General features: G+C 31.7%; 2 protein-coding genes across 4 annotated transcripts; both read right to left on the bottom strand.

Annotated features, from left to right (window-relative positions):
• Nucleotides 1-32,753: 32,753 nt before the first annotated feature.
• On the bottom strand, nt 32,754-68,110 carry LOC124362335 (retinitis pigmentosa 1-like 1 protein). Of its 2 annotated transcripts, XM_046816753.1 has the most exons (13): nt 67,964-68,110; nt 56,853-57,071; nt 53,498-53,626; nt 52,366-52,489; nt 50,295-50,395; nt 49,007-49,050; nt 48,625-48,763; nt 46,524-46,556; nt 39,060-39,213; nt 38,181-38,393; nt 37,204-37,365; nt 36,528-36,764; nt 32,754-32,867 (listed from the first exon to the last, which is right to left on the bottom strand). In XM_046816753.1, exons 2-13 carry the CDS (start codon nt 57,045-57,047, stop codon nt 32,857-32,859), a joined length of 1,542 nt encoding a protein of 513 aa, XP_046672709.1. In that variant the 5' UTR covers nt 57,048-57,071; nt 67,964-68,110; the 3' UTR covers nt 32,754-32,856. The 2 variants fall into 2 exon arrangements, with proteins under 2 accessions (XP_046672709.1, XP_046672708.1); XM_046816752.1 differs by lacking the exons at nt 46,524-46,556; nt 48,625-48,763; nt 49,007-49,050; ... (3 more) ...; nt 56,853-57,071; nt 67,964-68,110 and adding an exon at nt 42,656-44,065.
• Nucleotides 68,111-69,394: 1,284 nt separating this feature from the next.
• LOC124362333 (tropomyosin-1, isoforms 33/34-like) lies at nt 69,395-95,737 on the bottom strand. Of its 2 annotated transcripts, XR_006922454.1 has the most exons (16): nt 95,581-95,737; nt 89,679-89,957; nt 89,428-89,448; nt 88,031-88,051; nt 87,090-87,218; nt 86,856-86,979; nt 85,713-85,813; nt 85,333-85,376; nt 83,872-84,007; nt 83,734-83,745; nt 81,500-81,635; nt 81,204-81,347; nt 80,944-81,111; nt 78,809-79,267; nt 78,479-78,608; nt 69,395-69,608 (listed from the first exon to the last, which is right to left on the bottom strand). XR_006922454.1 is itself a non-coding variant. In XM_046816751.1 (15 exons), exons 2-15 carry the CDS (start codon nt 89,931-89,933, stop codon nt 69,604-69,606), a joined length of 1,755 nt encoding a protein of 584 aa, XP_046672707.1. In that variant the 5' UTR covers nt 89,934-89,957; nt 95,581-95,737; the 3' UTR covers nt 69,395-69,603. The 2 variants fall into 2 exon arrangements, 1 of the variants encoding a protein (XP_046672707.1); XM_046816751.1 differs by lacking the exon at nt 78,479-78,608.
• Between the last annotated feature and the right edge of the window lie 17,733 nt (nt 95,738-113,470).

The raw sequence follows: 113,470 nt of genomic DNA, 5'->3' as shown, positions 1-113,470 counted from the left end.
ATTATTACTAAAATATTGTTTATACTAAAGTGATTGGTTGTTTTATTATATTTTGAAAAATGACACGTCTCTTACTACGATTAAAAATGAAGGCATAACAATGATTTGAGGATTTACATTGTTCTTAAGGGGTTGCATACAAATTGACCGTCAATGTTATCAGGTTTTAAAGGGCTGTAGCAGGATGTAAAATTAACTCATCCGAAAGATAATCAAACAAATTTCATAGTTTATAGAAATTGGGATTTGATAAAACCCCTTGCTTTATTGTGCTAGTTTTATTTAAACCCAGATAAGGAACAAGACGTGGGGCGCGTTAATGGAATGTACAGGAGGATTCTGAATTATAAAACATAATGTAACATTTTTGCCAGCGATATGTCTTACGTACTTATAAATAATTTTATCTTACATGCAGCTATAAAACGAACTAATGTTAATTTTGGAGTTATAAAAGCCATTAGAAGATAGATATTAAATTTAATTTAAAATGGTTGCAGTTTGAATACCAGCGGGTCCATAGAAACTTGTTAACGAGCATATATGAGGTAATATAAACGTATATGGCATTTAGTTTATTAGTTAGTAAGATTACAGTTTGGTATTGTTTTCCGGCCACATTTGGTGAAAATAATTAAATTATAGTTTTTATTACATTTTCTATTCACTATTAAAATTCTGAGCTGAACTTATCTATGTTAGAAAAATGTTTAAGAGGTAAATATTTTAAAATGAGAATAGAGAATGTTTTAATATAGTCAATGCTTTTATTAACTATATTTAAAATATAAAATGTTTTTATCAATCAGGTAATGTTACAACCATGGATATTGTATACTGTATTTGTAATAGATGAACAAACTCCTCAGCGGTGAGAACCGAAATATAATCAAATATCGGTTTCAGCAATCAAATGATACATGAGCTTGACAACAAAAGAGTTCATATAAATTAATTTGTATCCGACGATTGGGATTCAAAAATGAAATTGATCTGAATTTCACAAGTATCATTCTGAATCAAAATAGTGGTAGATTTGAAAAATGAAACAGATTTGTAGACTGAAGGGATTGTATTACATAAATTTAATAGAAATCTGCGAATAGCAGTTACCACCAGAAAGTGACTTCTAAAAATTTTAGTTTATTATCATATTCATGGGTTTGTGATTACGATACTAAGGAAAGGTTCGTAACTCATTAGAATTATACCAGTTGAATTCAACTTATTAATACTATACGATAGCATTAACCGTAGCGTAGGGGTAAGCGACGGATCTTTAACCGAGAGGTCACGGGTTCAATTCTCGGGGAGGTCAATAGATATTTGTAAGTGGGTGTGGACCGTTTCCCCGCAAAACCGTTTCATATAATCAATTGAAATGCCATTGGTGTAGAAATAACCCACTTCAAAATAATAAGAACACTTCGACCCACTTCGTCTGACCATATTTTGGTTAAACGAGGATCCACGGTCTAAGGTAACGGACTTCCAAATACTTTCTGTGACAGAAACACTTTTTATCGGTAATATCGACCTTTTATTGTACCGGTTCTAGTATTGTCCCCCTATTTCTGTTCCATAAGATCTTCACACAGGGCAGTAACCCTCAAGGACGCGCAAAATAGAGGTAAAAATGGGATCGGCCACTGGGTTGTTTTTAAAGCAACAATATTAAAGCTTAATACTGTCAACGATGAAAATATCTCATAGGATTAACTTTAGACAATTGACGTTCTGTTGTTGAATAAGGAATTTCAACTCATCACTGCTGGCTCACGTTTTTAGCCTGTCTCTATTAAACTGTTCGAAGCGCAACCCGACGGGCAGGCCTAGTAATACTATTGACGAGGCTTGTCACAATACTAGTGAATACTGTTGGCTGGCTTCAGTTTCTACCTTAAGTTGACGTCTACGGTTGGATTGCCTTATTATACTTCTTTGCTATCGATAGATGGTAGATAATTTGGAATTAATATACTGTTTTGAACAGTCTATACAGAACTTACATTTGCCGGCGTCTGCAATTTCAGTGCACTTAAATTGTTGGATTTGCCATCTAAATAATTTTAACCCACTAGAAGGTTCACTTATCTATTGTGTATAAATGCCACTAGAACCTACACTGGGTCGGAAACAAGCGTTGAATCACTTGCATCTGGACAACCCAATGGATGCTCAAAAGCGACATACCACTAACTGCAAATGTAGCGTGTTAATGTGGTGGAATAGGTTTTGAATTCCATAATCTTCGATTATTTAAAATAAATTTATCGAATAAAAAAGTTAAGCATAGTTTTTATTATCCCATGTGAAAGTACAGGTATTTAAAATAGAGATTTTAGACAGATTTGTAAAATTTGTACAGTATTGAAATGAGTTGAAGCTCCAGGGGATGACACATTTTTTTATTCATTCATGGATTAAGGAATTTAAATTACACTTTTCTTAAATATTTTTTTTAGCGAACTTACATTTTTTTATAAATACAAAATATTTTACTCCCTAAAGCTTTAATTTATGTGTATGCTGTAAAAATGTAATCTTAGTTGTCTTTCTTTGGAATTAATTGTAAATTGCTGTAATCTCACCTGGGATGGCCAAAACAAGTTTTGTGTTCAGGTAATTTTTTGATTGAGCGATTCTTATAAAATGAATTCTTGTTTCTTAAAGTTTCAATGAAGTGTGATTTGCGGCATTAAGTTGTAATAACAAAGAACTTTCAAATGATGTGTAAATTGACCTAGACTAGTATTTAAAACTTCCAAGATACTCTCAATCGGCCGTCCCACAAAGTAGGCACGTGATTGTTATTGCATAAAAGAGATATTTGTTTAAAGTTTGTTATTGACGATTGAAGGTTTGACAGGATTACACGATTTCGGACATTTACCATCTTTATGGTTAAAAAATTATCTCCCATCCTCTTCACATGCCCCATCCACTGTATTCTTCTTCCTTCCATTGTCTCTTGCAGTGAAACTACCTTCAATCTTTCTCTGGTTATTTCGTTCCTTATTCTATCTCTTCTTGTAGTCTTCTCTTGTAGCCTTCTCCAGTGCCTAGAATAGCACTGGAGAAGGAGGAAGGAGGAAGAAGACCAAGAGGAAGACCGAGAGGAAGATGGGAGGACCAAGTGTGGAAAGACATAGAGAGAAGGGGACTACAGAAAATACAGGTGGAGGAAGAGGAGACCTGGAATGATAGACAAAAGTGGAGGAGGCTGTGTACGACGACCCGTGATAACGGAAACGTCTGATGATGATGATGATGATGGTTAAAAAAGGTATAAAACTATAACAAAGTTATTGGTAACCGTATAATATTAAGGGCTTTTTTGTAAATTTTATCTATATCAGTATATCTATTATATACGTATATTATATCATATGAGATCCTTAAGCAATCTCATCATCTAAGTGATATAAGTAAGAAACCTGTAACTGAAAGACCTTATATAGACATTACTTCTAAATTTTGTACGTGAAAATATAATCCTGATGAAAATTAAACTCTAATAAGAAGAATCTACATCAAGTTAATCGAATTCTAATACCTCATATAGAAAAGGTAAATTTACATTTTACTTCAAGTTAATGGTGCCTCAATATATTATGAATAACACGTACTACATAATTACGTATTCCTCTACAAGTTAAATAGCTGGAAAACATTGACAATTATTATTGTTGATGGGGGTTATTGTAGAAGTTGGGAAATTATTTTAACGAAGCGCCTTCTTTTGAAATGAATAATGAATTGCAACTTATATTGTTCATATTATTTCGTGATTAAATTAGTATCATAAATCAATATTGTTTCATTATTATATATAATATTATATTAATATTCCAATATAAATGTTCCAAAGCTATACTATGTTAGACCATTGTCAACTGAAATTATTGCTTTAAAAATTATCATACCTTTGAAATTAATGGAACAGTCATCATCCTTTAATCTGGTTAAAACGGTTATAAGTTTAAATATAATACCTAATTATGTTCAAGAAGATATACAGTATACAGCATATCATCAGGTGCTACTGAAGACAAGCAAAACCGGGAAATGAATCCGATTGTTTTGTTAACACCCTTTTGCATGTACAGCAATAGATACCTTTTGTACGCCGTATTCTTTTGAAAAAACGGCGTCTATGTGAAAGAAATAATAAAAAATAAATTGAAGGTAAAGAAAATTATTGTAAATGTGAAATGTTCAAGAAACGGATTGACGATTTTAATACATCATTATTTCCATCGAAGCTATTGTATTTTACAAGTAAATGGATTTTACAGTACAGTAGAGCCTATTTTCTTTATTCTGGCATGAACATTACATTAATAAAATAAAATGAATTAAATAAAATATTGAATTATATAAAGGTGATTAATACACACTGGTAACTTATTTGATGACAAAGTTGATAGACCATTATGTGTTTACGTGCGCAGCAGTTCGGCATACATTAAGTTTACCAAAACTTAATAAACATTTTATTAAAAAAATTTTCTTTTCAATGGTAAAATATTATTGACCACAATTTTGTTAGTTTTCATTCAGTATAATTTTGTTACTAAGATATCAGAGCCCACTTATTTAACATGAATACAAAATCAAACGTTCTTCAATAGATAAATCAAAATTGTAACACAATATTTCTATATATCACTCTAACAGTAAAAATAAAAGTGAAATAAACGTACTTGTTTGATTACAGTGATCAGTCGATGTGCCTTAAAATTCGTAAATTTGTTTAACATTAAAATTGATGTGTATTAACCAGGCAATAATCATGCCGGGCAGGTAGGCAAGGAAAATAAGTATCAAACGTGGATAATATGCATAGGGGAATAATATTTCAAACAGATATGAGCATAGAACAGGTTATTTTAAATGCAACAATGGAAATATTTACATTATTTATGGGATTTACATGGGATTTTCCATTACAAAAAACAACCTATCGTGGTTTTTACACGTTTAAAACTTTGAAGAGTTTAAGTTCATTTTCTTATTAATACACTATAGATCTGATGTTTTTTTCGATAAGGTTTTAATAACCAACCCTATCTAGTTTTGCTAACAGATTTGAATAGCACATTTTAATACTTAAAAGAAACATTTCAAATTTTGCAACCTTTGTTTTATGAAGTATAGTAAAAATATGAAAATAAAATATTTGATCAACACTCTTAAGAGTTGACTAGCGTACAGTAAGTGGATTTTGAGATAACTTAAAATTGTAGCAACAAACCAAACTGTCAGACGCACTGGTTTAAATTAAATAATTTCAGAAGCAGTGAATGCTCGTTGAAATGTTGTGCATTAGTCCTTTGATGTTGAAATATATAACATAGCTGTCATTCAAGTAAATAAGTAATTGAATTTATATTTGCACCTAGTCATGTTCAATTGACAGAAAATGTTATGTTTTATCAGCTTTGGAGCCTGTCTGTGTTTGGGAATTCTCTATTACGTCAAAGTTGTTGAGTTGCGAACCAATGCATTATGTTTAGTATATTTTACACATTTATTAAAAAACATAAATAGTAAGGGTTCATGAATTTGAATAGTAATGGTTAATTTTTATAATCATAATAATTTTGTTTTACTGAAATTACAAAACTCCATTTAAATGTAGGAACACCTTTTAAATGGGAGTAACAAAGCAAGCCTTAAATAAGTCGTTATCTTTAATATTGTTAACTACAACATCTAACTCTACCAGTCTAGTAGACGAGAGATAATGTGCATTTTTAAGCACAAAACTAGAGGAATTTACATCAAGACAGCGGGCTGAGTTGGTTTTGGTGGAGAAGAAAGCGTCAAGGGTTAAAATAAGAGACTATGTTCTCAAATCAAATTTTTCTTTGCTTCTAAATTTGGTTTCAATAAAATAAGGACACAACTGCAAATGGGTTCGTTGACGCAACGACCATTTTATCTTTTAATTTTATTAATTCAATTGTGCTGTTTATACTATGGATCTTTCATTAACGGCCCAAATACATATTAAAAGTTGAAAAGTAGAAAAATGTTCGTAGAATCAACGACCTGGTTTCAGAATAAGTTGCAATATATACATTAAGGTATTGTTGAGGCAAGGACCCTATAATGCACCGAACCTCAAGTAAGAAATGCTAAAGCATTTAATCACCTGACCGACGTCTCAACGATCCTACGTTCCAAACAAGCGCTTTAAAATGAAACTGGGTCTATTAGTCAACTTCTCCTCGTCTGGTATACATGGAGGCGTTGCAGCTATACTGAGTTTTTGTCCGTAACATCTGGTATAACGGTACAGATTTTGTGTACGTATTATGTGTAAATATTTTGTTTACGATACATGTATATTATTAAATCGGATATAAAGTCCAATATTAATTATATATTTATACTAGCAGTTGCCCGCGGCTTCGCACACAATTTCTCATTCAAAAACAGCACACTATATTCACGTATTCTTTTTCTATCACATTCTAAAGATACCTGAGATAATTGATAGTCGTTCCTTCGTAAGCCTCTTGGGCGTATTATGAAGGTATGTACCATATTTCCTGGCTCTATCTTTCGTGGTTTTTGATAATCTGGTTATAAACTAATCTGGTTATAAAGAATCAAATTCGGTCTGTTGAAATAAATTTTCTGTCTAAGATATTTCCAGTATTATTGTGGGCTCCGATCAAGAAAATGTATCGACGAAAACCAATTTCGATCATGAAGTGTCTTCTTTCGGGTCTTTTAATTTATCTTCGATCTAACCAAATTAGATTATCTAATATTCAAGGCTTTGTACAATGAGGTGGTTCTTATAACAGCGTTTAATAGTTTTGCCATTGCATTAGATAGTTGATTAACCATTGGTGATGTCTAAATTTAAAATTAGCCAATACTAATTGTTTGCAGATTCCATATATTGCTTGTCTATGCAATCTGCATCACACTACTGATCAAGCAGTTTACAATAATACAATATTTTCTTAAATTTTAAATGTAAACAAATGTTTTTACCTCTTTGATAAACTCCAGCTGGAAGTATTAACAGCTAATAAGTATCAGTTAACGTTGTATTAAGTTCCGTAGCGCAGTCTGCTGGATCCAATATAAAACACTCCAAAATCAACAACTACTTACAAATAAAAATATAATAATAAAAAAAAACATTTTCCAGTGAACCAAATTGTGAATCTAAACCATTCTAGAATTCCATTGAAAACACACAAAAATTTCATCAAAATCGGTCCAGTCGTTTAGGAGGAGTTCAGTCACATACATACGAACACAAAAAATATATATACATAAAGATAATATAAGATATATTAATTAAGACATTAAATTATTATTATAATTCTCATCTTTTGTTTATAAAGGAACTAATGCATTTAAATGTTATCTCATCTATGTATTATTAGAAAATACTTACAATATATATATATATATATACCCATATATACCCATATATATATATATATATATACAGGGTGAGTTTTTTAAAGTGATCCAATAGCTAACTTTTTAATTACATGACTTAGCACCACACTTTAAATTTGGAACTTGCTCAATTTTAAGTTTCACTCAGGAATACACTTTCAAATTTTTTGAAGATGGCCGCCATTTTCCAATATAGTGGCCAACTTTAAAATCTTTTATGGAACACCCTGTATTTTATGTTGTTTTTAGATTCATAATATTTTAAAGTTGGGCGCCATATTGGAAAAAATTATGAAAACTTCCAGTCCACGTAGCTCCTGAACCATTAGAGATACGGAAAAACTCTCAAGTACAAAAAGGTTTAATTTTTTAGAGTAGAATCTAAAAACAACATAAAATACAGGGTGTTCCATAAAAGATTTTAAAGTTGGCCACCATATTGGAAAATGGCGGCTATCTTCAAAAAATTTGAAAGTGTATTCCTGAGTGATACTTAAAATTGAGCAAGTTCCAAATTTAAAGTGTGGTGCTAAGTCATGTAATTAAAAAGTTAGCTATTGGATCACTTTAAAAAACTCACCCTGTATATATATTGTATGTTTTTAGATTCTACTCAACAAAATAATACATTTTTTGCTTTTGAGAGTTTTTCAATATCTCTAATGGTTCAGGAGCTACGTGGACTGGAAGTTTTCATAATTTTTGCCAATATGGCGGCCAACTTTAAAATATTTTATGGAACACCCTGTATTTTATGCTGTTTTTATATTCTACACTACAAAATAAGACATTTTTGCATTTTAGAGTTTTTCTATATCTCTAATGGTTCAGGAGCTACGTGGACTGCAAGTTTTTATCATCAGTCCGAAAAAATCCAAAAACTTGCAGTCCACGTAGCTCCTGAACCATTAGAGATATAGAAACACTCTAAAATGCAAAAATGTCTTATTTTGTAGTGTAGAATATAAAAACAACATAAAACACAGAGTGTTCCATAAAATAATTTAAAGTTGGCCGCCATATATCGGCAAAAATTATGAAAACTTCCAGTCCACGTAGCTCCTGAACCATTAGAGATATTGAAAAACTCTCAAAAGCAAAAATGTATTATTTTGTTGATTAGAATCTAAAAACAACATGAAATACAGGGTGTTCCATAAGAGATTTTAAAGTTGACTGCCATATTGGAAAATGGCGGCCATCTTCAAAATATTTGAAAGTGTATCCCTGAGTGAAACTTAAAATTGAGCAAGTACCAAATTTAAAGTGTGGTGCTAAGTCGTGTAATAAAAAAGTTAGCTATTGGATCACTTTAAAAAACTCACCCTGTATATATATATATATATATATATATTTCACTTATTTACGTAAATGGTAAATATCATTATCATTCATATTTCTACCCCGATCGGAAACAGGTTGGGGTTTCTAATTATACATTTTTATAAATTCTGCTAAACAATTTAAACATCAGTTGTAATTGTACATATGTCCAAGAATGCATTATAAGTGATTTTATTGGCAGAGTGTTAACGAAGTCTATCAATTGATATGGTGAAAAAAATGTCATTTCTTTTTGACTGTCATCTATCAGTACACATCATTATAAACTATTGGCATGATCACAGAAATTGTTTATATTTTTAAAATCGCGGTTTTTTAAAATCTTTTACCTTAAATATCTTAAAAATCACTGAATAAAACAGTCAGTTATTACATTCTAGTGACACAATTTAATTTAAAATCCAACGATACAAAGTTTAAGATAATCCGTTAAGAAATAACTGAGATAATGGGTTTTAAAAAACCAAATATCTATCAATATACTTTGTCATAATGTAACAGCACTATTTGCGTGACACAGCAATCAGCTGTTTAAATTATAGATGCACTTATCAGCTGATATAAAGTTACATTGTCGAACTGAGGTCATAGTATCCTTACCTCTTGCAGGATTAGGTTTGTCTCCATTAATACGACGGTAAAATGTTTGTAATGTACAAAAGAACTTTATTAACAAAGATATTCTAATCAATCGACGAAAGTGTTTATATTATAACATATAAGAAAATAAATTTGAATTAAAACAGAAATATCTGTTAGTAGCTGAACAGTTTAGGTGCTGTATTCAAGGAGCGATGTGTAATGTTGCCAAAGCTAGTTTAATTGCACATCTTGAATCGTGCCAGTAGTTAGCCTTCTTTAATAATAGATATTCCTTAAATATATATATATATATATATATATATATATATATATATATATATATATATATATATATAATTTTTCCCCTTTTTCGAAAGGGCGCTAGGGGGTTCGTTAAATTTTCAAACTGCAACCCCTATCTTGTAATATGTCATTTGAAAGGCAAATTCAAAAGAAAAACAATGACATGAACATCACATCTAGACTATTAATATTTTAATGATATATCTCAAAATCCTACTTAGGTCATACAGCGTCTACTGTCGGCGATTGTAATTTACTTCTAAGATATTTCAGGTGTCATAATTAAGTTTTTGATTTATTACCATGATTAAGAAAATATGTGCACAGGCAGACTACTTCTGTTACAAGACATCTAATATGGGTCTTTAAATATCACCCATATTAGATGTAAATTGTAGCAACTTTGTATTTAATATCTGCATTATCTACTGACCAAGCACTGCATCATTAATAAGTTATTTGCGAAAAGATACAGTTGCAAGTATATTTTTACTGAAACTTATCTTATCTAGATAATTTACTTATTATTTGCTCAACAGAGGCTGCAGAAAAGCTTGAAATTAGATATGTTGTTACTATCAAGCTTATTTTCATGAGTATAAAAATAAACTGAAAATAGTGGTTAAATTAATAAAACATATGGTGGTGCTGTCATAAAGCAATGTTTAAACAGTTGATTAAATTTAACTGGCTTTTTCAATGAATAATATTCGTTTGCTGTAATGCAACTTTAGAAACTAAGATAGGATTTTCATAACTTTAGAGACCAGTGGAGCGTAACAATGTCCATGTTAAACTTTATGTTGATCAATCGAATAATTCACGCGTGAAAGCGTAACAAACAAACTCACTTTAGCATTTATAATATTAGTCAGGGTTCTGATTTTACAGCATATAAAATCCATAATAAATACTAATTTTAAATCATGATTGTGATTATATATTGTTTAAATTTCAAAATGGTCAATCATTTATGGGTGTAATTTAATTTTACGCCAAACCGATATATTCAGGCAAACTGTATAATCGATTTAACGGGATATTTAACTATATTTATGTTATTAGCGAGTTACTTAAAAGGAGTCAGGTTTTATCTACCTTGGCAATTTTAACGTATCTACCTTTCTTAGATATTATTAAATCTAACAGAATCATTTCTCATTAAATTTTGTACTTCGTCTTTAATCGCAATTGAAATAAAAAAATATAATATTTAGATAATATTTGGGTTTACTTTACAGTTGAAAATTGCAGTTTGCAGTTTGATCTTATTATTGTTTGAAAGTTGTTAATTTAATTGCATTTAATTGTAAATTGTTCATTAAATTGCAGTTTTAACTTAAAATTGGTAAATAGTGTTTAACAACCCTGTTATTTCATACACATCATTTTGTAGCCTACATAACTCTTTCACAAGAATATAAAATACAGTGATAACATATATTTACCTGTTTTTGACAAAAAAATTAAGTGTCACAAACCTTTCTGTGAACAACCGAAGAAACTGTCACAACTGTTTAATACAACTTTAAAAGAAGTTGAACATATTTAATGTACACACATAAAAAACCTATAAACAAACCATGTTTAATTTTAAAGAGGATATTCTAGTCTGCAATATAGAACCAAGAACAAAAATTCGATTTTTTCAAAATTTTTTGAAAATTACCCTCTTACATATTTTTTTGATTGTTGTTAAACACTAATCAAAATATCCAATGTAGTTTTTTTATCAAAAAGCTTTTTTACTATTTTATATTTAAAACTTTTAAACAACTAAAATTTAGAAATGAAAAACATAATATCTACGTGTTAGTTTACTGCAGACATATTAAATGTGGATTGCATGCCATCGTAGTAATACGACACCTATGCGGGTGAGATGTCTATCATAATGTGTAGTACACGATAAGCTCTTGAAAAAATTGTGGACACTACTGGACCCAAAAAGTTTCTTACAAATTTAACATAAAACTTTCTTTTCCTATTTATTGTATGACTTCTTTAGGAGAAAACAACTTAGAATTAAGGGGTTAAAAATTTAAATTGTTGTTTAAAAAAATATTCTTGTTTATTTAAAAATATACATTTCGTTCTCTCGGTATTTTGGGGGAAATGAGTGAAAGATTGTTGAAGGTCTTGTTAGAGTTAAAAATTGAAAAGTAATAAACAACGTAATAAATTAATATTAACATTGTAAACTGGAAACTATTAAAAATCAAAGGAATTAAAATCTATAAATATCGTTATTTAATCAAAATAAAACATGAAATGTATAGCACAAAGAAAGGTGTTAAGGGAAATTTTAATACGTTTTGAATAGAAATTAATTTTAATTTTCAATGAATTAATTAATTGAAATAAATTTTGAATAGAAGTTTTTGTTCCGAGTCAAAAATTTGAAACTTCAATACAGTACTCTTAGTTTCAGAATAATTTCCAATCATGTCTGCACTTAAGAGCTGCTATGCGAATTGTTAATAATTGATTAATTAAATAAGGCTAGTAAAATTTCAATGGAATCATGGGCTTAAATTATTCTCTAGACTAATTAGAGTACAATTAGTAGAGAAAACGCGTTCACGCGCTTTTATGCGTTAAAAAGAAGAACATTTCATGAATTTTATTACTTAGATAAGCTAAGAGCCGTAAAACTGTCGTTGTAAGATTAGCTGCTTAAAAGTCAATTGCGCAATGGTTCGTTTACAAGTTTCTAGGTTATAGGATTTACTAATATTTTTCAAGCAAGGTAAATGTTGTTGTGAGTTATGATGACATATTTAGAATTTAGCGCTGCATGTAGTTGTCATTTAATGAAATAAATATTAAAACGTTTATCCTGTGAATATAATTATGGATGGTAGTTTTCCGCATTTAAAATATAATAACGTATTTTGAGGAATATAAATTAATCACAATTTTCTTTTATTTTCATTATAATTCCAATTTCTCTAATATAAATTACCAAGTGTAAAAGTAGGAACTAGAAATTAATTAAACATTGGGCTTTTGATATTTTGTTAAAACAGTAAGTGTATCATTATTTAAACTAATTTATTTAAAAAAATTTATTGTTACGTTTTTGTGTTATTAAAATTTTAAAACTGCCAGTGTAAGAGATTGACGAAGAAATGAACGATTTAAATTAAATTATATTGTATGGACGTTTTGATATTGAAATTGTTATAAACGGCATCCCTAATTAAATATTTTAATTTACTACAAACATATTTTAATTTAGTACACTATTAGAGTACAAAGGTAGATTACCATAAATCTATGTAATATTGTTCCGACTATCAATTTCATCAAAATTTCTTAATGAGTTATGCCTATCCTTACGATAGGTTTTATATAGATTTTCCCATTTGTATTCTGTCTTAAAATAAGATATATTTCCCCAACATACAAAAAGAATGAGCGTGTGCCACAACAGATGGTAAATTCAAAATTCGTTATTGAATAGTTTAATTATGAAAATTGAACTGAATTCCAGCATTTAAAGTTATAAAAATTGAATATTGGTCACCCTTTGAACCTAAAACCCTATTTATATAAATCCAGTTAGTACATGGGTGCTCTTTGTTAATTTTCAGCAAGACAGTTATTAATGATTAGGTATAAGATATGGAAAATGTTTAAGAATCAAATTGCTTGGAATGATTTAAAATTCCTAAAACCATTCCAAAAAGGGGTAAAATAGTCAAAACTTTGCACATGCCACCATTTAAATAGTTAATTAGGTTAAATAGGTTATTTGTTTAAAAAACCCCAATTTTTAACCTTCTAATAAGTTGAGGCAAATCAATCAAATTATCATAGTGGTGTAGAAGTCCTGTAGTTCCACCAACCTTTAGTTTTATATAATTAAAAATATACGTAACTTATCGTGTTCACAAGATAGCATTAAATGTTCGGATTATTATAATTTGGATTTTGAGGGTCATGGTAGGAAAAAATGCAAAACAATTCCGGAAATTCAATCTTGAGGGTTATGTAATAGACAGTTAAAAAAATAAAATCCTCTTAAAGACTTGCGTATATTTCATTTTAATTACATTTGTTCAGGCGGTACGTTTTATAGAACAATATTGCAATAAACCAATATCGGGAAATGCAGACATATCTTCAATGATTATAACCTTAATCCCCTCAGAATCATGCCTTTATTTGTAACATCATGGCATTCTACGAATGTGTAGAATTTTGGCTGATGCACAATATTAGACCAATGGTAAAATACTTAGATACGATAAGACCAGTAAGCTATTCGAAATACTTATGCCGTTTACTGTCACTTTTTCATGGTTAAAATATAAATTCCGGTCAATGTTTTGTAAAGGTAAAATTAAGCATCACAGAGAAAGATTTAAATCCCATTTCTTGATTCTAAATTGCGTCTGTACAAAGTTTCGATTCATATATACAGTAATAAATTATAAGCAATGGTGTGAAATTAGACAAATCTATTATTAAGTGAGTTTCATAATGAAAGTTCGGCGTAGAGTTGTATGAAATAAGTTGTTACCCAGCCTCTATTTATGAACATGTATTTATACTAACTATAAAGTAAAGAGTACGAAAAACGTTTAATTTTAACAGCATTTTGAATTTACTTATTATTTTATATTTTTTATCCTCATAGAGAACAAAAACAGTTTTTGGAAAATACGTGTGTCCTTATAAATAATAACGGCAGATATCTCGTAATAGTTTCAAGAATTAAAATGTTTTCTTCTAAATTTTTGAAAATTGTTGCGTATAGTAAAATTTTAGATATTGTAGGGTGTTACATCAATGACTGATTATACTGTCACTCACAACTGATAACATGTATTAAATCTCATATTTCAAGAATAAATTCCCAAAATTCATTGTACCCCTCATTGCAGCATTTCCCACATGGAATGAAAACAAGACAGCCATGCAGTTTTATTGTACGGTAATACATTGTTTGACTTTTATTAAAATATTTATGCAATTTGCTGTGTAAGGAATAACACAATTTTAACAGTTGAAATATATTATTATTTCTTACGTAGACTTATAACTCATAAAACGTTGAAATTTAATTGACATAGAGATAAAATTCAATAAATACCTAAGTACCGTTCAGTAGTGTGGCAGACCTACAACACATAAATTATATAATTAAAGAAGAAGAAAGTTGCGTAGTTTATTTACGTTGTGTAGACGTTACCTTGGGCGTCGCGGCGCTGGAGCAACAATGAGAACCGCTCATCGGTCGTCGGGGTATATGAGAGGCGGCGTCGGCGCAACCCCTTGCGGGGGCGGTGGTGTGGGGGCGGCACAACTTTCAACTATTTGTAACTTGCATAACAAATTTTGTAAAAGGATTTACGGGATCTTTATGTGGATAATACACACCAGAATATAATATGTAATATATGTATTATGTGAGTATAATTCTCTACTAATGAAAGCAGGAAAACCTGAAATAGTCAGATCGGCAGTGGAATTACCGTGAAAAATGTCTATTTAGTAAGGAATACTGAAATTTATATATTCGCAACTTGTTTGAAGTAGGTAAAATACTATGAAATATACTTCTAAAATTATTTTTAGAAAATGAAACGAATGTTGTCAGAAACATACTGGCGTCAAGCACGTGCACGTCTTCGAGTTTTGGTTATACTAAAACTTTTTATGAAATCGATGAGCCAACACAACCCCATTTAGATGTGGGAATAAACTTATCGTTTAAACCTAAAACAGACTAGCTCAAAAGATAACGAGAAATATTTTACGGAAAGATTGTGAACCCACTCTAACTTACTAAGATTTTTGTCTTACAAACCTAATTATATGTAACATATAGCAAAAATACATATAATTGATCAATTCCTATTTTATCGTTCCTTAACAAAGAGCACCTAGAAAAGGTTTTTTAAAACTCATTTTTAACACTCCAATGCTCTTTTTTACCTGATTTTAACCCGTCCTAAAAAATCACTGGCCTTTGAAAGGATCTCATAACACATGTTATATTACAATGTGGTAAACATACATTTGTATTTGACTAAATTACGTGCATAGTCTCTCTATGATTTGCAGTTAACTCTTCAATGCGCCAGTTAATATTGTCATATATTTGTTCAAATGACGTCCACATTCTAAATACACAAACTACCTAATAGTAGAGACGCTGAAAATTTGATTTATTTCGCATTTATAACTTAATACTTCTCAATTGGGTAAAATAAAACAGAGCATTTAGATGAATTAATCATTCATATGTTTTTGTAGTAATCGACCTTTGTACGGTAACATTTCAGGTAGAGGTTATATTTAAAGAGATCTAAGGATAAATCCATCAACGCCCTAGGTTGTCTCACCTCGGAGACTGCTTTTGTTCGCACATATTCTAATAAATATTTGTATCATAGGTTAACGTTGGCGCAAGGAAAATAATTCTTTTGAAAATACTAGTGCAATATATTATTGTTATGTCTGTCAAATACATGTTTAAATTCAACACCGATGAGAAATAATGCTGTATCATATCCCATACCTTAAGTAAAGTTATAGGTCAATATTTGAGAAGTTCGAGCAACATTATTCTAATCAATACGAAGCACTGACGTCTTAAGTGACACATAAAGATGCCCTTGGTCAGTACTTCTTATACTTCTAACTTCCAGATCTTATATAAAAGCTCAAACCTGGTTAGTTTCAATATAATGACTTGAAAATATAGAAAATACTGTATTTTAGGTAAGTGAAATAAACGTGCTAAAATTATATTTACCAACGACCGATGTGACTAGTCCTTCCGAAACGCGCTGTAGACTTGATCGAAGTCTGTGAGTACCGATCTGCCCACAAATATATTGCCGATCACAGGTTATTGCTTATAAAACCTGTGTGTGTCTAGTGTGTTGGTATTATTAATTGTATAATTTCGTTTATTTTAAATTGGGATTTCGCGCTGAGTTCCTATCAATACTGATGACAGAATGATACAATTGCTATTGTAGAATACTAAAACATAAATATATTTCAGATTTGTAAAAAATTATCTGAATTTAAATTTGTAAATATAAAACGATCCAAATAAAGATTGAGCCATTCATAATAGAAAAACTCAAACTAAAACACACACAAAATCAATTTTATACGAGTTGTTCTATCTCAATAACAGTTCGATATGGAAATATTTGTTACATGTCCATTTGGACTGTAGCTATTTAATTACTATACCTATTTTCTGCTCGTGGTATGTGTTAAATTCGAATACATTCCACTCGTGTAGGTCCTCTACGCGGCCTGAAACACGCGTAAACCGTACAGCTTACACGTCCCTTGTGTATAACTCTAATGGCTTTCAACCTTTGATATAAAGTTGGCACTCTATAAAGCGCTTGAGGGGACGAGCCGCGCTGTGATGAGATGTATGGAGTAACTTGAGGTGCTTATGAAATTTTTTACCTGCTTGCTATGATCAGATCTTGAAAATTTTCTAGCAAGAACCTTAGGGAACCTTAGGTCAGAAGATAATTTTGCTTTGCCAGAAGATCAGTGCTGCCTGTTTGACTCTCACTACGACCATTATTGGGGAGCGACAGACTTTAATGCCCAGCTGACTGTGCCATGCTATTTTCCTTTGAGACCAATATAGACCTACCTAGGCTATTCGGTTATTGTGTTCAGAAACCTTTGAGGAATGAGACAACAAATTAAGATAAAGTAAGTTTTAATGCAGACACTATGTTGAATTTTAACAATTTTTAATACGAGGTTTGACTGTGAACCTCGATAATATTGCTGTTATTATTGGCTGAGAGTTAGGTACTTATGAGTCTCTAAAAATTTCGTTTCTCTCTGTTTGTCCGCACGATATCTTGAAAACAAACTTACCTATAGACTTGAAATTTTGAACTAAGCTTCATTTCTACACAGGGGACGCTGAGTTAAAAGATGGTGCGTGCCACTCCTCGGGATTTACCTGAGCGCCAGCAAAATATTTTTACATCGGTCTTATTAGTGCCATCAAGGCAACGAGAAATAGCGGAGCAAATAATAATCACTCAAGCTGAGTACAATCATATGTGATTTTAACAAGTTACACATTAACACATGCAGATTAACGCATACAGTAAAAAGAAACATAATAGAGTGAAAGTCAATGTTAAAAGTGGGTGACAAGTTCTGATCTTAGCGTAATTGTGCGTTGTAGTTCTCCTCCTCCTTCACCGGAACTTATATTATTTAAACAATGCTGTGAAACCTAACTTGAACCCAAATATGAATGTATCAGTGACAAGATGTCTCAGTAAAGATTGTCTGCAGTCTTTACATTTTGCATGAAACTTCATTTCTTCATAGTCAAGATGAGCTCTACGGTGTTGCATGTCCAACCATGAACAACCATGAAATTTGCTAAAGCCTCATTGTGTATGGTAAGAGAAAGTAAAAAAAATATTTTTTGTATGATTTAAGTCTGCCTATTGGACCGCAGGACCTCTTGAGAATGAGGTAAGCTATAAGCTTGAAATTTCGCATGAAATCATAGCGAATTTTGTTATGTGACACTTGTTATGGCATAGTTTCTACCTTTTTTAGTTTACAGTCGAAAGATAAAAAAAACGTATTCACTGCCTAAATTCAAGTCTACTTTACTTAGGTATTTAGGATTGGTATAACTAGAATTAGACTGGGTTTTCTTTTAACATCTGTATGCCGGTCAAGACCCAGCGGAACTTTTAAACTTAAACCATTAAAATTATACTCGTCCACCATAACATAAGAGTTTGTCTACTTTTAGCGGTGTTTCTTTATTTATATAGTAATAATATTTTATGTAAAATTTATGTTTCCAAGTTTAATTTAACTTTAATAGTTTTTAAATTTGTTTTGATTGATTAAAGTTTTAGCTTTTGAAACTTTGCCAATATTATAATTAGAAAAAAAGAAATCAATAAATGAAATTGACCATTAGTTATTTAAAGTGTATATTCTTACAATTTAAATGGTTATTATATAAAACATGTTAATATTAAGATTTTAGGATTATTATTCTTACACAAATTATTGGTGATCTTTAATTTAATTGATGTTTCTGACAAACCAACTAATGTCCTTATATAATTTGGTGCTCTATAAGCGTTATTAATACAAATTCCATTTCTCTCATGTAAGCTACCGGTTTATTGTTAAATGATTTATCGGGTCGTTTTAGTGAGACAAATATATGTATGTGAGTTTCGCCTAAAACCAAACAATTAATGGTTCCAAAATTTCAGGGATGCCATGGATCATTTTAAATATTCGTGATTTCAATTCAACAGTGGAGGATGCTTAGATTTTTAAAGAATTTTAATCAGTTTCCGTAGATCAAATTCCTTACATTTACTAAAATTTACTCTTTTTCAGGATAAAACACCATCGCCTCGTGTGCTGCTCCATGTTTAAAGTTATGCCGACCGCCATAGCTTAATATCATACCGACCCGGAAGGTTTTATAACCTCTATAATGTATTCACAAATACCGCACGATATGAAAAGAGAAAGAATTCATTCTGGTAATAAAATTATTTTATAATAAATTTTGCTTAGCAGATTGTAAAATAATCAAAAGATTCTTATATCTAACTATTAATGACCACGTGTAAACATTTAAATAAAAATATTTGTTGTTATTTAGTTTTCCTATTAACCTATCCATTACTTTAGGAGACTGTATTGTTTTGGCAGTATCAATTATTTATCAGCACTTGCTAACAGTTTCAGTTTAAAGAATTTCAATTTTTTTTTTATTTGTTGATGGGAATAAACTAATAATTTGTATTGCATCATGTAATTTCACAATTACATCTTTTTATACTTTATTCATACCAAACAAGTAATATATGAAGGGTTTTTAATGCTGTATCGAAGGAAAAGTAATTCTGTTTTATTAGTTTACCTTCGACAACGGAAAAGAGCAACATTAACATACAAAATTGTAGCGGATTGTGGAAGGTGATGTTACCCAAATCTGATGTAATTATTAACTACTGTTTATGGATTTTATATATAGGATATACTCGTATATCCTTCTGTTTTTATTGTATTATCTTTAAATGTTGTCCAAGGATCCGGTGATCTATTATTTACCCCCCCCAAAGTTTTATTCTATTGGATAAATTTATCAGCAATAGAAATATATAGTTTGAATAGATGCGAAGGTAGATGCAGAAAAGAGGGCGTAACCATGCTACTAGAATGTTGGCTTTTAAGGATGGATTTAAGATAAAGTTTATTGAAATGGAGGTTTCTACGTCAGAAATAAGAAGTTTTGTTATTTTAAACACAATTTGTATGATTGACAAGTCATACTACATAAACTGTATAAAACATTGTACATCTATTCTAGTATTAAAATATATTCATGTCAAAAATGTGCAGATTTAATTGAAAAATACTTTAACAAGATACTTAATAAGAGTTATTAAATGAATTATTGTGAAATTATTTAACCTATAATTTAAGTGTTTAAAAATAATTATTTTCATTTTACTTAACACAGTATTTAACAGCAAGCTTAATGTTATAGTTTAGTTAAAATTAAAATTAACAATAAAAAATCAATAAAATATAGCATATATTACAATAACAAATAGTATTGTAGAAAACAATAATAAATATAAAGCTAACAAATAGTTTCTTGCATAGTTAACTAAAAAACTTAAAGTACTAATATCACAGACCAAAATTTCTTCCACAGAATAAAAAATTTATTCTTGAGAAATGTTTCTGATATTCTTTTAAACCTAGTTAGAGAAACAGGCCATTCTTATTTTGGTAAATTTATTAAAGAATTTTGTTTTGTGTAAATAGTTCTGGTTTTTTCTAGTCCAATGATAACTTGTTCTTGTAAAATAGTTGTGTTTTGTCTTACCTGATATGAAGTTCATTTAGTAACTCTCAAAATTACAAAATATGTACAGGTTTGGAACAGTCATTATTTTATTCTCTTCAAAAATAGATAGACATGAATGGCTTTTATAGTCGAATAGATACAACTTCCGTATCGGCGTGCTCGGGCCTTCTGACGTTGAGTGAGAGGGAGAACTGCCTAGTTGGCTACCTGACCAATAGGAGCGAGGAGCGTCTAGCATAGCTGCAGGCACTGTTGCCACATCGCACCGCGGCGACCGCTTCTCTGCGCAGTCTTCAAGTGCTACTAGAGTGACTACTTCGAATTTACTGCAGGGGGCGGTGTTTGAAGTATTTTGACAGCCCCCGCAATAAATATATTTGTGCTGTGAGTGTAATATTAGGTTTTCAGAGTACCCAAATTATTTGTCCTTCACGATATCCGAATTATTAAGTAGTTGTAGATTATTATATAGTATAATGGTAACATATTCATATCGCACATATTTGTGTTAAATTAGAGAAATTTCGTTTCTGATTACTAGTGTAAACAATCAAAAGACAACACACTGACGCGTTGTTTGTTGGTAAGTACGCTGGCGCGCACCGTCTGATGTTCTCTTCTCAGTGTTCTGCGAGAAAGTGACCGCTCACGGCAGTGCCCGCACCAACGCGGCAACACCGCGGCATCAGTCTCCCCACTGCTCGCTGCCCCTCCACATCGTTCCAATACGGAAGTTATATCTATTCGACTATAAAGCCTTCCTAGGGCTAAAAAGGTAATTCCATACCTCAAACGGGAGTGAAAGAAAGAATAATAAGCCGATATTATTATTTAAACACACACACACACACACACACACACACACACACACACACACTTTCTTAATTTTCATAGTAGAAAAATAAATCTTGATAATTTTTTTAGGTAAATACTCTACATTACAATTTTAACCTACGATCAAGGTGCATACCGAACAACTTGACTGGTTGACTGGTTTTTAATTGTATGAAGATATTGTCTTTTCAGGCTTTTGGCAATTTATTATTAAAAAATTTGCTTCGAAGCGTTCTAGGGCCATATTTAGAGCTCGTTTCTCTTCTTTGAATAGTCCATTCAAGTTTATATTATATTTAAGGAGTGTGGTATCATATGCATATACAACTGATGAGCAGCAGTACTGACTGACGTCTTCGATGATATGGATATGGATGATATTATAAACGTCTAGGATAACGAGGGTGTAGTGAAAGGATTTAATTTGACTTTCAAAGCTGGATTATTTCAAATTACGTACATAGTCAAGACTGACATCTCGTAAAGTTGTAGAGTAGTCTGATTGCAAGTAACGGACTTACAATACTAAGACACCACCCAGTAAAAAAGTTTGATCTTATTCATTCATTTCGCTCATCTTATGCACCTAAAACTATGCATCTAGGTATATTCACATCTTGAGTTGATCGTTATAAATATTATAATACAATTATGTAACTTAAGAAGACCTCACTGAGTTTGTACAATCAGCGGATGGAAAATTCATACGAATGTTGTTGGATAAACTGTGAGATTGGTAAATATTCACAACTTTGGTTGAGCTTACAAAGAATTCTCTAGATTGGATTAAAAAGTGTTCCAACCAACAAACCAACCAATGTTCTTTTGATGTATCGTGTTCTCTAAAACCACACACAAATTTACCAAAGAACTCAACCAACTCCAGTTATAGAACATGGTAATAAACAACTTGTAGTTAAGAATAGTGCATTAGAGTATCTTTGTGCGAGGTGATAGACGTAAGCGATGGTCCACCATAATAACAACGACAAGTTATGATCTGTAACATATCAGACAACGGAAGAAAAATAGAATAATAAGGTTTAAAAATAGAAGACTTAACCATATGAGTGACAAATATAATAACTATATGCTAAAATAACAATTTTTATTGGCTTTAAACTTTTAAACTGGAGTATATATACTAATCACCTCATTTGTGTTTATGTTGAATTTGTTTAAAACTGTTAAAATATGGTTACAAATCTTAAGTTATAATCTATAATTGTATTTTCAACTTGTTGAAATTTTGTAATTGTGAGCAATACAGTACATGCGCTTATGCAATGATATAAATTCATCTGAGAAGTTTAAATGTGTAGCTTAACCTAAAGTGCTACTACAGAGCTTTAGGATTGTGATATTACATGATACGTATATTTACAACAGTCTGTGTCTATATCTGCCTAGAACTGCTCCTCTGTGATTGTATTTATACATTAATTACTAGGATTGAATACTCTGACGAACAGTAGAGGGTTTTTTCTTTGATTGCGATGACAGTAAAAACTAAAGCTTAGTGACAGAATATAAAACTTTTCCTCAGGTTGAATATATGTAGTAAGTCTAGTTGTAATCGTCAGGAATACAACTACTACTACTAGTTTGATATTAAAATGGTGAATATTTATCGAAGAAATTAAATAAAACGTAAAATTACTAAGTAATATAAGCCTTCTTAGGCCTTTCTAGAGAAGATACCTTAGGTTTGATCTTTAAGTTTAAGAACAAAGCTCCTTTCGAAAGCAACAAGTGACTTCAATGTTTTATAACAAATTACAAAATGTTTATATATAAGATAATCTAGTTTTCATGTCAAATGACAGGAGTAGAACATTTTGAATACAATTTCAAACAGTGATGGCTAAGATTTAGTGGACCATCGCTAACTACCCGTGAACGCCTGAAGTTTCACAGTTTCTAAAGTTGTATATGACCTTTTGTGTAATGTATCAAACTTCGCCTACATGTCTGTCGATGCATCTTGATGATATGCTCTATTTGTTTAAATTATAGTTAGGAATTTATCATATGTTTTCTACTTAGTAAACATATTTTTATTTTTTGGGAATTATAATGTCTAACTATTATTCATATTTCATGACACATGGACAGCACATGTTGCTTTTAATTAATCTGTTTAAGATTAAAGGGGTTGGTTTATTTTCGATTTGAGTCTCATCCATGATGCACTGCGATTTTTGAATTACTTTGGAGGCAAAATATTGATGTACTAAAGTGATCAGCTCAGTTAAAAAAAAAGAAGATATTTCTGAGACAGATTCATCCGATCAACGCAATAGAAGTGTACTATCGGTTTTATGTTCCTGTATATTTCGAAATTATTTTAAGGTAGTAGCTTTAGTGATTTAAATTCATATCAGATAAATAAATTGATAGAGTGTAATAAGAAATAAATAAGAAGTGTATATTTTCTAAATGGTGTATGCTTCTTTGGAATAAGCAAGAGCTAAAAATCTTCTAAAACTAGTTTACAAATATGAACAAATAATTCTAGTAGAATACATTTTTTACACCTAGATTAATATTTTTAGGTTAGATGTGAAGGTTAGATGTGAATAGGTAAAATATATTTGGAATATAAGTAAAGTAATCGATAACACTTGCAAAATAATATGGTTATTGTTATTTTATTGACATTCATTTCGTATAAATAAATTAAATAATGAATTAATGATGCATTCCAGGTCATAATTAAAATTACAATGTTTATCACTAGTACAGATTTATAAATAGGAAATCAATTTTGACATCTTTAATAACACTTACTTTGCGCGTTCGTTAACACCACTTAAACCACTTATTGTAACTTATTTTATTTTTATGATTAATACAATGCATATATAGTCGCCACTTATGGTTTTGTATATTAAAATCTCTTAATGGATGAACTACATGACTTTTTAAGATTTTTAGGTGGAAATCAGGTAGTTAAATGAAAAATTTATAAATTTGTAAATCAGTATATCAGATTTTGGGTAGCTGATAAATACGTTTAAAAATATAAAATTATGTAGTTACAGTAAGTTTTTCCCGTACGATAACTGATAACTTAAACACAATAATAGGTCTAGGGAAAAGGAAAAGCAAGCGGAAAGAAATAGGAACTAAGGATATTAAAAGTATTGGGAGTACATTAAAGCGATTGGGAAAAATTAAATTAAATGCGGAAATGTTAAAATATCGAGCTGGACTGATTTGATTTGCACGCAAAGGGCCGTAAATGGCATTTGCGGAGCGGACAGTTATGTACTGTAGTACTGTATTGATATGTCATTTATATATCACTAATTTAAATTCGAATTAGTGAAATATTATGTATTTATACTTTTTGTATATGACAAGCTATATGGTAATTTTAAATATCTAACGTGATTAATAAAAATTCGTCGAATAATTTAATATTTGGGATGGAATCTTGAACCTAGTTCTGAATGTTCGGAAGTCATCTTTTGCATCATATTTATTTTACTTCCTTTCTATAAGCAGACACGTAGACAACGAAAGCTTAGCTTTTAATAAAATAATGTGATCAACTATTGAGGTTATAATACTGGTTCTTACGTGCGTTTCAGCATAATGGAGTTGAATCCACACAGCAAAACAAGCCTAATGAGATAAACAAGTACGACCATTCCAGTAATTGAAGGGAGATTAAATTGTTTCTATTACAGTTCAAAGACTTTTGCGCTCAATTTAAGAATATTATTAACAATATCAATTTAATTTTGATAGTAACAATTTTGTTAGCTTTCATAATATTCTTTGTACTTTTAGCCTTTAATATATACCGACTTTTAATAATTTTCTCCAGAAATAAAAACTAAGTATGCGATTAAATGAACAAAACTACTTTTATAAACCCTTATAAACGAGTATTTTTAATGTTGCATGAACTTAATAAGGATTTACCCCTTATACCGGTAGGATTTTCCCATAGGCCGTAATAGGCTTCTCAGTATTACGTATTAAAAACCTATATATATATATATATATATATATATATATATATATATATATATATATATATACTTTCTTTATCGGGACAACAAGGCAAACTCAACTATGGCACTGGAAATATTTTAGATCGAAAGTAGATTTCAAGAGCCGGAAGAACATGCATTTTCCGAAGCAGATTCCCTATAAGTTTGTAGCTTGTTGATCGGGACAATAAGGCAAACTAAACTGTGGCACCCTAACTGAATTTAATCGGCCGTAAGTTGGCTTCTCAGTTCTAAGTGTGTATATTTTTTAATGTTTGTAAGACCTGTGTATTTGTTTGATTAGAGGTAATAAGGCAGACTTAGCTGAAATTATGGAAATATAATTAATTTAAACTAGAAATGCCCCTAGACGTGGAAAACTCGTGTTTTCAGAGTTATATAGAATACTGATACTCTTAACCATGAACACTTAAAATCAATCTTATACATAGGCTACTTTAAAAAATTATATTTAAAGTGGGACTTTATTATATTGCAAAACACACACACATATATATATATATACATATATATAAAACACAAATTAAGATTAATATGAATAAACACAGTCGATTCGAGTCTTTTCTATAAGTGACTTTCAATTGATCCACGACATGTGTAAAGAATTCTTTATTTTGGAGAGATATTGTTGGGGTTACGTATATTATGATACTCGTTATCTAGCAATATTTATCCAGATGCATACTGACGTAATGCATGTTGTTGAAGACTTAAGATCATATCTGTCGGTCTTGCGTGCCGTCAGTGGGTGCCAGCAAACAGTATCATGGTGCTACAAATACACCGTATAGACTTTAATTATCACCTAAAAGATAATTAAATCATAGTTCACATTTTAAAATCTGCACGTACTCTTTGAGTAACGTGCGACATTGCTCGGGAGCAATATAATACATACGAAGTGAAAATCTCTAAGTGTTAACACGGCATCCAGGCAATGTTGAGGTATTTGAAATACAGACAATTGACATTTGACTCCAATTTTGAAACTACTTCAGAGCCATTGAATATCGTATTGGAAAGACCAGTTGGTGGAATGGGGGGGGGGGGTGGTTTGTGAGAGAGTACTGAACAGGGTATATTTGGTTTCGTAGATTCTATTGTTTCAGTTGTTAATATGGAAAGTTCACAGGAATGGTGCAGGAGTCTGAGATCGTAGCTCTTTAGAAGTCAATACGTATGAGAACATGAATGTATATGCATAATTCCAATTATGTAAATAAAATTAAAAATTCCTTTACAACAGAGCTGAAGTTCCTTAAAAGTCCTGTCCGCCACTTAACCTTTAATGTGATAGAGATGTTCTAAGGCAATAGGGGTAGGTTTCTAAAGTCTGAGACCTTAGTCATTTCGTACTGTTATTCCTTTAGTTAACATGAATTTCTGTATACTAATATAAAAAATTATAAATAAATGGTCAGATGACTTGAGATCTACAATTATAGAAGTGACCACTACGATATACCATATGTTTGTTTCCAAACATATCAAGTTATTTAGTTTGATAGGTTACAAGTTTTTCTAATTTTTAAAACCGTTATTAATATTACCGGATATATCAAAATTGGAATGTCTTAAAAAATAAATACCCATCTTGTTTCGACATAATGATGCAATAGAACGTGTTGTATCTAAGTTTACGCAATGTTTGCTGGTCCCAGAAGCAAGCTGAGGTTGTTATTACGTTCACCGGCTGATGTTTAACCTGCTCACTGTTGCCGTTCCCCGCTGAGGGATTGAAAAGTGCGGTCTACCATGATACTGTACTTCTGCGCTGCCTGTGTAGTTTGGGAATGAATTGCTTTGTCTCCATTCAACCCGACTGAATGAGCTTTCACAGAGTTCAAAAACGCAGTTAAACTACTTGCATTATTAAATAAAAACCGCACTGGCATTAATCTTATGTATTGCATTTTTCAAAGTTTTATTAATACTTATTAATATAAAATTAAAAATTTTTTTAGAAAAAGAAGGAAATTGAGAGAATTATTACATTTACCTAATTTAATAATAATTTAAAAATTTTAAAAGATTCTTTTCAAAAGTGGTAGTAATGTACTTCTGTAAATTATAATTTGAAATATATCTCCGGATACTCGGATAGTTTTTTCCTCTAAGGGGCTCTAATTTTCTGGAGTTTGTTTATGTAAGCATTGTGGTAATGTTGATGGCTCATTATCAAGCTCTGGAATCATAGATAAAAAAGTAAATAAAATGAAGTAGCTGGATGTTAAATCAAAATTTATTTTATTCTTCTCTGTTTCAATAAGTACCTGTATACCTGTATGTTTTTGAGCCCCATTAACCATTCCCGATAATGAAGTGTCATCATCACATTTTGAGTGGACGTTCTGATGTGTTCACATAGCACCACTAAGCTGACACGAGTTAAGCAATTTACATACTAGCTAAATTAATCCTTCTCTAATCCCTAATCAGTCCAGGTAATGGAGTGAATGTACTACACTATGAGTATATAGACTACTACACGTACTGATGTGTTCACATAGGACCACTAGGCTGTTAAGGGTTTAAGGCAACGTGATAGGAAAATGAAATGGCATACGTTTCTTCGTGAGCATTATAAGAAAGCATGAACAGCATTGTTGCAGCATTTTACGACATTTAAAGTACTCTCTGAGGTTTTACTCTCTGATGCTTTTGGAATATGAAAAATTCCGGTTCCTAAAAAACAACGGCCTAAGTGGCTTCATGACACCGCGAGCTTTTAATACTTTCACTTAGGCCTTTAGATGACAATCTGAGAATATCTAGCCAGTGGGAGTTCCTATATTATAAGGCCTCTTTGAAACGGAGTGTCCAGCCTCTGAGAGCTCCCGATTTACGAATATATAGTCTTTAGTAACTAACCAATTTTTGAAAATTTCCATAACTAGACGCTCTTGGTCTATGGGAGTCTTCATATTGTATGAATTTCAGGTCAGTGGGAGATTATAGTTACTTGGTATGATCAGAGTTTGGAAGTCTCCAGTCACTGGAGATAGAGTTATGTGAGATAAAAATCTTTGATTCAAGGTATTTTCTTGTCAGAAGTCCACTGAAAAATCCTTTCTATTTTGGGTGCATATAAGAAACCACTTCATACATCTTTAAGTCATCCATACCATCTGTGATAAAAATTGCCAGGGTAGATATCTAGAGGCTTTATTTTTTCCACTCTAATCACATGTTAACTTTCCATGATTGACATTTACTCCGCATAATTGTCATGTTACTTTTGGTTACAAATAAGATTTCATGCCTTACGTACAAGCTAGTTGTGAAGCACTAACACTTGGGTCCAAACATTTAATGTTCTTCAAAAATTTTGTACCAAAAATGTTTATGGAATCAATATAGAAAATAAGACCCAGAAATTCATTAGAATCGTTGACTGGTTAAGCGGATGTATCCGCTTTAATTTAATGTAAAGAAATTGTACTACCTAAAATATCAACGATATGGTTACTTCTAGCTTTTAAATCGTGAGATTTTAATATTATTGCCAATCTCTAAATATCATGAGGATCATTATTGGTTCCTTTGTAATATAATTCATATGTTAAACATGGGGGGTGAAGGTGTTCGCGTCCGTAGCTTGCTACACGTGCTCCCTGGGTAACGCTAAACGAACAGCAATTTTTGGTAGCTGGACCGTCACTCTTGTGATCTCCCAGTTATGGCAGCTATCGAAGACCAAACAAACGGTCCTTCTCAGGGCCAAACAAATACTGATTTTAAAAATATTGGCTCTCTTTTAAATATATGTTATTTTAACGCCGAGGGTCTTAGCAGATCTAAATGTGAGTGCCTAAGCAAAATTATGATAAAGAACAACGTCGATGTCCTAGCACTCCAGGAGACTCACATTGAGAATTCTAACACCTGTGAAAGAGGCAATATCCCTGGATATACACTTTTAGAAGCCATTGGCCACAGAAAATACGGAGTGGCAACTTATGTTAGGCAGGGCATCGATGATGTGTCCCCGATTTACAAGAGCTGTGATGACGATATTTTTGTACTGGCGGTGAAAGTGTCAGAAACAGCTATAGTAAATGTCTACAAACCACCTAATGACAATGGTCTGACACAGTACTTCCCATATTTGGAGACCCCGTCCTTTACATTGGGGACTTTAACAGTCATCACAGCTCGTGGGGATACTCATCGGATGACGAAAATGGTACGAGTTTAACTAGTTGGGCTGAAAATAACAACTTAATATTAATACATGATGCCAAAGACGCTCACACGTTTTATTCAGCCCGCTGGCGTCGTGGTTATACTCCAGACCTATGTTTTTGCTCTTGTGACCGCTCTCTTAAGCCTTTAGCAGTTGGGAGGAAAGTTCTTGGTGCCTTTCCTCATTCTCAGCATAGGCCTGTGCTTATTTCAGCCGGAATCAAGATTCCTCTTGTAAGATCCTTCCCTCGGCCTCGTTGGAATTTTAACAAAGCTGATTGGAAAGCCTTTACATCCAGGCTTGATGATGGCATCAGGTTCATCTCTCCCACGATAAGAAACTATGACCGGTTCACAAAGCTAGTCCTGGCTACTGCTAAACTGTGCATTCCACGAGGATTTCGAAAGAGCTATGTGCCAGGTTGGAGTCAAGAGTGCGAGGACCTTTACAGTGAGTTCAATGACACCGGGAATACAGAAACAGCTGATCGGCTGCTACAATCTCTTGACAAAGCAAGAAGAGAAAAGTGGGTACACACAATGGAAAATCTTAACTTCACCCATAGTAGCTGTAAAGCTTGGTCCCTCTTGAGAAAGCTCTCCACCGGCAAGCCTTCGACGAACAGTTCTGTGTCACATCCGAAACCCTGTGCAATAGCAAAGCGTATTGTTGCTTTGTCCAAGTCAAATCGCTACCCATCTGACAAGCTGGTTAATTACATTTGAACTTGATGAAATTGAAGTGGCCATCTCCGCTCTGTCAGTTGGGAAGGCAGCCGGTATCGATAATGTCTTCCCAGAATTCATAAAGTACTCAAGAATCAAAGTTAAATACTGGCTTCTTACGGTGTTCAACGAAATACTGGCTACAGGTAACCTGCCCGCAGCATTTAAAAGATCTAAAATAATCGCCGTTTTGAAGCCCAACAAAGACCCAGAGCGTATTGAGAGCTATAGGCCCATAGCCCTGTTGAGTGTGTGTTATAAGCTGCTGGAGAGGTTGATCTATAATAGAATATTTCCCATTCTCAATGCCAGCGTAACTGCTGCGACCAGGTGCTTGCGCTAACAACTTTTATTGAGAATGGTTTTGAAAAGAGAACAAAAACCTCTACAGCCTTTATAGACCTCACTGCAGCTTACGACACTGTCTGGAGAAAAGGCCTTTTAGTAAAGCTTTATAATCTAATTCCTTGCCCTTTCCTTCTGCGGCTTCTTAATTCAATGATCACCGACAGGCTTATAAAAGTATGCCTTGGCCGTGAGGAAAGTTCTTTCAGGCAACTTAAAAATGGCCTTCCACAGGGCTCAGTACTTGCTCCTTTGTTGTTCAACGTGTACTTTGCCGACATCCCGACAACGTTATCCAGAAAGTTTATTTATGCGGATGATATTGCCTTAGCCTACCAACATAAGGACATAAAGAAAACAGAACAGGCACTCACTGATGATCTTTCAGTCCTCGCAGATTATTTTAGAGCCTGGAAGCTAAATCCAAATCCTACTAAAACTGAAGTATCATGTTTCCACCTAAATAACAGACTGGCGAACTACAAGTTAAATGTAACTCTTGATGGTGTCAAATTGAAACATAATGAACATCCGCAGTATCTGGGAGTTACCTTAGACCGATCTCTCACTTTTAAAAGTCACCCTCAAAAGTCAGCAGCAAAGCTGAAAACAAGGGCTAATATAGTACAGCGTTTTGCTGAATCAACTTGGGGAGCCAACGCAAAAGTACTGCGTACCACTTCTCTGTCCCTTGTGTACTCCGCTGCTGAATATTGTGCTCCTGTGTGGCTTAATAGTGCACATATGCGAGAGGTCGATGTCGTTCTTAACAGGGCCATGAGGACAATTACTGGAACTCTCATGGCAACACCAACACCTTGGCTCCCAGTGCTGAGCAATATAGCACCACCTGAGATTAGACGCAAAGAGGCTCTTCTGAGAGAGTTCAATAAGATCGTGTCCATTCCCGAATTGCCCGTTACGCGTGATCTTCCTCAGCAAGATAGCCGGCTCAAATCACGCAAGCCATCACTACGAACAGCATCCCAGTTGATAGAGGAGAACTTTACGCCTAATGCTAACTGGGCGTCATCCTGGGAATCATTCGATAGACGGAACAAGTTCTTGATATCCGATCCTACGGAAGCAGCGGGTGGCTTGGAAATTCCTCGAAAGGAATGGGTTTTATTGAATCGTTTTCGAACTGGGGTTGGGAGAAGCAATCACTGAAAATTTAAGTGGGGTATTACTGACGACCAGACGTGTGATTGTGGCGCAAACTCTCAGACAATGGAGCACATTGTAAACGACTGCCCTTTGCGATTGTTTTCTGGTGGTCTGGCTGGTCTAAGTGGTTTAGAGGATGGGTCTCTAAACTGGCTCAGTAATTTGGATTTGGCTTTGTGACGGGAGATCTTAATATTATTTTTAATTTATGACTCAAGAACTTTGTTCTCACGTAATTTGTAATAATTGTAATTTTAAATTTATTTATTTATGGATAGCTGCCTTTGTCCCCCATACGATATATATATATATATATATATATATATATATATATATATATTCATTAAATTTGTATAAATGGCAATAGCTGAATTTAATTTATTTCAATAAACATTGAATCGCAAAAAGTACTTGCTCCGCCGGGACTCGAACCCGGATCTCTCACTTGCCGGGTGAATGTGGTACCATTACACCACAGAGCCCTCACTTTTTACGATTCAATTATTTTGTATTTGGCCGTTTCTTTCACATATGTGTTTAATTAACCAAACTAACATATGATCGGAAGACCAAATACCTGTCAAAGGACTTCTATTTACATTCATTAAATTTGTATAAATGGCAATAGCCGAATTTAATTTATTTCAATAAACATTGAATCGCAAAAAGTACTTGCTCCGCCGGGACTCGACACACACACACACACACACACACACACATATATATATATATATATATATATATATATATATATAACAAATAATTTTTATCGAAGGTTTGATTCCGAGGCGTTTTTGTTTGTTGCGCTGTACAGAAGCGATTGTTGAGTATGTATTGTATTGTTGAATATTGTCTACAAATTTGTAGCTGAGCACAAGGTCAGTGGAGCCACTAGCTGCAAATTAAGGGAAAAGGCAAATAAAGACTTTTTAAAACAAAACGAGTGTTTATTCACATAGAGTTACAAGACAGATGAAGTTGTCGTGGCCGGTAGTACGATGGGTGGCACGACGAGCTGGCGCTGGGATCCTAGGCTGTGGCTACAACAAAAACAGATCCAATCTGCTAGAGTGTTTTGGCAATCTTCATACTAATGGGTATAGTGATTAGTACACAACTTTGAGTTAATCAACAATAAATATCTGGTTCTAACTAACCTTTAAGTAGGTTCTGATCTGAAAGGTTGGTTTCTGGAACCACAACACCATCAATGTTTATTTCATGTATTCGAAGAATTTTAATGTTAGAAAAGTTTTTATTGGTTTTTGCTCTTTTGTAAATATTACTATTAACACGTATCAGCGCACCTAATCAGACTATGATGAGCATTTATACATGAAATCTTAAATCGTTAGTAGTAGGTATGACGTAACACGATTTATATTACTTAATTTGATGCGTAAACCAGCAGGTTCACGTTCTGTATAAATTGCGACTGAGATTCACAATACTATTGTATTTAATATTTTAATACTAATAATAAAAATAACCAATAGTTTCTGAATCAATTTTGCTGGGTAATAATTCAGAATAATTTGGAGTAGGTCTTTTCTAAGAACAGTAGCATTTTATATTATATATTTATATTTGCTGTAGCATATATATATTACATACATACTGGATTGATTGTAAAATGTAACAGGTATTTCAACATTTGGATCAGGACATCAAAACAAAAAGATGAGTCATTTGAGTAAAATCACGAACGAAACAGTCATCGTTGTGTCCTCAAAATTGAACAAATATCTTATAAGTACTTCTGTATAATATGCCATATCCTTGGTATAATGTTTTTAACAATATTTTTCTTCAAATTTCACTAAAATAAAAGCATCAAAAATATTCTGCTTTGCAGAATTAAAGATTATACCAACCCAGTCATGTGTATTATGAACGTTTTTTTCATTAGGTTTTGACGAATAAAAAGTGTTTCCAAAATAAACAATCTGACAGACAGACTGTAAACCGAAAGAAAAATAAAATTTGTAAAAACGATTTTCTTTATTATACGAAGTTCTTTAAAATCAAAATATTACTATTTAATTCGATAACTAATCAGATCAAAAAGTATTGCAGAAAAGTACATAAAAATATTTTATTTTAGGAATACGCGATTGGTACTATGATTATCATCCAATCATAATACCGGAAGTTTTCTGGTTTACAACTTATCAGCAAATTATTAAAAAGAATCTTGAACATTTTTGGCATCGGTATAGATAGCCTTCTTAAGTCAACAGTCAATAAAATAATAGAGAAAAAAAACTACTTCAGTTTAACGGGTGGTTGACAGTGAGGTCGACATGTTTCAATATCTTACATCGTGTGTGCTGTTAATGTTAATTTCGGAAGTTGCAGTTTAGTGTGGGACTGGTATCGGCAAACATTGCAACGTAGTGGTGAGCGTCCGTCTGTCTTATCGTGGTTTCGCAGGTACACGTCCAAAGGAATCTCTTCCAACATTACAAATTTTGAATTTTTATATTAAAGCAAATTTTGATGTTTATTGACATGAAATTATTAAGCTTGCTTTATTTATAAAATACGTAAAAATAACTGAAATAAGATACTTTAAAACTTTTTTCAAGCTTACTTTAAATTAGGTACTTGTAACTGATACAATTTTTTCATGATCATTATTTGTCAAACCAAAAATACTTTTTGCTATACATAATCATGAAAAAATAGTTTTAATATTTGTTTTAATATTTAATTCAATTTTGAAAATAGTTATAGTTTTCTTTATCAGCCTTGTTTTATGTCATACTCAGACCGAATACTTGTGGCAGGCGGAATAAATATTGAGCCCGTTGTGTTCACAAACTGTGCGCGTACCCCAAGTGAAAAATACGGGTACAAGTTCATAGCTGTGTGTGTAATGTTTCAATGTGGTGTGAACAAAAAAAATATAAATAACAGTAAATGTACAGGGTATTTCTGACAAACCATCTGTATGTCAAATGATCAAACGAATAACGGCAGATATTTAATTTCTACGGGTTTCGCACTAAATCAACCCTAAAGAATTCGTTTAAAATAATGTTAACTTTGCAAAAATGCAGGGTACCCCAATAACTGATTGTCCCATGTTCGAATTTCCAAACTTTCAAACGCAAACACACACAGTTTTAGAATCCGTTGAAACTAATGGATTTAGCCGTTTGACATTAAATATTTGAAACGTGTGGCCTGAATACCCTGTACTTAAAATACGAACTGCGCTTTAGTAAAGGAAACAGGACACTTCCCTAATATTTGTCATTGTTCCGTGACACAAGAAATCGGTAAGCTGTCAGTTGTTGTTAGTTCAGTCTATTGTAACGTGAACTTTTAATTCGGTTTCAATACTTAGTGGTTTGTTTTTATTAAGTGCATGTTTTAGAGATAGTACAACTGGAGTTAACATAGAACGATTTTGTTGTGATTTTTTATTAATGCGTGTCACAAGCTCTGGTATGATTGGTTTATTTTAATTTAATCGTAGTTTTGTGTTTGGTTAGTTATCTACTTAAGGGAGGGATCGCATTGTAGATCTCGAAATATAATTTTAATGATTTCTTTTATTACAAAATAATAGAACACGTCTGAAAAATACAGCTTTCTTCACAATCCTTCTGATATCAAGAACTAATATTTAAACAAAGGACTTGTAATAGAAATTGATAATACGGTACTAAAAAAATAAAAACCAAGAATAGATCAAACATATTAAAAAAAAAACATAAGAAACAGTATTTTGAATTGTTCAAATTATATAAATTCGTATTGGGGGCCTAAAAGTTTGATTCTTACGTATGTCATAGCAGAAATAAACAGACTATGAATGTTTCACCATTGCCGCTGTTCGTATAGTTTCTAATTAGGCTTGAAAAAAGTGCCTGTATTTATTATTCAGTTACTAGTGTGGAAAATGAAAAAAATGTGTAAGCTTACTAGATAAATAATAACGCCTAAGAAAACTTCATGACACGGTTTGATAAGGAATGTTTATACAAATTTTAAATAAAAAAACTACCAAATTTGTTTTAAAGCCCCAAAACCTAAGCAGCAATGTGGAAAAATTCCATAAATAGTTCCTGTACAAATATTTATATAACCGTCATTACTTCTAATATCTAAAAATTATTATTCATACTTAAACCAAAAACTTATTTATATTGTTTAGTTTATAGACGACTCTTAGTACATGCTTTATTATGAATAATGGGAATGTGTCTGAAAAATACGTTATTTATCTCTTGTTTTCATTACGTCTTTAACGATCTTAATTACGTCAAAGAATAAAACCAAGAATTCAAACGGATTAATGAAAAGCATATAAACAAAAAATACATTATTTTAGAGACCAGTTGCACTTTTAGGAGACCTAAATTAATTGTAGGTTTAATTAATAGAATAAAATGCCTTATGCATGATTTGACTAAATCTGATTTTACTACGTCTTAGGTTGCGATTAACTCGTTAATACGTTAGGCTATGCGTCTCTTTAATATTGAATGTCTATTCTCTGTTAAGCGTCTATTCTGTTTCGCCATGCATTTACTCACCACCAAAGACTCCAATATAAATTATGTATTTGAACTCCAATAACAGCAAACGCTTTAGGGGTTTTACCGCATTTCAGTCATTTGCCCTTCGGAATCAAGTATCCCACATAGTGTACAGTAACCACGCTACCCAGAAACCACCAAACAAAGCACCTTCGACTATGGAGAACCCGTCAGTGACCTCTTCAGTTGTTGCGGGCTCTTCTGGCACCTCTGCAGGCACTTCTGATACAACAGCATCTCCTGCGACCTCTGTTGTTACTTCAGAGACCTCTCCCGCCACGGCTGTCTCACTTTCTGATGATTCAGTAGGGACAGAGCCGTCTGGCGGGGCTTCTTGGCCTTCTTCTACTAGAAGAGTTCCTTCCTGGGCCACTGGTTGTTCACCATCTGTGTGGCAAGCAAGGCATATAAATATAAGTAAATATCATTGATACAATCTTGTATAAGCAACCCTGCAATCTATAACGCCAGTTCACATTTAAGTAATGTTTTATTGCTAAAAAGTAAAGACATTTTCAAAAAAGTTTACATCTTCTTAAAAAACACCCAAATACCAACGAATTCATAATTTGTTTGGATTAATTTAGTTCTTTCAGTATGATATTTGGAATCATGTTTAACTGATCTCCTTTTATTTTTTGAGTTCAATATAAAAATGTACAATTGCAAGATGACATTTCCTGCATAGACTGAATGAAAGATGACTCGAGATTATGTTTTCTGGTTATCAGACCAGGTTGTCTACATCGCAATGGCTGGAGAGTTCAACAAACTGAAATGGAATAATTTTCGCAATAATACTACGTAAATTTGGAAGGACACTTACCAAGAACACAGGGAGAAGCGGCGCGCTTGATGTTAGCCTCAATGACAGGCTTGAGATACTCTTCAGGAACGTGCTGAAGGGTGCCAATCAGATTCTGCACGAACTCCTCCACAGTGGAGGGATGGACGCTGGTCACCGTCTCCTTCAGGTAGAGCCACAGGTCTGAAAACAACCAAAAACCAAATATAATAAATAAAAAATGTTTACACATAACATAGGTATGGTGGGAAGGGCTGATCCAATGTGAATATTTAGTCTAGCTCCCGTTCACATTCTTCTCTAGTGCAGAGTCTGAAATATGATGCTTTCATAAAAAGGTTCTCACCCAGACTGCACTAAATTTCGTCGCCGACTATATTTATATCACTTCAGAAAAACCTGGATTCAGATTTCAAGAATAAAGTCTGCGACAGCATCAGATTTAAACCTGATCTAAACAGGATTTTAAGTCCAGGAAAGTAAACTTTGTGACTTGCGGCTATAGCCTCAAAAATAAGTTTTGAGAGTGTTGGTTTTTACAATATTTATGATTTTTAAAGTCACATGTAATAAAGACAGAACCTATCGAAATATTTTATTTTTTAAAATATTCTTTTAAGAAATGTTTTGAATCTTTTAAAAGAGATAAACTAGTTAAAAGTATACTACAACTCGAATAATAAACAAATAAAAGGAACTGTTAGATATATTTGGCTTATTGGAATTAATCTCTTAACTTACTAACGAAACTGATGATTTAGTTAATAAAGTTAATAATTAGTAACATTGCAATGCAAGTTAACATTTCATATTGAACAAAATGTTCAAGCCATTTGAATAATTACTCTATCTTTTCTAAAATTCGTTTAAATAAAATTATTTAGTTTACTCGTTTGTAGCGAATATTCAAGACTTTATCTTATAGTGTACAGTTGACGTCCTCCATATGTGAAAGAACTTATTTGACGTGATAAATCATAAATCTGAAAATAACTTACCCTCTTCGGTGTGAACGGGTGGCGGGGGTGGTTGGGGTTCTGTGGGCTGGACCTCTCCATCTGGTGACTGTCCCCCCATCTGCTCCCCTTCCACCCCTTGCTCACCCTCGAGGCGGGGTGTGTCTTCGGTATTCGGCTGTGGAGCGCCTTCACCCTCCAGCCGAGCCTCTTCATCACCGTCGAGTCGTGGCTCCCCTTCCAGGACGGCCGCGCCTGAGAAAAAAAGCAATACCACACATGTACAAACTATATAATGTTTTCAAGTTAATGGCGTGTGTGCAGTAAGTCACACGCCAAAGGAGTGTGGTAAGTAATCATGTTTTCTTTATGTTATACTGTATAAGGATGATTTTTTTATTATTATAGACAAGCAGGACCTATGTAGTTATATGACCCAAATGTAGTTTCTTCTTGAGGACATTTGCTAAATTCGAATTCTACTAGACTAGATATTACTTGATTTATATACCGAAATATAGGCCTTCATAATGAGAACGTCTCTGGTCGTCCTTAAAAAGAAAATAATGTTATCTGTTCCTAATAAAAGGCAATTTTAATACTTTATTGACAGAAAAATGGCGTGAACCTGTGTGTAGTTCATGGTAGAATATTATTCTTTTCTTTTTTCTTTTTTAAAAAAGGAGAAGCCAATCTCCTTTTATGCCTTATTCTGCCCGTCCTCATGGGCACTGGCCTGTGCGAGGATCTTATATATTTAAGATCCTCACACATATATGAGGTATTGCTGTTTTTATTTAACAATATATTTATCGACTTACACAGAGGTTGTATATTTTTTGTTAATAATATCAATTGATAGTAAAGATTGATATTTTTTTAAATAATATAAATTGATAGTAAAGATTTCGAATTTCTTACCTTCAGCAGTAATTTCGCCTTCGACTCCCTCGGGCAGTTTTCCTTCTTCACTTTCGCCAAGTCCTTCGCCTTCTTTCTTCTCCGCGCCATCCTCTGACGTTTCCTCTGGTACCGGGGTCTCCTGATCACGGGTCGCGTCAGCAGCCTCTTCTGCCTATAGGGTATACATCATGTATGATTTGTTAAATTCATTATACGGATAAATAGGTATTTTGCCTATTTGTACGGAATAAAGTAAAAATACCCCACCCCAGAACCTTGCCATTTATACCGGTAATAAGAAAGTACATGCAGCAAAAAGATGTGTGCAATGTCTTGTAAGAATATTAAACTAATATATTTTAAACAACATACATATTTTTTACCCTGTGAAGTGAACTCAGGCATTAATTTAAACATGTTTTAAAACTTTTATAAAGCACCCTTTTTAGCCTTCATAATAATTACTAGCATCCATTTGTTCAGAATGGTTTTAAAGGCCAATCCAGGTTTCATTTGGGATTGGCATGCCTTTACCCTTTACTTCAGTGGACAAATAGTTATGAATTACCTGCAGAAGAAGTAGTGGACTTAAACACCTAAATGTTTTACGTACATTTTGAATTCAGGGTGAGTCTAAATATACTTTCAGCAGTCCAAGAGGTCTGTTTAACTTGGGTTTCTAGATCGAATTAATGATCAGTTGGAGGTGGCTTTATTGGTATTAATTACAGCACCGAAGGTAGCCGAGATAAGCAGTCGTTTAGGAAGGTGAACGGATATCGATATCCGTTTTGCCCGATCACTTTATATGCTTTATATACTTTATACTTGTCTCAGAGTGTGAATTAGTACGAATATTAGTACGTTTAGGTACTGTGTCGAATGCTTAGGTTAAATCACAACTTGGCAGGTAATTTAATTTTTCTGTACTAAACCATCAACCCAATAGGAGTCGTACGGGGTAAGTATTCCGTCAACCTACTCCACTTATAGGGGGTTGGCCGAATTAAACGAAGTAGTCGCGTAATGCCAACTACATCGTATTTCTTCTTCTATAACTAGCCCGTTCTTCTTTGTTTTTACTTACGTTGCGAGTAGTAGTATTTGATATTACATCTATGTTTATATTAGTAGAATTAGGATTTCAAATTCCTATATAATTCTTTTTTTATCATCCACTTTATAAAAATGGGTTTATCAGACAAGGGAAATCCCCGAGCCTCGGCCCAACGGTAGGACTGACCCATAATTATCAAGAACTCGACAGGTACTTGTTAAAATCGTGTTTTTGTGGTTTTATTGTAACAAGGAAGAACAAATTTGATTTTAGAGTTGAAAGATCAAAGGACAGTCTATCCGTTAGTCCTTCCGTCTGTGTAATATCCTTACAAAGGTCCTTAGACACTTAAAACTTACGACAGATAACAAGCTTATCAGACGTAAGCTTAAGTTTATAGATACCAGTGACAGATAAGCCAAAATAAACAACAGCCTTGGGTGGAGCCCAAGTATGTTGCTACCTAAGCTCACAACAAATCAGTCACCCAACAAACAGTGTAGACGGAGGCCTTTGCCAATACCGCGAGACCCCGCCCGCTGCGCCACGGTGCCAGCCAATTGTTGGGACATAGGCTAATTATGTCCAATCCAAGGTTAAAAGGAGAAACCTGATGAGACCAATAAATAAAACGGTTTAACGGGTGTAATTACAACAAGTCTAGAGGGTGATACATGTATTCAGTGTACTAATGAGTCAATTAAAACTGCACAAGATCTAAAACTGTATCTATAATTGTTAATTAAAATTTTTGATGATTATTACTAATTAAAAAATAGGATTGATATTTTTCTTTAAGGTATTGCCTAAAATTATACTATGAATATACTTTGAAATTGATAGTAGCATTTCAGGTTTAGGCACAAAACATAATTAATAGCCCGGAAATAATCAAAACTGACAATTAATGAGACTTGGTCACCTCAAGCACGGATGTCTTACTTGGAGTGTTTCAAGCATTGCTTGTAATCGCTTTGCTTGGTTACAAAAATCTCAAATTTGCAAAAATAATTGTGCAATAGTGTTGGAATAGTGTCCAAAAATAAAAATCCTATTTTTAGGTACCTTTTTTAGGTTCACTGACAGTACACCCTATATTGCACATGCAATTACAATATATGTAGAATAATTATACTGTTTTTCGTATTATTGTTGAACCAGTATATTAAAAAAATAACAAATCTGAGACCAAAACATTTGTTCATAGTACAAATGTCTATCGACCGACCTGGATTTTATTACAGCCATTGAAAGATATTACTATATCGAGGGATTGGATAACTTTGGTGTCAGCTCAAATAATAATAAAAAAACACACACTTTAATATTATTGCATGTCTTTTGAGAAATGCCTTTTGCTGGACTAGAATCTCTTCAGGTTGTAATACGTTTGTCTCTCGAGTGTAATGAGGATTTTAAGCTTGAGGCTTTTCTCAGGGCTACAAGATGATAAATAGTCTTAAAAATAAGTAAAAACTGAGTTTCTACTTTTTTATTTAGATTATTAAATAACCATCATTTATATATTTTAGTCAGCATATGTTTAATATCCAGCTTAGAGATGAGGTTTAAAAGGTGTTCTTAGTACAAATCAGTTAGAGAAAATATAACACAAGAAAGAAAATTCAGAAATCAGCTCTCTTGCGTTCTTGCCTTTCAGAAATTTCTAATTTCAAAAATTTGGTTCTCACAAATATTATTGCTTTAACACCACTGTGACTTTAATTAGCTATTGAGAACTACTTATTGTTAAAAATATTATAAATATCTATATTATTATTCTAAAAATAAACATTATTGGAAACGTGTGGTCTTGTTTACTAATATTTCCTATTGCTCCAAGGGTCTTCATTCATTTTACACTATACGTATTAAACTTGGACGAATCGAGTGAACATAATTTTCAAACAAAAGTATCATTGGTTTTTAATCAATAAAAACTTAATCGAATTAGCTCAGCACTTGAAAAATAGCACTTGAAATTTATATAAATTTTTATGTATCCACGTGAAAGATAAATAAACTTATTTACACTTTTCAATAAGCAAGGCTCTTAAAAGACAAGATTTCCACAGCTGGATATAAATTAAGTTTTAATGATAATCAATAAAACATGTGTATGCTTTGAAACTTAATTAGAAATTATAAGGAAAAAATATGTGGTAATTGAATTATTTGTTCAGTACTCAATTGGTATTAAACATATTATACTCACTACGGTCTATATAGAGTAGCAAAGTGTTGTAAAACACAAAAGAAAAGTACTTAACAGGTCGAAAAAATTCAGATAATTAATCTGTATTATCAATTTTAGTTTCTATCATGGCTTTATAAACATATGTGTTCTATATGTTAGGTAGTTATACTAACATATTATTGTTGAATACTGAATGCAAATATTGAATATGTTCTTAAATTGGAACACAATTATTTATATAAAGGCTCTTCTACTGGGTTTCTAAATGATTGTTTTCTATAAAATTAAAAAAAAAATTAACCATTAAAAACTTTTAATTCCAATGAGTTTAATAATAAAGAAAATAGTAAAAAATAATACCTCAGAATCATAGGTTGATTCCGTTTCTTCTTTCGATGTTTTCTGTTCTACATCAAAATCCTTTTCTAATACATGTTTCTTGTCACGCATCTCACATTTTTCTTTCCAGCTTTCGTCTTCTGTTTCTGTTTCCTCACCTTCCTCTACATCCTGATTCTCTTCATCTTTTTTCGAGGACCAGAAATCGTCACCCGACTCATCAAACTTATTTGGTTCGCTTGATGTTTTGGATCGTATTTCCTCTTCTAATACTTCCCAACCCTGGTTATCCCCTTCTTCTACTTGTGAGGATTCGCTTTCACTCTCCTCCTCTTCACTTTCCTCATCTTCTAAATGTTCCAACTCTACAGCTTTGCTCCCTCTCCAGTCCCAATCTTTTCTTCTTTGTTCAACATCAGATAGTTCATCTGCTTTGCTTTCTTTTATTACATCGAAAGTGAACGTCTCTTCGGTATAGAGGGGTTCTTCTTTTTCTGGAGGTACGGTTTCAGATTCCTGATCATCGTTTTCAGTTCCTGTGATTGCACCACTGTCTTGCAAGTCTTCTGCTGTCTTATTGGTCACATCCTCATCTTCATCTCCCCTGTCATTAACTTTTTCTTCTGGTAAAATGCGTTGTAATGTTTCATCTTGTATTTGGAAATTATCGTTACGATAATCGGGAATGTAAGCTTTAGAAAACGAAGTACTCAATTCTTCGACCTTTGAATTGTCTTCGGGCTCTGGAGTCAAGTACCTCTCTACATCGCCCTCTCTATTCTCGCCCCATTCAGAGGTCTCAGCGTTGATTCTCTCAGATGTTCTGTTTCTCTCAAGAACGTCTAGTCTGTACTTCAACTCAGCTATCACACAATCTCTATTCTCATTGTCGTGTCGAAGGTTCTCAATGCAACACCTCAGAGTCAAGTTAATGGATTTCAATTCGTTTATTTCCCTCAGCATGTCCTTGCAAAGGTCAGAGAGGTCCTGTACGCTCCCCTGGACCTCGTTCAAGTTCTTGGCTAGGTCCACATCCCCCTCCAGCTGGTAGTCCAATTGCCTACTCGGCATGACTGAGTCCCCCTCGGTCTCGCTATCACTGTGGCTCTCACTCCGTCTCCTGGGCAGAGGTAGTATCTTGCAGGTCGCACAGTGGAAGGTGTTTCTGCTAGGGTCGCTGCTGAACTCGTAATACGGGAAGCCGACCAGTTGCGCGCAGTCTATGTGAAAGTAGCTCGAACACTCGTAACACACGATACTATCAATAATAGTCAGCGGATATGTGCAGCTGGCACAACTTGCCATTCTTGGCCACGGGCACGGTCAGAACGAGGTTCAGGTATGTGGCCGTGTGATACATCAGTTTAAATAAGTCTATCGCAGTCCTGCCCATCCTAAATGCTACCGGCAGCTACTGCGCAAAACTACTACTGAACCATTCCGACGGTGAGAAGTCAACCGTTATTTCTGAGCCTGTTTCGACACAGGTCTTACTCAATAATGGTGATGACGAAATAAATTCGCTGGCACTCTTACATAAGAAACTGAATCATATTATTTGCCAATGAAATTTTTGTCAAACAATTCATCTATAAATGATTAATCTAAGATATAACGCATAATTTAAAACCGTCACATTTTCAAACAATTAATAGCTTAATTTTGTTAATAAACAGAAAAGAATTTGTCTGTAGAGTATAATATTTGTTATATTAGGTGGTTTGGTTTTTATATACCCTTAAATTACTTCTGAAATAATCAAATACTATCATGATCTAATCAAAAACTATAATGACTCAGTTTGGTGACAGCGTTAGAGTTAAGTATTTATCACAAACAAATAAAAAAAGGAACTGATTTCCCACGTGACAGTCTCTAGTTATGTGCTTGACAAGTTATTAGCTATAGTAGTCGTTATAATTAATAAATATTATGACACTTTACTAATTTAATCTGTAAATTAGTAGCGTACTTAATAACTACTACTAAACTCTGATAATTTAATCTGTTGATTAGTAAAGTATTTTAGACAATTTATTCTACTCTATAAACTTCATTACATTTTTTCACTTTTAAAATAATGATAATGCAATCATTTGTGTAAAAAACAAAGTGTAAAAAGGTAACCGTTTGAAATATCGTGTAGCTAAAAGTCTCTTGAATTCGTTTTGACCATAGTAGTAAATAAATATTAATCCCAATGTTATAAATGCAAAAGTAACTTTGTTTGTTCGATACGCGTTCATGCGTAAATTATTCAACGGATTATGCTGAAATTTTACATAGACAATCTTAGCGTCCCTTGTTAAAACCTATATCTGTACCTATTCTTATTTTGAAAGTCCCTTTGGGTCATGCCCCACTGATAAGAAAAGTTGCGAAAAACACCACCTTTGTCTCTAAACTTGCATTAGAGGAAACTAATATTATTAATTTAAAGAGCCTGTTAATTGTAAGTAAATTAAATTAAGCACTATTACAAATTTCCTTAAATGTATAGTCTTAAAAGCATAGACGTGGTTCTACAAGCTTGAAAATGACAAAATTGTTTATTTTAAATTGTTCTGGAACCACTGTTGAGCACAGAATAAGAAAATATCCAGATAAGAAAATTAAAGGTTTTAGTACAAATATACTTTTAACTGTACATTTTATTAAATATTAAGTATGCATTGCTTGGTCAGACTGTAATGCAGATATAAAAGACCAAGTTACTATCTAGCTTTTACTATAATAATGTACTCCTTACAGCGCTGGATGTACATTTATACATTTCCTCCTTAGCGTATAATAAGCTTTTTTAAAAACTATTTTTCATCAAATTAAAGATTTATTTAAATTCCTTAAGTTACTGCAAAAAGTAAAAAAAATGAAAACTGTTTTTCAAAATAGTTCTAAAGGGTTTTTATACAAATAAATTCGTATATGAAATAAAACAAACCATTTTCAAACATAAAACTGAAAAGTCATATTAAAAACATTTTTAGGTATAAAACATATTTAATCTCAACCAAAGTCGTCATACAGTCACTGTATTTATTGTTCAGATTTAAAATATTACATGCAATTTTAAATAGGAACAAAGCTTGCCCACATATCTTAATAATTGCACTGTCATCTTCTATGCACGCTAAAAACCGTTAAACGCGATAATGGTATGACAACCAATTTTAGATTGATTACAATTAGCCGAGAATTACGAATAGAGCAGACATTGTTGTTTAACTTTCAATTAACATTCTAACGCATTTTATCAGCAGTTTTACTAACTAAGTATTTTAAATAGGAACAAAGCTTGCCCACATATATTAATAATTGCACTGTCATCTTCTATGCACGCTAAAAACCGTTAAACGCGACAATGGTATGACAACCAATTTTAGATTGATTGCAATTAGCCGAGAATTACGAATAGAGCAGACATTGTTGTTTGACTTTCAATTAACATTCTAACGCATTTTATCAGCAGTTTTACTAACTAATGTACTCGACCGGGGGAAAAAAACTTCAATAGCGAGATATATCGTCATAATCGTGTTGAAGTCATCTATGCCACGCGGGATTTCCCGCAATACGCGTGGCAAGGGATAAAGGCTGTTATACAAGCCATCTTAGTTGCCTTTTCAAACCTGTGTATGCATATACTCGTATATTTTATTGATGGAAAAATAAGGCCAAAACTAAATATGGAATAAAACATATTAAGACCAGAATAAATTACAATGGCCATGAATATACAATTTTTAACAGATATTCTAGTTGGAACTATTCAATCAAATACATGTTATGTTAGCTGCAGAGGATTTACGGGCGAAACAGCGAATAGGTTCTAATAGTTAATAAAATATTGTTAAAAATGTCCAATACACAAAATCGTAATCAGATTTACCTCATCTCCTTTTTTATCCCCATGCTTCTTTTTCTGTGAACAAGAAACAAAAGGAAAAAATTAATGTATTTCGATATTTTAGTGAACAATAAAATAACAATATATAACAAAACATATGCAAAAAGGTTTGAACTGTTTTTTAAAAAGTTGGTATAATCAGTAAAATTTCATTGGCCAAGATAATAAGCTTTTAAAAAATTGCAAAAAAGTCACTTCAGAAACATTATATACCAGTATTAAACCATCTTTTAAACTATCCATCTACATTATTTTTACACCTGTTGTACATCTATGAGTGATTTAACTTACAAAAACATCTTAAAATATAACTACGAGGATTATTTTGAAAATTTGAAATTATTGCACAAAGAAACACATTGAAATATAGAGTTTTAACTTTTTACGGTGAATTTTATATCTAGAACTTTTTATATAAATGTATTTTATATGTTCCGTAGTACAATCTGCAATATATTAATTTACATACCACTCAACTCGTTCGCTGTACAGTGTGACTACACAAACATACATCTGTTGAATCGTTTAAAAAGCCTTATGAAACGGTACAAAATATACATGTTTTATAATAAGGTAACAAAAATAAAATAATATCACTACCAAATTATCTAACGGTGAATAGTTAGAATTAGCATGTTGTCACTCTCCTTCTTTCTTGCACTAATTTTAAACTAATGAAAGTAACTCTAACTAATTAAATAATTAATTACAACCTTTATTATTACTAAAGAGTACTGTATAATAATGATAAATATAAATATATAATTAATTGTGAGAACCATTCATATTAAATATATATTAAGAATACATAATAACAAAATTTATTTAAAAGATTTTGTAACTGCCACTATGTAAATAACAAAACATGCAAATATACACACAAATATTAAACATGAAGCAGACATATTTTTAAAGAATTTCTCCTTATATTTTTGCATTTACGTTAACAAAAACATTAATAAAAGTGCAAAAACTTAAACGAACAAAATTTATTTAAAAGATTTTGTAACTGCCACTATGTCAATAACAAAACATGCAAATATACACACAAATATTTAAACATGAAGCAGGCATCTTTTTAAAGAATTTCCCCTTATATTTTTGTATTTACGTTAACGAAAAACATTAATAAAAGTAGAAAAACTTAAACGAACAAAATTTATTTTATATATACAGGGTGTTCACAAAAATGGAATCACAAACTTCTGTGGCCGATAGTACTCATGATTTAAAATAATAAATATCACATAAACAAAGGACAGGAAATGTCTTGTTTAGTAGCTAGCTATCATTTTGCGTTTTTATGAAAAATTATTATTTCTAGCCTAATAGTTAAACTAAAGAAGCCAAATTTTGCACATAGGTTTGAATAGATAATTAAAACAATGTCTTTTAATAGGCATCAGCTGTATTACATAAGTTATAAAAAAAATAACAGGACACCAACTACTTTTCAATTTTTTATAACAAACCCAAAGGTACTTTATCCAACGAAATCTGTCAACGCATAAGCAAGCACGACCACTTTAAAGGTAGACTAGCATAGTCGGAATAAACCAAAAAGTGATATATCTCGACAGGGTTGGCGCTCCCTGCTTTTTAAAATTTTATCAAATGCCATTTTGGTTATATTAAAGAAAATAACACAACTATTGCGTTATTGAATCTTTGTGCCAAATTTGGTTTCTTTAGCTTAACTATTTCTAGAAATAATATATTTTTGCGTAAAAAGACAATATTGGCTAAACGAAACACCCATTACTATTATGCATAGACGTTTGTGACACCCCTCCGTGAATGCACAAACTATATAATATGTTATAATCCAAAATGCAAGTACGTTTTATATTAAAATACTAATATAACATATATAAATGTTTCTGTTATTTAATTTTCGTTGTAAATTTGACTGATTTGTCGATATTTCTGCTTGCTGAACGTAATGTTTCAGAATTTTATATTTGAGGAGAGATCAATTAACTAAATTTTGTTCCGATGCTTTAGTATTTGTAAAAAATTACTGTAGCAAAAGCCCATAATCCTATTATCCATCCAAATATAACAAATACAAGAAACTACTTACATCTTCCAAATCCTTAAGGATGAACTCTGGTCGCTTAACCATTTTTAGCTGATTCCTGTAGTTGTACTCTGCCGCCTTTCTTTGCAGAAGTGAGAACTTGTTTTCATATTTTGAAACTTTCTTTAGAATGGGTTTTTGGCTGAAACCGAATAGTAATAATGATGCACAATCGTTAAAATGTTTAAAGGGCTTCGTTACACACTATATAAAAACTATGTATAAATACAGATCAAACTAATTTTTAACCAAACTCCGTATTACTAATACAATTATATCCCTACATGGCTTACTGAGCAAATTGAAGTGCTTAAACATGTATTATCAGAACCTAAAACTTATCAGATTTCTTCGTTTAATTTTAAACTAAATATTATTTACTTACAACTTTCCTCGCAGGTCATTCACTTTGGAACTGAGTTCGGCAATCTAGAAAATTAAGTTTTCGTCAAGTATATTATATTAAATTCTTCAATATTTATTTCATTATAAGAATATTTTAGTCGTATTATTGTACAAAGGAATTAAAAAACGGACTGACAGTGTCAAAATACATGAGATATAGTAAAACTAGTTAGTTTCCTTGTATTTGATCTCACTTTGTGATCCTCAGCACATAAAACAGGGAAACTTTCAATAGTTTAAACAAGGTAAGCTATAAAATAAAACTAATAAAACTGTTATTTTATACAAATAATCCTACAGTATGTAATATGTGACTGGACAAGTTGTTTGATTTGTATAAGCGTTGGAAGCAGTTTATCTTCATGTTGACCTTAGAGTTAAAATAATATAAATAGAGTTATTAAAAATTGTTTTATTCAAATTGCTCACACAGTATGAAATGAAAAATTATTTGTCTTATTTCTATGATTTTGTCATTTTTTCATATTAAACATATGTGTGTAACTAAATTTCCTAATAATTAATTCACTTGTTAACCACAGCGGAAAATATTAAAGATGACTTATAATTAAAGATGATAATTAATTATACCCTAATAATTATTTATATTTGCATTACACTTAACAAATTCTGTAATATAATTTAGTTTTAAACTACTACGATATATTTAATACATGGGATGTAACAAATTTTATCCATAGTTTACTTTGGATTAAGGGGCAAAATTTTGTAAATATCATCGCAAAAATTACTATTTTTTTCCTTTTAAAAAAGTGTTTTAAAATTTAAGAGTCAGAGTTCATTACTATAAACCAATAAAACAACTATAAAAAAAACGCGCCTCAAATAAGACAACATCTTGCTTGTATTAAATGTTCATATGAAGGGTATTTAGAACACGATCTTAATAATTATAAGGTTTTTTTATGAAAATAAGTTAAAAATTGAAAACTTAAATTCAGTACCAATAATGAAATCCTGTTAAAATGTTTTATAGTCTACACTGTTTCAATATTTGTAGTCACGAGAGATGAATTTTGATAACTTTTTATGAACCAATGCTAATGCGTTCTTAATAATTCTTTATTGTACTTAATTAGACTAGTTCATTAGTTAAATATTTTGTGGATATATTAAAGATATTAGCTAACTCACATGTATAGATTAGATTTTTAAAATAATATATTCAATAGATGGTAATATTAGTTAACGTAATGCATGTATTAACTAAAATGATGCAATCACCAAAAGTTTCTGTGAATGTTTACCTCGTAAGCTCTTTTCCTGATCTCGTATTCCAAGTCCCATTTTTCTCCTTCACATTCCCATATCCTTTGGTAGTAGTCTTCACAAATATCCATAAGGTCGTCTAGAATCGAACAAATTACAAAAAATACAACACATGTTAAATTGAGTGATGTCATCAGTTTTTGGTTTTAGTATTTTTATTTGTAACTGAATTCTGATTATAACCCAATAAGGTACAATTCTGAGGACAGGAAATATGGACAATGTTTGCGGTAATTCCACGTGGATTGGTGAGTATTTCAATCTGTATTTAGTGGCTTCTTATAAGCAGGTCCACAGAGAAATGGTTGAGGATAAGGATATAAATGATTTTGGAATATGTGAGATAACTGAAGGGACATTCTTTTAAAGAAAAACTCACATAATATGTCGTTTTATACGAGCCTGGTTTCAAAATTGCCTTAATTTCATACTTCGAATGTCTATAGTTCATCTTGAAGAAATACTTTTTTATTTTTAGCAATAAATTTAAAATCAAACACAATTATGGCAACTAAAGGCCGACTGCATCACCTTTAGCCTAGCTGTAAATGATGAACTACACAAGTTGACTCATGCTGCGTTGTATTCATGTATATCTTTGTCAGATATCTAAGGGATTTACTTTATATATCAACACGTACATATCTCAGTTTAATATATATTACTCCGGGTGAGACTCATTTAACATGAAAGGAAGGCAGTCTCCCATCTTGTATTGTTAAGGAGACTGAGCACGTCATTGCATTCTGATTGATTTATAAATAGGTATATATATATATACATACATGGTGTCAATTAATTCTGGAACCGGCCTTCCATATATCAAAGACGCTAATATACTCCTTGACTTTATCAATATTATATATTTTTAGTATGTACTAAAAACTCCACATTTCAAGCGACTCCCTATTTTCAAGTTCACCAATCCATCACACAAAGTTTTGTAACAAATAAATGCAAGCATAGGTCGAGTTGTACATCAAATTAGAAGCTTTTGCTATTAGAACACAACACAGCAAAGCGGACTTCAAATTGTTCACCTTAGGAACAAATTCGGAAGTTAACGGATTTTTAAAATTTAAACATTTAATTATGTTTCAACATTAAAAGAAAAAATCCATTATTAATGCCTTGCAAATAGTGACTTGATGCCTTTAGATTCCCTGATATATTAATAGTTATTAAAGCAAAGAAACAATACCATGAAAAAATACCGTAGATGCTAGCTACTAAATCAAGTGTTCAATCTGTAGATTGTGGTTTCTGATATTAATATTAAATGCTCTTCAACTTCAGCAACTCTGATCTGTTCCACTGCCATCAGTTGTTGATATTTAGCACTCCAAGTTGGTGGTAAGACTGGAAAATGGTTAAATATTTGGGCTAAATCAGTGAATTATCCAACAAAAGCATAACATTCTAAATAAAACTGTTTTAAAACCTATATTATCTACAACCTTATACAAGGACTAGTGTGGAAGGTTAACCCTTGGTACCATTTATTGAACGAAAAACAAGCGTTTTTGCACTAAGCCATCTTCAAAGTGTATACTCTTAACAAAACAGATGTTTATATTTAAATCGTGTGTACTAAGGGTTTCAGTTTTCTTTTCAAACGGATTTAACCTAACTTACACTAAATTATAAAATGTTTTTGTGTATATAGACTTAACATACTATCAGCTTTTCAAAATATTAACGAATTACAACAGAGGCATTTCACTTTATATCTCAAGGCCGTACTGACTTAATAACGGTCAAACTCTTAACCCCTCCCTCAAATATATTTCTACCTTCTCCTATCGTTCAATAGATGTAGAGAGATTAACTTAGAGATATTTCAGAATCATTATACCGAACATATTATAAATTGATTATGCGTGGTCCACGTTATTATATACTGTACCCACAGTTTACAATCAAAATTACTTTATAATAAAACATTTTGTTGTCATTAAATATAAGTAAACACATATCCTGGGATTTAAATCCATTATTCTTTAATACTTCTCATTCAAGCCTTTATCCATCACTAGTCGTCATACCCACCTTTGCTCGCCCATTCCAGATCCTCTGGGTCTCCGCATCTGTCTTCTATTATCCACTGTCTCTGAAGGGCCTTCTGTTCTTGTTCCTTCTTCAGTTCTTCAGCAGCCTTTCTCCTCAGCAACAACTATAATGGTTTTAAGTATTGAAAAAATATAAACTTCAGTATTTAGTTTTAAAATTAGGTATGTTTATTTTGTATAAATACATATATTGTATAAATAATTGTGAAACCTAATTGAAATAATTTTATAAAAAGAAGAATTTTATAACACCATTACAGTTTATAGTACTTATACTTTTTGTTTAGTGCGTTTTCTTAATTTATTTGAGAGAGAATAGTCTTTAAGTTTTACCGTTATAGTATAAAAGTGTTACAAAAATTAAGATAAAAATATTAGAAAAATAGGTGCATATAACTTTGAATCTTCTGGGTGACTCCATGAAAATATTCAATGGGGTAACTAATAATTTAAAAATATCACTTGAATAAATGTTGATGGAACTATGGCCAATTTTCAGATTTAACTTGATGAAATCATTCAATAAAATATAGTAAAGTGTAATGTTTTTCATCATATATCTAACTAATTAAACCAAAGAAATCAAGATTCAGTTGGTGCCATCAGGATCGATCATAGTTATTAAAATCTTAAGGTAATCTCATGCCATTTTGAACAGGCTTTTTAGATGTCTTTATGTTTTGGTTTATGTAAAATGTATTTAGTTTTCTGCTAAATATTCAAATCAATCAAATATTTGTATGTTTCTTTAAAAGATAAGATATTAATAAAACAATTACAAGACAACATCTATGGAATTTAACGAATGTGTTAACTTGAGTTGAATGATTCCTTTTGACATTTCTTGAATCGGTTATGCCATCCATTTGATAGTGTTCTTGTGAAAAAATATATTGTATCCATTTAGTAACACATACTGTACTAGAATAAAAATATCATAAAAACATAAAAAATGAAATGACGTGGTTCTTTATTTTTATTTCAGACTAGATTGTTATATTATAATTTCTATATTTTGGCGACTTTGTAAAATTGAAGACCCATTTTTAAGGACTCGCGGACCTTCATTGTAATTAGTGTAAGTTTATGGTTAGTAAAAGTTTATATATTACCCTAAGTTTCTTCTTCCTCTCTGGTGTCATGAAACCTTTCTTCGCTCTCCTTGCCTTGGAAGCTGCCTCCATCCGCGCGCGTAGCTCGGCCTTCCTCATCTCTATAGCTATCTGTTTCCTGATGGCCTCCTGGACATGGCAATTCTTGTCATACACTTTTCAGGCATCAACAACACACTTTATAGTATTTGGTCATTGTGACATTTGGGAAAAGTAATCATGCATCGATATTATAAAACAAATGCACGTTGTAATACATGCCCCTTTGGATGATGACGACAAACAAGTAATTAAGGTTTTTTACGAGTGCCAAATCCTAAATCTAGTACTATTTTTTTATTTCAACATTAGGGAGACGATACTTCATTATAAGGTTACAGCATTGCAACTATTATTTTTCCGATTCCTCAGAATGTCATTAATGTCATTCGCAAAATTCATGAATACTGCGGTATCTTCTTCAGAACATGTAACTGATAAATACCTAACCGGTTTTCAGATTTTATGGAGATAGATTTTATTTTAAAATGACACAACCAATAATTTGACACAGTTGTAAAAATTAACTAGTTAAATTGACCTACATATAATAAATTCAATGTATTTATTAGACTAAACTTATAAACCCATAATATTACACTGTAATGTTATAGTGAGAAAATACCCTAACTGTTCAAGTGACAAAAAATGCACAGAGTAAAAATTGACAGTCGTCTCAAGATTACGCAAGTATCGCATTGCCGGACTGAATTTCCATATGAATGATATATGTCTAAATGACAGATATACGAGTAGTCTATATTTATATCGATTAGCCACATCGTTATAAACATAGTCTACAGTCTATCCGCACAGCAATCCGTCTATCCGACATCAACTGTGTGTCTAATACTTGTACTTTTCAGTTATAAAACATGCAGGTGATGGCTATTATTAAGTAATTACTATTATATATAAATATACAGGATTGGAAACCAGACTTTCAAGAATAATGCTTATGGTTATAACGTGTATAAAGAAATTCAACTTTGGTCGGAAAAAAGAAGAATTTCTGTTTGCAAACAAGAGAATAGCTTCAATTAGATATTGAATACATTCACCAAAAATTGCTTTTTCAAACTGAGCTTTAAAACATAATAGATTATAAATTAGGTTTCCTTCTTTTTACCTTGTTATTAAGTGATAAATTAAATTTGTATCAATTAAAAGAAATAAAAATATTTTTTTATGAAATATGATTTAATCAGATGAATTAAAATTCAGTAAATCAAACACTTCCATTCCAAATACCTAACGGCTTTCTAAAACGAACAACGTATAATTTAGAATACTCATGAACATTACTTGGGCAATCTTTTCTAATTGGAACATGGACACGTATTGTTTAATAAGATTCATTTTTAAATACTTTTGTTATCACTTTATAAATATTCAGAAGTTTGTGGTTTATAGGTTTATATGAAAAGTTGAACGTGTCGGGGATTAAAAACATGGATTTAAAATAATGTAAAGAATAGAATCGATGTTACTAGGTTAAGTCACGCCCTGATATGAATTAAAGATAAAAAACTATTATTAATGAAATTAGTAATCTACTCGTAATAATATCAAATCCTACATGCAACTTCCACTCTAGTTCTAAGATATTATTAATAAAGATAGTGTGAGTGAGTTATTGTCGTTTCAATACGATACCTATTTTGTATACACAACCCATCGTGACACTGAAAAAATAACATTTATATTAATTTAACACGGAAAACTAATAAATTACATCTGAAATTTAATAAGGTTAGTAGAGGAAGTAGTTAAATAATAAATAATAAATACGTTCATAAAATTAAATATGATAAAAAGTCATTGGGGCTAAAATACATATTTTCATTATCCTTACTCATACAATAATAATTTGTCTCATACTTAAGGAAATATTAAGTGTCAATAAACTTTTATCACTTTTATACTTTTATTTTACGTACAATGTACATTTCGGAATCATTGATTCCATCTTCTGGTACAAATAAGGAACCTTATTTGTACCTGAAGATGGAATCAATGATTCCGAAATGTACATTGTACGTAAAATAAAAGTATAAAAGTGATAAAAGTTTATTAATATTATGTTATTATTTTAAAACACTTTTAGAGGCTACATCTCTAACATATTAAGTGTCTCTTTAAGACTTTATTGTGGTGATTAAAATATCACAGGCTACACAATTCAATAAGGTGCAACACTATCAAACTTTTTAAATGATGAACATAATTACTAAAACATGTGATTTTCTATGTAGGCTACCATAGTATGTAGTAATGATCTAGCAAAATTTTAATGAATACCCTATTAGATTTGGGAAAGCTAGATTGGTGTGTAAAAATAACATTTTTATGTAGAGATTTAATATATGTAGTTAAATATATAAAACGGATGAATACTCAAGAGCTTTGTGTAACTAAACATTTATAAATTTGGTTTAACGACAATTTATGATAGCTTTTTTAACTATTGTAAAAGTACTCATGAGCTACTGGCTTGTACAAGAATCGTATTAAACACAATAATGGGAGAGTCGATAGAGTACCAGGTCTATACCAAATGCACAAAAAGGTAGCATTAAAAATAAAATACATGAAAATAAATATACGAAATATGTACATGGAAGGTACATTGAAACATATATATATATATATATATATATATATATATATATATATATATATATATATATATTGTTTAACTCATAATGAGTACAGTTTGAACACCCTCAGTGAAGTTGTGGATAACTTAAAGGAGCACCTTAACCAGTTCTTTAATAAAAAGTAGAAAAATAGAAAAAGTCAGAAAAATACCCAACTTACTACACATTTTAATCTAAGTTTCAGCTCAACAAACACCCAGTTACCAAATTTAGTAATTTTTTACAATTAGTTTAGTCGAACTAAGACATAAACCATCTTTAAACAACATTGTAGATGAGATAAATATTTTACAATAAATTTTAACGATGATTTTTAAATAAATAAGGCTGGCTAACGAACTAACTCAAACTTGTCGTTTTACGGTTTTCATATTAGTGCTATCACTATATCAATATAAAATTTTGGTCTAAAGCGTTTAGAAACTACGCAATTTTATTCATAACAAGAGTGAGAAATTATGATTTCAGGGATTATGATCAGCAAAGACGTAATCACATTTTCCGGTAAGTTTGTCAAATTGATTGCAATAGGCAGATTTCAGGGGAAATTTAGATAAAATGTACTTGTGCAAAAGTTATCGTAAAACACCTTGAAGAAACATAATAAATCCAAACCAAACTGCCAAATTTGTTGTGCTCTCAGATGCTCACCTTACTTCCTCCTCAGGAGTGAGTTGGGGCTCCTCCGGGGCTTTTACTTCTTCTTCCTCCGCAACGACTTCTGTCTCTGTCTCCTGGATCTTTCCCTCATTCTCCACATCCAGGGGCTTTATCTCAGTGTCAGAGATAAGGTCTTCTGGTGGTCTTAATCCACTTTCCGTGGAGAGTTCTGAAGGTAGCTCTGGAGGCATTCTGGCTGGATGATGTCAGTGAATCTGTAGAGGACAAGTCTGAGCTAGAGATACATAGTATGGTAAACATCGATAGCAAGTAACTTGAATGAATAATGTAATGGAAATTGTAAAAGGGTTAGTGCTAAAAAATAATTATAATCCAATTCACCGATCCACAAATTACAAAAAAGTGATTACAAAACTTTTACACCAATCTGGGAATAAATTCAAGGAAAACAAAAAACCAGAAAAAATAATGTAATTTCACAGAAAACACAAAATAAAGCAAATAAAAATTTGCTTTTTATGCTTTACAATATTTATTAAAATATAGTTATAACGAATTTTGAATTTTAGATTTTCAAAACTTACATAACGTTTTTATTCACACAATAAAAAGACATTTGTTGGTTACTTATCATCTGATTCCAACAAATTAAGCATAATTATTTTTGCCTTTGTTAGTGCCTAGTTTAGGCACCTTTGCTTTGTTATTCGTAAAATTTTACATCCCTCAAAATTTTAAATGATTTATCATAATGTCTCTAAGATATTCTTGGCAGGAAAAATCTTAGTATATACATTACAGTATTTGTCCTTTTGTGCCATAAGAACACATGGTTGTAAAATTATCATTGGAAATTACAATACAAAGACAAACAAATTGATTTTGCACCTTTTCATGTACTTCATATCAACTATTGGCAATAGTTTTGCAGTATATTTTACTATCCACAAAATATTTTTTTAATATCAATTAATAAATAAACTAGTCCATTCTGGTGTGTAGAGTTAATGTAAATGCTCATATAATTTTTAAACGAATCTGTCCAGGCCTCAGAGCAAAACCTGGGTTCCAAGACAAATAAGTTACAAGCAGACGTCCAAACATACAGTATCCCAAACCTGCAATATATTATTAAAATACAAAACTGTGTAGGCCTATATTATAAAACGACATTTCTTTATTGCTTAACTTACACTTATTTTGTTAATTGTTTGCGAGCACCTATCCACTCGTTGTATTACCTTCCAAGGTCCCTTCCCTTTCTCCATTTCTTTTTTTAATTTTGTTAGTAATGTTAAAAAATAGATTATATAATTGGTAGTGGCTATGACTGTACAATAGAAGTCATTACTACTAAACCCATATACGATAAATGAATACTGATTCAGTTTATAACTGGTACTAAAGGATTAAATACTAAGAGATTGCATAAGTGATATTGAAATACTACTTTCAAAGAGTACCAAAACGTTGTTATAGAAGTTTTATTTCAGTCATAAACAAAGTATAAGCACATCACACCACGTATCGCGTAAAATTTATTATGTACATGATAAAATGTCTTATTATTGTACTGAGCTTATTTACAAATTTGTATGTTTTACGATTTTAGCTATCATGATTAGCCATAAGAAGAATGTATAAATATTCACTAACGGTGTGCAAAATCCCATGCGTAGCATACAGAATCTTGGAACTCAATGTTGCTTATGTAGAAATAAAGCTTTAATCAAAAGTCTATTCATTAGTTCGGTTCCAACCCCTTGAGTGGTAGATTGCGGTAACACTAAGGCAGTTAGGTCACTTGGTACTATCATGAAACCCACCACAATAACCTTAGTGTAGGCCAGACAGTAGGTTAGACGTACACTAAGTGAATGGAGGTTCTTGTCCTTGGCCAGTGGGGAGAATGTGTCGGTGGTTAGTGGCTAACCCCCACACAGGTGACCGTGGTTTTAGGTAACGGGATAATTATACTCACCGACAGCATTAAATACAGGGTTCCACTCTGAGTCTATAGAACCAGTACGTCAGGCGTTTCATGTTCATACTGCATTGTATCTGACATTTCTGTAGTATCAGTAAAGGACTTTTATAATAAATGTTTAATGTGTCTACATAATAAGTAAAATTTATTTTATATTATTTATTTTAATAATTATTAATTTCCATAGTAGAATTACATAAATAGAATAAATTTCTTCTGTGAAGGTATACAACAATAACAAATAACCACAAAAAATTCATATGAAAACTTGAATCACTTTAATTATTAGAAATTTAAGTAGCCGATGAACTATTGAATTAGTTTTCGGGAGTTTACTGCTTAACCCTCTATAAAATTTTAAATTACATTTAAAATAGTTTTTATTCCTGAAACAATATAAAAAATGAGTTGTTAGTTTACTCGAAGTTATTAAAATACAACAACTCACATGTATAGTACAGTATTGTGAAATAAAACGTGTAATTTAATTAGTATTGTGTCACGGACTCATCGCTCAGTAGTGAGAACAATTATTACTATGAGATTCAGAAGATAGTTGTGTTTTTTATGTTGAGGCAATCACAGTTTTTTTAACATTATTAGTGCATTATGGTTTTTTACTACGATTTTAATTATTTAATTATTTTTGTCTATTTATAAAGGATTTGATTATTGATTGAAGTTAACACATTTTTAACACTGTTCTGCCTATAGCACTTAGTTAAGAAGTTGACTTCTTTGCCGCTAGGTATCAGCACTTTATACTGAGGCCTATGTGTTTTGTGTTGATAAGGAAGACTACAACTATTCAAATAGATTATGTTTTTTGTAGTCCTTGATCTCGAACGATGCAAAGAGTTGGTTTTGAGCTTTTTCGTTGCAGATTTTTTTTAGATCTCTTCAGACAGGTATTGATTCCAGATTGTGAATCAATACACAAGCAAGTCTGTGACAGCGTCAGAATTCAGACGGTGCATTAAGAGAAAGGTGAAATGGCTTAACTCAACATTCATATGGCAGACGGTTACCCATAAGAGCAATGAAAAATTATTCGCTAACGTTGATCCGTATCTCATGGCGTGACATGCAGCATTAGTAGCTTAAAATGATCTTTTGGTGCATTCGCAATGTATTATATATTTCTAATTTTATCAAAAAACTTACCACTTATTAAAAAGTTGCAACCCTTAAAACCATCCCTTAGAACAACACAAAAACTGTTATTGAAGATTTTATATGTTTTGCTGATATGCATTTGATCAATTATAACTTTTCAAAAGCTTGCAATTGTTGCATAATTATATTGTAACTTTTTATTTGCCCCCAAAACCCATATGGATGATGTACCAATTAAAAAATATCTTTTATAAAAACATAGCGTTAAGTTATATTTATTAAAATTGACTATAAGTCATGTGTTATATGATGATATAATACATTTAATAATTTCGTTGAATTTAGTTTCAATATTTTTTAACTAAACTATAACAAACAAAATTATTTGTTTACATTATAAAAACATGTACAAATGACATTTTCTATAACAATTGACTATTACTTTTGAATTATATACATATTAAATAAAACAATAAATAATAATCTATAGTACAATATTTATTTCTCATCTTTATCAACATCGTTATTTCTCAATATATTAATTCTCTATGAATTTTTACTTTGTCTAGCAAGTACTCTGCTTTTCCTCCAAATAATTTTTCAGCAACTAATCTGTGGTCCAACTATTGTATACATGCATGTTATCGTATATCTATAGATTATTAAGATACCAGCTAAAGAAGTGCGCGCGCGTACACATAGGTGATGGTAATTTACGTGCTCCAAAAACTTTAGCGAAAAAATTTGTTTTTGTTTTTTTTTTTATTATGACGTTTTTATTTTTAGTTATAATTTACCCAATCCTCATTTTTCGGAATTTGAAGCGTTAAAATTACCATTATTTAGATTATTTTGAGCATTTAATTTTTTATATTAATTGTAAGTAAGAAAGGTAGTCGTCGTGCTCAGTTTTAAGCTTCTAATGGTCAAAGCTCAGTCAAATTCTTGCTACAAAAATTAAAAAGCAAATTCCTCAGTAAAAATACTTAAATTTTATATTCATTTTTTAAACTGTCCAATATTGAAACACTTTAAATATTTTAGAAAAAATGCCGATAAATAAAACTTTTTTGTTCAAAAACGAATAAAAAGTTTCAAAACATTTTAGTTTCTAAATCTGTCCCTAAAATTATTATTGCAGTATGAATAAAGTCAACTGACGATGAATTACGTTTAATTTCATTTTTAGCCGTAAAGTAATAAGTTTTAATAGAGATTGTTTTCTCATAAATCAAGAAAACAATTTTATTTTGTTTTTAACTACATTAATTTTCATACAATTGAGTTTTTCAAGTACTCAATTTTAAGGTTTATTTAAGTACTTATTACGAAATATGTAATACGAAGCTTATTAAAAAGCTTTATTTTTTACGCTAATGACATTAATTGTTTTAATTTTAATTATCTTGCAAATTGACTTCAGCTGTAACTCGGTTTGTATAATACCTACAAAAATAGTCTGTACTAAAAGTTCTTATACACATTGAGTGAATGGAACTTGGCCTATAATAGCCTATATCTGACATTTAAAAATATCATTAAATAACTTTTATGATACATATTTGATGTTTTCATATATATACAGAGTGAGTTTTATGTCCTGGCACACCTGGAATTTAAACGGCCCGAGACATCTATGTGAAACCTTGACCCTACCTATTATAACATATTTTTTAAATTTTTCAAGTTGTTGAAAATTTTGTCCCCCTTTTCTAAAGGGGGGTAAAGGGGGGCAACTAAACATTTTCAAATACAAACCCCTATCATGTCTCAAGGTTTTGCACACGTCTAGCACACTGTCAAACAGCCGAAGGTTTGAAAACCTGCTACATTAAAACAGGTAACTGTTTTTACAATTTGCGTTAGTGTTGACTCATGTTACGATAAACAGGACAAGACAGTTACTGATTTTATTATTGTAAATTTTTCATAAAATCTGTTAAAATAATCGTAGAGACCTCTAGTTTGTATTAGTGGATTTATTTTTGTATTCCCTTTAAAATGAGGGGTCACATGATAGGGGTTTGTATTTGAAAATGTTTAGTTGCCCCACTTTACCCCCCTTAGAAAAGGGGGGAAAAATTTTCAACAACTTGAAAAATTTAAAAAATATGTTATAATAGGTATGGTCAAGGTTTCACATAGATATCTCGGGCCGTTAAAATTATATCCAGGTGTGCCAGTACATAAAACTCACTCTGTATATATATATATATATATAAAGTAAAGATTAAATATATTTATTTATTAAAATAATTACTTAAATTTATAGCAGCTTTAAATAAATATCATACTTTTCCTAAGCATCATAATTTACTTCTTTATTGAATGACGTTTCAATACGTATCTTTATAATTTAGAGTAAAAGTGGACGTTTTCAATTTGAATACATATATTATAAAAATCTTATAATGAGGTGTGTTTAATTTTCTGAGGTGAAGTTATAATAATCTAAATAACTGTGGTAAATTCATATAGACTTGAATTACTTTCCTAATGTCTGTATTTAGTCTCTAATAAATAACCAATACGGGCAACGAAGTATACACAGGAATAAAAGAATTAAGTCTGAAAAACGCAATGTTTTATTTTTGTTTTTATATTCTTCAATCATTGAAACCGGAATATTAATAAGTGTTTGTGGGATTGTAAATCTAATTTTACACATATGATTTTCGAGAAAAAGTAATGCTTAACTGTACAAGTTTCCAAAGTACATTTTTAATTATTTTGATTCCTGGAACTATATATAATAGACATCAGTTATTAGTTCCCTCACGAACTACGAAATGTTCAACACACACCAAAAACACATACTGTTAAATAATTTATGTTACTTAATTGGCATTGTTTCAAGGACTCATAACTTAATAGTGAAGACGAATAATATCAGATTCTGAAGATAGTTGTATTTTAATCTTGAGCCTCTCAGAATTTTTCTATCACTTTTAATACATAATGGTTTTACAACCTTTATTATCCTTTATAAATGGTTTGAATATTGATTTGATATGACTAACCTTTAACATCGGTCTGCCTAGAGCGCTTAGTTAACAAGTTGATTTCTTGGCCGCTAGATCTCAGCACCTTATGCTGAGGTTCATGTATTTTGTTGATAAGCAGACTATTTAGCTTTTTAATTCTTACCTTTTGATTGAAGCGTAGGAGGATGTTAAAGGGAGCACGCCACTCCATGTGTAGCATAACAGGGTTCGCTAAGTTTCATGTAAAAGGTTTAAGTGTAATAATAGCTTATTTCATTTTGAAATATCCTGCAAATACACAGATTCAGAAAATTATATAGAGACAAAATCATTACATCTCCCGAAAGACAAAAGAGAATCTGTGCCAGCCTACTGAGTGGTATGCTTCAATGATGCTCAACCAAATCAAATGGATGGACGTTCACCATGATAGAACTTACTCTTGTCTATGTATAAATGAAGTTTGTGCAAAATATAACGTCTACAGAAGATTCTTCTAGAGATATATTGCCACATAATACATTGAAATTTTGGTACATTGAGTTGAGTTCCATAGCAGTGTTTGAATAATAAAAGTTGCAGTGAAGTAGATATTGCACTACAATGCAAGAGTGCGTTGCAACCAGGTTTTTTATATATGGAATTTCGCTCTATTATTTTTCTTTTTACTGTACACGTATAATGTACACGTATTACAATTTTGTTTTTATTTTACTAAAAATAGTACTTCGATATTAAAACCAATTGGCTAAGCGTCAGCGAAGGTCGTGACGCTGAGAATTGTCCATTTCAGTCTGTCTGTCAGGCATACTGAATCTGTGTATAAAGTTTGATTTTATATGAGGAATACAGAGTTCGACTATGGTGCATGTAACTCAGTGATTTGCCTGAGCGTTAGGGAATATTTTAAAATTGGTTTTATGTGTATCTATGATGGCGATGAGAAAAAAGTATAATACATAAATGTATACTATTGAAGAAGTGATTTTTCATAAACAATTTTAAGTATAGAGATTAATAATGAAATGATTAATAATGAACGTAAACACATTTTTATTGTAGAGATGAAGATAGGTTTGTTTTAGTCCTATCTACCACTCAACTTTAAACTCGAAATATCTTTGAGATAGTTAGGCTATATGCATTATAAAATGTTTTATTAATGTTCTTAGTTTGTTTATCCATTTATTTATTTTACGATTTTATTGTTGCCATCATGGTTAGTAATAAGAGAAATGTAAAAATATTCACTAACGCTGTACACAATCCCATGATTGACATGCAGCATCATCGAACTCACTGTTGCCTGTATAGAAATAAAGCTTCAGGCAAACGTTTATTCATCAGTTCGGTATCGTCGTTTGGCCAGACAAATCTTCAATCAAAGCGTAATATTATAATTATATAGTGGATTCACTGTGGTTGCGTGCATAAGATCAAGTCTAAAACTTCATTTATTTTGAAATCACCTGCGGACAGACAAAAAGAAAATAATGTAGAAAAAAAATTATTACACGGCCCCGGCGGATAAATAATACCCGCCTACTGAGTGATATTCCCCCCTCAACATCGCCCTTCAATGACGTTCAGACAAATCCAATAGATAGACATGTGCCATAACAGAACACAAACTTGGCTATGTAGGAAAGAAGTTTTATGCAAAATTTAAACTCTACAGATGAATAATGACGTGAAATTAAAAATGACCTTATCTTTTGAGGGGTTTTGCAGACCTCTCCACCACTCAACTGGATATGTTTGGCAAAAACACCCAAAAACTCAAATATAGTTAGTACCGGTATTATTAGTTAAGATATGTGATTTAATTATTTCATGGCTTATTAGTCAAAATAAAAATTATCAGATTCAGATGTGTTTTTGATCTTTGGCTATCACAGTTTTGCAGTTTGACTTTATTATGAACCATGCATACTTATTAATACTACTTTGAAATGATCCAGCATCTTTTATATCGAAAGGCCTAATAAATAAATAATACATTTACAATTATTGATAAAATATGTAAATGGTTTAATTACGAAATAACAATTTAACATTGCTCTCAATATAGCACTCAGTAACGAGTGAACTTGGGTTCTAGTTCTCAACACTTCATACTGAGGCAATGTGTTATGTTGATAAGGCAGAATATTTTGCTTTTTCATCCTTCAATCAAACATTAATCGAGTGAATAAATTATGAGTTGATTATTTAAACCATTGAAGGTATAAACATATCGCTGGCTCCACTATTTACTATTTTAGAAACAAGAAAAAGCAAACTAATTATGTATGTTACTTATTCTGAAATGTAACCAACATTTTTAGTTTTAAGGATCACTTTTTAAGGGTAAAACGAATCTAAATCACTTAAAAGTTTTGTAAATATAATTAATCATGAAACAATCATTAAATTTTCAAAACTTATACAATTATTTATATAAAAAATCTAAAATGACCTTTATTGCAGTTAGACGCATATAAGCAAACAATGCACACCTCAGTTATCTATATTGTAAAAGATCAGTAGAGCATCTTGAAACCTACAGTTTTAAAGTCATTACAATAATACCGGTTGGGGTTAATCAGAGATAAAAGTAGAGCTATGGAATACAAATCTACAATATACGTGTATTTATAATGAGTTATATTATTCATTGAAGAAGACTATTACAGCTTACGATACTAAAAGGGTTTTATAAGTTCTAACTGTACTGTGCTGCTAAAGCGTAGTTGCTCAATCGGTTGCAATGTTATTGTTGTTATCAAGGTTATTGTGCCGCTTAATTCGTCATTTTAAGTATTTTGCGGTAAGTTAAAATAATAGATTGTTAGTTCTTAGTAAACTATCGTAATATTGAAATTGAAACGTTTAAACGAATCATGATTCCATCATTGTACGACACTGTGTCGTGCTCACTTCAACGTCAGTCATTGTGGTACCCTTCTAAAGTGATTATAAAGTAGGAAAATTAATTCCAAAATAAAGTTTCTGCATTAGAACTTAACACAAATAGCAATCTCGTACAGTTTAAAGAGAAAAACAATTATTACATGGTTTTTGAGAGTGTAATTTACAGTAATGAAGAATAAATGAAAAAATGTAAATTAATTATAATTATATATATATAATTAATTTAAATTTCTATTTCTATTCCTATGATATAATGATACAGCGGAAATTAAACGATGAAGACCTACTGAAGATATAAATAATATAAAGCATAGACTAATGCAGCTTGCCGTATCCAAATTGAGCTGTATGAAAAAATAGATAAATCCAAAATGATCAGCTGAATATTCTAAAGAACAGCATGAATAACCACGTACTTTATCCAGAAAAAAATGTTTAGTGTGCTATTTTTGGGAGAACGATTCGATTATCATTATTAATTTAATTTACTGTATGAAATGGATTTTCGTATTGGCACAGAAGTACAATTTAAAATTTAAGAACATACAAGTTACATACAACATACATACAAGTTACATACATACATACATACGGTTTCAACAGGATAATACCTCGGCACATATTAGAATAGTCAATGATAATTTGATATAGACAACTTCTAAGATATGTGATTTCACGACGTGTTGGTATTCCGTAGACCACACGAATCTGAGAATTAACATCTTGTAACTGTTTTACATAGAGCTTTCTAACAAGTTCTTAGGATATTGCTGGACTGAAGCAGAGTATAAAACAGAGGTTACTGTTATTCCTGTCATGTTACGGAAGGTATCAAGTAAGTATAAGTAGAAGGTGGTATGTAGCCTGTGTGGATATGAAAGAACACCATTTTGAATTATTTACATTGACGTAAATAGATATGGCGTAGTCATGTAAATATTTTTTAGTATTACCAAAATACAACTACACTTTCTTTAGTACTATCTAAATCATAAGTTTTTGGGGTCATATGTATTTAAAAGTTCTCGTGCATTTGCAATAAGAGGTATCCATGGTTAGTTTAGTAATCACTAACAGTGGATGCAGTTAACATTTATTAAATTGTACTATTCAATGGTTCACTAAGTCATTTACTTGCATGACTACTTACATAATGAATTCTTAAATGTTCAGTACTAAAAGAAATCCATATTAATTTTACTATTAGTCTCTAAAGGTCATTAGGTTACTAACCAGATGTAACAACTTTAGATCTCCGTCAACTAAGTGAATTATCTATGCGCAATATAATTTATTCACTTAATTTTTTTTATAACAACAAACACTTCTTACTTCTTTAGTACATTATTTTGTGCAAAATGTCTGGAAATACGTGATTTTATTTCACTACTCCATTTAATTTTACATTACTACTGTTTCTCCGAGTGCGTATACTGTTTGGTGTGAAAACAATACACTACTACTACTACTACTACTACTACTACTACTACTATCTACTTTGTTCCAAGGGCATACTTAACTAATTGTAATATGAACGTGACAAATCTTAGTTAGCCGAATATTTATAATAAGTTCCAGCTTCGGGTTGTAAATTCTCGACAGTGTACAATTCGACTTCTATAGAGGTTTGAATTTGTATCAGATTACGAAGTATCAAACTCAATATTAATGGAAAAGAACATTCACTTCCACATTTAATTTGATTCTTGAATGGTTATTGTACCTTTCATTGGTAAGAAGGTCGGTTCACCATAACAACACTAATCAAGAAAGGTGGTACGGTTGTAAACATAACATGATGGATAAAGGAAGATTTATTCCCGTATGTAAATTGATGAAATGTATATAATTATTTATTCAAATAAACACTTTTGTTCTAACCTCAAAGTAAAATAAATACAATTAGACTACCAATACCAACAAGTTTAATTAATTATTTATAATGAAACATTATTTTTAAGTAGCTGTAAGTTAAAATCAATATTTTTATACTTCATTCATAAAATAGTTTTTACGAAGGTATAAAATACCGATTTGATCAAAAGATTAATATAGAATACATTATAATTGTAAATGTTTTCAGTTGATGTGCTTACCGAAGGTAAAAGGAACAACAGCGGTAAATAACGGTAAAAGTTAGACTTACCGATAATGAAGTTGTGTAGCGATTGCAGTCGCACTCTAGGCTGTAAGGGGACTGAGGGACAAGCGCTATTTCAGGACCAGGAAACTGGGACGCTCCTGAAAGGTTATCCCACGTGGATGCCTGGGATGCAGAGGTGACGTGTCAATCACATTCTTCTCTCTGATGACCGCGCCCAAAATCCCTGACCTCCGCTAAATAAAGCCCCGTGAGAGACCCGTGGTGGACACACTTCAAAATTCCTTCACTGACACTACTTACGTACTAGCTGACTAACGCATACTGTATTGATTCGTAAGCTTCAATTTGGTAGAAACGTACAAAGTATTACTCATTTAATTGTGTCCGTCCGGTAGAAAGAGTTACATGGATAACAATACAATTCTTCTAAATGTGTAACCCACTAAATAATACAAGATTATTATTCTATTTCTAAAGTTATTAATAACAGTCTCTAAAAGTAGGTAACTCATCACAATTTTTCTCATCAATTCCGATTATATGTTCATTATCACCAAAATTTATAGGAAATGAAATTTAAACGGTATCTTAGATTGCTGTGTCTTATAAATGAGGCATTCTGTCTCAATAGCTCAGAATTTGAGGGAGCTCAACATAGCTTTTACTTAAAAATGGTGAACACGCTAGTTAACAATTTCTTTTTCGCCTAACCTTTCAACATATTCATATTTTGTTTAAAGTACATTTAACTTATAACACTTAAAGGCGTGAAGCTTGTAAGCTACACTTGTTAGTACTTGCATTTTATATGGAAAATTTAATGTTTTAAGTGGTTGTACTTTTACTTCAGGTTTTTTAAACGGGTTATACAGACACAACGAACTTTTAAAATACACTATGTTTTAGTTAACCAATTAATTATTTTCACTCATGAGAATTAAGCCTAAAACAGATGATATTATAATATGAGATAGTTTGCTTAATGAGAAGGTCTGAATATGTTTAATGTTCTCACTATAGAATTCTTTAATTATGAATACTCGTATTGTTTAAATGATCAGCTTATTAATCATATTTATTCCATTTTACATATAGCGAAGCTCAGTTCTAGTATGTACTCATCTAAAACAGACGTGAAAAAACATCGTTTATAAGAAATGATTTTATTGTGTTTAGTAGCTCTTGTCAACCCAACACAATGCGTGTTAATAAACTGAATAGTACTATTATTTTTCCAAACCCATTTTGCGTACATTTAGGAGATAGGTATAATTTTGATAATAAAGTAAACAAATAAAGTAGAATCTTTAGGATTTAATATATTTATTATTAATTACATTGAATTTTAAGTATTTTCCAATTGCTCTAAGAATCTTTAATTCCAAATTCATGTGGTCTAGATTTTACTCAATATAGGAGTCTTCAGTATAGGAATGAGGTGAATAGGGCTTTCTAAGAATAAAAGTAATAATATAATGTGGTCGATTTTTATTGTTATTCATATTGTTAAAAAACATTAAAACATCATATGAATCACTAGATTTAGTTATGAAGTACAATAAAATCTTCAAACGAATATTCAGTTGAATATTGAATCACTTCAGCGATTTCACGGTAACTTGCATGCATCACGAAGTCAAAACAGCCAAAGTGAAGTCGAATCGGACGAAATTTCGAGTACATCAAGCTGAAACAGCAGAAGTACATATGTGTAAATACATTATATTATTGATACAATGACAGTTGATTCTTAGCCTCTAATCGTAATACTAACTAATTACAAGTAATAAGTCTTCACGATTTTATTTCTACGATGTTGTGAACTTAGTGAATAGTGTGGATGCGCGCGCTATTGTAATTGGCTGACCTTTAGCAGAGCTTCACGCGAGGGCTGGTAAAGTTCATTTATGCATGCTTCGGACGATATCTCCAAAACGAACTATAGACTTGATATATTGTGTTAAATGTATTTTGCAGTTTCTAAATTAGCAAACACAGAGTTCAGTGATGGTGTATGTCTCTTCATGGGATTTGGCTAAGCGTTAGGGAATATGTTTACATTGGTATTATGGGCAACCATGGTAGCAACGAAAAAATCACAATACAAATACAATTTTTAATTGAAATAATGAAATGAATGAAATAATGAGTTTATTCCTCCACAAAAATACGGTTTTACAACAATCTACATTCTAGGAATATACACTGCCACTTCATCCAGTAGTGTGGCAACGCAATAATAGAAAAAAATGTTTATTAGCTAGAGTCCAAACTCTTCTTTATAGACTGCTCACTCCGTGCCTTCTGCTAATCACTTTATTTAATTTTATCAATACAAATTGCCTTATTTGACTAATGTACTTTCGATTGATTAGATATTAAATCTTTCTCTTGTTACTATAATAAGGAAACGAACATTAAACATTTAACAGCAACAGATATAAAAATAAATATAACACACATATAAATATAACAGTGAGGTAATAAATAAATACACACACTTCAACAGTTTAACAAATTAAATATAACGACGAGAAACCAATAAATAAGGTGACAAACAATAAATAATTATACAAGAGTATTGTTTAAGAAACTGATATCACTATTTTCAAATAACCATTTTTCAACTTAATACTAAAAAATTTTTGTGCTAACTACAAAATGACAATTGTAATGAAACAGACTGTGTAGACTCATGCGATATTTTAACATGTAATATTTGGTAAGACCTCATATTCTATAAAAATATAACTCGGGGTGATATATCTAGAATGAATACAGTTATAAACTTTACATTTTGTATATTTGCTTAGTCAAGATGCCTGGAAAAGTGTTTTTCTGTCTGTTTTCCGCGAGATATCCTCAAGGATGAATTGAGCCATGGACATTTTTCTGTCCGATTTCCTGCCAATGTACTTCTCCGCAGAAAATTCGAGTATGAATGAGTTATGGCTTTTAAATTTTGCATGCAACATTAGCGAAACCTGTTAAGCGACACGTGGTGTGGTGTACGCCTACCTCGTTTTAGTGTAACCTGAACCAATATTTAACGGTTAATCTTCTTATATTAAACATCTGAATCAATGAGTTGGCTATTAAATAAATAAATTTTTAAACAAACTGATTCCAATAATTTGAGATTTCATAATGTGACTTTTATTCATAGAGTATAAAGAAAAAACTGAAAATTAGTTTAAAACTTGGTGATAAGATTTGATTTTAGTGTACTCTTACGCTTTAGTACTCTCTTTAGCTCAACGGAATATTTATTATTTAAACACTGCTCTAAAACCTAATTTAATGAACAAAATGGGAATGCATTATCTCGCAAGAAACCTCGAGATAGATTTCATCTGCTGAGTTTAAATTTGGCTTGAAACTTTATATTTACATGCACAAGAATGTAGATATAAAGATCTACGACGGTGCATGTCCAAACATGGAATTTGGCTAAGCGTCAATGAAGGCTATAACTCAGTAGACTGACAAATTTTCTATTTTGCCTGCTGTATGGGATGTAAAAATTCCTTTTTGATTGACCGTCCTTCTACCTATCCGCAGGAAATCTTAAAACTGAATTGACCTAAAGACTTGAAATTTCGCATGAAGCCTCATTTATATATGAGGAACACGGAGTTCTTTGATGATACATGTCACTCCATAGAACTTTGGTGAATGTTAGAGAATATCTTTACATTGTTGTTATGTGTAAACATGGTCGCAACTAGAAAATAGCATAATAAATAAATTTGTAAGCAAAGAAAATAAACTAATCAGATATTTTCTATATTAACACATGTAGTCTAACTGTTCCTACACATACATATCATTATGTTATGACTTGGTTAAAAAAAAATTAGAATTCTTAAAAAACAAATATTTTAATATGAACGAAAATAGAACAATTTGATCTACAACAAATAATGTTTTCAAAATCACAAGATTTATCGTTTTATTAATTGGTTGTAACTACTAGGATTTCATCAGATGACGACGGAGAGATAAAAAATAAAGTTAATCTATTTTTGAATATGGGTGTACTTATTTGGGCTTGACTGTACATTGACAAAATCTATATATAGTTCTTCTGCAACACTTATAGGATCTATTATGATTTATTTATGATTTAAATGCTCACGATCAATAATTGTACCCTTATATCTTCCACAGGATTACCTTTACAGTTAAATATTTTTGTCAGTGGAGTATAATCTTTTTTACTTCTGTTATTTCAGTTTTTAAATGTTTACTATAGATTATAAATTATGTATTAAGGCTTCAGTCATAGAGTCTTGTTTAAGAAAATAGCTTATATACGTGTTTCTTATATTATTCTGAGCTAATTTTTAACTAATAAGCATGATTTCGTGACTGCAATAAACATCTATATCTAAACTTCAAATAGAGATATTGTTTTTTGTTTAGGATGTATCTGTTTTCGGGAATGTCTAAAATATCTGAGAACCTTTGCTATTATTTAATATTTTAGAATACAATTTCTAATAAATAATCGGTTATTAAAACGTAATTAACGTATTCACTTTTGATTAAAAACTTAGTTAATTAAATATTTAATATTTAAAATCTTTTCATGGGTAAAATACACTTATAATCTTACCTTGGTGTGTGATATAAACAAATAACATGTTCAATTTTGTTATATGCTTACACCAAAGCTGATGCTTTGCCGACTGATTTTCTGTTTTACCTGTGTATTCCATCCATATATCTAATTAGAACATTTAATTCCCATTGTTTTAAGACCATTTTGTGTTATTTAATACACACGGCTACTATAATTAAATATCCTAGTGTTTGTGAGTGCCGTGAAATGTCATATTTTGATGGATAATATTCCAAAGATAATTTGCTGGTGGTAATGTGAAAAAAACTTTTAAATATGTTAGTGGTCTTTACTATTCTTTACTAGAATCAGAGTTTGTTCTTAGATCAAATAGAAATTATTTTATTTTATCTTGTGGATACATTTAAGGAAAACAATGATTAGCTCTTTAGTTTAAAAATGGTCTTTAGTTAAAAATACAAAGTAAACTTCTATCACCGTTATTACAAACAAAGAATATAATTCTTTTTTATAAAATTCACGTAAATAAATATTAAGTATTTCAATCGTGTTTGTTGTATGTGCACAACCACACAACAAACTACTAGTTTAGTGTATATTAAAAACTTTTCTCTACTATTAATTCTTTTAACACATTTCATTTCAAACGACTATATAAGAATGGGAGCCACATTACTATCAATTACAATTCATCGTTCAACAATTTTTATTAAGTAATTTACTGTTTACGCTTGTCGCCTTTGGAACGCTGTCCCCGATTATACCAGATGTATTGAGGACCGTGCACGCTTCGAGGCGAGAGTTAGGGGCTTGCTGCTGAGGGGCCTGTGGGGGTGGCAGCACGGATGGTGCTGCTTGTTATGGTTATGTGGTCAATCGTTGTGTTAGAGTGATTGAATGTTTCTTTCTTCTTGCTCTTCATTTTGAATTATCTTGTATTTGTCATAAAATGTATAAAGTTTTTCTTTTGTATTTTAAGTATTCATTGAAATATATAGATTTTTACTTTAAGACAATTTAATTTTGTATACGTTAAGCATTTTTGGGTTTTTATTTTATTAATAAGTTAATTATTTACCACAATTGTATTAAACTATTGTAAATTTTCTGTATACAATATGAGGTTGAGTAGTAGAGAGGGCTTAATAGCCCTAACTCCGCCTCTTTAATAAAGGCATTTTTCATTTCACTTCGTTCAAAGAAATTAAGGAATAATCCAGGTGATTGCAGATATGGGTCTAGAAAAATCCGCCATAGTGATAGAAATAATAGGAGAAGATTAATCAGTATATAAACATAAACTGACCATATAAAAGGAACTTACAGAACGTTACGAATGTTTACCGAACCGACTAACCATTGTAAGGATTATTGAACCTTTTTACCCTAATTTTGTTCCTTAGACCACAAATATCTTATGTACCAAAGTGTCACGTTCCTGAAACGTTCATATCAAGAGTTATTGAACGTATAGACAGACAGACACCAACACGATTTCAAGAACTACTTGTCAGGTCATTAATAAATATATAGATTTTTGTCTTAAATATAAACCACATTAAATTCCTGTGAAACCAATTGTAACGTCTAATATAGAAGTAGAGTTGCATAACGAGACTGATAATCATGGATTTTATTTTTACTGTATCTCTAACTGAAAACAAAACCCGAGCTTTGCAGTCTCCACTCTAATTTATTCAGTTCCTGCAGTTATACTCCTGACATATGAACGCGTAAAATGAAATAATTTAATACTGTTAAAGCACCATGTAACACAAAGTAACTCTGAAATGATTATCCAAACTTACACTAATTACTTTCTACAACCATAGAACAATAAATATTTAAAACAAGAATCATTTTAAAACTTGAATATTAAATACCTTTTGTAAGTTTGCTCTGGTGAACTCAATACACCATTCTTTTCTTATAGCTAAAGAAAGAATCATTTCTTAATCTATCCTACCCCCCCAGTACACGGACTTGGAAGCAGTTAATTGCAATATACATTTGCCCACTCTTCAACTTTAGTAGACTAGAAGAGGTAGCGGCTGTGATAACTAGATCATATTTTCAATATTTTAGAGGGAGATAGCACATATTAATATAACACTCTTTCAACCCTTTTAACTCATTATAATAAATAAAGCTACCAGTTGCGCTGTCTCCTCTTCATCTTCCACCTGTAAAGGGAGAAAGTATCTAACTACAGTACATTTCACCTATTATTTACCTCATTAGACTAGAAAAGCTAGCAGTTACGCTATCTCCAGCAAATCTTTCAACTTTACAAGATTTAAAAATTACTTCATTACACTGCACTACACCTACCCTTCCAACTTATTAAACTAAAGGTGCTAGCAGTTGCGCTGTCTCCTACACTCTCATCCCATTAGGCAGCAAGACTGCCGTTATGCTGTCTCCAATTCATCTTTGAACGTGTTAGAGAGAGAAACTGTCTAATTACAGAAAAATTCGCCTACTCTGCTACCTTATTACAAAAGAAAGGCTTTTAGTAGAGATTTCTCTAGTTCATCTCACCACCTACTAGAGGGAGAAAACAATTGTAGTATACACCACCCTCTTTAGTAGAAAAGAAGAGCAAGTGATATCCCCAGATCGTGTTTCCACTCTGTTATAGAGAGACTGCTACTAATTACAGTACACTCCGCCTATTCTACCAACTTACTAGAAAAACTAACCCGTGCATTGTCTCCACCTCATTTTCGACCTGTTAGAGGGAGAAATCAAATAATTACAGCACACTTATTCTATTCTTCCACCTTATTACACTCGATAAGCTAGCAGTTGATGTCTCCACCTTATTTTCCCACACGTTAGAGGGAGAAAGCATTTGTACATACCTCCTACTCTTTCATTTCATTAGACTAGAAAAGCTATCCGCTGATGTGTCTCACTTTCTCCAGCTCATCTTGTCACTACCTAGAGGGAGAAAACATCTAATTGCAGTATAAACCACCACCTCTTCCACTTTAGCAGAAACTTGTTATCTGTTTGTGAGATAAATAATCTTATTGTAGTAAACTTTGACTACTCTTCCATCTAATTAGACTAGAAAAGCTAACAGTTATGGTGTACCCAACTTATATTTCCACTCTGTTGGAGGCAGAGAAAACCTAATACTCTGTCCAATCCTCTACCCTACTAGACAAGAAGAGCAAGCGGATGCGCTCTATCCAGAATACTCTGTCTACTCACTAGACTAAAGGAGCTAGCAGTTGCGATGTCTAATTTCATCTTCCACCTGTTTATAGGGAGAGAGCATCTAAATACAATACACTTCGCCTACTCTTGCACCTAATTAGAATATAAAACTGGAACTCTGGTTATCTTCAGCAGAGCTTTCCATCTGCAATAGAGAGAAAGCATTTAATTTGTATTACACCATCTATTCTTTCACCTTATTAGACTAGATAAGGTAGCAGTTGAGCTGTTTCCAACTCATATTTCCACCCTATTAGTAGGAGGGAGCTCCTGATTGGAGTACACACCGCCTACTCTTCTATCCATTAGACTATAGAAACAAACGATTGCGACGTTTCCTGAAGGAAAGAAATCTAATTACAACACACTTTTCCTACTATTTTCCCTCATTTGTCAAGAAAAGCTAGCCATTGCGTTTCCTCCAAGTCATTTTTCCACATGTTTGAGGGAGAGAGCATCTAGTTACAAAAAAACCTACTCTTAAACCTCCTTGTATAAGAAATTCCAACAGTGGCGCTATCTGCAGCTCATTTGTCACCTATTACAGGGAGAAAATGTCTAATTACAGTACCTTTTGCCTTCTGTTCCACATCATTAGACTAAAAAGCTAGTCGTTGCGCTGTCTCCAACTCATCTTTTTCCCCGATGGAGGGAAAAGGCATCTATTTACAGTATATTTCGCCAATTCGTCAACCTCATTAGACTAGAAACGTCAGCCGTTGCGATTCTTCCAGCTCGTATTTCCATCTTGCTAGAGGGAGAAAACACCTAACAGCAGTACACTCCACATAGCCTTCCAGCTTGGTAGACTAGAGGATCTAGGGATATCTGCCTATTCTCCTATCCTTTGAAGAGATCAAATCTTGGATTCCATGGTTAAACCTTCATATATACCCCTTCTAGATTGGAGCATTAAGTCTTAAAAACAGTACATTTGATTAACATGCGAGTTACTAAATATATTTTATTATTAGTACAATATAGCAGTAACGTGTTATAATTGTAACAGTAACGTAACCAGAGAATTAATATATCATAGATAACATGCTATATCAGTTTTGTGTTAGGTGTGGCACACTTTAGTTACAATTAAACAAACCAATAATAAACTCGCTATAAAAACTACGAGTTTAATATGTACAAGTCCATGCAAAGTTTTTATATCCAATCCTCGAAGAGTATAATTATTATTTGTTATTAGTAAAATTAATTTGCAATGTGCAGTATTAAAAACATCACAAAACGTACACTGGAAAAAAGCACACATTTGACTTATTCTGAGGATTTATGAATATTGTTTTAGCAATTAACCAAATAAGAGACGAGGTGATCAGTATTAGAGCGGATGATTGACAGATATGTATCAATTTTTTTGATATAAATTTTAATATAAAACCAATATTATAATAAAATTTCTTTTAAATCACTAATTTTATACTTGTTTAATGAATAAGCTGGCGTGTGATAACTTTGTTACAAATTTGTTTCAAAGTTATGGGTTTTATATAAATAATATAGCTTTAAAAGTATTGGCAAGACTTTTAGATTGTAAACCACAATTGAATTAGTAGTTTAGTTTTTTGTCATACTGATAAATGAACTGAAATAAATCCGATATTTATGCACAATTATATTTATTTATTCATATGTTATGTATATACGTTAAATAAATAGATATTGTCTCCGAATTTTGCTAAATTTAATATAAATTAAAGTTTGTAGTATAACACAATAAGTTTATTTTTATTTTTTAACAAATATTTCGTTCAACTCAGGAAATATTTTTGTTTTAAAAATAGTTCGTAAGAGATTATATCAATATACACTATTACAATAAAGATATAAACTTATTTAAATTAAATTATTACACAAGTGTCTTATTTGTTGAGAGGTCGGTTACAGAGATAATTAAAGAATGTGTGATTATAAATGTTATTCTGATTTATAATATTCATCTCTGTCAGATATCGTGCCAAAAATGCTATATACACTGTGTATTTACATATTAACATGATCGTGTTAGTACTGTATATTTTTCAAGATTTTTGTTAGAATATCTAAAATTATGTTATATGTATAGTGTTTCCAGGTGGTCACATGGTTGCAACATTTCGGACTATACTGTATATTTGTATAATCCATGTCATTCTCTACGGTAAAAACAATTCATCTCTCTAGATTGTTAGGATTATATTTCAGATGAGTGATTGATTATTGCTTTAAGTTTAAAAGTATTTTCCTGAGGTAAAAATATCTAGCTAAAGCATTTTTGAATAAAAAAAATTCAACTATGAATAAAACAACAGATTTAATGGTAATGGTTTGACTATATTAAACAGATTTTGTAATTCCGAAGGTATAGTTGATTTATGCCTTTAGACGCATTTACATACATTTATGTCGTATTTATTTGGTTTTGATTGAAAAAGAAATCACGACTAATGGTGACAAAATGCAAAATATACTAAACATAAAAAACAAGTTTTGTGGGTATATGTACAAAATTTATTGATTGATTAATCAATTATATTGGTAAGTAAGATTTAATTACGTATTACTGTACAGTAGTTAGAATGGGAGGTTCTATTATGATTTAAAGCCTAGTAGAAAGACATTAAAAGAAGAAAAATGTCACTTACTACCCTTAGTATCGAGTATTTTATAATTATAAATGTACAAAAGTATAATTACACATTTTGGAGCAACATATGTCAATCATCATCCCCCATGGAACACTGTCACCTCACCTCTTATTTGATTGAGCTCTTTCGGCGCAGTTGGACTAGTCGGATCAGGTAATTCGAATCTAATCATTAATTGCAACTGAACCCCATCCTAAGGGATTACTAAGGATTGTCATTCTCCTACCCATAGAAGCTGAAACATAAATGGTTTACAATAAATATATAGATTTGATCAACGTAAGACGTTACCTTTTATCAAAAGGTCGTAGTTCATAAACAAAAAGGGATGTTTATACACAGTTTTGTAGTTTAAATCTTGTGAAAGTAAATGGAAAAACAGGCAATATACTACATAATAACGGTACAAATATACTTTACAATATGCTATTATACCTTGGGCTGACACTTCTGTTGGGGCCGAGTCCGCCGGAGGGGCTTCGGATGGAGGTGCAGATTCAGCAGGTGCAGGTGGAGCTTCTGCAGGTGCCGGTGCAGCTTCTGCAGGTGCAGGAGGAGCCTCAGCTGGCGCCGGAGCAGAATCTGCTGGTGGAGCGACAGCCGGAGCTGGAGCAGTCTCTGCCGGAGCAGGTGCGGCTTCTGCTGCTGCAGGTGCTTCAGCACTTGGAGCTGGTGCAGGAGCTCCCTCAGTGGGTGCACCCTCAGCAGGTGGTGCGGCTGGAGCTCCTTCAGCAGCTGGGGCAGCAGTGCCTTCAGCCGCAGGAGCAGGCGTCCCTTCAGCAGTAGGTGCTGGTGCTCCATCTGCAGTTGGGGCTGGCGCTCCTTCTGCAGCAGGGGCAGGTGCTCCTTCTGCAGGCGGTGCTGCCCCTTCAGCTGGTGGTGCTTCTCCTAAGGCTGTACACATTATACAACGTATAAAGTTTTTTCCAGAATAGGAAAGAGGTTCATTGTTATAACTTCCAGATAAATAATATCACATTTTCTTAGTAACTGAAATATACATTCATACAAATATGTCCTTTTGAATAATTACTAGAATAATCTCTTGTTGAGTGTATTACTTAAGTTTTATATGTTCATACTGTGCTATATTATAGCTGTTGGCAGGTATGTTGTATCGCTACTTGACTTATTGGCTGAACGGCGAAGCCTATCATTCAAGGGTCAATAAATTATATGTCTGTCTATTTGCACGTAACAGATAAACCTTTAAAATTGAAGTTGTGCGTGAAGCTTCATTTATATATGAGGAACACAGAGTTTTATAATGTTCCATGTCACTCCATGAGATTTGGCTTCACGTTAACGGAAAATGTTTATTGATCTTATGGATAACTATTAAGGGAAGGAGATAATAGCAGAATAAACAAATTTATGAACAAATAAAGTACGTCCATAAGAGATTTTAGTATGAAATTTCTACATGTAGACCTTACTCCCCCAAGCATACATCCTACTTTTATTGTGACTTAGTGTGTAGACTTTTAATATTAAAAAACTGATATGAAACACAATTTAAACAAAAAAGTATGAATGTATCACGTGGCAAGATATCTTGAGAGAGATTTAATCTATAGACTTTACATTTTTTATGAAACTTAATTTATACATAAACAAGAGTGACACTTATACATAACCAACTTTGGAATTTGGTGGAGTGTTTATTTAGTTTATCATTATGTAGGCTGACCAAATTTATTTTTCGTTTGCCCAGGGAATGTACAAACTTATTTTATGTATTTATTTTCGTTCTTTCGTCTATAATGAAAAGAGCTAAAGATCTGAAATTTTGCATTGAACTTCAGCAAACCTGTTACGTGACATGTGGTGTAATATATTATTATACACAAGTATAAAAAAGCGTACATCAAATTCCAGACATGAAATATGCCTCCCACTACTTGGCCAAAGAGACAGACTAAACAGAAACAAGGGTTTCAAACACGATAAAACTTTACCCTTAGTCGTCATGGAAGCAATGAAATCCACGTTCCAAACGTTCAAGAATCATTAGTAATAAGATAGTTTCAGGTCCGAAAACCTAAATTGAAACCATTGAATTTAAAAGAGTTTATTAGATTATTATATTCAATAATGGAAATATTAAAAGGTAGGAAAATTGAAAGAGCTAAAGGTTCATTGCATATAGAAACATAACGCTCTCAATGCGTGTTAATGAGAATCGTCAAAGATGATTTGGTGCTAGTCAAGCTATGCTAGTCAATGCATTCAAGAGATGATGACAGAAATGATCATTACTAGCGGATTGTAAGTAAGTGTTATTGTAAATATACTATTGCAAAAATATCGCTTTGAAAATTTATAGTTTGCTATACATTAGAAAGTAGAGAGTAAAATACTTTGTTAAAGTTAAACTTACCAACTAATTTATTTGGTTCCAGCCTTTAGTTTGGTCTTCTATATAACTTGGTTTTTCTTGGTGTTATATAGTTATACATATGTTTTTGTTTGGGAATTCTAGTAAAATGTCTTGTCTTTAAGTTACCCTTCTGTAGGGATTTGAATTAAAGTAAATGTAAAACACTGTAAGTGTAGAATAACTGACTTACCAAGGCCACCAAGGTCCAAGCTTTGAGATCTCTTGATAGAAGCTTCCACGACAGGTTTGAGGTACCCTTGTGGTACAGCCTGAACACAGTCTATCATCTTCTTGACAAGGTCATCAATGGTCATTGGGCAGGCGTTCGTGACGGCTTCCTTGATGTACATCCATAATTCTATCCACATTAAGAAAATCCAATTAATAAAATAAACAAGAATCTTTGATAGTTGGTGGGAGAGATTAAAACGAATCTTTTATTTTACAGACCTTCTTCGGTGTGTTCTGGTTCCGGTGGTGGTGGAGGTTCCACTGGTTCAGGAGGTGGAGCTTCAGCCTCGGGTGCAGCTTCAGCAGGAGCACCTTCAGCTGGGGCAGCTCCTTCTGCAGGTGGTTGACCTTCTGCAGGAGCACCTGAGTTAAAAGTGCTTCAGTAAAATAATTGCTTGTGATTAAAGAACTTGATTATTTATGTATTTGGGACTATTATGTATCAGAAACTTCCCTCATTGTTCCGCTCATACATTTAGTAAAATAGTAAACTATAAACGTTAGAAGTTACTTACCCTCCGGCTTTTCTCCTTCGGGACCAGGGGCACCTTCTGCTGCTGGCGCTCCTTCTGCCCCTTCGGCTGGTGCACCTTCTGCTCCTTCAGCTGCTGCAGCCGCTTTTTCTTCTGCCGCCTTCTTTTCTTCAGCATCCTGTTGTAGCAAGTATTGCAGGAGGCTTACTCTCATTCTATCAATACTCCTTAGTTGAAACTCTAGCATTTCCTCAAGTATGTTGTACTTAATTCATTAAAAGTGTAATAATTTTGCTTAAATATATTTTTGTTCTCTTTTAATATTTTGAACCACGTGCCATTAGTAAACAACTAAATTTACGTTTGTTTGTCGAAGGTGAATTTCACTGACTACTATTCCTGTAGGAGTAGTAATAGCACAACGCAGGAATAGAACTACAGTTGTCAAAGAAATGACTGGTACCAGAAAATTCCATAAAATAAAAGTTTGTCTGTTTCTATAACTAGAAGACTACTAAGCCCCAATAAAAAATATAGAAATATCCATTGATTTCTAATAATTTTTATTGATATACAATTATTTATATTAATAACGTTTAGTATTATAGAGAGATTATTGAGCCGAGGACTATTTTTTATAATTCTATATATGAGAAATTTTGTATTAAAAAATTATGAAAATTAAGAAATCTAAAAATAAAATTAATTAACACAAAAACAGTATAGCCACATGGACATAGTAGTACATACACTTTATGACACCATTATGTCATTACTATGTTATTAATCCACTTTAAAATCTGGAGTAATAAGGGATAATAAAGGTCTAGACCGATAATTATTGTTTAATTTTAAGCCATACAAAAATGGGTTATTTACACCACTATTTTGCCTAATTCTTTTTCCTGCAAATATAAAACTACCATTATTTCCCTTAAAACATATGTAATGTGTACATCGAAAAATAAAGAATATGCTTCTTTAATTATTAATGATTAGGATTAAATGATTGGGCAAGCAATCTAGATGTGGGTTGTTCTATGACGTTTTTCGTTGTGACCTCCAATGAGTGAATCAACTCATTAAAATATTAATGATGAAAGTGAGCACTAATAGTTTAGCTTAGTATAACTTTTTTAAATTTTATAACTCAAATTACCTATCAATAAGTTATTAATGAATAATAAAAAAAACCAACAATCTATTTTAAACTTATTACATTTTACGTGCTAATTCCTGAAGGACACTGAGAAATTGAGAAAGCATTGTATAAACTTCACTATAACAGGCAGTAAGAACCCTCGTCATTTTGATAAATTCAATAAACAGACTAAGGAAACTGCAGACTTAACTCAATGGAGCACACTTCTGAAAATTACAGATTAATAACAGGGTCAACTCCGAAGATGATCTTGAGATTGTTGGGCGCGCTGTTTAATTCTAAATAGTTCTGTACAAAAGATCTCTGTAGCTTGTCGTAAACTGGTCAAGGGTTTTAACGCATATTTCAAACTATAATTTGCTTTTGAAATACAGAACTTAAAATGGTGAAAAATGTCTACTATCACCTAATATTGTAAACGTATGTAGATCTAAAAATCAAAGGACTAGCTGAAATGTTTTAAACTTTTCAAATCGTGCAAATCAAAAATGTTTTATTAAACACATTTTAGTGTCTGTTGTGAAATATTACAAGCGGTTTTAGATGTTTCCTTTAGAGAATAAACCAAAATATTTAAAGACAAATATCTAAGGTTCAGTAATTATCAAAATGGAATTTTAATCAATAAGTTAGACTCAATTTTCAATAAAGAACTGAGATAAGAAAACATCTTTTAATTGATCTCTGCCTAAAAACACATTCAATGCAATGTATTTTATTTTCACTAAACCAGATTTTCTGAAAAAAAAAAAATCAATTATGGCTAAAACAGGTTTTGAAACTAGTATTTTATGATCAGTACAATGTTTGGAGTATTGATCATAAAATATTCACAACTTCAAATATTTTTATTTTAATTAGATGACCCAATGAACGGTCAGAGTTTGTCTAAAATAATACCACTAATATAAATGTAAATAATCAAATACATATTATTATATGTTTGATATATTTATCTCTAACTGAAACTGAAAAAATATCATATTTTCTCTAGGTAATTTTTTTTATTATTTCGTATTGCAGGCTTAATCTGCAAATATTTATCAATCAATACTTTTATACCAAAATACGCATTTACTTGATATTATACTCACCACCTTAAACCAAAGCTCACCTTTCTCTTTTTCTGAAACACAATAAAATGTAAAAATAGGTTTGATGTTATAGGATAGGCATTTAAATACCATACAACGGTATTTTAAATGGATGTTTCCATAAAAATTAAGCAAGATAATAATAATAATAATAATACCTCTTCGTCCTTAAGCATGAATTCGGGCTTTTTGACCATCTTCAGTTGGTTTCTAAAGTTATATTCCGCTGCTTTTCTTTGCAGTTTGGCAAACTTATTTTCGTATTTCGATACTTTCTTCAAAATTGGTTTTTGGCTGAAAACAGAACAGGCGTTATTTTTAGTGCCTCTTACAAACTTCGTATGATTATTAAATGGTAATATTTATTTAGGAGAAAAAGTAATTACTTGTTTAATTTTGCATTATTTAATGTTAATATAATAATTTGGTATGTATAAAAAAATATGAAAATTTTGAATAAAATCTTTTATACAAAAAAGCTTTAATTGATAAAAAATAATACTAGGGTACTTTGCCTTGATTAATACAAATCAATTTATTTTGATACCTTTAAAGATAAGAAAGAAAGAGTCTAAAAATACACTGAATACATTTTTCGTACTATTGTATCTACTAGTTTTAAAATTCTTGTTGTCCACTGAAAACGTTCGAGCCTTCGTGTTTTCACCTGCAGCTTGTACAAAATAAAATTTTAGAATCTCTTTTAAATATAATGGAGTTTATGCCATTTTTTTAATCAAAAACCGTTTAGAAGTTCTTTTAAGAAATAAATATTTTAATGAAAATCATTACGTTAATGGTATAAACAACGCTAAGAATAAAAAGGTAAGAAAATTTAATTTAAATGATTTCTGAAGGTTATTTTAAAAATACAAAATTTTCATTAAAATTAAATTTTCCGTATCGTCTTTTAATTAATGGTAACTTAAATTTACATATAGATATTATTATTCAAATATTCACATAAAACAAAACTAAAAGTAGTAATGAAATTTACCTGTATTTATATGTATAAAAATGCATAATTTAGTTTTATGAACCAATAAAATCTTAGTTAGCTTTTTTGTTTTATCAAAATATGCCTGCAATGCTGCACAAACTGTATCCATACTTTTATTCAGATGTTTTATATCCATTGTTTATGAAAATTCAAATATTTATATTAAATATCTAGAAAACTAGTAAAAATGAACGTCTCCGATTTTGCGAGAATGATATGTGTTTTATTTATAAAACTTTATGAAAATAGGGAATTATCATTTGATTATTTGGAATTATAAGGGGTAATAAAGCAATACATAATCATAAATAAAGGTAATGTTTTAGATTAAATGAGTTCTTAAATAATGTTTATACGCCACAATTAGTTTAATATTTAACTAGACATATCCTTTGAGTATTGTACAGTATGTATGCATTCTAATACTTAATCATTGGGAGCAGTAATACGTTTTATCACTCTGTACCAATTTTTTATTATTATAACAGTAAACGTTTTACTAACTACCAGGCTAAACGTAATCGCCTCTGAAACAATCCAATGAAAGCCATTATGCAACAAATTTGTTTTCTATATGGTAAAAAAAATCCTAAACATAAACAAATAATTATTTACTTACAACTTTCCTCTAAGGTCGTTTACTTGTGCATTCAATTCGGCAATCTAAAACAAGAAATAACCGTTAAATACTTTGAGAAAATTATATTATTTTAACTATACATGGAATCACTGTAACTTTCATTAAATATACAATACAAAATATTTAAAAAGATATTTTGTTGAACACTTTTTAATTAAAAAATGTAGTATTTTCTATACTTTAATCAAATTGATTTCATTCAAACTTGCCATAACAATCTCATGCCATTAGTTTAGAAACTGTGTTTTTATCTTTAACTAACTTGAATTTAGTCCACATAACCAGTTTTTATATACTTATTTTTAATATTATATTTATAGTCAGATAAATTTCAAAAAAGAAAAAAACAAGATACTAACGGCGTAAACTTGCAACATGAATTTCCTCTCTATATCCCATTTCTTGCTTTCGATTTGTTTGCATCTATTCCAATAGTCTTCGCAAATCTCAGCCAAATCATCTGAAACAGATATTAGAGTTTTGTAATATACAGTTATTAATTAATTTATGGTTATTAACTATGATGTTTGGTTAGCTATGATTACTTTCAGACTTATTGTGTTGTAGGATGGTTTTGATATAACTATTTGTAAAAAAAAACTATAAGTATCTGATATTTGGTTTTAAGTGGTTTGAGCTATAAACAATGTGCGCTGTGAGTACGATCTGTGAAGATTAATTTTTAGAACCTTTTCACTACCATCCCAGTTTGAACCCTATTCTCCACCGAAGCTAGTGCGGTCGATTTCTTTCTAGTGGAAACTTCCTATCTCCAGCCTTCCTTTTTTAATGATTGATTGGCAAGGTTTATACCTAGTCCTTATGTAGGCAGTGATCTAATTTACACTAACAACGAGGACTTTGTTTTCTTATCTTAGGACAAGAAGATGAGGAATTGCACTTAGTCCTAAAAGGAGCTTTGCACTACTTTCGGAGTGGCAGTATATTCTGGATGGGTAAGCTTGAGTGTATGTGTCGCTTGCTGTCGAGATGTATGAGGAAGAGATAGTATTCTCAGTCATATTAATCTATTAATCTCAGTCATACACACCTGAAAGAAGGGCACGCCCTTATGTCCAGGATAGCAACTACCTTTAACACGAAGACTATCCTTCAAGTTGCTGGTACACAACGACATAAGCGTGCAATTATTGGTGATCACTAAGATTTATGACCAATTTTCACTGATTCTTTCAGCTTTATTCTTTCTAAAGTAAGTTCTACCTACGACCAATGGTATTCATCCAGAATCTTGTCCACAGTAGGTTAATTCAATTACAAGAGTATATTAAGAACAAGCCACTACACTCTATATCATAAGCGTAGTGGCCTATATATTCGAGGATGCTAAGCCTTTCAAAATTAAGAAGAAAACAACTTTGTTTAATTTTACTTAACAATTGTTCAATTTACTATCAACACATTTTTACATGAAATTAGCAGCAACAGTTATAAAATATTAAAACTGTTGGATGGATTATCATTGCCTGATCAATAGTTACCTTCCATTCCCCAATCCAAATCCTCAGGTGTACCACATCGCTCCTCTATAATCCTGATTCTCTCTTCCGCCTGCCTTTCTTGTTCCTTTTTGATTTCCTCAGCGGCTTTTTTCCTCAGCAACAGCTGAACATATTTACAACAGTATAAATACGTTAATATAAAGGGTTCTCTAAATGGATATTAAAATGTTGTTATAAAACTTGATACTATTACATAATTAAATGAGTACTTACCCTAAGTTTTTTCTTCCTCTCTGGAGTCATAAATCCTTTCTTGGCTCGCCTAGCCTTGGACGCTTCCTCTATCTTAGCTCGCAGCTCTGCCTTTCTCATCTCAATTGCGATCTGCTTCCTGATAGCTTCCTAGACCATCACCAAAAGATGGATATATAAATTAATAATTAATATTAGTCAATGAAATGTTCCAATATATATTTTCTAAATAATCCCTTCATCACATTGCAATAAATACTTGTTTTAACTATGCCATCCCATCATCCATATAGCAGTTTGAAAGTAGCACCGCCTTTAAAGTTTGTATAAAAGATTACGCCTATCGTATTGTTCAACACTATTAATTGGTTAATATATGATACAAAAGAAAAATAATTTCTCAGAAAAACCTTTTATTTAAAGGAAATTTTGTGCAGAAATATTGTCAACTGTAAAGGCTACAGATAAAATTCAATAACAGTATCTTTACCTATTTTATTCCCTGGGGTGGTCCTAAAAAGCCTTATATGTACCTGAGGAAACCCATTACACATTTTAAGGTCTCCTGTGGGGTTTTGGGAGTGACAGGTAAATTGGATCGAATATGAAATTCAGATTCAGGTCCCTTGGTTAATAAGTATAAAAGTATTGCTATGGAAATTTTTATTTAAAGTATTCCGTTAAAACTAGTTTTGTATAATGATGCTCACAGAGCCATCACTATAGAAAATATACATGGCAAACAGTATTATAGATGGCAGAACAAATATCATAATAGGTAAAATAATGCTCATTATAAAATAATTGTTTCCTTAATTATTTGTAAAGTTAGTGTAGTTATTATTCTATGTTCAAAAATGTGGTTTACTATTATCGCTTTATTAATGAAGCTACTATTTAACAGTTTTATTTAGAAGCAAATATTATTTATAAGATATTTTAAAAGATGGATGAATACGTACCTCCTCTTCTCTTTGTTTTTTCTGAAAAAGAAAAAAAAACATATTCAATTTATGTTGTACATTATTGAATTTCCTTAAAATAGTTCTTAACCCCACGTAAGAGTCAAAATGTACAATAATAAACTTATAAAATAAAAATATATATAATATATAATATAATCTAATATATAATATATTCTTCAGAATAAGAGTATATTCTGCGGTGCCGCAAGGCGCTAGGGTCTGGCGTTGTTCTATAGGAAATGCTATAGGAATAACTTTACGTATTACAAATATATGTAATATTCGTAAAGATATGGATGGATATATTGTTACAACACTTTAAGTTACCCTTTATAAGGGTATGAAAAATAGTAATTGATTTGAGTATTCCACGAAGAGTTAAAGGCATGTTAAATGTTATTCAGAGATATATAATCAATACCATTCCCTGAAGCTATAGCTCATGCACAATACTGTTAATAATAATAATATATTAATGTTTTATTTTCTCCTAGATACAAAAGTGCCTGAACTTCTTACTTTAAATACCAGCTATTGCTCTTGGAATTGTCAAAATAATCTATTTGTACTGTCTTCATGAAACTTATCTAAAAGGTATCTGACATTCAGAAAAATATATTATCCTACACAAAGTTTATTGCACCATCTTAAGTGAGGTGGGACGAACACGACGGGGAAGTTCCTTGAGCATTGTATAGAATGGTATCCTGCGTAGAAACATCTGTACGAAACTTCCTTGAGATATATGTAACAAATTTGACCGTGGTTAATTCAGTGAGAAATTCCGAAGAGGCGTATTAGTTGGTCCAAAGTCATGGCGGTTGTACTGCTGTATATGGGTCGGCATAGCCTGTTCATATCAATCAAGAAGGCAAAGATCTCCTCTTATCCGGCGAGCGATGGATGCGTGTTGCACAATTAAGTAGACAAAAAAATATGGATACAAAGCATAATGAAGTAGCTCAACGTCAAGCATAATATAAAGTTTACGTTTTTGGACAGACAGTGCTAAACTCTGTTGAAACCCGCTTCTGATAAGCCAGTAGATATAGATAAATGGTTCTATGTATGTAACCAGAATGTTTAAAGCCAAGAAAGCAGAAAAAGCATCAAGAAAGTATTTTCCAGCCTGATGAAGGAAATTCCACCTGTATTTCCTGGAGAACTTAGTAAGCATCCAATACGAGTAGTGCAGATAGTGGTGCCAAAATTTTTTTGATGGATTTCAGTCACCAACGCTCTTTGATGACTGCGATGCTTCAAAACTCTCCTCTCCTATCCCCAACACAAACAGTATGTTGTGCAATACTTCTGGTTTTTACATAAGTAAATAACTAGGGAATGTGTTATACTTGACCTAGATTTAGATATTTGAAGATATATATATAACTTACTAATTCTGCCGCCAAAGCTTTCTGAAACAATAAAAATAGGAATTGTATTATTATGCAAGTTTTAAATATCTTTTAAGATGCTAGTTAATTAATAAATTGCAATTTAACCGAATGTATGTTTTTACAGTAAAAAGAACGTAATTATTTAGAATAGTTTAGTGATCCATCACTTTAATTTATGATTTTTTATTTAAGATTTAGTGCTATTTATTTGATTGAATAATGAAAAAGATCTAAATATGCATTCTCACCTCGTCAACTGGTGGAGGAGGTGGTCCTTCTTCCACTGGAGGAGCTTCTCCACCCTCTCCACCTTCTGCAGGTGGAGGTGGAGGCGCTCCTTCCCCTCCTTCAGCTGATGGTGGCGGAGCACCCTCACCACCCTCAACAGGAGCAGGAGGTGCTTCGCCTTCAGCCGGCGGGGGTGGAGGAGGAGCATCTCCAGTTTCTGCGGGGGCTTCCTCTGGAGGCGCTTCCGCTGGTGGTGGTGCCTCTTCATCAGCCATAGTTTATTCAAATGGAATTTTTATCTGGAAAATGAATAACAAATGATCGTTGTTTAAATAATCTCTATTATTCAAACAAACTTTTAATCTATATGTATAAAAGGCTTAACTCTCACTTATCACTATTTCAACTTCCTGATAACTCAGAAAGTTGAAATTTGGCACTCGAATATCTCATGACTTAAAAAAAAATAATATTAAAAACCCTTTTTTTATATCAAATTTCTACTTTGTTGAATAACATATTCCTCTTGTTACTAGTTTTTGTCGGCATTCTACTTTTATCTAAAAGAAAACTCTTCGCTTCTTCTGTTCCATTTTCAAGCTTCTCCTCATGTTACATACAGTTCAGTATAATAAAAACATAACAAACAGTAAAATAAAAAAAAAAAAACAATAAAATACGTAATGTTTACATCAGAGTTTACTCAAGCCAATTGGTATATTAAAAAAATATTAATAAAAGCACTATAGTGATGAAAAGTTTGATTTCAACATGTGACTAAGATTCACTCTGTTTATCCACCAATGCATGTTTTAAGGATATTTTTCACCTTTAGAGGCCATTGGGGTTGAGGCCAGGTAATTTAATAGTTTTAAGTGTAAAAAAATGCATCACGGGATTTTAGGTTGCAAGCTCATAGTAGGACTCGAATAAAATAGCAATTCGTGACAGACAAAGACTATGAAATTAGAAGCCATCATACTCTCAACAGAAAAATTAAATATTTCTAAGGAAAATCAGCCACCCGTAGAAGCTGCAATGCGGTTGCTAATCGCATAACTATATTTTTGTTTTTCGTCTTTTCGCCCTTCCAGAAAAATATAATTTCACACACAACGTGCCTCACCATTGAAATAGAAAAGGAAAGGCGTGTTTATGTAGTTCAACGACCCATATAAGTTAAAATAGTGTTGCTACCTATAATACTTTTGCAACTTCCCGGTGGTCTAGAGTTTAAAATTTGAAATGCATTTATGCTATCAACAGCCAAAGTAAAGGTTTTTAAAGAAGATCAACCGCCCTTATGGGTTAAAATGGGGTTACAAACTCTGGATGAACTATACTTCAATTTAGAACTATAGATCGGACTATAGATCGGAATTAGATAATATTTACCGTAAGTAGTCGCTTTCTACAGAATAACATTTTAAGTCCAACATATGCACATAATTTCTTCTCAGATTGAACACACACACACACACACACACACACACACACACACACACACACACACACACACACACACACACACACACACACACACACACACACACACACACACACACACACACACACACACACACACACACACACACACACACACACACACACACACACACACACACACACACACACACACACTCACACACACTCACACTCACATATATGGCGAAACCACCGGCATTGACAATATCTTAGATCGGAATTAGAGAACAGTGGCCGTAAGTGGTCGCTTTCGACCGAGTTAAATTTTTAGACCAACATATGCATATAATTTCTTTATAGGGATAACATATTTTAACGATACTACCCAAAATATCTTCTTATATTACCAGAAGTAGAAAAAAATAGAGTAGGTCGCTTTTATTCACCGAATATATATAGACCTTTGAACACATTTGGATTATCATGTTTGGAGCAGTATGCAAATTGTAGAAAGACTGATTTTGTATATATATATTATAATATATATATATATATATATATATATATATCTATAATTGGTAGAAAAATTAAACGAAAAAATGATGGTCAACTTAAATCATCTATAAAAGTCTTGTAGTTATGGGATCAAATAGTCACTACACACAAACTCCAACGGCCAGCCGCAGCAACACTATTAGCTTTCTTTCCTGTGTCACCAAATGATTAATTATTGGTACTCGGCTGTCATAAACTATGGATTGTTCTGTAAAAAACGGCACCAACAAAAAAAAAATCTATTATGTATACTGTAAGTCTCACAACAGCGCTGATCCGAAAGTTGGCTGGTTGAATAGAAGCTAATTATTGTTGATCAGTTTCGAATTTTCTACTTTCATCAAAAAGAAGTTTAAAGCTTATGTTATTACGGTTAAACACTCTGGTAAATATAAGAAATTTGAGGATATATATATATATATATATATATATATATATATATATATATAAAAGAGACTCCATAAAACCTTCAGAATCCTTAATCAGAGAGTCAGTAATGAAAGAATGTTGACTATGAGAGATCTTATGCTATAAGATTGAAATGATAGGTACAGATTATTTTGAAACAATGAAAGATTCCTGTATTAAAAATCGGTACTACATATCCTTATTCAGTTTATGGAGAATATAATAAGAGGAATATTAATGATAAATAATTAATTTTAGTGTTACAGAATAGTTTCTAATTTTAATGTAGGGAATAATAAATGAAAAGAAATTGAATTATTTCATTTATTTTTATATTACATTTCTGAATTATTTAATATAGTATATCAACAGAGCGTTCACAAGCTTCTGAGGTTGATACCACTCATCATTCCAAACAAAAAACGTCATATAGATATAAGCCAAGAAATGTGTCGTTGAGCCGCTAGCCACCATTTTTGCATTTTAAATTGTTGATATAACAACATTAATATCTCTAAAACTAGTACAGATAAAAGTAAAAAAAATGCCATATAGGTAGCAATAAAGTTAATTCAAAAATATTTGAATTGCTTTATTATTAAAGAATGGCGAATGTTTAAACTTTTTAAAGTCAAATGACAAAAACTCAGTTAAGTTATAACAAATTTACAAATTACCAACTACTTAGAATCAATAAAAAAATGATGGATAGTAAATACCTCTTGCCTAGCGGTTAAACAATACATTTCATGACGTATGATAATAGGATTTTTTTTGAAACAGTAAGAAATATCAGCCACATGCGTTTGTGTGTATGCGTGCATGTGTGTATGCATATTTATTTATTTATTTACATTTAACCATTAAACTATGAACTTCAAAATATACAGATCAATAATTTATTAAATATAGATAATCTAAAACACGTCCTTTATGCATAAGTATTACATTAAAATATTGTTAAATGAGATTGGATTTAGAATAGGACTGAACGTTTCTTAGCTCACTATACATTGAAATCTAATTTACAATGTGTAATTGGAACAATCGCCACTGTTTATCAGTCACTAAGACGTTTAGATTCTTGGCAGGACACTACTCAAAGGAATGGCGGGGGACAGCTGTCTTTGACTGGCTTACATCTGTTGCCAGGCCTGTCCAAAAGTGGAATACCTACCCATTTCCCTTCTTTATTTTGAGATGTGTAATCCTCTCCTTAAGTTTATACTTATCTTTCTAGGATTACCTCATCACCACGTACTATGCCCGGTAGTCGTTAGTCAGTATCAGTAAAAGGTATCCAAATAAACGAAAAATAAAAATAATTGCCGTTTTATACATTTCTCATAGAAATTGAACCTACTTTGGTGAAAACTTGATGTCAGATATGATCGAAGCGTACGTCTGTATTGCGAATATTTTAATAAAGATAATACATTTTATTTGAACAACTTGATATGGTATAAAGCTACGTAAAACGATACTCCATAAACGGCATATACTTCCTTTTCCTTCTCATAAAATATAAAAACAATTCTAAAATATTTCTGGTGGATTATACAACAGCAAACTTAGTCAAATATTACTTATCCAGAATGGCAAATTTGTAATTAGTACACCTTTGATGTAGAATTTTTAATTATCCAGTATATTATTGGAGTAATAAATTACGTTGACTGGATTTTGAATAATGTTGACAGTATTTCATCTAATGAATCATGATGTGGTTACTGTTTCTAACTTTTTGTAGTACTTAACACTCATTTTAGGGATGGGGGAAGAGGAAATAAATTTCAAAGCATGTTTTACAATCGTGGTGTATTAAGATTTCTTTATGTTATCTGATCTAGTAGTTAAGATATGTATCGATAACTGATACAACGGAAGTCGAAGAATGAAACATATTACAACGAAGTCTTTTACCGAGCTGACTGTAACTTTTTCTCAGATAAGCGAGAAATAGTGATCTGGAAATATATATTTTCTATGCTTATTAATTATTGTAAAAAGTTTAAAATTGCACTCATGAAAAAAAAAACATAAAGGTTATTTGTTGTGTCTGAACGGCAGTGATAGTGTATTGTTCTGGCTAACCTAACATCTGACAAAACTAACTGTAACTTTGTATTTTAAAGCTTTTTATGACACCAACCAATCATTCATGACATGTGATATTATATTACTGAAAAGTGATAAAATATTAGTCTTCATTTTACTCTTTTAACTAATTTAACTATTATGCGTATTTCTCATTTGAGTACACTACTAAAATCTAAGTCTCTAAGTCTGTCCAATTTGTCCATTTTGTTACATTTTTGTAATTTTATTTTATTTTTCATAATTAATTGAACATTTTGAGTTGATCCTTTAACCTTAATTTGTGAAAAAATAAAATAAAGATATTTAAAAACAAAGTAGTCCCTAGATTTTTATTTTATTTAAGGTATTACAAAACAATTTGGAACAAAAGAAAATTACTATAATTCTGTCCCAAATAGGAACATATAAAAAGACTTTAATGCATAATAAAATATTCGGAGGTGATTCGGAGAGGCAAAATTGGAGCTGTTATAAAAAAAGTTAGTTACAATTAATCTTAATATAATTTGCATCATATTAGCGAAAAATATGTTACATTCATAATTGAGCAAACCATTTTTGGCCTACCGTTATTTAATTTTGGAATGATATGATAATGTATGAGTTGTGCTAATAAAATTATTATCACCGTTTTATAGGAAAAATGCTAACCAATAGCAGTTACACATAACGTAGCTATGGTAGGAAAGGGTTGATTCAATTTGAATGTTCAATAGCAGTTAATTATTGAGGTCACTTGGAGCCAAAGGAGATGGAAACCCAGTGCCTAAACAGTACCTTGTGGATGCAAGAATCTGGGAAAGAATTAGCTTTGGCGATGATGGTATATATTTAATCGGTAATAATTAATGAGTCCATTTTCAAAGGACTACGTAGATCCTAATGTTTGTCCCTTTTCTGTACTACTAGTATAGTTGTATTATTGACCAGAAATTTCAAATTAAATTTATATATAGAATTCCACTAATATAAAACTTCATCAAACTAATTTTATTATTGACTAACTACTTGAAATTTAGCCTACAATTGATATCGAACTGTTTTATAAGTAGTACCTTATGAATAGGTACATATGTAAATATCTAAGTACGGCATACGATTATTATAAATTGAGTAAAATAAGTCAATAAGACCTTTTTAATTATTCAATAGAAACAGTAATACAAAATGTTGCTGTACATCCGTACAAAAAAAGTAGAAAATTAATTTTTTTAAATAATCTAACAAAATATCAAATAGTTTAATAATATATAGTCTATGTGTTCTTAGAACAACAATATTAATTTTTTTTATGCAGAAACAGTATTTATATAGAATAGCATGATATATCGTGTATATTTTCATATTAAAATATGAATTGTGCGTTGAATTTTTCATATGTATAAACATATTACTTTACTTTTAAATTTATATATAGACAAAGTTTTCACATACCTTATATCCAATTATGAGAAGTAGTTACATGTAATATATGGTAATCGTTGTGCTCCGGTAATCCAACTGGCGACTAGGAGGGGGCCACGCTGCCAGTTTGTACCCAGGTTACAACATCAGGTATGCGGTGACGATACTCGGGTTTCTTGCTCAGGGCCTTGACGTGCTGCAACCCTTGGCAGGCCGTCTCAAAGCGCTATTTCTGCATGTTGTTGTGCCCGTACAATCAATCGTACACGACTTAGATCAGCTGCTTCTAATACTATAAATCTCAAACGCCAGAAGTGTTATATACCAATTCTTTCACACTTTCATTGTAAAATATTTTAATAACCACAATATTGGGTACTTATGACTATCTGAAATGTAATTTAGTTGTGTGTCTGATTCCTAGGTATATTAATCTTATTGGAGTGAGGTCGTACGCTCCTTAAAATAAAGAAATATAATTTAAAAGACAATTAATATGTAAATTAAAATGAATAGGCTATATTTATTTCAATGTTAAATGTTTCCCACTGTAAAGATATAAAAAAAGACAGCCACTTATAAGAAACTCCCGTATTAAAAATCATTTATAATCACACACACACACACACACACACACACACACACACACACACACACACACACACACACACACACACACACACACACACACACACACACAACGGGAGTTTCTTTATGAGTGACTGTCTCTTTTTTATATCTTATGTATAACTTTCAATGGAAGTCTTATACAGATCTTTATTTATAGTAGTGGCATCAGTAATTAACGTTTATCCAACACCATGAACTTCAAGAAAGGAAACACAATTCTATAACACCGAAAGTATTTACTTCGAGGTAGTGCCCTTCTTAAATACCAAGAATTATATCATAAACTGTTCAAAATCGTCAATATACATTTTTAAAATTTGCTATATCAATTCATCGAGTTCAGTAATCAAAAAGTCTTCAGTAAAAAAACCTTACCGATACATACTATGCAATCATCTAGAAACTGTACACTTATAATGAAACCCAGTTGTGAAATAAATGTAAAGTCGATCCAATCTGAAAATAAAATTTCTGATGTGGTTAGTCACTGTTTTTTTGTTGTTGTTTTTTTTTGAGGATTTGGTTTAAAGAAAATGTCTCTAGGAATACTTTTATACCTATATTTTGAAGGCCCAATAAGAAATTTAGTTGTAACAATAATAACAATATTGTGCAGGTATATTTTCGTAACGATGTGTTGGAGGTGCAATAATCAATCTAGAACGTGATGGAGATTATCTTTGAATAGAAGTTCTGTAATAGGGTATGACTATTTTCATAACCATATGTAGGATAAGCAATAAACAATTTAGCACGTAATTGAAATTGTCTCTGATAAGAAACAAAGTAATAATGCAGGAATAAAACTGTACAGGAATATGTTTGTAATGATTTATAGTATAGCTGCTACATATTTTTTCGAGTGGGCAAGTCCTAAAATGTCACCCTTTCTTACCAGCCAACTATATTAAACTAAAAAATAAATTAAATTATGCTTTTAAAACAGTTTGAAAAGTAATCCAGAAGTAATAAATAATAGTTGTTACATATGTGGTGATTTGTATCAATGATTGAACTGAAGTGTATAATTTGTTTATTGGAAAGATAGGGACAAGCGTAAACCATTTTTATACTTAACGTTTTATATCTGCAATTAAATTACACGCGTTTTAAAAATAAAAAAATGTTGATGTTGCCATAATTATATACTAGACAATTTTACTTAATAATAGTAATATTTTACTTACTACTTTTTAAATTAGTTTTAAACCTTAGCCGTTTTCGTAACAAATCAGCAAATTTTTATTATATATAATAAATTACTACATGGTAAAAGAGAATGAATATTATTTTTGGATAAAACGTATCATAGTGCTTTTTAAGTAATTTGTTAATAACTTAAGCTTGCTCTCAGACAGATACTGTTGAGTAAGGAATATTCGGAATTACGATTGAGTAACCCTCCTCTAAATTTTGCTTATAAATAATAATAAGTCGATTGTTTATAACATTTCTTAAATTATGATCCACTTTAAAGCCATGCAACTTAAAACATTCTATTTCTTTCCTCTTTTTTCAACTTCTAGATTACTGCTAACCAATGTCTTTGTTCTGATTGTAAGCCCATAAATAGTTTCGTTTATTTTAGAGCACTGGAGTAGCAAAAACGCGACTCGAGCGGGTCACCAGTAAAAGAAAGGTCGATGTTGCTCACTTATGCTTGACGCACTCTGGAGGAGCAAACCGCCCGATGCAAATGCCACTAGTCATTTTGTTGACAGTTTGCTCCTCCACTGTGTGGTAGCTTGGGACAAAGATACATTTTGAAGGGTAAATTAAAGGGTATTAAAGGGTAAATAAACATGAAAGATTTTGCAGTGTGCTTTCGGCTGTTTTTAAAAATTTTGGTTTTCTTTCATCCTGGTTTTGATGATATTTTCGAGTGATGTCGTTATATATATATATATATATATATATATATATATATATATATATATATATATATATATATACTAGCTGTTTCCCGCGGCTTCGCACGCTTTTCGTAAGTTTTGCCCGCGTATGAGCATTTCTGGTTGAAGTAAATTATATTTCCAACCCCGATGTAGATTTTACCTTGATGTCACGATCAAGAAAATATGTCAAAAATGTATTGTACATGCATAATGTATTTTATTACAAAGTGGTCTACCACTCAACCTTTAAGTTCAACCAAAAATTTAGTTTAGACAATTATACATCATAACTTAGCGCCTTCAAATAGTGTTTCACTGTTTAATATACGTATCCATCTCGTAATTGCAGGTTATAATGTGCAGGCGCTTTGAAAACTTTTCTTCATTTTATTCGTTTATATTCACGACATAAGCGAATAATTCAGATAATAACTATCCTATCTTCTAAGTTAGAGTAAATTACGGATACATGTGAAATTTGATTGAAATTGGTTCAGTCGTTTTGGAGTTTATTGGCAACATACATCGTGACTCAAGATTTTTATATATATAAGATATATAAATATATATATATTCTTATGTCGTTTTGAAAGAAACGCATGACACAAAACAACACACCAAAAATAGTATGCACGTGTTAAAAGAAAAGTTAGATTTATTTGACGTTGTTATGGGTGGATCATTTGCCTCCTACGGTTGATGTGAGATATGATATTTTACTTAGGCGTCCGACACTGTTTCAAATGGCCTACGTCGTCCTGAGACAGACGCTTCCTTCGTGTGCGATAGCCCGTTCGAATGCATGAAGAAATAGGTAGCCGACAAAATTGTAAGAGCTAATAAACTCGCTATACTTTCTTCTGACAGTTTGCTCCTCCAATGTACGTCCAGCTCTGGTGTTCAACGCGGCGAAGATTGAACACGAGGACGTGCTAAAACTGTCCGATTTTACTTGTACACAGATGTCCTTCCATTACATCAATCTGAGATGACATATATGAGATATAGCGGCCGTTATCCCTTATCGTTGTTCTCGACAAGAGGCGGCCCTTATCCTCAACCGTACCCATCCTGAAAGTCTTGTCACTTTGGAAGCAAGTACAAAGGTATTTTGGATTAGTTGCATTGAGAAGTTTCTCAATTATTTCCAAAAAAACATGCAAATATTTTGTGAAATTTAAATATTTTACATATTTATTTATGGTTAACATTATAAAAAAACATAAATAATTATAAATTAACTATTTGAAAACTTATAATATTTACTATTATATGTAAACAGTATTTTTGTCGATATAAATTTGAAGACGGAAGTATAACATTTGAAACTAGTGTCATAATGACAGCATAAAAATCAATGTTAAACAATAAAACATTTTACTGTTGCTTTGTTTTAGTGACCAGGCTTCTGTTGCTTCGGGTATATTTCAAAATAATTGTTTTAAATACGGTTTATAAAATGATACGCTTAAGATAATGGTTTATTTATCTTGAAGCATTTAAGTACCATTTAACGTGATCAAAGCCGACTTTTTAACCGACGGACAAGAATACAATTTCAGATCGTAATAGCAACAGTTTCATATACAATTCTAAAAATATATAGTCAAAACAGTACATTGATACTTATTTTTTACGAAAATTTGGTTTTAATCGATTACTGGTTATGGATTTTTAAACTTGCAGTTTGGTTGAAATTTATAGTTATTAACTCGTCTTCTGCTCGTTGGGGGCTAATATGAATTCTTTCTCCCCAGGCCTCTAATATGAATGTTAAAGAAATTCGAGGATAAGTGAAATTCCGGGACGGGTTAAGTCCGAGCATAGATTAAGGATCTGAGAGTCTAAAGTAGCCCTATTTTATCAAATTTTCCGGATTTAACCAAAGTTTTGATTTTAAGGACGTTTTGTGGCTAAACCGTTACAGATACGACAAAAAGTGACTGCACGTTTCTTGTAGAAAATTTTAAAAAAAATTTTTTTTTAAATTTTTGTTGTGGAATTTGAGTTACGACCTCTGGTTTTCTCGGTACAGAGCTTTGGAGAAAAGACTGCACTAGTCAGCTTTAAAGAACTTCTTAGATTAATTAAAAATGAAAACTGACAAGCTTTCGTGTACTTTCTGGCAATTTCATCGTCTAAGGTACAACTGAACCAAAATTTATATTTCTAACATACTATGAAGTGGATTACACTCCTTTTTATTACCTAAAGAGTACCTAATCCAAGTCAGTAATGTTATCAGATTATTAACATGATCACGGAGAGATTATCCGGTAATACCAAGAAATTCTCGGAGGGGTTAATGTTACCGGTGGTTAAGACATACGTGGTTCTATCTAAATTTTAGCTACACCTCAAATTACCTATACATTCAGATGATATCTGGCTCAAATCAATTTTTACGTGAAAATCAATGGAATTCGGATATGCGATAGTTTTGTGGCCTAACCTTATCAGATAGGACAAAAATCTACAGGACTTAATTTGTAAATTACATTATTTCCTAGTCCACACAAATATTTAAATTTGAGCTTCAGCCAATAGTTCGGCCACTGGCCCACAAACAAAATTATCGAATAAAAAGTACCAACTTTTTGCACTTAAACGCGTTTAGCAGCTTGACCAATAGAGATAGAGCAAAAAATTACCAGTCTTTTTTGTAGATAATTAATTTAATAATGTTATGGGTCAATGAGATTTGAGCTACGACCAACCGTCCGGTCGCTATCGGGCTCGGAAACTAAATTTTCACTTTAAAATTACAAAAGCTTGCACATAATCACGTTTTGCGGCAAAACTGATGGATATAGATCAAAACGTGACTGGAAATTTTCTGTAGATCGCGTAATTTGCTAACTTCATGGGCAAAATTAGCATATTTTCAAAGATATGGGCATCTTCCAAATAGAACTATGTGTCATATATATTTTTAGAATATACATATTTTTAGAATACTAGGACTTGGGTAGAATATCTTCATTCTCCAAAAGTAGCTTTTAAATTTGGTACTAGTAAAAAAGTTTAAACATATTAGAACTGTGGTATAAAAAATGAAAACTATATTTAGACAATCTTAGTCAAACCAGGATAGTTACTAGTACATATTATATATATATATAATTTGCCCATGAAGTTAGCAAATTACGCGATCTACAGAAAATTTCCAGTCACGTTTTGATCTATATCCATCAGTTTTGCCGCAAAACGTAACTATGTGCAAGCTTATATATATATATATATATATATATATATATATATATATATATATATATATAATATATATATATAAACAAAAGTAACCTACTGTGGGGGATGGAGGAACGGGAGGAATGTTCTCGTGCATGTATCACTAAAGTTGTTGCGCTGTTTAGAATCTAGTCACTATAAACTAAGAGTAGCGTTGCAATAAAAGTAACCTACTGTGGTGGATGGAGGAACGGGAGGAATGTTCTCGTGCATGTGTCACTAAAGTCGTTGCGCTGTTTAGAATCTAGTCACTATAAACTGAGAGTAGCGTTGTAATAAAAGTAACCTACTGTGGTGGATGGAGGAACGGGAGGAATGTTCTCGTGCATGTGTCACTAAAGTCGTTGCGCTGTTTAGAATCTAGTCACTATAAACTCAGAGTAGCGTTGTAATAAAAGTAAGCTACTGTGGTGGATGGAGGAACGGGTGGAATATTCTCGTGCATGTGTTACCAAAGTCGTTGCACTGTTTAGAATCTAGTCACTATAAACTGACGACCTTGACCAAATTAGACGGTACTGCCGGGAGAAATAGGACTGCCATATCACTCAGTTCTCGTTTACCCCAACTACATCTAACTATCACTTATGTAACAGGAAGAATTATTATATACGTAATATGTTCTTGACATATGTCGTATTCATAATTGCATGTATATATACCACCACAGTAGCTTACTTTTATTACAACGCTACTCTGAGTTTATAGTGACTAGATTCTAAACAGCGCAACGAATTTAGTGACACATGCACGAGAACATTCCTCCCGTTCCTCCATCCACCACAGTAGGTTACTTTTATTACAACGCTACTCTCAGTTTATAGTGACTAGATTCTAAACAGCGCAACGACTTTAGTGACACATGCACGAGAACATTCCTCCCGTTCCTCCATCCACCACAGTAGGTTACTTTTATTGCAACGCTACTCTCAGTTTATAGTGACTAGATTCTAAACAGCGCAACAACTTTAGTGATACATGCACGAGAACATTCCTCCCGTTCCTCCATCTACCACAGTAGGTTACTTTTGTTACAACGCTACTCTCAGTTTATAGTGACTAAGATTCTAAACAGCGCAACGACTTTGGTGACACATGCACGAGAACATTCCTCCCGCTCCTCCATCCACCACAGTAGGTCACTTTTATTACAACGCTACTCTCAGTTTATAGTGACTAGATTCTAAACAGCGCAACGACTTTAGTGACACATGCACGAGAACCATTCCTCCCGTTCCTCCATCCACCACAGTAGGTTACTTTTATTACAAGGCTACTTTCAGTTTATAGTGACTATATTCTAAACAGCGCAACGACTTTGGTGACACGTGCACGAGGACATTCCCCCCGCTCCTCCATCCACCACAGTAGGTCACTTTTATTACAAGGCTACTTTCAGTTTATAGTGACTATATTCTAAACAGCGCAACGACTTTAGTGACACATGCACGAGAACATTCCTCCCGTTCCTCCATCTACCACAGTAGGTTACTTTTATTACAAGGCTAACTTTCAGTTTATAGTGAATATATTCTAAGCAGCGCAACGACTTTGGTGACACATGCACGAGAACATTCCTCCCGCTACTCCATCCACTCACAGTAGGTCACTTTTATTACAAGGCTACTTTCAGTTTATAGTGACTATATTCTAAACAGCGCAACGACTTTGGTGACACATGCACGAGAACATTCCTCCCGCTACTCCATCCACAACAGTAGGTTACTTTTATTGCAACGCTACTCTCAGTTTATAGTGACTAGATTCTAAACAGCGCAACGACTTTAGTGACACATGCACGAGAACATTCCTCCCGTTCCTCCATCTACCACAGTAGGTTACTTTTATTACAAGGCTACTTTCAGTTTATAGTGACTATATTCTAAACAGCGCAACGACTTTGGTGACACGTGCACGAGGACATTCCCCCCGCTCCTCCATCCACCACAGTAGGTCACTTTTATTACAAGGCTACTTTCAGTTTATAGTGACTATATTCTAAGCAGCGCAACGACTTTGGTGACACATGCACGAGAACATTCCTCCCGCTACCTCCATCCACCCCAGTAGGTCACTTTTATTACAAGGCTACTTTCAGTTTATAGTGACTATATTCTAAACAGCGCAACGACTTTGGTGACACATGCACGAGAACATTCCTCCCGCTCCTCCATCCCCCACAGTAGGTCACTTGTATTACAAGGCTACTTTCAGTTTATAGTGACTATATTCTAAACAGCGCAACGACTTTGGTGACACATGCACGAGAACATTCCTCCCGCTACTCCATTCCACCACAGTAGGTCACTTTTATTACAAGGCTACTTTCAGTTTATAGTGACTATATTCTAAACAGCGCAACGACTTTGGTGACACATGCACGAGAACATTCCTCCCGCTCCTCCATCCACCACAGTAGGTCACTTTTATTACAAGGCTACTTTCAGTTTATAGTGACTACATTCTAAACAGCGCAACGACTTTGGTGACATGCACGAGAACATTCCTCCCGCTACTCCATCCCCCACAGTAGGTCACTTTTATTACAAGGCTACTTTAAGTTTATAGTGACTATATTCTAAACAGCGCAACGACTTTGGTGACACATGCACGGGAACATTCCTCCTGCTACTCCATCCACCACAGTAGGTCACTTTTATTACAAGGCTACTTTAAGTTTATAGTGACTACATTCTAAACAGCGCAACGACTTTGGTGACACATGCACGAGAACATTCCTCCTGCTACTCCATCCCCCACAGTAGGTCACTTTTATTACAAGGCTACTTTAAGTTTATAGTGACTATATTCTAAACAGCGCAATGACTTTGGTGACACATGCACGAGAACATTCCTCCCGCTCCTCCATCCACCACAGTAGGTCACTTTTATTGCAACGCTACTTTCAGTTTCAGTATTGTTTACCTTAATAAAAATGGAAGCCAAATAAATAAAGACACGAATAGTTAATGGCTTAGGGATGTTTGGTAGTTTACTGCAAAACAATTCAAAGTAAAATATGTTTGATTCTCTTCGTAATAATGGCTAGATATGGTAAATGATAAATATTATTAAAATCTACAGATAAAATGAATCGTTTAAGCATAATATTATTGCTAATAAATATATAAGTATTATTTATGTTATAAGAAGAGATCAACATATATATATATATATATATATATATATATATATATATATACATATATATATATATGTTTTTCACAAAAATCTGAAAGATATTGTATTTGTAGACTAAACCTGCAACATTTGTTTAGACAGTCCTTTGAAATTCTTAACGTAACTAAATACTAATATTTGTAAAGATAGCTTAAAAAACGGGTAATCATGAGTTTATATGGATGAAAATCGCACGATGTAAGGAGTAGTGGTGTTTGGATCTGGCTTAAAAATTAATGCAGTCTTTACATAACTTTTCATTACTAATCAGCACAAACAAAAATTTGTTATGTAATAAAAACATCAAGCCATTGTTGAACTCAAATTTCAACTCTCCTCTTTTTGAGAGTAATTACTTTAAGGTCGTGAAAATGGAGTGATGACTCAAATGGCGATATCAAATCATTCAATACATTTCAAACATTGTAATTAAATAAAATTTGACAAAATAACTACGTAAATGTGCATGCAAGCATGCAAAATTGGCTTCTTTGACATTGGGGTTATGGAACTGAAGGAGGAAAGGTCGGAGTTGTTACGCAAAAGGTAACAGCCTAGCCGCAACGAGCTCGTATTAATTTCAATGGGAAATAAATGTACAGTATAATACATTATACAGCGATATACCAATAGAGTAATGCCTATTTAAATTTATATAGCCTATTACCAGAATTTACTAATACGGGAAAACTACTAAATAAGAAAACCTGTGGTTTTTTTTAAAATAGTAAGTATATATCGTGTGTGCAAATAATAATGATAAATTATTTATACCAAGATGGCGCCTATTAAAAAATAAAAACATTTAATGCATTAAGAATATTACTTAAGCATTACCATTAAACCAATTTTGACAAAAATCTGTGCATGTAAGGTTTTTGAAACTGGCTTGTTTGAGGTTTTAAAAAAATGTGTTATTAATTTGTTTTGGTCTAATGTACATGATTGTACTGATTAAAGTTTGTATTTGTATGTACTATTATATTTGTTATTTATTATACTTTACCTTATGTATGTGTATGTAGAAAATATTGGGGCTAGGGAAAAACCGTTTCCAGATTTAGTTTAATTTTTGGGCCACCTATTTAAAAAAAAAAACTGTAAAATATATAGATTTCAAGCATATTTTATTACTAATTATTATACTAAGGTAACATTTTTGTTTATATTAATGGCTCCAATTATTATGCTCTTATCATTAGCAAAAAAGTAAAATTTAATTTAACGGACTTGGTACATAAATGGAATTTTTGCTCAGAACACTGCAAATCTCAAATGGTATGAAGTTTTTCATATTTAGAGAAGCTAATGGTATCCTGATGGTTGGGATTTTCAAGAGTAGGATCGGTTAGGGTTTTTAATCCAATTTCGGAAAATAATTTAATAAAATCTACCACCATACTAGGCATGTACATAGATTTTAAAAAAGGAGACTAAATATTTCATTATTCGATTTCAAACTAAGCAGAAAAGAAGAGAATAATAATAATAAGCATTATAATGTATAACCAAATCATTTAGGTACTGTAAATTATTCCATTATTCTTGGCATTGGGTAAATGTAAAGGCAACCTATATTTAGCAGGTTCAGAAAAAATCCAAACACATATACAACAGTTTAACATTTAAGAATGTTTGTTTTAATATTTAAAATTTTATGTATTTTCTTTCATGGATATAAACTAATATACGTTATTGAAATGTTTTCAAATTTAGTTATATTGTAAAGAGATATTTAAATTAACATGTATTGCTCACGTATTTGGAAATAATTTGGGTTTAAAAATAATTTAGGTAACTGAAAATTTTTAAAAATTCAAAGTTTTAAAATAACCCTAATATTATAAAAATTAAATGCTTTTATACAAATTTAAAAGAGTTTTCTTCTTTAGTTTAAATATTGTAATAAAAAAATTATGCTTACCAAACCCTCAAATTAGTTACAAAACTATGTTTTTCATATATTATATATTATTCAATATTATTAATATTGTTTGCCCAATAAATCTATAATTCTATAAAATAACACTTTTCAGTTTTTAATAATAATTTATTTGTAGTCTTATAAATACGTAAATGTAGGTAGTAGTCATTTTAACAATTCAAAACACAGTACTTTGAAATGAAAATTATTTCCAATTACTCAATGGAATTTAAACCAATGTAATATGTATGTAGGGTGATATTATTTTGTCAATAAACTCAAATTCTGTACAACTAAAAATGCAACTTGTTTTTTAAACTTTTGGGATAGTTAATTGATTCCTTGCATAAGAAAAATCACGTTACTGTGCAATTTGTATATATGGACTATTAGATATATAAAATAGCAACTTATAGGATGAGTCAATATCAAACTACCTTATCACATCAACCGTGTACGTGCTGCTGTGTTACAGAGAAATATGGAACTTTGATGGATTGTACTGTAGGAAGAAAGACGCGATTTTATGCAACATTATTTAGGGTGCATTTAGTTTGTAACAATGGATTCCAGATTCATGTTAATGTATTTGTTAAATGTCCGTTTGTTTAAAGTCCTTGTTCTTACTACAAGTTATTCTGTATTACAATACAGTATTTCATCTTAAACGTTACAAAATAAGAAATAAGTAATCTAACTTTAACCTTGTTTATACTATCGAATGTGTTTGTGCGGATCGAGTTTATTGTCAAATTCAACGCTAGAAAGTATTTAATTACAAGAGTTTTCTTAACTTAGTACCTGCTGTAATATACCGGTTGATTGCTTATCATCAGGACTTAGAGTGTAATTTATTTTAAAATTACATATTTACATATTTAAAATCAACAACCAAACCGTGCAACAATAAAAAAAAACAAACAATCAAACAAGCCTGCTTTAATTGGTATAATACCAAGAATATTGTTTATCATTGATATCAATTCTGATTTCGACATTCTGTTTCTTTCATTTTTTATTAGCATTTTCATTTGCATCACTGCCTTGACTAAGCTTAATTTGATGATGTTTCATTAGGACTCAACGTATAGCACGTATCCATAGCACGATATATAACTTTTTTAATAATGGTAAAAACTGAAAATAAAGTCATTACAGCTTATCATTTCTTGATCGAAGATAGTAATAAGGCTGGCAATGTTTCGACGCATCAGCGGTATAATATTAAAGATAGTATTTTATCTACTTTTTAGATTATATTGTAGTCGATAGAGTGTTACGCGATAGACTTTTGACTTGAAAGGAAGCCCTTTAAAGCTGGTAAGCTCGTTTCTTGCCGGTTATACTACAGACAAAGAATACGAAATTCAGTACCGCTTTAATGTGAGCTATTTGTTGTTCTATTCCAGCATTATAGCGGATATGAAGACATTGAAATAGGAAAAGTAGGATTTAATTAGATCAATGGGCTAACAACGGATGCCTTCCATTTGGCAATTAGTCTCATAAAATACAATTGCCATTGTTGTGTAGTTTCAGCTAGACTGGCAAAGTAATTTACCTCCAATCCTTTTTTTTACAATGATAGATCAAAATAATGTTGTAATAGTCATTTATATAATTGCATTCCTTGTTATGTAAAGGATACATCGGCTTTGTAAACAAGAATAGCTTCATGGAAACAGTGGTCAGCTTCACTGGAAATAATACTCAACAGTGTTACAGCAGCGATGAATTTTTCCGGCTTCGCCGGCAGCCCAGTTTTACAAACCTCAAGACAATATTTAGAGTAGACCTAAATTGTGGTAATTAACATCACGAGCTTGATAGATGTATAGCGAGTTGAGAAACACTAAGTTTACAACCAACACATTTAGGTGCTTTTAAATATACATTAAATTAATTAGCAATCTGATTTTATCACCACAATTGGAGGGTTAGCAGTAATTCATTGGATTTTTTCCAACTGTATTTTTGGAAAAAAATTGATCTATAGACTTTAAAGTTCATTTCTGTATAAGCAAAATTGAGCTCGATGATGGTGCATTTCACTCCTTGGGATTAGACTGAGCGTAACAATAATTTTTACATTGGTCTTATTAGTAGTACCCATAAAGACAGCAAGAAAATTATAGAATAGATAAGTAAAATAAACTGCATACTTAAAAATTATATGAAATATTAATATTTGACATAGTAACGCATGTTGCCAAACTATCCGTAAGATAAATAAAAAGTGCCTGCCACAAATTTGCTTTTGCTCCTCCTTCTACCGCCGGGAATTGGGATTACAAACATTTCTTTTCTATGTAATTGTCTATCAAGAATAAAATAATTTATAGATTTGAAATATTGCATACATCCCAATGAGGCCTATTAAGCACGTTCTAATGTGTAGGCCTACTACTACTTTGTTTACTCTGTTTTAAATGTTGAACGCATATTTCATTGCCAATTTGGTACGTTACTAAAGTATGCAAACGTCTAGTAGACTATAAAAGATGAGCATTTCAATAAAACCTACCAATATAGTTGCCCTGTTATAGATTTTTTTGCTCTGAAATTTTTAGTCTGTTTGAAATGCAAATTAAAACATTTTAAATGAAAAAAATTAGTTTGGAGATACTTTAAGTTGAACGGAATTATTTAAAAATGTCTTTGTTTGGATCTGCCAAAACAAAAAATTCTATTGAAAGGTAGAATGAAGTTCTTTTCCCAGTTACTAATTTTTTACTGTACTATGTATGGTGTAAAGTAAATGTAGAGCTACACTTTATTGAGGGCCATTTAAACCCAACATTGTGGTAGGAAAAATAGCCTTTTATGCTTTTGTATTATTGGAAGACGTAAAAAGCTTTCACGTGTTCTTTACGAGGTCTCTCCGGTAGAACAATGCACTTAGGCTTTACAACCCAATACAATAGTAGAATACGGAGGGTGGATTTCTTGAGCTATAACAATAAGTGTAGACTAGATAAAAGTTTCGCTCGAAATATATTCTGCATGACAATGGAAGGTCGAGTCGGCAACCGTAAGACCTCTGCTATTGTGTAGTCAATCACATCTAAGCCTTAAAGTTGAGAAATACTCAGGAAACAAAACATCCTTTGTCATATTTTCCATTACTGTTTCATTGTTCAAGTTTTAAAGCACGTCTTAAGATTTGAATAAGACTTTTAGAAACATTAGAGATATTTAAATGCTGAGAGATTTAGTGTTTTACTTTAATTGAAGTAGTTATATACAATGTAAGTAAATATGTCTTAAGAAAATATATACATACTTCTCGACTATCCACTATCCACCATTTTTTATTTTGTATTATCTATAAAACTAGTTAAGCTAAATAAGCCAAATGTGGTACATATTTTAGAATAGATAAGATTAATATAAAATAAATTGTGTTATTTCCTTAATAATAAAGAAATGGTGACTGTTGACAATTTTTTAAGTAAAATAACAAAAAAACCAGTAAAGATATAAAAAATTTAATTGATGCCAACTATTTGTAAAACTCCATTAAAATTCTAACGGTGTTTGTTTCAACGAAATCCGTCGGTGCATAAGCGAGCACGACCACTTTAATGTCAGGCTTGTACAAGCCGGTAACAACAAACATTTTGTACTTTGATATACGTCAGCTATATTACATAAGTTAAAAGAAATTTACAATGTACCGCCTATTTTGAAATTGTTATACCAGTTTTAGTACCAACGGTAATTTTTCCAACGAAATCTGTTAACTCAGAAGCGAGAACAACTACTTTAATGTCAGGCTTGTACAAGCCGGTAACAACAAACATTTTGTACTTTGATATACGTCAGCTATATTTCATAAGTTAAAAGCAATGTACCGCCTATTTTGAAATTGTTGTACCAGTTTTAGTACCAACGGTAATTTTTCCAACGAAATCTGTTAACTCAGAAGCGAGAACAACTACTTTAATGTCAGGCTTGTACAAGCCGGTAACAACAAACATTTTGTACTTTGATATACGTCAGCTTTATTACATAAGTTAAAAGAAATTTACAATGTACCGCCTATTTTGAAATTGTTGTACCAGTTTTTAGTACCAACTGTAATTTTTCCAACGAAATCTGTTAACTCAGAAGCGAGAACAACTAACTACTTTAATGTCAGGCTTGTACAAGCCGGTAACAACAAACATTTTGTACTTTGATATACGTCAGCTATATTTCATAAGTTAAAAGAAATTTACAATGTACCGCCTATTTTGAAATTGTTGTACCAGTTTTAATACCAACGGTAATTTTTCCAACGAAATCTGTCAACGCATAAGCGAGCACAACTACTTTAAAGATAACGCTTGCACAAGCCAGGAGGAATAAAAAACTGATACTTCTTAACTGTGACATGTTTGGCGGGTATTTATTTACATTAGCGTGACCATGGAAAATGGACTTTTTTTCATGGGTTGGGCATTTATAGCCAAGTATTATTATCACAGGTGCATATGAACTGTGGGGAAAGTATATTATTGTATTATATTGATGCCTTTCGGACATTATTGCGTTAAGGAGCAGGGGCATCACGTGATCTGGGATTCGACTTTTGCGAGCTCGAGTTAATTTTTTTTCTAAAAGAGCAAGCAGTGCGCAGCACTGCGCAGCGGGCAGGCATCGTTGACAGGATTAACGTATTAGTCAGACTCGTCTTTACGAATTGCTTCCACGTGAGATACCGAACATCCAACACAAAGGTGTGCCATTACCACTACTGAACTAGGAGGTTAAGAATAGACGTGGAGGAACAACGGTAGTTCAAAATGGCGACCCTTCTTTATTTGAGCAAGTAATACCAAACTGTCAAATATGGATAGTGTTGCCAGAGGTACGATAATTATCGTAAAGGTACGATAATTTCATTGATTTTATGCGCCGGTAAGATACACGATGGGTAGTTATTATCGTACCATGAAAGACTTTTTACAAATTTATACAAGTAACAAACCAAAAGTTAATTATAACATAATTTATTATACGAACATAACATACTTTTTCATTAAATGTGTTTGGTACGATTATTTTATATGAAAGTACGATAATTTCTCGTTGTTGGTATGATAATCGGTTTTTAAAATCTGGCTATACTGAGTTTGAGCAGACGTGGAGTTATAGGAAACTGTCAAAAACGGAGTTTTCAGAGGATTTAAAAAAATCGTAGGTCCTTTGATTTTAGTTGCCGACGAATTTTTTCTTCAATATTGTTTTCAGGAAAAATTGTAGTTTTCAGGACAAAAAATGAACATACCTTTCCATGGTCACGTTAATGTAAATTGATATCGTTTGGCGTTATTTTTGTTACAGTTATAAGAGTTGTTATACAATTTAATTAAAATTCAAGGATATCAAGTTCAAGAAAATCTGTTTATAAATAAGGGAGATAATGCGATTAAAAACCCTTTTCCTAAACAATATCCATTGTGATTATGTGACAGCGCTGTTAGTGAGCCACAAAAGTCAGCTGTTGGCCATAATTTTAGCTTCTTTAATTAGTTAATTAGCACTACATTGTTTAACTGGATTCATAATATCGTTACGTATTGTAGGATTTAGGTTTGTTTAAATTAAAAAAATAAGACAGTTAAAATGGATTTTAATCTATATATAGTTTATTTTAATTCTGATATATCAAGATGACAGCCGTACACCAATCTATTAAATGGGCTTTTTTTAGAGATATATGTACAAAATATTTTTAAAATTTGTGTTTGATAAAATTAATAATTTCTAAAAAGAAGAACTAATATAGATTAATATAATTACTATACGAACGTTAATAGCTAGCAAAGGGCTGGGATTACGTAGAAGATAATTGGATTCACAACACCAAAGGTAATCTTCCAATTTCCACCGATTAAGCTTTCTACCCTTCAAGGAAATTTACATTCGAGAGTAATTTATTCATAAGCTCTTTAATAACATCAAGTTATTTATATTCCTGATAATTTCCATAAATTAGTTAAACATATAAATATGTGAATATTCTTTCTTACATAATAGCATATTTATCGATAGGTAGGAAAACGATTTTTCAAGTGCGACACAATTTAATACTATTCGTTAGAGAAAAACTTTAAAAAGCCGAGCACTGGAAAGAGACATTATTCCCACGAGTTATGATCACTGCTTCACGATACTAAAGTATTATGAAAACTAATATCACACATTTATTTCACTAACTTTATCCCGGTAATGTCGTGAAATATACATTTTCATGTTTTGTTCTAATACGAGCTGTACGTCAGTCTTGCGTCCGCACTCTTATTTCCAAATCGATTCTAAGAATTTGGTAAAGTATTGAAAGTTCACCAAAAAATCTCAGGTTTGGAAATCCAGAAAACATGGTGATTTTCAGACTTAAATGCATTAAAACCAAAGAAGAGGATATCTACAGAGATAAATAAATAGCAAAATAGCGAATTTCCTGGGAGTGATTTTCGATATTGTACTTGGAAAAACGAACCACTATATCCATAGAGTCTGTGGAAGTTTACTCATAAAGCTGTAATTTTGATGATATCAACTTTATGAATACCAAGAGATCTGTACCATATTCTGATGGATACTCGAGGGAAATAATGTATTGTTGGCGTGTTTAGCGAAAATTGTTTGGCTATAAATACTGTGGTGTGGGAAATGAGGAAATGTATTGTATTTTCGTGAAGTAAGGCTTATATACATATCCAGGGTCATAAAAACGTAAAATAGCACAACACCCTATGTAAATAAACCCTGCCAAACTATTAAGCAATTAACATGCCCAATCTAATCAGATATGCAAGGCTCAGAGAGCGGGAGATTAATATGATATTGAACTATATTAACCAGGATTCAGCGCACTGGGAATTCAATAATCTTAAATCTCAAAGGCCTCTCTGTGTCAGGGTGTCAAAGTAGTATGACAATTTTACGTTTAGGCCTCTTCTCTTCGTTCCAACCAGATTGGTGGAATACTATTCTTTAATATTAAGAATTTCACCAAAAACGTTTACTTAATTTAAGACAAAATTATTATAAT

The sequence above is a fragment of the Homalodisca vitripennis genome, chromosome 5 (genome assembly GCF_021130785.1).
Source record: "Homalodisca vitripennis isolate AUS2020 chromosome 5, UT_GWSS_2.1, whole genome shotgun sequence".
In the NCBI taxonomy this organism is placed as follows: domain Eukaryota; kingdom Metazoa; phylum Arthropoda; class Insecta; order Hemiptera; family Cicadellidae; genus Homalodisca; species Homalodisca vitripennis.
The sequence above is the reverse complement of the archived record's forward strand: the minus strand, read 5'-3'. Positions and strand labels throughout refer to the sequence as shown.

What these genes read in the sequence shown, in the direction of transcription:
- LOC124362335 (XM_046816752.1), bottom strand. Translation starts at nt 43,939, where the DNA reads ATGGCAAGTTGTGCCAGCTGCACATATCCGCTGACTATTATTGATAGT. An exon ending in ACCCGTTCACACCGAAGAGG is followed by an intron (nt 37,366 to 38,180) that starts GTAAGTTATTTT and finishes GGTTGTTTTCAG; the next exon opens with ACCTGTGGCTCTACCTGAAG. An exon ending in CGCTTCTCCCTGTGTTCTTG is followed by an intron (nt 36,765 to 37,203) that starts GTAAGTGTCCTT and finishes CTTGCCACACAG; the next exon opens with ATGGTGAACAACCAGTGGCC.
- LOC124362333 (XM_046816751.1), bottom strand. Translation starts at nt 89,933, where the DNA reads ATGGCTGATGAAGAGGCACCACCACCAGCGGAAGCGCCTCCAGAGGAA. An exon ending in AAAAACAAAGAGAAGAGGAG is followed by an intron (nt 87,219 to 88,030) that starts GTACGTATTCAT and finishes GTGATGGTCTAG; the next exon opens with GAAGCTATCAGGAAGCAGAT. An exon ending in CTTGGACCTTGGTGGCCTTG is followed by an intron (nt 79,268 to 80,943) that starts GTAAGTCAGTTA and finishes TAATGTGTACAG; the next exon opens with CCTTAGGAGAAGCACCACCA.